Source organism: Tinamus guttatus, unplaced genomic scaffold, assembly GCF_059628265.1.
Source record: "Tinamus guttatus ecotype Peru unplaced genomic scaffold, ASM5962826v1 Tinamus_guttatus_pri_ptg000048l, whole genome shotgun sequence".
NCBI classification, from domain to species: domain Eukaryota; kingdom Metazoa; phylum Chordata; class Aves; order Tinamiformes; family Tinamidae; genus Tinamus; species Tinamus guttatus.
In genome coordinates, this window is record NW_028288582.1 from 4,903,374 (window position 1) to 5,047,552 (window position 144,179).

General features: G+C 42.2%; 1 protein-coding gene across 1 annotated transcript; it reads left to right on the forward strand.

Moving 5' to 3' along the window:
• The first annotated feature begins 27,919 nt into the window (after positions 1 to 27,919).
• Positions 27,920 to 92,840, forward strand: JAG2 (jagged canonical Notch ligand 2). The gene is made up of 26 exons (XM_088539618.1): positions 27,920 to 28,039; positions 28,380 to 28,703; positions 51,678 to 51,732; positions 57,819 to 58,073; positions 59,202 to 59,262; positions 68,727 to 68,857; positions 69,240 to 69,359; positions 71,112 to 71,225; positions 72,043 to 72,156; positions 72,750 to 72,863; positions 73,285 to 73,331; positions 73,603 to 73,776; positions 75,690 to 75,840; positions 76,130 to 76,294; positions 76,901 to 77,014; positions 78,346 to 78,459; positions 78,858 to 78,971; positions 80,031 to 80,147; positions 81,205 to 81,232; positions 82,305 to 82,390; positions 83,638 to 83,751; positions 83,921 to 84,036; positions 85,545 to 85,787; positions 86,231 to 86,362; positions 87,394 to 87,550; positions 90,479 to 92,840. Exons 1-26 carry the CDS (start codon positions 27,935 to 27,937, stop codon positions 90,949 to 90,951), a joined length of 3,738 nt encoding a protein of 1,245 aa, XP_088395744.1. The 5' UTR covers positions 27,920 to 27,934; the 3' UTR covers positions 90,952 to 92,840.
• The last annotated feature ends 51,339 nt before the right edge of the window (positions 92,841 to 144,179 follow it).

Genomic DNA, 144,179 nt, shown 5'->3' on the forward strand with positions numbered 1-144,179 from the left:
GCACTATGAAGTTACTCTTTTGCTTTCCCTACAAAATGTCTCAATAAATGTTTGGCGCAATGCAAAAAAAGTTCTGATAAGAGATACTGCCAATAAATAAATTCCCAGCTGCATTAGGTTGTAAACATAAAAGACAAACATTCCAAAAAAAAAAAAAAAAGCAACAATTTATGTTAAGAGCATTCAGGATGGAAAAAGCAGTTGCTATAAACAAAGAAAGAGGTTTAAATTAGATCCTGCTTTTGGTCAGCCCACCTACTTCACTTTGCCCCAGCAACTGAGAGTAGAATCTGCCTTTTTCTGGGGCCAGCTACCATTTGCATATCAGCTGTATGAAAATACAGTATCAAACTGAAATTGTTCCTTCTTGTCAACTCCCTGAGGGTGAACTCCTTGCACAAAGAAAGAAGACTATGTAGCCACATTTTCCTTGCAGTAAAATAAATGAGAGCAAGGAGGGAATAAAAGCCATCAGCAAAACCCACTCCTTGTTTAAAATTATAGATGTAAGCAAAGAGCTCAGGGAGCAGCCCATATTAGGCAAAGTGCACGCTTTTCTTGTAAAAAGTTTGAAGAATTGAAGGTCTGCTGTCCCCACTTACAACCGTCGGCGCACTTGTGTACTGCAAATGAAAACAAGAGACGATGCGAGGATAGCAGCGCACAACCAGGGGCTTTAAGGTCTGCTGCCACACCGAGAGGCGCATGCGGTAAAACACCCGGGGACGAGACGTATGCGGTAAAATACCTGGGGACAAGACGTCGGTGGTACAATGTGTGGTTGCCCGCTGGGCGAGCATCACCGCAGCACCTTTGGTCATGTTTGGGATTGGCAACAAGAGGGGATTTGTGTTGGCTTTGCCTGTACGAGAGGCCACTCCAATATGAGCCTCATCCAGGGATGTTTTGTGGCTGCTCTCACCTGCAGGACCTCCCGTCCTGGTTTGACGGAGCCCCAAGGCTGACATCATTTCTCTTGGCAAGCCAATAAATATTGCCAAGGACCTTGTACCAAGCCCTGGGAGTGTGGTTGCACAGACCATATGCATCCGAGACACATTGTGGTGTGTGGTATTGCAAAAGCAAAGCTCATTTTAGCTCCACACAAGCTCCTCCGTACGTGACAGTGCCGGGTAACCTAGCGAGGACATCACGAGTAATCAAACCTGTTTGAAGCCCCATGTAACGCTATACCTGGGTCAGGATCCCAGGTATGATTTCTGCCAGCTCTGCAGTCGAAAATGTGCTTTCTGGTATCTGGTCTCTCTCAAGCTTCAGGGATCAGATTGGTTTATGAACCTGCTTATATTAAGAGCAAACAATTTATCACTGCGGATTTTCCGTGGACTGGCCTCCCTGTGTTCCTCTGGTTTCGCAGCTACCTGCTTCTGAGGGCACAAACCTCAAGTCGCTGCTTTGGGGAGCTTTGGTGGCTTAGTGGGTACTGCTCCGTTCTGCTGCCACCGAGACACCCCTCAAACCTGGCAGTTTAACCTTTGGTTTTAATTGTCATTTTATTCTTCTCCAAGGTGACTCTCATCAAAAGCATTACTTAAAAGGTGCTGGTGCGTAATGTGAGCCGGGGATACAATATTGTCTATCTTTTAACAGGCAGTTTTTGTCTTTGCTCGCTGTGGGTTTTGGGTGGGTTACACCACAATCAATAAGGTGTGTTTTTTTCCAGATAAACTCCACATACCAGAAAGTACATTGAAAATTGCTGCATCAACAAATCAAAGTAAACAGCCTTCTCTTCTCTGTGAGATGATGAAAAACATAAATTATGTAGTCTTTAAACAAATGGTAAAGAGTTTCCTTATTAGGCTTCAGGGTCCTGTGTGTGTATATGCCCCTTGTAAAATCCCTGTCATTCCTGGGTCTGTAGGTCTGTATAATGTTCTTCACAGATTCAATTGAGTGGTCAGCATACCACAGCCATGCCTGGGCTGGGAGATTTGACATAGACACCCATGCACGCACATCCATGCAGATATATATATATATATACATATGCACACACACATATATATATATAAGCTGCATTGAAAAGATTAAAATCTCTGCTGATTCTTTTGCAGAAATCATCTTGAGTAAGAAAATTCACCTTGCTTTTGTAGCGGATTCCCTCTTCTGTTTCTCTTTCATATCATTTTGTCCAAATCCCCTAGCTTGCATAAAAACTTTGTCTACATTCAATCTCTTGCTTTACCAGGCGTAACTGAGCAGGGGGAGCAGCATCTCCCTGGCTGGACACAGGTCCCTCATCCTCCCAAACAAATATGATTCTTCCCCCTCCATATGACTCACAACACAGAGCTTGGCCCATTTGTCCTATCCTCTCCTGCTGTGGTCACCATCCTCTCCTGGGGCATAGCCATGTAGCTACCAAGAGTTTTGAGAAAAAAGAACAGAAGAGCGGCAAATATTTAAAGGCTGTGAAGGTTGGGAGGCTGCCTGTCCTTCTTGGGCTCACGGCAGTCTCCTCCAGCCACACGGCCCATTGAGCTGACAGCAACCTTGCAGGGATGGTGATTTCCTCAGCAGATGCTCTGCACAAGCCCTGTCCTTGAATCAACCCTTCCCCAAGCATCTCACATGCCACATCTTCCCATGAGTTTTCTCCCATTTGCTCCTTCCTTTCACCTCTTCCAGCTCTCCCCATTCCCTCATACACTTCATACTCCTGCCGTGCCAGTCTCCTTCATCTAGTGTTCTACCATCTGCCCCTCTAAAATATTTCAGCCCTTGTCCTCTCCCATCACCTACTGCTCCTGCTGCTTTGCTTGATGGGAGCAGGAAGGCCACGGACACCCCAGGAGCATCCGTCTCTCCCATCCACGATGAAAGGATCTGAAGACGTTAGCTTGGCCTGTTGCCCTCTTCATGCCTCCTGAGAGCAATGAGGCAGCTCCTGGCAGCAGAGAAGTTGAAAAGAATCAGTGCCTGTAAAACTGGGAAAGACCTCGATTGAAAACTATATTAAAAAAAAGATGCTGAAAATGCTGAAGAAAATCATATCTGCAGCTTTGTTCAGTCTCTCCATGGCAACATAGGGTATCATGGGCAATGGTTCAAGCTGATCGTGGCGCTTGCCGGATACCCAAGGCCATCAGTGCTTCCCTGCAGGAGGAACACCAGGCACCTCACTGTGGCCTTGCAGGAAATATCCCACTTGAAACATGACAGCACTGTGATCACCCATGTCATCTACCACTACCTGAGTAGTGCCTGCTAGTATTTGAGTGTTGGTCATTCCCTGCATAAATAATTTTGCTTAAACAAACAGCATCCAGCTCATGGTACTCATTATAGGAAATATCTTGAATAAGGCAAATACTGAGGTTATCTGAGCAGATATGTCTTATCTAAGGCAAATGGCCATTTTAAAGGGGAGTCATCATTGTTGACTGATTAAAAACAATCCTGATGGGATGTCTGGTGCATACTTATCCACAGAAACACACCACTTTTTCTGGGGAGCCTTTGAGAGAAAAACCCCACTTCTGGTCTTTTGCCCAATTTCTATCTCCCATGCAATTGCCTGTTATCTCGAAGCAAATGTAAAACAAATGTGGAGAACCAACAAGAACTTTGCAAAATGGGGTGCTGAATCACAACCAGGCCTCCAGTTATTACAGCAATACAAATAAGCAGGCATGGCCAAACTTCACACCTTACACCTTACCATCCTGGCAATTTTCCATCTCTATTTTACATTCTGCCATGTTGCTGTGCCCATTTTAAGATGTAAGTCACACTAAAACTAATAAATTTTTCAAGCTACCTAAACTGGCTTAATGAACAAGAATTTAGGATTAGGTCATGACACTGCAAATATTTTCGGTCTATCTCTTTATTTTTTCTTTATTTCTTATGAACCGGTAAAGAATCATTCATATCTTCGACATTGTAAGTAGGACCCTTGAATATGTAGAGCTATGTTAAAAGAATGCCGAAACTGTAAAACCAAGTACTCTTCAGCTAAGAAATATCAGGATTAAGGTTGCCTGTGCCGTACTGCCTCAGCCTTCATGTGAATCTGCACATGAGTCTTTTACTACAACATTTTTACTACATCTTTTACTACAGTGTTTTACTATCCATTTCTAACACTTACACTTTGTCATAACTGAGCACTTTTTGTCAAACTGAGTTTGCCAGCTCTGAGGAGTCCATGTCACAACCTTCTGAAAGACTCAATGCCATTACATCTGGAGAGGCAATGAAGAAGGCTGAAAAAAGGAAATGCAAAGAGACTAAGGCCAAAATTGCAGACTGCCTAACAACTAGGAGTCATCAGTTGGAAGTGTTTCTGAATGCTTGTGTTTTACAGCATCAAGCAGAGGCTGTGGATTCAACATAAAGATTTTGTGGTAGCTGTGATGCCTCATCCCTTCCTTGTGCTCTGACATTCCTGCTGAATGAAAGCCACATTAATCGGCACCGTTCAACCTCCTTTTCTCTCTTGGCCCCAGGGCACACATACATGCACACTAAGCAAGCCCCAGAAGTGACATGGATGTCCTAAGGAGAGAGTCCCATTCAGCCTCGATGTCAGAGGACTTCACCTCTGCTCTCCACTTCATGTGGAAGGCACTCAGGTGCTTGAAAGGTTGATGACAAAATATCAGATTAAGGATAATGGGTCTGTCATCCTGGACAGCCAGAAAAAGAGGAATACAGAATACAGAAAGAGTAGCATGGTGTAAAAAAAATGCATGTAAGTAATCTGACATACACTTAATGCAAATTGAGCACATAAGGATCAGCACATAAGGATCTACTCATGATTAGTCCTTTAAGGCAGAGCCCAGGATAAGGTCCTTCACAAAGACTGTGAGCCAGGTCGAACCCAACGGCCCACGAAGCCACATCAGCACAGCTGTCAGTCCAACTACGAGGATGATGAGCCCTCCTGAAAGGTAAGACCCATTAGCTGGGGAAGAGCACTGGGCTACTGTGGCCACTTGCCTTTTGGGCCTTCATGTCCAGGAATGGAGGGGGAGAAACTCAAACTGTTCATGGCCATCAGGCCAGATACACCCAGCTCGGGTGCCCAGCCTTGGATGTAGGCCAGAAACCAGGGCAGGACAGACATCAGATTGATCACAACAGCAAAGGGACACAGGGTGCTCAGGGAACATCCCAGCCACATGCTGACTAAAGCCTTTGCCAGATGGCGCAGGGTCGTGACTGAAATCAGTCACTGAGTTTAGTTAAGGAGATTGTTTTCAATAAATGGGCATTTTCTAAGCTGATGAGTAATTTGAAGGTGCTTTCTGTTTTTGATGCACATAATGTAGTTAGTTTAAATGACCATTTTTTTAAAACCACTAAAGTAAGGCTATTCAGACTATTTATTTTCTGCTTTTAGTACTATCACTTTCATACAAAAATAAAAAGTTATGTTGTTTTTTTTCTGATTACTGGTTATTTTACCTGCCCCAGCCTGATCAGAATCCCCTGCAGTAACAGCACACGCATACTTGCCCTCAGCTTTGCAGCAGAAAGGTTCAAGATCCAGGAGAGTGGGTAAAGACTTTATTTCTGGAAGAATACAAAAAAAAAAAAAAAAGAGTTCATGCAAGAAAAGGTAATTATAAGTATTTAAAAACCATAAATATCTGTCATTTTACCTTCCTGAGGTGAGATTTTTGCCATAGGTGATTCAACACAGTTCAGCATAACACTGGGAACCTGACTCCAGTTCCATTCACCTAATTGAAAAAAAAAAAAAAACAGAATAAATCCATTCTATTGAGAGCAATTAAACCATTTTAAAAGGGATCAGAGGTCACCAGTAGGCGTATGAAATCTAGACAAATTTACATGATGTAGGAGTCCCCAGCTTTTCAGCCACAGTGCAGCTATTAAGTGAATGATCAGCAGTTCATTATATTAGTGTTGGCACGCAGCATGATACACCAGATGACTGAGTAACACATTTCAGATGATTACTGTGAATTAGATTTAGCTCACACTCGCACTGAGGCCTGCTCACCATTATCCTCTACAGAGATCTGTTAACACATTAGCTTTAGGAGAGATTGTACCTAAATGATTTCTCCCCGTAGACAGATAGATGTAGTCAGGGAAGAAGGGGACAGATAACCCATGCCCACAAAGGTCAAGTTGGGCACTGCAGAAGACAGGCAGAGTTTCAACATCCCTGTGCAGCATCTCCTACCAAGGGTGGAAAGCACGGCCTATCTCTGCACTCCCAAAACAGTTAATCCCGGGCCTGGGACACTATAAATGAATAAATGCTGCTTACATTTCCACTCACTATCAGGAGAGTTTGGGGGTCTATTTTGGTTTTGTGTGCCGTGTCGTGAGGTGCATTCCCTTGCTTCCTGCTCATACGGTTTTACCCTCTCATTATCAGTAAACCCTACTGATTATGTGGATATTGCCTTATCTTTATCCCAGCCAAGCTTTTTTTTTCTATCTGCACTCTGGTGTATATTGCTTAATAGCATCCCCACACAGTCATTTGGCAGCTAAACACATGGCTCATGAAATGAAGGCAGTAAGGAAATGGAAAGATGCTCTGGCCTGTGGTCACATCTCCCACTCTGGGAGACCTAGGCACTTATAAACAGCAGTTCATGCCAGATCATACACAGCCAAGGCATTGGAAAGGATTTTAAAATGTACCAAAACCCAGAGAGCCTGGGCTGTTTTTTCTGATGTCTCTCCATTCCTCATTACGGGCTCAAAATAGCACTTCTCTCACAAACGATACTACTGCCACATGAGTAAAAGACCCAGAGCACGAGCTAGCAGGATCTCTAGCTGAGATAAGAATTTGCAGCTCTGTGCACCAAAACGGCTCTTGGATACCAGGCTCCTCTCAACACAGACAAATGCTCTCCTAAATACTTATGGAGGAAGAGCAGAGTCTGTGACACAGCAGTCTGCTGCGGAGGAGAATTGCTAATGGGCTTCCTTATCTCTTGGCAAAAGCTGCCGGTGATCACGATTTCCATTTCCACCAATTGCCACCTCCCATTAAATCAATCTGCCTCCTGCAGCAAGCACACAAATAAGATATTTGCAGTGCTGGTACACTCAGGCACCTCAGTGCCCAGCTGGGTCAGCTGCGCAGTGCAATTTATCAGAGGTAGCTCTGCAGAGAAAAGCAAAAAAAAAAAAAAAAAAAAAAGCCTAACTAAATAGCCAGTATTATGATTTACAGATATTTTTGTGTTTTCTTGTTGTTTTTCCTCATTCCTTCTTTATGTTCAGTTTCTTGACCCTTGTCCCTCCTCCCAGCTGTGACTGGCTTGTTGCTAAGCCCTAGGTCGAAACCTGTGCAGCTCCTGGACAATGTGCACTGCTTTTGATTGATCTGATGGGCTCAGGGCTCCCTCCAGAACTACAGAAGGACTTGGAAACACCTTACATTTTACTACATCCAGTATTTTGGTCCTTTTTCAGGGTCAGAATTTACAATCCGAAGGGGGCACCCATCGCTTCCCAACTTCCTGGCCTGTTCCAGCTTGCAGACCCTGCCTCCTTTCCCGGAGGCACCCCGGAGGGAAATTTGGGCCTGCTGGCAACGGGTTTGCATTTCTTAGGCCACAGATCCACATCCATTTCGTTTGGCGGCGAAGTCAGTCGTGTCAGCTCGGCTGATGGATGGGATGCGCAGGGCGCGGGAGCCTCAGGGGAAGGGTGCACTCTTTAAGGTGACAGTGTTGTCACTCCGCGGCATGGGATGAGCCGCAGCTGCAGATCCTGCCATGCGCCACTTCTCTTTTACCGCTCCGCCAACCAAAAGCTGGGTGCAGAACATCGCTCCCCTGAGGAAGCTGCATCACTCCTTGATTTTCACAGCCCGTGCTTGGCTGTGACTACTAAGAAGGGGCAATAGAGGATGGGGCTCTCATGAAGTAGCTGCTCTGCAGAACCGGCTTTGAAGCGCCTCCAAGTTCAGTGTTGGTGGGATCTAGGGACCTATTTCATTTTCTTATGAAGACAGAGCCTGTTTGCAAATATGAAGTGAAAAATCCCAAGGTTAAAACATTTTACATTTTATGTTTCCATTCTGGAAAGAGTTTACCTTTTGATCTTTCCTTCATGAGCAAGCAGGGCCAGGACCAGTCCCCTCTGCTTTCCTCCTGTTGTATAGCACCCTCTGAAAGATCCCTAGGCTCTTCTTGATGTTTAGATATAATGGTGAGGGGCACATCACAAAGTCCTTAGAAAAATAAATTTGCTATGACTGAGGTAAAGTAATTAGGGAGATGATTTATTTTCTTAAAAGCCCAAAGACCCACCTATTTGGTGACTGGGTTGGTTTGAACAGGATTTGGGGGCCCAGTGTTCAACCTGTGCTTTGAAAATGTTCCCACAGAGCATTTGCTTCGTTCAGACCCTGAACGTGATGGCGAGTTACCAATAAGTGAGTCAGTGAGGTTCTGTGAATCTGTTTATCAGACAGCAACAATCATTTGTGGAAATGTCTTTTGTAGCAACAGAAGAGTCTATTTGATGGTAGCACAGACTAATGTAAATGAGGATTAATTAATGTTTTCCCGCAGCGATGTTGGCACTGATAGTGCCTTATTCATGTAATTTAATTTCTATTGACAGGCTGTTAATGGAAATGGATAGCAATGGGTGTCTCTTCCATCAGGCACGCTCTGCCACAAAAATAATTCTCCAAACTGGCAGTTGGACTTGTTCATTGCGGGAAACGTGAGGCAATAAAAAGGGACTATTTGGAAACTGGAAACAAAGGAACTTATTGTCTGATTCATGGCAATTGTCTCACAGCTATTTGAACCAGGGTGAATTTGGGGGTTCAGGTCTTGTTAGGGCTCAGCTGTGACTAAAGCTTAGTTTTGATTCTGCCCCAAATTCTTCCTTTGCAGCTTCATGCTGGGAAAAAGCATTTTAAAAACGGGAAGGGTGACGCATAGGCTCAGGTTCAGCTCCTGCCTTCTGTCCCTCTCTTTCTACAGCTTGGCCCCACATCTGGACCAGAGCAGAGAGGAGCCTGAATGCCTAGGGGATGCCCAGGATGTGCAAGACAAAGGAAAGGTGCAGCTGGGAGAGACTGGGGATAATATGCACTAAGTTAGGTCCTTGCTGCACTGTAGGTAGAACCTGCATTTACAAAGGCACAGAAGTCTGTGCAACAAGATACACCAGTGGTATTGCTAGCAGGAAACTCTGGATGGTAGAGCTGGGCAGGTATTTAGAAGGCACTGACAACAGAAAGAAAGATCATCTAGATCTCCAGCATGGAGGGGCAGGAATGAAGAGCATGGGAATTCCTGCAAGAGCCCTCCAAGCGGGATGTCAGGTCCCCACTTTGAACATGTCTCCTGTTTTCAGCTCAAGGGTTATTCTAAACTAGCAAACAGAAGTAACTACTGATGTTCAGAGATGGTTTGAGTTCAGCAAAAGGACTTCAAGTTGAGATTTCCCCACCATGAACTAAGGAAAATGGATCATTTTTTTGTGTGTTCACCATTCAAGTCAACTATACACTTTCTGCAACTGCTTTTCTTAATGTTTTGAAGTTCAGTTGAAGAGTCATATATCAGTGATTTGGGGGAACTGCAGTTCACAGAAATCATGGAAGTAGAAAGACAGATGGAAATAAGCCCATGAAAAATACATTCTCTCCTACCTAGCTAAATCATACACAAAATTCACATACAAAATAATGATTTCTGTTATACATAACTGATCACACAACTTATTTCTTGAGCAAAGGTATGATTTTTAAGCATCCTTTCAGCTATGGGAACTCACAGTGAATTTCCAAAGAAAATTAAGTCACTTTTTCGATCATATTCCTGCTCATATGATAGCCAATAGAAGAATACCTTGAAATGTGAAATATGCCTGGTCATAATAACCACTGGGCAGGATGGGGAAAAGAGGAAGGTACTGAGCTGCCATGACCAACCTTGAAACAAGACACAGCAGCACGTTGTGTGAGAAGCACGAGCGCCACAAGGCCGGAACACCATAGCCTATAATTGCCCTGGGTAATTCTGCTTGTCCCCACATGTAACAGGGCCTGCAGCTTTCCTAATCTGATCTCCCATTTATATGTTCCCCATTGGCATTTGCTTAATCCTCCTATCTTCACTCAACTTCATTGCTGTCCTTTCAAAGAGAGCGCAAGAATCTCTTCCCTCCAGGTATGCTGCTGATATCCTCATTTTATAACCAAACCAAACCAAAGACTCTAATTTGAGGCTTCTGTTGTCCTTTGTTTGCATTTCAGCAAGAGCTAGCAGAGTTCAGCACCTCTGAAAATCTCTTTGCCCTCTAAGCTGAAACACACAGAACTGGAGGGTAGCAAAAGCATTAGGGACCATGCTGTCCAAATGGACCAAAATGGTTTTCCCCATACATCAATATATGGACCTGAGAGGGACCAGCTGTATTCAGAGCTGTGATGGCTCTGTGTACGGGCATACTGCAGCTTGGTTAACTCCTCACCTTGGTGGCGTAGCCAAGCTGGGGCAACCCAGCCACGCTTTTGGTAGGTGAAGCTGTTGGTGCTGCAGCTTCGATCTTACAGGAATTTATTCCCGGTAGCTTTCTTTGATTTGTCCCTGCAGCTGTGAGCAGAGAGAGAACCGAGGGTTTTGAACCCCAATTCCCACTGTGGTCACTCCAAGTCAAGGAGCCAGAGGAATGGAGAGCATCCTCCTTCCACTGTTTGCTCTCAAGGCTGAGCAGCAAGCACATCAACACAAGGAACACACGCTCTGACCCATCTGCCATCACGTCCACTCCCAAGCTCAGGGCTTCCATCTGCCACAGTAAGGCCTAGCCATTAAACGCTAGAGCAGCCTGGGACTGAGGGAAAGATGTTCTTCATCATTCTGACTGATGCCAAATCAAAAATAACTTGAGGCTCCCATGGCCAGTAGGAGATAAAAGCGGAAATGGCACCCCAGCCTAGCGGTTAGGGCATCCATAAGGAAAGCACATTGCATCCATAATTAAACAGCTGCTAAGAGGGTTCAGGGAACAGGGACAAGAACACCAGGCTTTCTTCTCCTAGGTGAGTGCTTCAACCATTAAGCAAGGCCGGGTTCCTAGGAAGAAATAATGACTCTCATTAGACAAGCTCACATGGCTAATGAAGACAGGCAGGTTTCCAGGCCTAAAAGTCCTTCTTTGGGTCTGAAAGAAAAGCAGTAGTTTCAGGCTAAGTGTGTTTGAGAACAGTCATTGGAGTTTAATTAGGTTAATGACTTAGACTAGGTAAGTGAAAAGGGTTAGCATCTGCATTGAAGAAAGGACTATTAGCAGAGTGATAAGATTAGAAGAGAAAGAGCAAGAATTACTGCCTAAGGAATGGAAAATAGTTAGCTCAAGGTAAGGCCTAAGGTAAAATGTTAATAAAAGCCTATTGAGTCCATAGCTTTTTACATTCAGCAAAGTTTTGAATTCTGGTTTCCAGGCTCATCTTTGTCACAAAGGTATTTCTCTCCTTTGTCCTCCCATCCTGCAAACACCTGCCTTTCTGCACACAGCCCAAGCATGTGGTCTGTGGCCAAATAGCTATAGTACCTCTTCCCAAAACCGTCTCCTCTTATAGAAACGCTCTAATTAGGCAATGATATAAAAAGTGGCTCACCTCACCTCCTTTCTTTTCCTTACCTAGTGAGAGAAATTAAGCAGCAGTGCGGGTCCCTTTTAATGAGGTAGTTAGATGTGGCTGAGTAGCGAAGCTTTTCTTTCCTTTCAGCCTTTTCAGCATGTTCCAGATGTGTGCTGGAGCTGCTGCCTGCGTCGGGCCCCTTGCCTGGCGCTGGGGATGAGGATATTTAGGAGAGCCTGGCTGCTCCTGGCGTGCTCCAGCTGTGCCATACACCCAGAGGCTTCCCTGGAGCTCCCCAGCAGCGCTGCCAGGGCGCGTGGACAGGAGATCCGCATCTCTGTCCTGCCCCTGGCATGGCCACAGCTCCCAGCGCTTGCACCGAGGCCAGGCACCCAGCTGCTCTGGCACCACAACGGCATGGCCATCCTGCTGGTGCAGATAGAGCAGGCAATGCAGAGGAAGTTTTTTGGATTGGAAATTTGACCTTAGGTGCTTCCTTCCACGTCCTGGGGGATTATATTTAGCACCTCTACACCCTGCAGGATACAGCCTGTGGAGATGCGCTGTGTGGGGACTGCCAGATGCCTCTCACACAGTTGCCCCAATGATGGGAGGAACTTTTGTGCAAATGCTTATACACTATTGCAGGAGTCTGCACTCTAGACTGTGACCAATGTCTTAAAAAAACATTTGACTGTCTGCTGGGAGGCGGAGACCTGAGCTTCAACATGCATCCCTGCTTATGGTGTGCTTGGGTACCAACAATTTATTTTCCTTACCCAAGCATTTAGTGCTTGCTAGGCCCAGGAACTGACCTTTGTGAACTGATTCACTGAGATGTTGGTTGAGATGTGACCTGTGGAGGAGATGTGCCCTGCAGAGCTCCTCGCTTCTGGCTGGACCTGGCAGGAGCAATTGGCAGTGTCTGAAAAACGTGCTCACTGATCCTATCGCAATAGCTGAGTGCTGCTGAACATCTCCACCGCTCCCACCCCACTTAGACTCTCCGTATACATTTCATTTTCAGAGCACAATAATTACGTCTTGCATGTGAAGCTACAAACGGGAGCCTGGTGCTGTTCGGCTCATGGTGTTTCACTACAGGTTTTTTATTCAACTCTTTTATCCTGGGAGGTAAACAAACAGCCTACTTAATAAGTAGCAAAATTCTGTCAATACTGGTAGTTGCCATGGAGAGAATCCCCGGCGCTGCGCTGTGCGCCGTGGTCACCGTAGGCAGAGAAACGTGGGCGTCTCGGATCACAACACTCTGTTTACTGAGGTAGGTTGGAAATGCATCGGAGGGCGGGAGCAGGGATCGCTGGGACGCAGAGTCTGCTAGGGAACCCGTCAGAAACAAACAGCTCAGAGCAGACATGGTCACCGCAATATTTAGGAATAATTGCAAAAATCGCTCAGGTTGGCAGCGCCAGGTTCATCCCTGCTAGCTTGTTGGTGGTCTCTCCCTTGCGTGGGTATTTTTCAGGGCAGTCTACACTACCTGGGATCCAGAGCACAAATCCAGGCAGGGAAGGGACCAAAGGCCAGCTGCAGATGGAGCAGGATCAGCTCTCCCAGCCCTGGGGGAAGGTATCACAGCAGACATGTGAAGGCTGATAGAGAGGGCAGATGAGACACTTGCTCTGCCTGCCGCATCCCTGCCACACAAGGAAGATTTCAGGCTTCCAGGCTGCCAAACCATCAACTTGCACAGGGTTTGACAACAAACTGGCTTAACATATATGGTTACATTTAAAGAAAATAAGAGATTTTAAAAAAAAGCTCTTGGAGCAAGTAATGTCCACAGATGCTTCCTAGAAGTAGAACGTTATTTTGTGATCTGGCACCAACACTTTAGCAGCCTATAAAAGGTAAAGTTGGTACTACAGCCAGTCATTTGTACTGTACAAATACGAGCTGTGAATGTATTCTGGAAGTAATGTCAAAGAAGACCAGATGGGAAATGAGCAGCATTCATTCTAATTTAGCAAAGACAGCTAACCCAGAATGTGCATTAACATTTAGCTTTTTTAGTCTGCCTCCATTCAGAACAGATTCTGAGTATTTTCAAGCAAAGGGAGTTGAAGGAATACTTCCTTCTTTGTGAATTATCTTCTTTTGTGATTCGGAAAGCTTGGCATTCAAAGCTAGGTGTAAGATGTTTTGCCTGGAAATATATGTAAGAACAGAGTACACCCATAAAATGCTGCATTAGGGCATGCAGCCAGCTCTGTGCATTTTGGTCCATGTAGGATGGATCCCAGGGTTTTGGAGGCCCTGGCCACATTGCTGGCCTGCAAAGAGGTGGGAGACTCCTCATATGGGTTACAGGCAAGAGGGGGCTGCTAGATAGACGGCTGCTTCGATGTGGAAGCTTCCATGCCCTGGCTGGGATGGCGGGGGATTGCCTTTCTAGACCCAATTTGTGCATTAAAGTAACAGCAGGTCCAATTTCCTCTTTCTACGCATAGATGCATAATGTTTTTTTTCACACCTTACTTTGAGGACTAAAACCAAAGGATGTTTGGAGGCCACCAAATCCTAGCTGCAAATTTTTAAAGAATCATAGAACGCTTAAGGTTGGAAGGGACCTCTAGAGGTCATCTAGTCCAACCCCCCTGCACACGCAGGGTCACCTAGAGCACGTGGCACAGGACTGCGTCCAAGCAGGTTTTGAAGATCTCCAGAGAAGGAGACTCCACAACCTCTCTTGGCAACCTGTTCCAGTGCTCTGTCACCCTCACTGTTAAGAAATTTTTCCTTAAGTTCCTGTGGATGCTTCAGTTTCTGGCCGTTTCCTCTAGTTCTGTCGGTGGCCACCACTGAAAAGAGGCCAGCACCATCCTCCTCACTGCCTCCCTTGAGGTACTTATAGACACGGATCAGGTCCCCTCTCAGCCTTCTCTTCTCCAGGCTGAACAGGCCCAGCTCCCTCAGCCTCTCCTCATAGGGCAGATGTTCCAGGCCCCTGATCATCCTTGTGGCCCTGCGCTGGACTCTCTCCAGCAGCTCCACATCCCTCTTATACTGTGGAGCCCAGAACTGGACACAATACTCCAGATGCGGCCTCACCAGGGCTGAGTAGAGGGGCAGGATCACCTCCCTCGACCTGCTGGAGACCCTCTTCTTAATGCAGCCCAGGATTCCATTGGCCTTCTTGGCCACGAGGGCACACTGCTGCCTCATGGTCAACTTGTCGTCCACCATGACACCCAGGTCTTTCTCTGCAGAGCTGCTCTCCACAAGGTCAGTCCCCAGCCTGTCCTGGTGTCTGGAGTTATTCCTCCCCAGGTGCAGGACCTTGCACTTGGCCTTGTTGAATTGCATGAGGTTTTTCACCGCCCAGTTGCCCAGTCTGTCCAGGTCCCTCTGGATGGTAGCGCAGCCCTCAGGGGTATCAGCTACTCCTCCTAATTTGGTATCATCAGCAAACTTGCTGAGGGAGCACTCTGGGCCTTCATCATTTTATTGGCTCTTCCAGGACCGAATCAAGTAGGATGAGTCTGTGAGGGAAGGGATTGATGTGTACAGAAAACTGGGAATTTTTAGTGTGTTTATTAAAACTTCAGATCCTATTGTTGAAGCACTATTTGCATTCTTTTTCTTTTCTTTCTCTATGTATTTTAAGAGGGGATTAAGTGCAAAACACAAGCAATCTCCTGAACTTTTTTTTCAACTTGAATTCACTCTTATCTGGATATTTTTTTTTCATTAATGGAATGAAACATCTCTCAATTTCCAAGCTCCTCATCTAACTTTTGTTATATTGGGGGAGGGCGGGAGGGGGGTGGGAAGCGTGCCGGGGGATGGGAGGAGTAAGGAACTTTTTTTTTAAGCCCTAAACTGCAAGAACTCTGTGACCCCTCAAATTCAGTCATATCAAAGGCCCCAAGCTGTGCAACATTTTGCTCAGTGGAGCTTTGCATTCAAAACCCATCATTCCCTCATGCAGGCAGCAGTGCAACTTCAATGTGCCTTTAACAACCAGGTAGTCACTTGACTCCAGAAATCTCTCTTTTTTTTTTTCTTTTGTCAGAAGAAAGGGACACAACCTGTACTGATTCCCACTGCATTTTTATACAGCTTTTTTTTTTTTAGCTTTTTTTTTTTTTTTCTTCCTTTAAGTGCTGCTTCAGCGCTTCTTTCAAAAACACCAAAATGAGAGAAAGGCTGAAAACCATTTGAGATGAGGCAGGATCACCATCAGCGTTCCCTCTGACCCAGAAAATCTGTGAATCTCTTCTAAATGCACACCTCTAGCTGCGAGCTGGCATCACACACAAATGTTTCTTGTAAGATAAGCATCTGATTTAATGGATCCCTTTGGTCCCTTCACTTTTTCTATGCAGAATCACATTTGGAGCTGCTATGTGTTACTCTTGGCCAGTGATCTGTGTCTGCAGGGCACAAATCCTCTTTATGCTCCCCTCACTATACGCACAATACATCCAGCTGGTGTGTGAAGAAGCCACTTTCAGAAGAACAGGATCTCCAACTTTCCAGGCGAACGCTCTGCCCTTGATCTCCGGGAGCAGCTGTGCTTGCCCGGCTCTGCGGGGGACTCCGGCACACTGGGGGCACGTGAAACCCGGCAGCATTCCCGGGATAATGCCTGCAGCCGGCCCCAGTCCCTCCCAGCAGACTTACCCATGTCCCCTCTTCTCCCCGCTCTCCCACATATGTCCCTGCACCACTTCCCTCAGCGTCAGCACATCAATGTTTATTTGCTTCATAGTTCTGACTTTCTCAGAACCTCTGCACTCAGTGGACATGATGCAACGGAGCCTGCTTCACCTTGTTTCCCTACCTGCTCCATCACCACTTCAAGCACGGAGCAGTTGGGTGCTGAGGTGGCTACTGGTGAGTGCAGTGAGCCTGCGGTTTGCGAGTTCATGGCTTTGTGAGCCTAGAAAATGGTTTTGCACAAGGGAAGCCGGTTGGCTGTCACGGCCAGAAACAAAAAATGTGGGATGGAAAAACCTTTGCCTGTAGTTCTGTGCAGTGCACTGAATCCTCTGCTGCCTGCACACCTCATCCCACGCTATCAGCCTCTGCAAGACAGAGGTGCTAATATTCGTTATAGCTAGAGTAATGACTTATGATGGCTCCTGAAATCACTGCCCTTGCTAACTAGGGCAAAGCAAGCTGCATGAATCTTTATAGGCAAGAAAGACTAATAATCCCTCTCCCTTCTCCCTTCCTTTAAATCCTCCTCACCCCTCCTCTTCCGGAACACACACACTTTTTAAAAGGCTTTTAAATAATCTCTTGTTCCTTAATAAAATTACAGAAGCCGTTTCCTCCTTTAATAGCACTCTTCTTCTTGGTAATCTCGTTTTAGCTACAGGTTTTGATGGCGGAGCGCTGTCAGATGAATCATCTGTCACTCCTCCTGGTTATTTTGCCTGGCTCCAGGAAGAAAAAATTCTGTTTGGGCACAAGGTCTCCTGTTCAGAAGATGTTTGCTTTTAACTAGGAGCGATAAAAATTTTATCTGAATAGTTAATCAGTGCATAAACAGATGAACTGTGAATGTGTTCCTGATCCAGGACAATGGACTGCACAATCCTGGCTCCGAGTCACTTATTTCAAATGAATTGAGCTGTCTTCTGTAAGCTAGAGATCTGCTCCTGCCCATCACCTTCATACAAAAAGCACTGGATGGCACCAGCTGAAGAAAGGTCAAGACCAATCCACATGCAAATGTCAATAAAGGCAGAGGACATAAATATTTTCAAAGCTCTACTGTGGTTAGTCACTTCTTGGATAACCTTGGCTACACAACCCCCCAAAACTGAGACTTTCACCTATGGCTGTTTCTGTACCTGGTCACTTTTAGAAGTGTGTCTTTTTCACCATGAGATAACAATATAGAAATGGCACCTCATTCTCACCACCAGCACCCCAGACCTCCCTATCCACATGCTCTGAAAAGGGAGAGAGGCCGTAGCCACAGGCCTTTGGTGACAGAAGTGTTTACTTCAGCTGGCTCTTCACACCCATATGAACTACTTTCTCCCCTCTCTGGTGCATCAGCTACAGAATTTCACTCCATTTCCATCACTTTGAACCTCTTATGACCCCAGTCTGCCTCACCCGAGAGCTTAGGCCCACAAGTGATCCATGGGAAATATTTGTGCCAATAAGATATAAAGAGCACTGTTGGCAAATCCAGCAGCTGGTAAGCCTTTGCACTTCTAAGTTGAGCAGATTTCATGCAGAAATCACCTACAATGACCATGCAAGGTGCAAATTTTATTTATAAGACAGGCAAGAAGTGTCAACGAGGAAGGAGACAGATCACATAAATGTACACATCAGATCAAACTATGCACAAAGAGTAATTCAGATAAACACATTAGTAACCGGGAAAAATACATAGGAATGTTGTAGCTATTGGCCATCATTTTTATCAAAGTTGCTGTGTATGCACATTACGGAGCCCTTGCTCTTGAAGAACTTCTCCTGATCTGCCTGATTCATGCTCCTGGTGCTGGCTCACTGCATCCTGACTGATTGCCCATGCAGAAGGGTGTTAGATTTTGACAGAGCATCTTACAATTTGGCATTTTGGGTTTTTTTTTTTTTTTTTCATGCTGCCTTGCGTCTGCTAAAGCGGGTAATTTGGAGGACTTAAAAAAAGCCCTTGTAGGAGTCCCAGGTGACATCACTCTCACCGCAGAAGGCTCTGCTGGGCCTGAAGCATGGAGCTGTAGAATGCAGTTGTTCCCATTGTCCTCTGGGCAGGGGAACAATCACTTCCCTAGTCCTGCTGGCTACACTGTTCCTGACACAAGTTAGGAGGCCACTTGCCTTCTTGGCCACACTGCTGGCTCACGCTCAGCCAGCTGTCAACCAACACCCCCAGATCCCTTTCTGCCACGTAGCTCTCCAGCCACTCTGCACCAAGCCTGTAGCGTTGTGTGAGGTTTTTGTGACTGAACTGCAGGACCTGGCACTTGGCCTTGTTGGACCTCATATAGTTGGTCTCAGCCCAGATCCCTCTGTAGAGCTTTCCTACCCACAAGCAGATCTACTCTTCCTCCCAGCTTGGTGTCATCTGCAAATTTGCTGAGGGTGCACTCAATCCCCTCATCCATATCGTTGATAAAGATATTAAAGAGGACCGGTCCCAACACTGACCTGTGGGGAACACTGCTTTGCTGGTCACCAGCTGGATTTAACTCTGTTCACCACCACTTTCTGGGCCCAGCCATCCATCCAGTTCTTCACTCAGTGAAGAGTCCACCTGTCCTAAGTCATGAACTGCCAGCTGCTCCAAGGGAATGCAGTAGGAGGTTGTGTCAAAGGCCTTACTAAAGTCTAAGCAGACCATGTCCACAGCCTTTCCCTCATCCACTAGGCGGGTCCTAAGGTTATAGAAGGAGATTAGGTTGGTCAGGCAGGACCTTAGGTCCAACTGCTTTATTTCCAGGTGTCACAGTGCTAAAGTACTGCCCTAGGGGACAAAGGATATAACAGGAAGCCCTCCTGCCCCAGCACAGGGTAGATCTTCCAGGTGACCCTGAGTGTGCAGGAGAGGTTGGACCAGATAATCTCTAAAGGTCCCTTGCAACCTTAAGAATTCTATGATTCTATGTCTAGAAACAGTGGACAGCATCAGCTGTGTGAGGACACGGCTGCGTGACCACCTATCAGTGAGGACTATGTGATTGCTACTCCAGTGAATGGAGTGACTTTCAGCCAAAGAAGACTAAGTTGTAACTTCAAATGTCTCATATTTTTCTCCTGTCAGCCATTGTTCTTTCCAGCTTACTCACATTTAGCTTGAACAAGCTGCGAGTTGTTCACGGCCAACCCCACAGGGCTAAAGTGATGTAGAGAAATCCGGGTGTATGTAGAGAAATAGATCGTTCAATCTATGCACATATATCCCGTAATTGAATCTATTGCATCTCTTCACTGAATATATGCATGTCCCTCTTCATCCCTCTGAACAAACCTGCATATTTTATTGCATTTTCCTAAATGTTGCCATCTCTCTTTGGCAGTACAACAAACAGAATTTCATGGTCAATACAGTCTGTTCTGCCAAGGAGTCCAGATGCATGTGAGAGATATCAGGCCTCCATCCTCTGACAGCAGACTATCCAAGGTGACATCAAAAAGAAGTTATCAGTGGCTTAGTGTGAATCCAGACTGAGTTTCAATTACATAAACTTCTAACTGCGTCTTGGATAATTTCCCTGAGAATTTTCCATGGGGATTAGAGATTCAATACAAGCTGGCTAGAACCAATATATCCAGAGCAGGTTTTCCTAATGTTGGTCAAATGATTTCATGTCTGAAAAGAAGATTCTTCCTATGCATAAAGTATTGCCTATTTTGATCATGAGTGGCATTGGTTACTTCTACCTCTTTTCCTGCAAAGGATTACATGTCTCTGGGTATGACCAGGAAGGTTTTGACTTGCTTGACCTTGGTGGATGTTTCAAGATAAAGGGCTGATGATCAGAGCTAACAGCCAACTTGTAAAACTGAAAGAGCATCTCTGTGCCCTGACCTACTGAATTAATGCAACTGGGATCCACAAGGACTGGTTTCAAGAGTAAGCAGGTAAATACAGGTATCGAATACTTGGAGAGAGGCCTATAAGCTAGGGGAAATATCATTATTCATAAGAAAATCATGTGAGGGTTGCGAAGAGGATAATAGATCTCCTGACAAAATCATGCAAGCAACATAAGGAATATATAAGTTGAGATTAACACCTTAATACATAATCACAATGAGAAGTGATTTTAATTATAACCAAAGAGAAGGAACTGCTTATAACATGCAAGAGGAATGCAGCTTGGGTGAGAATGACCATGAAACAACAGAGTTCATGAGTCGTAGAAAGGAAGGAAGGAGAACAGCGAAAATAAATACAATGGACTTCCAGAAAGCATATTTCAAAAAACTCATAGAACTTGATAATCATGAGAAACAAGTCTTGGAGAAAAGGGACTCAGGAAAGTTGGCAGGACCTTAAGAAACAATAGTAGGGGGACACCATTCAAACAATTCCTGCAGAGGAGGGAAAGCAACTGTCATAAGAAACAGTTTCTTTAAATCATGATCATTTCACTGACCTCTAACACAAGAAAGTGCCTTCAGAGAATGGAAATTACATTCACTTGTATGTGGATGAGAAAGAATAGCCTAAAGATATAGGGACAAAAAAAAAAAAACAAACACATAAATAAAAGTCAAGACATAACAAGTGATACCACTACAAGATCATCAGGGCAAAAACATAAATAAATTAGTAGTGACATGAAAACTGTGGGAAGAACTATCCAAAGGGAAGGGTAGCTACTAACAATGAAGATATACAATTAGTACCACAGATGACAGAGAAAGAACTCAGTCTAGAGAAGATAAAGAGCGAGAGTATTTAGTTGGATTAAATATTATGTGCTTAGACTGTTTGTTGAAGCAATCTCAGGACTATTAGCAGCTCTCTGAGAGCTCACAGCGTACCAGCAAGGTGTCAGAAGACAGGAAAAGGGAGATAAAATGTCTTTTTGAAAGGGAGGAGCTGAAGAATAAAACACAAGCCAACTTAATTGAATTCCCAGAGAGAACTGGAACAAAAAGAAGTGTTCTATAAGCATCTGGAAAATAACAAGGAAGCAAGAAACAGCTAACATGGATTTGTTAAATGACCCAGATATTTTTCTATCACTAGGGCAGCAGAGTAGGCAAGAAGGAGGAGATGCAATATGCCTCTCCTTTATTAGTGGTTCTGACACTCATAGTAAATTTTCCCAAGTAAACTAAAAAACATGGCCTAAAAAGTAAAACAAACAAACAAACAAACAGAAAACAACAACAACAACAAAAAGAAAAATAGTAAGGAGTAGGATCCTGAAGTAGAATCTATCTACAGGGGTCTGTCTCCAGTTCAGAACTGCTCACTGTTTTCTTTTATCACTTTGACTGATGGAGTACAGTCCATGCTTATTGAGCCAACTGGTTCTCCAGTGCTCAAAGTGCAGGCATGATGGGGAACTGGGCCAGTCTTCAGAGCCATCTTTACAACTTCAGAGAAGACTGAGGGGAGAATAACACTACCCTTAGGGATAAATGTAAATTTAAATTTGAAAAAAAAAAGTTCAAAATGCAGGGCAGGAAATTGCATGCTTGGGGTCACCTCAATAGATAGCAAATGAAACTGAAGACTGAAGTCAACAATATCATGTTTGAGATAAGAAAAAAAAAGTAAAAAGAAAGAGAAAAGAAAACAAGCATTACATTTGTCTGCAAGGCCAAGAGTGACTTTTTGTCACTCTAGTCTCTAATGTATTCCTCTTGCTTCACCCAGCAGTAAGATCTGCTGAGAACTCCATGTCCAATTTTCAAGCACTGAATCTAAAAAAAAAAAAAAAAAAAAAAAAAAAAAAGTTGTAGAACAATTGCAGAGACTGCAGTAAGACCACAAGAATGATCGAGGACCTAGGAAACACAATCCACCAAAAAAGACTGAAGAAGTCAATCTTTTTTTTTTCCACTGTAAAGAAGAGACAACAGAGGGAGACATAGTAATAGTCTTCAAATACATGAAGGGTATCCGTGAAGAATAAGGAAATACGTTGAACTCCAAATCCACTGCACAGAAGAAAAGTGGGACAAAAAAGCAACAATAAAAGGATGGACAATGGCATATATTTTCTGATGACAGACCACTGAAAGAGATTAGCTCGGCTAGGAAATTTCTATCTGGTGAGGTTCCTCTGTTAAGAGAAGATACTGTCCTCTGTTAAGAGAGAGGAACGTACTGTTGCTCCTGCCTTGTGGAATGGAATAAACTAGAAGATCTCCACAGATCCCTTCTAACCTTATTTTCTACCACTCAGATATCAGCAAAGTCAAGGAGGTTTCTCTGACAATGACTGCAGTGAACTTTAAAAGCGAAGGCAGGTGGTCAATAGTGCCTACAGCATGGTCTGCACAGTCTGAGAAAGATTCACAGTGAAAATAAACCAGTAGGAGGGTAGGAACATCACCTCTCAGGGAGTGTATCTGGTTTCAGAAGTCAAATCAGCTGCATGGGTTTTCTAAATTTGGTAGGTTTTTCTTTTTCTTTTCTGGCTTTTAAGTGTCAGTTAACCTTCCCTCCAACATTTTGAAGAGAAACTTTTTAAGTGGGAATTTGAAATGTGGCAGGCGAAAAGCTGGGAGGAATTCTCAATGACTGCATTTATTAGATTATCTCTCATTTTACTAACATTTTCAGACCTTAGTAGCAAATTCTACACATTGAAACCCATTGACTTAGCCCAGACTCGGTATCTGCTTCTGCTGGCAGAAGATGAGGCCTCAAGCAAGCTAAGCAGAAAGCATGCCACGTGGAGAAGTTATGATGGGCAACCATCTTCCTGCTCTGGAGCCTGCAGAAATCCAGGCCAGCTGGGAAACCAGACCATAGGAAAGGGTGATGCTGAGTACCCAACTCATTTCCTAGCACTAGCTCCATCAAACCTGACTTTATTTTCCTAGTAGCAGCACAGATGGAAGATGGATACAAGCACCACTCTAGTCCTTTCTCCATCTTGTCTTCCCTTAGACCAGATCAGCAATTAATCCCAAGTGAAATCAGTCATTCTCAAGTCTTGGATAAGTATACATTCTAAAACAACATCTTTGCAGTCCAAGCCCACTTTGCTTCCATGAACAGTCCACATAAGCATGTACACACTCATTAGACAGATTGCATAGGCCATACCAATCCAATAGGACTCTTTTCAGTCAAAATCAAGGGAGAAAATATGGCCTGTCCTACCAAGTCCACAGCAAAATTCAAAATACCTTTCTCCAAGTTCTGCAAAGAAGAGGAGAAAATCCTTCACTGGTTACTATCTAGCTCTGTTCCTGAGGAGGCTTCTCCATTCATATTATAAACCCCAGTCCACAACAGGCTTCTCATGGAGGAAACAGGAGAGAAATTAATTCTTCACAGCTGGTTCTGTCCTGCAAAGCCTTGCACTCAGGACAGGCAGCTGTAGCCTTTCTAGCCAGAAAGGGAAGGTTAACTCCTACCCTGCCAAGTTTAAGATGGAAAACATCCAAAATGATCCCATCTCCTTTAACTTTCCCAAGCAGACACATTCTGGCCTGGATAAATCAGATATATGTATATATGCATTTATAAACACACAAATACACATACATCCCACATATACATACTGACAAAGTGCATCCATATACCTCTGAAGTCTCTATGGCAAGAGTATAAACCTGGACTCTTCCTAGCTGTTAAGTTCCTCCAGGAAAATTTTATGCAAAGGATATAACCAGCATCTTTTCCAAAGGATTTGCATAGCGGCATAAACCTTACACAAGTGCACGGGCAGAGCTCTAAAGCAAAAATCCCGGCCCAGAGGGCTGGGAATAAAGAGGTGTGGGACGCAGGCACTCCACCCTGCCTCGTGAACAGCCATGAGTGAGGTCCTCCTTTGCTAGAGGGACGGATGTTCTCCAGCCCTGTCCCTGTGCAACATGAGCAACTGCTCATGCTGCAAGCTTAAACCCCATGTTTGAAGCAGAGCAGGAGTTTTCCCAGCCCTGTTTCCATCGTTGTGTGCAGTTCCCACTTGCTGTGGGCAGCAGGGGCTGCCACGATGGGGGAAGGAGCAGCAGGTCCCGGCCTTGCGCGCTGGGCGCCTGCCCTGGCCAGATGCGGGAGGGCTGCGCGGGGCACCCGGCGGGTTGGGTGACAGGCTGCAGGTGTGGGTGTAACAGGAGACGCGTTACACTTGGCAGCCCGGGGCCTCGGAGAGCGCAGCTGATCGCTAATGAGTTATGGAGCCCTTGGCCGCTACCGCACGCGCGCGGCGTGGGGTGAAGCCCATGGGAGCAGCGTCCTAATCCAGAGCCCGGGAAGAAAATACACGACCGGGAGCGAGGCACATCCTGCAAGCACACACACCCGAGGACACAAAACAGCTCAGTGATTTGTTTTAGGTGTCCAAGGCAACCCAAGAGCTGAGCGATACCTTTTGCTTCCATCTAACATCACCTATGCCACGTGCTATGAGATGTGGCCAGGTAGGCAGGGGTTGGACGGCTGCCCTCGGCGCCGGTCCCCCGGGCAGCCCCAGCTCTGACACAGGGTCACATTGCAGGAGCTGCGAGGGAAGGCTCCGCGTGGGCTTGCTCTGGATCTGGCAACCAGGCTTGTTTAAAAGCTGCAAGTTCATATGTTAAGAAATATTTTTGCTAGGTTTCCTGAAAACTGTCACTATCGGTGCATAACTATTACGAAGCAACTTTGCATTTCTGCAGAAGAGACCAAGGCTCCATGGCACTCAAGAGATAATATTAACTACAGGAAAAGGCACAGTGAGGGAACTAATGACCGTGGGCTGAAAACAGGGTTGTGGTACCTAAAGGAATAAAATGACAATCTGCCCAAGCAGAATGAGAGCCTGGAAATAGCTGCACCTTCCCTCTCTCTGCTCCTGTTACAGAGAGAAAAGCTGTATTAAAATTGGCAGCAGAGTTTCTGAGCTCTGTAGAATATCTGCAAAGGAGAAACCAAAGCACAAAAGGAGCATGCAGCTCGCTCAAGATAACAAAGAAATTCTGTGATACAGCAGGTAACCAAGCTTGGCTCTGCAGAGACCGAGCATATGCTGTAACTACTGGATCATCTTTCTTCTGTATTACATTTGCTCAGTGATAAAAGCACACGTCTCCCTCCGCGGGCATATTGACTGCATAACGCTGAACGCAGATTATGAGGTTTTATGTTTGTTTATGATGATACATGCAAACAAAATACCTGTCTTGCAAAATATTTTGGCTGCCCTCCATTGCAAAATAATCATTAGGTAGGTAGTCTGAGAAACTCATTCCCTTCAGCCATCAAAAAAAAAAGTAATTAAAAACTAAATAGCATTCACTCATCCATTTGAAAGCCAGAAAGAGGCGCAGCTGGGTAAATGCATGGGCCTAGCAGAGTTTCAATGTAGCAACTTCAAAATATTCCAGCAGACCAACACACTAGCCCCTTCCTCCAGCTTCCCCTGCTTTCTTCTAAAGGTGTTTGGTTATATTGTAAGTTATTTTTAAGAAAAATAAAAATAAATAAAAATGCTTGAATGCAATTCCAGTTTCAAAGGGAGGACATGATTAAAAGCAGTATTGCCTGCTCCGCTTCAGAGACCTCCTGCTTGAGCTGAGGAGGGGATGCAGGGAAAGTAAGGGATGCTTCTCAAGGAGTGAGGTGAATGAGGACGCCGAAGGGGTGCGCTCGGGACAGTCGGGAGATAGGAAACCAGAGCAGATTGCGGCGAGTGGGAACCGTGGGCGGAAAGGGAGAAGCAGGTCTGTAGGTGGGGAAGCAGGAAAGCAGGAGCGAGGGGAGCGGGGCGGACAAGAGGATTTCGGAGCGCAGCTCGCCAGCTGGCACACACATAGCAGCTGCCGCGGTGTCAGCCTAGGAGAGGAGCTGCAGCTGCACGCTGGCCATGAATAGCAGCGGAGCAGCGTGCCGGCCGGCCGGCTGCTGCGGGGACGGGCGCTGAAAGGCACCGGGGAGGCTCGCTGAAAGGTTCTCAGCGCGGGGGAACATGACAGCCCTTTGATTTCCGAGCCGTTTGTTCTCCAATTGTCCCCTCCGCTGGATGAGCGGGACTAAGGAGTTAAAACAGAGGGGGGAGGCAGGAGAGAAAAGGAAGAAAAAACTTAGGTCCTAAGCGCTGAGCTGGGCTTTGACAGCATATCCGTAAGCATGCAGTTGTCTAGATGTATAGCTTTCATAGTTGTCAGCAAGGATCAAAATCACAGGGTGCTTAAACTAAGGGAAAAATCTCTGCTCCGTTACTCTCATAGTTGCTTGAGCCACCACTGGAGGAGGACATGATCCTACCACTTGGCCATCTGCTCTGTGTATTACGTATGGAACTGGGAACGCGCTATAAGCGATGCTGCGTGCGCTCCTGCGTGGCTGTGGTTGCATGCACCCTGTGTGCTGCTGTGCACGTGGGACACGCAGCTCCTCCATGGCAAGGAGTGCACCCATGCCATGAACTCCAGCAGCGCATCGGGTGCGCGTACATGGCCGTGGGCTCTCCCACCCTGCAAGCTCCTCTGTTGCTGCCAGTGGGTGCATGCACCACACGTGTTTCTGCGTGGCAGTGAGTACTCCCACAGCACACACTCCTCCACAGCTGCATGTACATGCACTCTCTGTGCACAGTGCATGTGCTCCTTTGCAGCAGTGCATGCACCACGCACGCTCCTGCACAGCCACAGGGGCCAGGACCATGGGTGTGAGTGCACATCTACACAGAGCAAGCGCTTCCAATGCAGGCACGCTGCTGCTGTGAATGAATGCACACACCCTGCATGCCCCTTCATGGCCGTGGGTGCTCCCGCTCCACGTGCACCTCCGTGGCCGTGGGTGCATGCTCCTCACATGCTGCTCCAAGGCCACAGGCACTTTTATTCCATGGCCATGGATGCTTCCTGGGTGCTACTGCACAGCTGAGGCTGCTCCTACCCCACACGCTCCCTCCACAGCTGAGGCTGCTCCTACCCCATGTGCTCCCCCAGAGCCGGGGCTGCTCCTACCCCACGGGCTCCTGCACAGCTGAGACTGCACCCACCCTATACACTCCCTTCACAGCTGGGCCTGCTCCTACCCCACGGACTCCCCCACAGCTGGGCCTGCTCCTACCCCGCGCTCCCTTCAGAGCTGAGGCTGCTCCTACCCCGCACTCCCTTCACAGCTGGGCCTGCTCCTACCCCGCACTCCCTTCAGAGCTGAGGCTGCTCCTACCCCGCGCTCCCCCACAGCTGGGGCTGCTCCTACCCCACGCACTCCCTTCAGAGCTGGGGCTGCTCCCACCCACGCGCTCCCCGCACGCCCGTGGGCGCGCACTGCACTGCACTGCCCTGCCCCACCGTCCTGCGCGGCCCCCCGCGCGCCCTGCAGAGCGGGACCCCGCGCCCCGTTAGCGGCGGCCCGAGGGGAGGCGCCGCGGCCGCCGCCGCCCTTTAAGAGCCGCCGCGGGAGCGTCGCGCGGCCCCACCCGCCGCGCGCGGGGCCGGGCCGCCCCCCTCATTAATATGAAGGCGGCGGCGGCGGTGACTAATGGCTAATGAAGCTGTCACTCCGGCACCTACTTGTTGGGTGTCCGCGGAGCCGCGGCGCGCAGAGGGCGAGCGGAGCCGGCGGCAGGAGGCAGGGAGGGCGGCAGCGGCGTAGCGCTCCGGGCGGCCCCGCCGGCAGCGCATGCCCCGCGCCCCCCGGCGCGCTGCGGGCGGCTCCCGCGCCGCCCGTGCCCATGCGAGCGGCCGCCGGCGCGGGCTCCCGTGAGGCGGCCGCGCGGAGCCGCAGCCATGCGGGGCGCCGGCCGGCGGCCCCGGGCCCCCCGCGCCGCCGCGCTCAGCCTCGCGCCGCCGCCGCCGCTGCTGCTGCTGCTGCTGCTCGCCGCCTGCGCGCAGGTAGGGGCGGCCGCGCGGAGACCTCGGCGGGGCTGCCGCCCGCTTGCACCTTCTCTAATTTTATTTTCCCTCCTTTTTTTTTTTTTTTCCTTAAACCTCGAGAATCCTCGTCGCGCTTTTTTTTCCCCTTAATGCAGTATTATTATTTTTATCAATTTCTTCGAATTCTCTCGTTCTTCCCCTCGCCGCTCGCGCACCGCGCGCAAGCGAGCGCGCCGCGGGCTGAAGTTCGCGCGCCGCTGCCCGCGGTCGCGGAGCCGCCGGCGGGCGCTTTCGCGAGGCGCTGTAGTAACGAGGCTGTCTCTTCCCCTACCCCCCTCCTTTGATTTTTTATTTTTAGGTGTCCCAATCCACGGGCTATTTCGAGCTGCAGCTCAACTCGGTGAGGAATGTAAACGGAGAATTGTTCAATGGGGAATGTTGTGATGGCATGAAAAGCCCCGAGAACCCGGAGTGCGCCCGGGACGAGTGCGACACTTACGTGAAAGTCTGCCTAAAGGAATATCAGGCCAAGATCACTCCGGTTGGACCCTGCAACTACGGATTCGGATCTACCCCCGTTCTTGGTGGAAATATCTTTTATTTGAACAGCAACAAATATTCCCATCAAAGCAAAACCCCCGAGACGGGCAGGATTGTCATACCGTTTCAGTTTGCATGGCCGGTAGGTTGGATTGTTGTTATTTATTATGGCTATCGCTATGAGCGCGTTCGCTTTGCAAGTGCCTGGCTCGGGTGGACGGCGGGAAGGCTGGAGCGGGGGGACGCGCTGCCCCCGAGCTCGCAGCGAGGGCGCGGGCGGCAGGGACCCCGCAACAGGTTGCGGGCCGCGGAGGCAGAGCGGGGAAGGGGCGGCGGGTGGGCGTCTCGCGTAAAAACGGGCGAAAGGAGGCAGTGCCAAATTAAGAAACACGTACGAAAAAACCAGCAGTAACGAGGCGGACCCCGGGCCCCGGGAAGGCGCGGCGGGCTGCGGCGCGCGGCGGCGCCGGCAGGGGGCGCCGCGGCGCGGGCGGGCGGGCGCGCTGCAGGTGGCGCGCGGGGCGCGTGCCGCGGCGCGCGGAGGGCGCGAGCTGCCGCCCGGGGCGCGGCGCGGAGCGGGGCGGGGGCGGGCGCGGCCGCCGCGGGGCGTGCGCGCTCGGGCGGGGGCTGCCGCCTTGCCGGGCCCCCGTGGAGCGGCCGCACCTGCGTGGGGCCGGGAGAGCCCCTCGGAGGGAGGCTGCCGCCCTGCCCCCGGAGGCGCGTGTAGGAGGAGGGCAGTGTCCCAAGGCCTGCGCTGATCCCGGCAGAAACCTGATCCAGGGCTGTGCACGGGGGGAGAGAGCGAGCGCGGCCGGCGCTGTTGGCCTCTGTGTCCGGGATCCTCCTGCCGGTCTCTCCCCTTCCCTCTCGCAACACGTCCTGGGGTCTCTGCATCCCTGTGCGCCCTCGCACTGAGCGGGCAGATCCGAGGGGGTGCAGGCAGCGTTTCCCAAGCCTTTCCTGGAGGGCAGGGGTGCTCCGGGCTGCTTGGGGGTGTCCATGGAGGCCTGGCAGGGCCCATCTTTCTGCCCTGGTGCGGGCAGGTAGGAGCCTGCAGGCAGCCGAGCAGCTGCTGCTCCTCACGGCCCTTCCAAGTGGGCCACGGGGTGGAAAGCGGCAAGTCAGGAGGCGCCGAGGAATGAGGATGGTGCAATGCCCTCGTAAGGAGGGAGCTGCTACCAGGGGATCGCGCTTGGCGCCTCGCGAGGAACAAATGAGCTGCTCCTCGCCTACGTCTCAAAACGCATAGCTCGCGGGATCGCTGTTTCGAAAACCGCTGCTGGGCATGGGGAAGGAAGGGAAATTTTTTCCGCTTGTGTTTCATGCTGGAAAGGAAACCTTTCTCCTAAAACAAACTTCCTGCGCTGCCAGAGCCCCTCCATCCTTATGCGCGTGCAGCTCGTGTTAAGAACTGACCTATGGTTTGAAGGCAGTTTTGTTAGTGTTAGATGGCTAATAAACTTGTACAAAAGAGAAATGTCTCCTTACTGCCAAGCTGGGGCATATTTGACTGCCTTTGTTTGTCCTGTGGCCTGTTGAACTTGCAAAGGTTCCTGTTAACAGGTATAGTCAATACTGTAAAAACATGGTATTTAGAGCTCAGCGCTTAAGTTAAAAGATCAAAGGGAAAATTACGGTTCTTTCTCCCCTTTGTTGACCATGTAATACAGGCTCGGTGAAATCATAAACTTCCCTTTTTAAGCTCGAGATTTCGGTAACATTAGCATCTCAAACTTTATGCCTTATCTGCATGAGGAAGTGGAGGTAACTTAAATCACACTTTTACTTTGCCAGTTTCTAGTGTTGTTACTTGAAACAAGAGGCGAGTTTGATAAATCTTACAATGCAGGTCCCTAAGACCAGCTGCCTTTAGTTTTCCCTGTTGCAATAAGCACATTCCTACCTTGCAGCTGCCGGGTATCGTTGTTTTATGCTCGTTAAGTGCTAAGAAAGACCTGTTTGACCTACCTTTTGTGGGTATATTACCCCAGTGTCTCTAGCACTATGTCTGCTGCTGTTCCTTGTATCATTGGCCCCTGCCTTTTGAAGGGTAGTTTAGGTCTTTGGTGTCTTTTCACTTTTTAATTTTTTTTGGCAGCTGTTGCAAGCAACCTGTAATTTGTGCAAGCAGCACAACTGCAGTTTAGTGGGTGGCTGCTTTTTTTTTTTTTTTTTTTTTCTTTTTTTGGAAGGTTTAATGAATATTATCCCTGCCCACCCTTTTTTTCTAAAAATAAATTATAGTGCAGTTGTACTGTGACTTCAGAAACAGTCTGTATATTGCAGTCTGCAGATGAATGTATGGAAGGAAGTCCCTCTTGTGTCTTGCAGTTTCATGCTGATCTATGGATGTTCAGTCTATTGATGGGGAATGCATTATCAATGCCACAACTGCTTACAAGACAGATGAACTCTGCAAGTAGAGACTTAGCTATGTTAATTTGGCATTACAGTTCTACTTTTTGTGTGGATTATGTTTCAGTGTCAGGTTTCAGCTTCTTGAGGCAATTTTAATTATTCTCCCGTAGATCCTTCTACCCAAACTTGTAAGCAAGAAGCAGCAATACAGACACAGACTTTTCATAAGGCTTGCTTTTTTTTTTTTCTTGCCTATGGAAGAATAGTGAGATTAACGTTGCTTATTGAATTTGCTGGAAGAGGCAAAACTAGAGAGTCAGAAAATGTGTTCTTTACTCATGAAACAAATTCAAAGCTGACAGTGAGCAAAGAACTGCAGCAGTTTTAGATTTAAATTTATCAATACTAAAAACCGAACCCTAATGAAAGCCATTATTGGCATAGATGGACTTCTTCCTGAACCTTACCTGAATGTCGACTCTTTCACTTAGAGACTAACCTACTGTAATGCATTAACTACTTAAGATCTTTTCTGTGTTCTTTAGTTAATGCAGTACCCTAAGCTAGCAATAGCTGTATTACAAGCACTACTTCAAAAGGTGTTTGTTTACGTTATTTTTTAATAATGCTTTAAAACATTTGCTAAAAGCACAACAAGTTTTGTACTTGTTGTCTTTTTAATTTTATGTAATACATAGTCTGAAAGGAAGGCAAGCATCTGTTCTGTAAAGCTGTAGTACCTGATTTCATTGACTTCTGTAGTTCTGTCTGGAATGTCAGTTATATTGCTTATTCCTATTTCATTATTATTATTATTTTTAATATCAGTCTGATCTTCCAATTTGCAAGAGGAGATTGAGGTATTGCCAAAAAGTTCTTAAAATTGCTACCTTGGGATCAATCAGCCCCAGAAATCTGGCAGTGGGAGAAGTTGAGCCTAGCACCAGTTTAAGAGACTACTAACAAACAAATTTTGCAATTAGTTTGTGCAACTTTGAAATAACAAAAGTAGAGAGAAGAATGCCAGTGTCTTTGATTAATTGTAATCATACAACTGAGATTCCGAGATTTGTAGACTTGAACACCTTCTCCAACCCTAAGGTTTTTATGCAGATACTAAAGCTTCAAGTGTCTACTCCTGACCAAGTTAGGATTGTTTCACATGGCACCATTTATCAATAGCAATTAGGATATTAGAGGTGGTTTAGATCCTGATTTAGGTTTGTATGTGGCTTTTTTTTTTTTTTTCTTAAAGGGATTACTTTGAAGGTTGCTTCTGAGCACTGTTTTAAAGATGCATGCTGCTGGTTATATTATGTGGAACCATTTTTTATACTACTTGGCTTGCAAGATGGCATGAAATGGAGTTACCGTGTGTATGCATGTGTGTGGGTTTTTTCTCTACACCCTGTTTTCTCCCTCAGGGAATTCACAGCTTTTCCTGTACTGTAAATATTAGTATGGCATCCATTACTTCAGCTAATTAGTCATATAAAGGAATTGTTCTGACTAGCCGTGGATGTTGAAATTGTGTATTCCAGTAGGCATGATTGTTGTCTCAACCGTCTCCCATTTGTTTTTGAGACTCCAGTGTGACAGGCAGTGTGGAGTGTGTTAGCACAACACGTGCTGAACTCTGCAGATGAAATTGAGGGCACCACCGGGTTTTGGAGATGAGCAGTTGAATTCAGTGATTTCACTTGCTGCTCAGCTGGTGCTTGCTTAGGACTCTGTACTTACTAGGGATGCAGGCAGTCCTCACAACTTGCTGCAGTAGATCTCCTCCTCACTAGCATGCAACTCATTTATTGTTTTGTAACCACTGATCTCAAGTTTTTCCCTTCTTAGGGTTGAGTGTAGCACATACGTTAATTTTAGAAGCTCTGTAGACTTTCAGGTAGTTAAATGTGTGAATGTATATGAATTTAATATCCAGACTCTGTGCTTCAGATTTCATTCATGTGCTGTCCACGTGTGAATCTCATCCCATTGCCTGGAAATAGTCAATCTTGAACTAAAATACAAACCAGAGTATGAACTATCTAATGCAGTTGAAAAGCTGACCTGGCTGCAGCAGTAAATGACTTAAAAAGCAAACAGCCCTTCCCCAAGCTTAGGCAGGAATATGTGACCTTGTAGCTTTTATTAAGTAATAGGTGGGGTATTTTGTGATTTTTAGATGTTGCCCACTTCGGTATAATACTCTCCATCTATCTTGGGTCTTTCTAACTGAGAGAACAGTATGTGTTAAAGTAAAGTTAGGCCCTGGAAGGCATTTAGCAATGAGGTTTTTTATTTGGGATCCTTGGTTTCTTGAGGGAGCTGTGGAAAATGTCATCTTCTATTTGGCTGGAAGATCCACAGTTGATCTCCCTCAGTCTTGACGCACACACACCCCCAAAACAGACAAAAAAACCTACACTCTGATCAGGGTCTTGATGCTTTGTAATGAAAGCGTCATGGATTAGATTCCTCCATGCAAGCCGATAGAGTAAATATGCCATCTGTCACTGTGAATGATGACCCACCATGAGAGTTAAACTAGGCAAGTTAGACCACATAGCACTCAAAGCAGTACTTGTCCACAGCTGTATCTAATAAATGTTGTGTATACCTTTCTTTTCTAAAAGATTAGAATTAAACAAATGAAACGTCTTTTAAGTGATAAACAGTGAGCTTTACCTCTGACTCATGCTTCACTCCATTGAAACTCCCTTTAAGAGTACATGCAAACACATGATCCAAAACAAGACTTGAAGGCAGGGAATAAGAAGACGGAATGTGAAATCCATCTGGTATAGTGATGTGTGATTTAAGTGCATTATAACCCCTCATTAGAAAGTGAAGACAGTGTGGAAAAAAATAATAGAGCTGATAACCATATATTGATGAACTATGTAAATGTTTAATATCTTGTTTGACAGCAGAGTAACTCTTCCCAAATGGAAGTCTGTGTTGCTAGTGCAAAGCTTCCTTTTTAGTACTTAACACCCCCACACTGATCTTGCTTCTTGCTTACTGACTCTGCTAGATTGGTTTGTCAGAGGAGTCCAGGACGGACGTGGCAACTGTCACAGCAAATTGCTTCTTTAACAAAACACCTGCAGTGATCCTGCAATAAAGCTTTCCCTTGCCTGTTACGATTCGGGGACTGTGGATCAGGAAATATGACTTTCTTCAATTTTGGAGAAGAAGCTCAGAGAATCATATGCTTTTACCTTTTTATACTGTATTTGCCTTCAAACTCATTTCACGATTAGAAATGAGTGTTTGATGTTGAGGGAATGTTATATAAACATAATTCTCCTTAGTTTCAGGTTACACAGATGCAAAGATAAGCATGCAGGTTTTGTTTTGCCCCTTTCCTTAGGTGAAGAAAACCAGGTAAAGTTTTAGGGACTGATTTCAGCAATGCTAGATAGTGACAACCCTGACTGAATTCAATAGCAGCTGCAGGTGTCACCTCTAAAAAGAATCAGGACCTAACTGATGATCACTTCAGAACCACTCTTTGAAAAAGGGATTTATTATTGGCATACAGTATGTGCCAACAACTATTTGCAGCTTGCTCAGAATAGAAAGCCTAAAGACTTAAGTTTCATGTAACTGTATTAAAAAAGTCTTCTAATTTTAAGCAGAAATGTCCTTTGCCCTCTTAATATTTCATACATTGATGTCACTGAATCTGGAATTTCTGATGTCTTTTTGAAATAAATATGCTTCAGAGGACACTATCCGGCTAACCATTTAAGCTTTAATACCTTCAAGCTCAATGGGTTTTTGAATGTCAGATATATCTATATATAATCAGATAATAAAAGCCCTTCTATTTTTACTCTTTGAAAGCTTCCTTAAATAAACTCTTGCGTTTTTATTAGAAATACTGAGGCTGAACTGAAGTCTGGAGACGAATAGCCCTCCCTTTCAGACACCAAGAAGGGTATGGCTATATACCTTTTGTCAGCTTTCTCATTTATTCCAGGCAGCCTCTCAGTGAAGTGCTATAATCTTAGTCACATTAAAATTAGGCATTAAATCTTTGGTTGAAAATGGAACAGATATTAAAATAGTCAGGCTTACCTTCATATGCAAGGCTACAAGTTAGAGAAGAGGATGAGGAAGAAACAGGGTAAGTTCCTGTTTACTGTTATGTCATGGAAGCTCTGTAGCCTTGTCTTAGGGCTGTTTGAAAGCATTCCAAATAATGCTTTTTCCAAGAAATTAGTTTGCATAGAAAAGATCTCCTCTAGGCACAAGTGACTTTAATCTCTGATTTATCTTTAACCTGGTTGGGCTGAAACTTAACCAATTGTGTTTGTATCAGAGTTGGGATAGTTGGTTGAGTTTGTTGAGACATGTTCCTGCTCTGTTGTATTATAGACTTTTATGAGGTCCTGTGAGGATCAAGGATATCAAAACCGAAATGAAATATATCCTAGTTAGGTATTAAAAAGCATGATGTTACAAAAGCTGTCCTCTGGGTTTTATACCACCACTTGTATTCCTTGTGCTAGTCTATCTAGCTTTGAGTTGCTGTTAGAATTCACCCCTGTACATGGTGTTTTGTGTGGGTTTGGACTCTGAAATGTATATTAGCAACATACTTGAGAAACTACTGCATTCTTATGTTCATAAAGCAACCTTGATCACATCATATACCCAGCCATGTGCAGCAGCTCTAGATTACTGTGTGCTCAAAAGCTTCCCTCCCTTCTTTTCTGAAAACAAAGCCAATGTTTTGTGTCAACTCTGTGTGGGTCCTATTTGCGTTGCTTGCTTTAGTTCAGTGCTTCTCAGTTGAGGAGACTGAAAAGGGAGGGTCACTTTCCTGTAGTGCATTATTTTTCTTCCTTTGGTCCTGCTCTGCTTGTGATTGCTAATAATTCCCTGATCTGGAAGAATGCACGATGGCTTGAGAGGTAAAGCAACTTCAAGGAGTGAAGAATAAGGATATATGAACATTGCTTCTGGCTCCTCTGTGCTTAGCCAAAGCCAAAAAGATGATTGCTATTGTTTCTTGGCAGTAATCCTGCCTTCCTCTTCCTCTTCTGATATGCCTTTGTCAGCCTCTTGCCAGAAAGTGCCCTGGCTCCTAGTTAGAGGGTATCTAAATTGGGTTGATGGTTGGCCGGCTGTGACAGTGGCAGTGCTGTCTGCCATATCCAGTTGGTGGCTTTTGAAGTGCACGTTCAGCTTTCATGCTGGGACTGTCATGTCGTGCAAGTAGAGAGGAGCCTGGCATGTCATGTGAGGCAAAGCAGTGTGGGTGACCGGGACCAGCTGTGGTCTGACTCATGCCCTCTTCCACCCCTGTGTGGTGGCTGTCCTGGCTATCCCTGCTCTCATCACTTACCCTATGAGGAAAAATGCTGCATATGAAATTTTGTTCTCTGCCAGTCTTAAGTAGAGACTGTTGTGTATCCATTGATGCTATGGAACAGCAATGAGGCCAGACCAGAACTGAAAGTTGTTTCATTTTTAATTACCCAAATTCTTTTCACTTTTTTTTTGAATCTGGATGTTGTAGTTTTGCTCATAAAGTCCTTTAGCAAGAGAAGTCAACTGTGATCAACATTAGTAGATGCATTTCAGCATCTCCCAAGACTTAAAGCCCATCTAGCATTGTGAGATAAACACTTGCTGTCTACATGAAATGTACTTGCTGTTACTTTTAGTATGGAGCCATCACACTGGTGACTTTTAGAAGTTGAGCTGTAGCTTTTCACTTAGTCATCTTGATTCCTGAGCTCAGCTCTTTAGCATTGTAGTTTGCTTTTTTTTTTGACAGAAGAGAGGAAAATAAAAGGTGTATATCTTTGTTCTTTGTTTCAGACCCTGACTAAATGAAGTTTAAAAAGCATATTTTTCATGAAGATCATCTCTGATAACTAAGCATTAGGAGGAACTCTAAGCTGAAACACAGTACGCATGGATTTTATCTGTGCTTAAAATTGCTGTTTGTTCTTTAATAGTAGTTAGAATGCTATATTAAATGGAAGGGGCATGGCATTTCAAGGCTAAATGACAATCTTAGTCTTACTTGATTAGAGCTTGCAGAGGTTGCTAAGAAACAGCCTAATAGTCCTTGAGTAACCAATTATATGCCCCTTGGACAGATGCACAGGTGCTCATTCTCTGAAGGTTTTTTTTTCTTTTAAATCTGAGATAAGACTGCAGCATTAGTACATAAACTGCAATCTGTTTACATCCTGCTTCAAGCTTGAAAGTCCTGATTATATATATCTTGTTCCCAGCAGGATGCATTGTAGTGTATTTTATTCAGTGTATTACCATTTGATTAATGTTATGCTTATTTTTTTTCTTGCAATGTGTCTTCTACCTCCAGATAGTCTGCTAGTGCTTTAGTTTCTTCTTGGCTCTCTAGGATTCTGGCCATGCCTGCTGAAATAACTTTAAATATCTAGCATTTGTCTTGGATAAATTTTACATTTCCATATTTTCAGTGGGTAGGCAATATTGGTATGAAGTTATACAATATGTAGAAAATGCCATTTTCTGGTAGAACTAGCTTTCCTGTCTTCTAAAACAAATCTCTACAGACAAATTGTAGTGAAATATTATATGAGCTGTTGCCTGAAATGTCAAATGGTATTTTTTCAGTCTTTTCTCAATAAGGATGTATAATTTTGTTTTAAGGTAGAAGTTTACACTTTGTAATGTTATAAACACTCATTTTTTTTTGCTTAGCAATAGGGAAAAGTTTCAGGATTCCAGGTGGAGAACTTAATATCTAATAAGGGAGTTTTATACTCCAAGGTTCAACTGACTTGTGTTAAGCAGCAAGTTCAGAAATAATAATAAAAAAAAAGCTCAGTGATTGATCCAGTCTAATAAAGATGGAATATAATTTTGGCAAGGTATGCCATTTTAGGCCCTGTGTGCTAGTTTTCCTGTTGGTTGATGAAAATTTTAGTACTCCTCATTTGCTAACCTTTGTTGTTGCTTAATAGACTCTGGTGATAGTTCCTTCAGCCTGCACAATGTTCAGGAAGGTTTATTGCTGTGCTTGATAGTCCTATCTGTGTTTATGTTATAATAGCATGATTTTTTTCATATCAAGACAAGGTTTAAACCACTGTTTATACTTAGACCCAAAGTGTGGTAATATTGTATATGGTTGCTAGAGGACTTCGTAGAACTGAATGTTGTTTCCCTGGTTGATCTACACAGATCAGTACTTTCTTTATCTTATAACATGGGGAAAGGAAGGAGGTAGAGAAACTTAAATGCTTTGGACTTGTGTGCACACTTAGTATATTAGTTGTCAAATACTTTGTGTCCCTGTAGTGCCTTTTGATGTTTGCTATTAAACCTAGGTAACTTCAAGGTTATGTGGTTTAGCACTTTTAGGTAAAGTGTGTGGTCTCTTTACCTTTTATCTTTTACTGTAGAAAAACGTAATTGGTGGCAGTTCTCAAGGGACTGGCTACCAGCATTCACACCACTTTTTATTGTGTCAGAGCATAGTTGTCGTAGGGCTTTGGAGAACAAACTCTTGCACATCAGCTCATCTGCTCTAGGAGTTCACATCTGCTCCTAGATCACAGCAAACACTGGATAAATAAAATTAGTTTTATCTGGCAGGCAAAGATCTGGCTTGTGACAGCTTGCTACCAGCGATAACTTGTTTGTCCCTAAGCCCTTAGGTTGGATCTTCAGAAGATTTGGTAGTCTGCACTTCATCTTTCAAAGGAACCTGGGAAAGATTGGACAGCTAAAGAGGCAGTGACAACTTAAATAGTAACAACCAGAAAAAGTGTCCTGTCCAGTAACACTGGCACACTTGAAAAGTAACTAAGGTCAACATTGACATGAATTGGATGATTTGCTGTGCTAATTTATTCCTTTTGTAAATTAAGTTTCACATGAATAGGGTGACAAAAGGTAGAGAAGCACTCGATTCTCTTGCTTAAAGTAAGCTTGCAGCACAAGTGCCCAACTTTCATAGTTTCTTCAAGGAATACTTTGCTGTGCTTGTTTGAAAGCTTTTCTTTCAAAGTCATGTCAATTCTAGGGTTTTTCGTCTGACTTAGAATAACATAAATGTGTACCAAACCCCCTCCAGCTTATTTCAAAAGATAGGATTTGATATGAAGTTCATTTATAGATGCTGCCTTGGTTATTACAGTAGGACTGATTGGTTCAAGCTCATTGTCCCGTACTTAGGTAGGTATCTATTCTATATTGATAAGCTCTATTTTTTGGAGCTTAAGTTTTATTCCTAATAAAATACATTACAGTGCTGGCTGCAAAAAAAGGGACAGAATCTTACTGTAGTCATGGAGTACTGTTGAGAAAATTCAGTTCTGGAATATGAACCAAGTATTTGTTTCAGCTAAATGTTTACAAACTTCGTTAAATGTATGTGAAGATGCAAGAGGTTTTTTTGGAAAACAATATGTGGGAAGGGTGCATGTTTGTGTGGAAGGACTGGCTCTGTACTTTTTTCCAAGTTCCTTGTGTTCCTCCTGTTTTCTCACCTCAACTTATTTATGTCAGTTTACGGAGAAGAGTGAGGGGTGGATATAGCTCTAATTTTCTTTTGTGTCCTACTTCATATCAGCGAGGAACTTGCGAAGAACAGTGTGTAGCTACCTCTGTAGCTGAAGTAAGGCTTTTTCTTGTATTTATTTATTCATTTATCCTGCCAGCTGCTTCAGTAAGCAAAGAGGTCAAACTGGAGCTGTTCAATCTGGAGCTTAAGTGAAGGACACCACAGATTCCTCATTCTGGTTTCATTACATCTTCCTTGCTGTCTGTGAGAAAGTTCACCTCTGTTGGTCTCATGTGCAAGTTCCAGGTTTGAGTTGACCCAAGTGTCTTCTGCAGCTCAAGGAACTAAAAAACTTATCTTGGTGACCTGGGTGTTTACCTTCCCTTCCACCCCTTTAGATTTCAGTGTCACCAACAACTGGTATTATTTAAAAGTGTTCGGATTAAAATACTACTCTTCATTCCTTGGAACTCCACGTATATAGAACTTGAGGGCCTGTCTATTTTTTTCTATATTTGCATGCCTTAGTATGTGTATTTTCAATACAAAAGAGAGTGCATGCAGGTGTTCTTTGTTTAGAACAATAATTAAAGTATGTTATTACATGGTTAGTTTAATTCCCTCTTGACTTCAAGCTGAAATTATAATGATGCATGGCTTGAAGTGCCCAGAGGACACTAATATCTCCGCCACATGGAGCTTAGGCGGGAGGGGAGGAACAGTATTAATTACTAGTTCATCTTTGAATTCTAAATATTAGCATAAAACAAGCCTTGCACTAACCATTAATGGGCCTTCGAGATTGTTACGTGCACTTCAAAAGACATAATCTAGCTGCATTTTCATTAATGCAACAAGAAAGAGTACATGTAATGGGCTTAATTTATCTTGGACTTCTTCCAGAACTTCAGGAAAGGAGTAGGACTTGGATACTTGGTTAATATCAAATTTGTCTGAAACAATTCAAGGCTGGTAGCAAGGCTGAAAGCTCCAGTTTAAATCTAATAAAATGACGTTAACATGGTATCCAGTCGTCTCCAATGTGTACTGGTTTTGGACATGCCTTTTCCTAAAAGGCTTTTCTCCTTTCTTTAATTTCATCAATGTCTCAATCTGGTGTTTGGTATTGGATTAGTTTTTGGAAGCTCTCAGTGCTTATTCCAGCTGCACTGGAGAGGACTATGTCTTAATAACTGTGAAACCATGAAATGACGGTGATGTGACAGCCAGGCAAAATCTCTCTATTATAAGTTACTCCTGTGACTTCCCTTGTAAACCAGTATTTTCTGAGAGCTTAATAGGTTCTCACTTGTCCACTAAGGTAACCAGTTAATAGCAGAGTAATAACTGCTGTACTTCCTACTCTTTCTTGCTTTAAATCAGAAATTAATCTTAATTAATTTCTATGCTCAATTTAAAATCAGCACCCAGCACTCTTATCTAATAAAATGAAAGGGAAAGGTATTGTTAAAGGCATTGACATTTTTAAAAATGTTGATACACATGGGATCAGTTTCCTTTTTTCTTTCCACTTCTCTGCCAGAACTGTCACACACAAAAAAATGAAATCCAGGGGGGTTTCACTACATTCTCCTATTTCAGAACCAGGTGCAATGCAAATTGTACCCTTGTATGGCTACTTTCAAGTAAATAATGAGGATGTCACCCTTTTTTGGTATGATTACAGTACAGCATACCAAACTTATTTTGGTAACTTTCTGATATTTCCTCCATTTCTTTTCTTCTAAAGTAAAGTAGGAAACTTGCTGATTCTCTTTTGTATTCTGTTTTTCTTGCCAGAAAACCTCATTGGAACAGATAAGTTAACATTCATATCGAGGAATATTAAAAGCTAATTGACTTTTAATTAGACTACCTAATGGTTGGTCTAATGTGAATGACAAATAGTATTAGCTAAATTATCCAGCTCAGGGAAGCTGTGGCAGCAGTAAGGGTGGCTGATGTTGCATTTGAACACAGATATCTATCGGTTACATTAGCTCCTCTCTATTCTGTGCTCATCAGGTTCTTATCAGGTATTGAAACAAAGCCGGACAACAGCATGATGGCTTGCTAAGACTCGATTTTACGATGGATTTAACTTTGTGTATTCATGGGCTTTGTTTATAAAAGTGTTCTTCCACAGCTGGTAAGTATGAACAGAGCATTGCACTGCTCTAGCATCTGTGGAAGAGATGGCAGTTGAGGGAAGTGGTCTTTTACATGACGCTTCTCTTAATGCCTAAGGCTGCTTGTGGCACGCTAGGCCTGTCGTCTTGATCTAGGAATCACCTTCAAGAGACGGGCAAAATCTCTCAAATGCTTTCTGTGCAGGTGGGAATGGCTATGGTGGGATAGGCTTCCCTTCTGTGGAGTACTTCTGCACTGCTCAATGATACCGAGTTTCTAGAAGACTCTTTCATGCCTTGTTTGCAGAAGGGCAAGGTCTTCTGTTAGTGCTGATGATCTGTTGGAAATCTAGGTAATTTCAGCTGGCTTGCTCTGAAGACATTGGATACTTTTCATGTATGTGTGGTACTTAGCTGAGCAAAATGTATAGGCAGTGTAGAATCACTTTCTTAGTGGCTGTTTAGAAATGTCACTAGTCTTCATCTCTGCTCAGCAGAGACCAGTAAGGATTTTTCTCCACCACCCTGAGTTGAATAGTAGAAGTCTGAAGATGCCAACTATTTCAGTTACCTTTCCATGCTAACTTCAGATTAGTCTTTCTTGTTACAAAAACTGTTTTTCATTGTTAAAACAGTATTTTAATCACAGATGTACTGGAATTTTTTTGTGCTAAAAGTTGCTATAAAATCAGTGGTGCAATATTTTGTCTGATGCTTCTCAGTCTTCTGTTAATAAATTGTGTGCTATACTTGTATTTCTTCTGTCTTCCCTTGGATCATGGTATATTCTGGTTTGTATCACTAAGTGTAGGCTTTAAGCATTCTGAAGTCCTTTTCCACCAGAAAAACTGTCAGAAGCCCTTTTCAACTTTTTTCAAGGCAACTTTATCTTTCAGAAGAAAAATATTTTTCTGAGCAGAAAGATCTCCCAAGTAACAATTTTGGGTGTGTGATCTTTTCCAAATTGCAGAAAATGGTGTGGATAGATTTTAGTGCAGTTGTATCTGTTGCATGCATGTTTTGGTGACTTTGCAATTATTTTTTATTATTTCATGTGACAGCTTAATATTTCAGAAGTCAATACTCAGTTTTTATTCTTTTATGACTTTTTTTCAGATGTCACAGCTTTCAAAGAGGAGTGTTGTGGTAGAAGTTACAGATTAATTCAAAACTGTTTCTCCTGTTTTCCCCTTGTTTTTTTTTCTCAATCCTTGGTTGTGGATTTGATCACAATAGGATAAATATTAATGGGCAGGCTTGCAGGATTCTGCACATTTGTATTCAGTATTCTGTTTTAATGCTAGTCATCAAAAATAGTGAAATATTTAAGAACAGTGGTACTGATAAAATCTAGAAGGAACAAGTATGGAAGATTAAGACAGGGCGATTCTTCTAGGCTCAGTTTTCAAAATGGGAACTTCCTGAATTAGCTGTACCTGGTGTCTTTGAAATATTTGTACTAGTCTCCCCTTGAACCCACAAAGTTTTACAGCTGTATCATCCTTAGCCTATGTAGCATCTTGCTATTTTTTGTATGAAATTACTTCTTGTTTGCTTTTTAAACTTTGATTTCTATTCATTTAATTTGGCATGTAGTTGTTAAATACTGGAAAATGGACAGTCTGCTACCAGCCATCCCCTGGACTGGTTGTGACTTGGTAGACCTGTGTCATATATTCTTGTTTTCTCTCTTCCAGGCTCAGATGTTCTGGCATACTCCTTCATTCCTTATATGAAGAATGTTTTCTGTTCTGTGTTCCTTCTTGTTACTTTTTTTTTCTGATTTTTTTTTTAAACCTGTAACATACCCTCTTTTGGATGTGAGGGGGAACTGCACAGTGTTTTCCTACTCCTTGAGTTATAGAATCATCTAATGGCATAATATTGAATGTCTCTCGTTTTGTTCTCTTAGCCTCCTCTTCTAGCCAAAGTGCAATTTCCTAATTACTTCCTGAGTATTAAACATTTATGCCTTGGATAAAAGTGGGAAGCAGATATCTTGCTATGTGATCAATGAATTTGTTTAACTTGTGAACACAACTCATTTATCTAAAAACAAGTTGGCTTTGGTGGGTTGAGTGAACAGCTGTTTGTGGAATTGGCAAGTCAAGACATGTATGTATTGATAAGTGTCTTAACATTTGCTCAGAAGGAAGAATAAATCACAAGTGTGATTAACTTGGGATTGTATAAGACTCTGGGGAAGTTTACGTTCAGTAAGGCTGGAAGCTTGAACGACAAGTTCAAAATACTAATTTTGATACATGGTTGAGAGTATACATTTTTCTAAAGCTATTATGGAAAGCAATGGTGAGGAAGCTAAACTGTGTGATAGTTTGATCTGAGAGCTGTTTCTAAGTTTGCCCAGAAAGCCAGTAGAATGGCATCATAGTTAAACTGATAATTCATCTAATTTTATGGTGTATGTTTTTAATGAGTAACATACTTGCTCAGCCAGTTACCAAAATAAGATTTTCTTCCACGTCACTGTTGATGGATTAGTTGGGATTTTACAGATGCTTTTGTTGTAAATTGTGATACACAGGAGAGACATAAAGATGTCATGGGTGGAAGGTATTTGCCTTAATCTGTAGTAAAATGGAAATGTTTCAATGAAATAGGTAATGTGGTAACATGACAGCTTTCGCTAGTATTAAGGTAAATATCTTCTGTCATTCCTTGCTGCAAAACCTCTGCAGAGACAAGTTACCACAGGGCCCATCATACCTGAGTAGCTAAGTATACACTGATGCGTATGTGTGGGAGGTTTGTTTGTTTGTTTTTTGTTTTTGGCATGGTTCTCTAAGTGTAAGGAAAATTCATGCCATGGAAGCCATTCCTATGGATGTTCAAACGTAAGTGTCCATGGATGATAGCTTGAAATTCAGGGGTTGAACTCAGTCTCCTCAAGGATGGAGATGTGCATATGGTAGAATGAAGGAGAAGGGGAATGGAGCAGGGTGGGGATAAATACCACATGTGTAGGAAATAGCAGATGGCTATAAAAAGCAGAGGCAAGAATTGGTTCTGTTCCACAAGAGTAGCATTACTGCTATGCCTGTAACAGTGAAAGGCACTGCTCTAAAATAAGGACTGGCTCCTCTCTTAAAATGTTTGGAGTGCCTTGTGAGCTAAAGAGCAATCAGTCATTTTTTTTTTTCTTCAGATAAGTCCTGTGAACATGTCTCAATGTTTTTCTAAACAGGGAGCTAGTGGTTGTCTTCTGGAACTGTAAAAACTGCTAGCAAGGCACATGCTTTCTATTTGCTAGAGAAGGATGCTGCTCTGTCTGCCGCAGCCTTCGTGCAAATGATGCTGTCACCGCTCAGGGCCAGTGCTGAGGTATTATCAAAGAATACAGTAGCTTTTAACCTGCTGACAGATGACAAGTCTTAATTAGCTGAGATGTGCTTTGGGTTTTTTCTAGGGTCCTAAGTTACCAGAAGCATGTAGATTTCTTTTTCTGATGATTTAGCTTCTTGTGTGTAGATTCATTTACAGAGAGCTTTTTTGATATGTGTGAGATCTGGAGTTGTATTAAAGTTATCTTCCTGGGAACTCTAGGTATGGTGTTTCAGCTTCTTGTGAACTAGCTAAAAATGGATCTGTTTTTCTAGAGGCCATAGGTAAAGCTAATACATGACCTCAGATGCTTGTAAAACTCTGAAGCTAAAAAGTTTGCTGCCCCATGATATACTGAGACCACATTCTTGAGAAATTCTGTTGTGTTCTGCTTCCTTCACCCTCTCCAGCAAAATCAGAGAAGTACATCCTCCTGATATTTCATCTGGTAACAGGTCACAGTTAAATAGATCATCTTTGAGAGAAGCATGCTATGCTTCTGTTTCACCGAGCCATGGGCGCTGCCAAATAGATGTTTTATTACCCTTCCTCATTGAAATCATTGCATCTTTGACATGAGTGCAGCTTGCAGCCTGGTTGTTGGAGGCAATGGGTAGAAAAAATACGCTCCTAAGGGTAGGATTCATTTTTGTAACTGAATGTGTCTAGCTAGATGCTAAATTCCATATATTAACTCCAAGACTGTAACTTATGTTCACCTGTTGCATTAAATTGTTTTCTTAGTCCACTGAAGTGAATCTTAAAAGTCCAGACATCTTGTTTGCCACCACCTTCCCCACCTCATCCCTCCAGTCTTGACTTTGCTTGCTTAGTATGAGAAGAGTGGAATGAGGTGTTGGAGCTCCTATAGGTAAAGACAGGCTAGCTGTTTGCCATGGCAAAAAATACCCTCCTTCCTTCTTTCCTCCATCCCTGCCAAAGGTATTGCAGATTTCCTAAAGTCTACCAGGTGGGATAATCCATGAACAGTTCCCCTCAAATAACAGCAGAGTTCCAGATTTCGTGACCATCATCCTGCCTATGTGACTTGGCCAAGAGGAGTGTTAACTACAGTAATTGCTCTCACTTACAAGACTTAAACTTGCTCAACTGCTTCTGCTATCAGTTGCTGATGTTTGAAGTACTTCAGCTTGGCCCTCCATAACATACTTAATAAAATATGATTGTTTGGCTCTGGGAAGGCTTTTGTTTAGGACTCATCATGCTAATGGTACTTCTGAAATGAAAAGTGGAGGTTTAGAGGGTGGGTGCTCATCCAGCTTTGTGTGTTGGAATGGCATTTGTCTTGAGCAGACCAGTTCTTGCCTGCGAGTGTGGCTGAAACTTCAAGGATGTTTCAAAAGCCTCCCCTCCTCCCCCCTGCCACACACACACCTAAGAAACAAGCTTTTGTATGAGTGAGGAACATACTTGCTTTTAGAGAAAATCTCTGCTATGTCTTTGTTTGCTTCTCAAAGATCAACTTGCAGCCTTGCTCCATCTGTTGACTCTTAAACTTGAATCTTTTCAGGATCTTTCTTTACTTCTTCCTCACTCCATTTGCCATTTTGCTTATTCATAATGAAGATATTAGAGCTGTCATAGTTTGAGAACCGGGAAAGGAAGCAGGCTTTTAAGTCAACTTTCAGCATGGTAAGCAGGAATAAAATGAGACCTATTGCTGTAGAGCCCTCATTTATCCAGGAGGTTCTTAGAAACAACTGCACTTTAAAAGTTAGCCATGCTGGTCAAGTTGATATTCAAGAAATATTGGTGATGCCATAATACTAGGCTACTAATTTTTCCATACCTCTGGAATATAATGATGTATTTCACCTCTTTTACACTTAAATGTTCAAATACAGATGTTACTTATCCTTGATGGAGCTTTTAAAGGAAATGGTACTTACTGGCAATGAGACTACATATATATGAACGCTAGGGTGACCATGTAGTAGTTTATAGAACAGGAAGGTGAAATGGGCTTTGGATTTCTTTAGGAGCTATACTTTTTTCTAATTCACAGTTAATTCTCAATTTCCTCCTGTTAGAACAGAAGTATTTTAATATACAATAACCTGTTATGGAAACTGATACAGAAAATAAGATGTCAAGCGTTGCTTTCAGCTCAATCTTAACATTTTTGATTTTTTTTTTAAACTTGAGGTGGTGGCTATATATTCTGTAACCAACTGAAAATGCTGTCAGTAAATTGGTCGTCCTTTCTGAAATGAAAAACCTGGCATAGAGTGTGTGTGTCTAATTCTTTAAAAAACATTTTTTGAATGCTGGTTTGCAAATATAATTTATGGAGGGGGGGGGGGGAAACAATGCCAAAGCAATATTGCTGGGTCTCATTCCCCCCTCCCCCCGAGAGTAGGTCTTTGGGATTGTACAGGAGTGTTTTATTTAGTGTAAACAATGGAATAATGCTTTGAAGTCACTTTTGCGAACACCTTTCCCAAGAAAAACACATCTGAAGCAGCAAAGCTTAACAGGCTTAATTTGTGTCTCTCCAAACTGCTTAGTGTCTCTGTTTAGTTAATGCTATGAAATGGTTCTTAAAGCTTTGTCTTCTTGTAGAAGTGAGCTGATGTTCTTTCAGCTGGCAGACTTGATATGTGTCAATTTTTGCTTTGATAAGTGTAAATACTCTCCTGTGTTGAATAATTCTAGATGAACCTAGACATCCAAGTTGGTAGAAGCAAATTATTTTCAGTGTTGCCTCTTCTGTGCCCTCTCTAAATCCATAATCACTTCTAAAATATCTTCCAGAGGCTAGTTTTGCTTGAAATTAACAATAAATACTTCTGGGCAAAAATTTTGCTTTTAATGCATAAAAATTGTATGTTTTGCTATAGTAAATGAAATGCTAGTTATGTTTCAGTCTCTAATATGAACTGTATGCAAGCTAGAAAAAAAGCAGGGATGATGATTGTGTATATTATACCTTTATTATACATATAATACTTTTACTCTTTATTTTGCGACATTTTAATATCCTTATTTGAAAAAGTGTGTTCCTTTTTTTTCGGCTAAACTTATGCAAGAAACCAAACATTTGTGGCTAGATTAATAGCGTTTGTGAAAACTTCTGTTTTGAATATCTCTTAAGCTAACCTATACACATAGCTTATGTTCTCAAGAGTCCCATTTACCCTGTTGGATGGACATGAGTTCAAGAATCCAACTCTAAACAGTGCAACATTACTATAAATTCTGTAACTCGTTTTATGGAAGCACCATTTAGAGAAGAAAGGCACTGTCTACTATAAGCATCTTGTGCTATGGAAGAATTATTTGTAGTTGGTGACAGTAAGTTTTGCTAGACCATCCATGCTAGAACTCACTAATGCAAAACAAGGTAGAGCTTTTATAAAATGGTGTGTCATTACTTAAACTTAAAAGGACTCTGAAAAATTTATCCCTGTGGTTGTGTGTGTTTTTTTTTTTTTTTTTTTTTTTCCTCTCTCCAGTCTATAGCTCTTATTCTGCTTATTAGGCATTGGGTTACAGTATGGATCAGCATATGGCTATTGAAATTTCCATTAGCAAATGTTTTTGGTAGTTGAGTCATATTACACAGACATGGTTATAAATATATTCAGGGGGATGCATCTTTGAATATTTTCAGCTTGCTTTAGTTCTTTTGAATCCTGTATTTCATTTGAAAACAGATCTCATATGAAACTTACTACTTTGAGAAACAAGAGCTTTTTGAACTGGAAGAAGGAATTCTCTTTAAAATTCCTGACTGTGGCAGGAATTCCTGGCAGTGGCAAAGAGAATTCAGCCTGGGTTGGTTCTTTTATTTGGTCTGTCTCTTCTGCAGATAGAATTTGGCTCTGGATGCATTAACGTGCCTATGTCTGTTCAGGATCTTTGAAGGGTCTCTTGTATGGCTCTTGGTAGAAAGCAGGAAGTCACATGAGAGCTGTCCAGCTGAAATCACTTTCAGCTACGTGTAGTAAAACTGTATTGTTTGCTGAATGTACGATTTGGATAATGTCACCAATATCTTACAAGTGAAACAAGAAACCCTCCTAAAATATGACATTTCATGCGCGTACGAAGTAGCCAGTGCTATATTCTAAGCTATTGGTCTGGAATTGGATATGGGGCAATTCAGAATATGGGATACAAGCAAGTGAAATAACTTATTAGTCTGGGTCTTGTCTTTATTGTGTATATTCTCTGTGCTGTAGCTAACTGCTACGAGTGGAAAGCTAAAAGCAAATACTTGATAACAGGCTTGCACAACGTGCATCTTGTAGAGCCAAGTCCCTGCCTTGCCAGCCACCAGGAGGCAGCACGAGCTGTGGGGAATGTGGAGGTCAATTATTTGGCTGCGTAATTTGCTGTATCTACCACAAATTCAGTTGTTTTGCACATTGGAAGACTTGTGTGCCAGAATCGTAGTTACTGGTAATGTAATATTAAGTTTCTGTACAGTGTTGGTAGAGTATTTTATTCAACTCTGAAGAGTATGCCAGATGAGATGCTCAGATTTGCCACCTGAGCTTTAGGATTCTTTAATATTTTAAAATCAACTGAATGCCTTTTATCTCCACTCACATCTTGAAGTGCATATGTGCTGAAACACTCTTGTGTGGAGTTCCTCTTACCACAAAAATATCCTACTGTTCTAGGCAAAGATACAAATCTACTCTTTTTAGGTGATTAAAGAGAAGACTTGGTTGTTTAGTCTGTTGCTTGAGATAGTGAGTCCACTTTCATATTTCCTGGCCTAGGATTTGTAGGCAATCAGATACAATGGCCAATTTTCAGTAGGAAGGGCTAGTACTTATATAAAATGAGTATGTGGACATCTGGGCTTGCAATTGCCAGAAAACAACATAGGGCTAATATCATACAGATGTACTTTTCTGATACTCATCACTTTATTATTCAAGTAGCAGCTGAGAAGAGACATCAGGTAGTGTTTTCAGAATACAGTTGGATACTATCCAGCTTTCCAAGATGTGCAGATCTGGGGGGAGGAAGGGAGTAGAATGTGAAGCTACCAAAATGCTCCTGTGCTATTTGTTTAGACAAATGTGCAGTGTGAATTGTGCAGTGTTGACATACCTCAGAAACAGAGGACCCTGTTTTCCAACTGACCTTTTCTTATTAGTTGGCCTTTCCCAAGACTGCCTATAGCTTAAGTATGCCTCTGTCCAATGTATCACTAGGGAGCCTTTTTTCTGTCCATTTAGCTTGAGTGTGACATAACTACTTACCTTTAAATTGTTACTCACTTTTCAATGGTAGGAAATAGTATTTCTTAGTCTTAATGACTTAAGCTGAAAGTATAAAAGAAACCCATTTTTCAGTGCCATAGTTTAGATGCTAATGTAACTGTGCAGTGAAAATTAAGCACACAGTCAAGTCCATTTGTGAATAGATTCTGATGTATTCCTGTAGTCACGAGGGACGTCAGACAACACTTCTACTTGAGTTGCTGCCTTTTTGTTTTGCATTTTAGTTGTGAAATAGGGAGATTGTGATGCTATGAACTCTTTTGTGTCTAGATGGCGTGTACAAAGCACTTTAATAGCTATCATACAAATGGACATCGCTTGTCATTAAAGTAGTCCAAAATGCGCTACCAAAAATAGCTGAATTTGTACAGAACGCTCTTCCTAAGAGGGTGTGCTTCAGTTCCTCAGTGAACTTCCCCAGGTCCCTGTGACTTGGCAGCTTGTGAGCCTGTGAATTCTGCACACACTAAGGCTTGGTTCTGTGTTCTTTAAAGAGCTTCAGCTTTTGGTGTGGCTTGACTGTAGGCATAGGATGTACATAGCAGGATTTCAGTACTACAAAAGCTGTTTTGCTTCTTGGTTATTATTGTTCTTGATTTTAAATGTGTGTGAGAATTTCACTTTTGGCTTGCAGAAGTTGGAAAATACTAAAGCTGAAGTGCTTGATGTCTGCTTCTGTTGAACTTGAAATAGTTTATCATCATCTGTGCATAAGATAACTATTTTCTGAAGATTATTTCTATTCAAATGTCAACATTCATCCTACATATTATCATAAAACCAACTGAATTGCCTGATGCAAGTTTTTTCATAATCTTTAGTGAAGTAAACCTTAGTGTTTTCTCCAAATCATTTCAAAACCATCAGAAGTTATGCTTTTCCTTGTCCTTTAGGTAAAGGACACAACTAAGCATGCACTCTTTTAAAGGTATTTCTTTCTATCTTTTTCAGGTCCATTCTTGATATTTCTCCTTTTGTGAGAAAGAACTATAAACTGTTACTAGATAGAAGAGGATATTTTTTGTTGTTTACTAGAAATTCTTCTATCTAAACTGATCTGTTGTGTAGACTTCTTGAAAGATGGATGTGTGGGTTTTTTGTTTGTTTTCTCCTTTGGTTGTTTAAATCTATTACTGTAGCTATTTCTCATAGTTTAGAACCTTTCACTTCAGAAATAATAGTAAAGGTTTGAATAGAAAGGACTTCTGTGGTTAAGCAAAGCTGAGCAATACATGTGGGAGAATAATAATAATAGTTCTTCCCTTTGTGAGGGGAAGGGGTGGAAAAAACATGTTTTTTTTCTTTTGCTGTTAGCCTGCTTGGCCCCATAATTTTTAGCGTTTTATACTTCATGTTTTTGAGAAGATGCCTTCAAGGGCTTTCACATGACAACAGAGTGGTGAGGCCTTAAACTCCTTTGAATTCTCTTTCTTGTAGCAGCAATATCTGCTTGTCTCAAGTGTCTGTAACAGTAGATTTTTATTATTAATTGGTGTCTTGTTTCTTTTCAGAGATCGTTCACTTTAATAATAGAAGCATGGGATTGGGATAACGATACAAAAGCTGGTGAGTATTTTTGCAGAACTTGCAAAATTCACTGTTTGTGTGTTGTATGTACTCAGGCTAGGAAGAACAATGAGATGTGGCTGAAATTGGACAACCCACCAAACCAGTGTGAATGCAAGAGTGCTAGCAAAAAAGGCACGTGCAAACCCAAGCAGAGAGTATTGGATTAGAAAATAAGGCAAATTATTAATGATAGGAAAAAGCGATTTGCAAATAAAGTGTTTAATGTGTTTTCTAATAAGTTTTAAACCATGTTTAAACTGAATCTTGAGCACTGCTTTAGCTAATGGGATGTCGTCTATGCTGTGGGATTGCATTTGAAATTTTCTTTAGTTTGCCTATAGCTGGCTTCTGGGATAACCAAAATAAGTGTTCTTATGCCACGTGAAGAAACTCTTTTCACCATGAAAGTATTGTGAACAGTGGTGAGATTCCTCCTTCAGTTGCTTCTTCTGTAATATTGAAAACAATCTCATGCTTTTGTCTAGATATTAACGTTGTATCAGGGCAGGGCTGTCAATCTTCTGAAGAAGACAAGGGCAGAGTATAAATACTTTAAAATCATATGAATATGTTGGTTGCTCTATAGCTGGTAGTGTAGGACAGCTTGAACATACTCTTTGCTAATAGTTTGCAAACTGGTTTCTCAGCATAATTGGTACTTGGCTTTGTTATGTAAAATTCAGCCTCTGGTTGCTGCTAATGGAGGATTATTTAATTTCACCTGGGATCAATTTAGAGGATTATAATTGGGCATTAGAAGTAGTGAAGATCTATGTTCCAGATCATCCTCTTTGTTTACTTATTGCTTCTGTTTCCTGCTGTTTCACTACCTCATTGACCATCGTTATCAAGATGCCTCAAGAGGGGAAAAAAGGCAATGCTAAATTGATACTTCACTGGACATTAAGGCTACATTAGAGCTTTAAGACCCTTTTTCTTTGAAAATTGGGATCAATCTTGCTTCCATCTTCCCTAATACTCTTGTTTCCAGTAATGGACAGAGCAGCAGTGCATTTGTAGCTTATGCCCCTCAGCCCTCCCTCTGTTAGAATTAAACTTCTCTTGTTGCTCAACAATTCTTTAAGTCTTTTCTGATTAATATGTTTTTTTCACATCTCTGGTAATTCATGTTGCTACAAACTTTCCAGGTGGTCTGCAGCCTTCTTGAATGGCAGTTTCCAAGATTGGACATAATATTCAAAATAAGATTTTATTTTTTTATACTGAACAGAGTAAGTCTGTATCTTGAGTAAGTTTAACCGTGCAGCATAGCAGTAGTTTTCAGACTTTGTAGTGGGTTGGAGTTGGAGGAATTGAAAGAGTTTATCCTGAGGAAGAGATGTCTCTACATTTAATTGGTCAATTTTGATTTAAGAAATTATTGATAATATTTGGAAGACTGCTGCTTATCAGTTGTCAATTACGATTACATCCTAAAATCTGCAGAATCCTTTTGTAAATTCATAGTTTTAAAACTACAATTTTTTTTAAGCTTGGCAAGGGAAGTATCATTCTAATTTTGCACGAAGCTTTTTTCAGGTGGGAGCATGTGTGGTTTGTTTTTCTTCTTTTCTTTTTTTTTCTTTGTTAAGCAATCTTACTTGCATTGATTTAGGGCTTCCCTTCCCTGCCCTGACCTTCAGGACAACATGGTTAAAAAGTAAAGCTTTTTTTGGAAGCCTGGTGGGATGTGTCCTTCAATTAGCAGTTTCCATGAACTAAAGAAGTCCGTCTCTGTCTTGGACTGCAATCCGTTAGGTGGGCGGTGTGTGTTTAAGAGCCCTTGACAGGGAGACCTGCAGTAGGTTTTTCTGTGTCGTTCTTTGACAAGGACACTCTGTGCAGAGTGCTGAACAGGACAGAAGAGTGTGTCAGACTAGAAAGGGGCTCCGTGGCATCTTTTTCAGAAGCGAAGATGCTGCCTGCATCTCGAAGCAGTGCAAATAGCTCTGGAAAGTCAAACTCCCCACCATATACTGAGCACCAAGTTGATTTCTGGCTCAGGTTACGTGTCTTGCTTCTGTTGCCACTGCAAGAAAGCTTAATCAAAGTAATTGCCAAAGTATGTTTATAAAGTGATTCCAAACCCAGATTTTGCTTTCCTTTAATGGGGATGGTGAGGTATGAAATATATATAAGTTCTCCAGTCACTTTTGGACTTGATAGTAAGCCTTAAAGGAAAAAAAGTTGAGACTTTATAAGCAACTTGGAGGCTTTAGAAGAGTCATTAATCTCATCTCTGTATGTGTACTAGTGTCCTGCTTTTTCATTATATCCATGAAGTTAATAAGTTATCAGAGCAGATCCATGAAGTAACTCTCTTTTAAGAACAGTGTCAAATTTTCCTGTATTTGTCACAAAATATAAGAAGAGGTGTTTAAAACGGATTTCTAAATTCCTTCTGTGCTTCCTCCCTCCTCTGCAGCAGAGTTGGCAGGACACACAGCAGAGCCATCAGCTTGAAGGGAAGCTTGTGACAGTGTAATGTTACCAGTTGTTTGGTTTCAGAGGGTAGAGGAGGGGGAATGGGCACTGGCTTAGTTACGAAGTCACAGCAAAGGGCCTGTTCTCTATCACCTGTCACAATAGTTCATGCTACTTTCCAGGTAAGTCATTTGAGTTGGCAGATTTAGTCATATGGCAGAGGTCTTGCTTCCAAATGGCAGCACTGGGTGAGGCAGTGCCAAGTTGCATCTTTCCCTTTGGCTATTTGTCTCCTGCAGAGATGCTGTGATCACTGTTGTCTTTTATGTTAGTCTGTAGCAGTCTAATCTCTCCTTATGGCCTTAAAATGTGTGCTTGAAAGATGCTAAATACATGAAGTTTATATGCTACTGTGTGTGTCATCTTGCAAATAGCTCTAAGCATCGCTTTTCTATTGCCCTCCAAAAAGCTTTTTATGAATATTAGTGAGCTGATGAAAGGTGTAGTTTGAATAAATGCAGTCATAGCTCCTGAATGTAGGCTTATGGTTAAAACACTAGAGATGCAAATTCTAAAGGTAAGATGTTGGGAAGTTTAAGCCATCATCTACCCTCTGCTTTTTTGGAGAGGCTTACAGAAAACTTCTTAATTAGGGCAAAGAAACCTTAACTCCTGAAGAAAGGAAAGAGAAAAAGGTAGTGCTGCCTTTCGTATTTTTTAACTAGTTATTAGGTAAATTTGGTCATCTTGCTCATTACCTTTATTGAGTGCTAAAAGTACCATTGTGTGAGTAGCAAAGAGGAATTTTGATGGTTAAGCAGTTGCAGGGAGCAAACTTATCTCATCCGGAGTTGATTGCGAGAGAGCGATTATCCTGAACCCTGACATTGCAGGGGAGGAAGGAGAAACCTTGGCAAACATGTTCCTCACTACAGTTATAGATATCTCTGCAGGATGAACCTTGTATTTGTGATGTAACCTTTGAAGTAAAGCAGACTCCCTTTTACTAATTCTGGTATTAAGAATCTACTGTTGGGAACTAGATAGCTGAGAATTGATAGTGCCTTCTGTGGTCCAAGGTAAATTTGTCTTGCTTAGTTAGGCTATTAACTCCTATTTTTACTGACATAAAATAAATAGAATACATTCTTTTTACAGGAGTTTGCCAAGATAAAATTTCAGGACCAACTGTTAAATTATTTTCTCCCTTTTCTACCTTGGGTATCAAGATGGCTATTCAGCATGAGTGTTGCCATTTGCTATGCCTGTAATGTTTATTCCTGTTGTTTAACTGGGTCTGATGAATCTGCGCTAGCCTTGAGATGTTTGATAAGACTTTTATTATACAAGCCACAACTTTATTCTCAGAACTTGTTCTTCAATTCATCTGATACATTTTAAGGAAACTCTTCTGGTGTGTATGACAGCAATGGTCAGACAGCATTTTCCATGAGCCTGTGTTGCTTGTATCTAGAAAATGGTTCTATAATGCACATTCGTCAAATTCCTTGACCATTCCATGATTCAGCTAGTTTTTCACCAAGATTTTCAGGTCAATGAACAGTAGAGGAGAATCAGATTATAAAAGGATGTTGAATCTAATAGCGAGGCTCTTAAAGGTGTCTGATATGATTGGTGTCTTGTTCAATTTAAAGGGATATGCAGGCAGATTTCTCTAGCTCCTGCCTTGCCCACTCTGCTACTGACCACTGCTGCTGTCTGACAGAAGTTACAGGTTAAGAATATGGGTAAAGACTTTAATGTGTATGTCTAGCCATAAATCGTATTATGGAAACTAGTCTAGGCGAGCACAAATTGCAGCCTTTGCATAGATATTGCCATTTGTTAAAGCAGAGAAATATTCTGACTTCTTTAATATTAATTAGTGAAGAACCTTTCAATGCTTAATTAAACCATAGCCTTTTTGGTTCAGTATTCTTTAATTTTAAGAGGTGAATGCTTTTACAGTAGCAACAAGCTTGAAATACAACACTAAATGAAACACTTTGGGCCCTACAAAGCATTTCTGTAGCTTTCATTTTCCTTTAATGTTGGAATGACTGAAAATGGTCACTGGAATACTTTCACATCCTGAAGGAGTAGTTGGTAGCAGGTGCACAGGATACCTCTGTGCAGTTTGTAACTCTCCTAGATATAGAACAATATTCAATTTTATCTCCCAAAGCTGTTAGTGACATCCATAAAGTAAACACACGCACTGTACTTGCTGAAATCTGTTGCAATAATCTAATATTTCTTCCTACCTGTTTGGCCTGTGCTGTATTATTAATAATCTTAAGTTGAGACTTTATCTCACTACCAGCACAGCCCCTTGCTGTGTATTCCTTGGCTGTTTTGTTTCTGTCACCAGGAATTTTTGAGTGGTTAGCACCTAAAGAAAAGAGATGCTGAAGCTGTTACCTGGCAATACAATAGCTGTTTATTAAATAATTATTAAATCAATGCATGCAGTTGGAGCTTGTGTACTGTTTATTTGCTCTAAATACCACCCGGAGTTCCAGCTGCAGCTTGCAGTGGCCTGGAAGAGCACTTTGAGTTGAATGTTCCATGTTTGAATAGTGGTTTCAGAATTGTCATTTGAGATTTCGTATCACTGAGATCACTCATTGCGTACCCTTAAACTTAGTGTGCTTTGCTTATTCTTAACACTTATTCAGGTATTGTATAATCCCACTGTGATGATTATAACTCTTTCTGATTTTCTAGTATTGAACCTTCAGTATCAAAAATAAAACATATGAATACAAAATGGATATTCAAAAAGACAGTGTTAGATGTTGTCACTTCTATAATCTTGTCTGCTGTGACTGCTGAGTTAATACTCTGTACTTTGGGTTTCAGCTGAGGCTGCCAGTAGCTGTGTTGCCCCTTTTCCGTTAGGGAAAGGCAGGAAGGTCCTTATACTGCAGCAGTGGCTGGAATTAGCATAGCTTCCTGAGAATGAGGATAAGCAGCGTATGGAGCTGCGAATGGGCCCTGGACAATTCCAATTACCTGTATTTGCTTTTCTGTCCAAGAAATACACTGAACAACAAGAGTTTTGATCAGCTACTTCGTCTAAAGATATATTGCCTTTAACTTTAGAGATAGTTTAAAAAAAGGTGAATAATCTGCTTTATGTAAATAATATAAGCCTACTTGAGCATTTATTATTACATAGTAATTTTTCAACAAATTAACCGAGTTGAATTATGTGCCTTTTGCTTCTTTTCTGAAGCATACTTCCACCAGATAATTCCTATACCAATATTTTAACTACTAGATAATGCTAATTTTGCAATTCTGAGAACAAAAAGGAAGCAAAAAGCTTCAAATCAAGATAAATCTGTTGGTTGTCAGTGTATGGGTGTGGTACATTTGGCTACCTTGAAAAATAAGCTGTTTCCTATGGATTATGTTCCAGGGATTTTTTCATATTTCCTTTGAGACACTTTTAAACTGGCTTTCCTGTAATGAACTTTGCAAGGCGGAGGAAAATTCAGTTATACAGTAGATCTTTATCATCTTAACATTTTCTTTACTATGCCTTTCTCTTAACCACTTGAGTGCTTTTGATTTTAAATTGATGTGTTCCTGCATGGTAGCAAACTGCTAGTATCAAAACCTGTTGAAATTACCTTTTAATTTTTTTTTATTAGGTGAAAACTTGCTGATTGAACGAGTGGCATATGCTGGCATGATCAACCCAGAAGATCGATGGAAGACACTACAATTTAATGGCCCTGCTGTGCATTTTGAAGTGCAAATAAGAGTGAAATGTGATGAAAATTACTATAGTGCCCTGTGCAACAAATTTTGTGGCCCTCGAGATGATTTTGTTGGTCACTATACATGTGATCAAAATGGAAACAAAGCCTGCATGGAAGGTTGGATGGGCGAAGAATGTAAACAAGGTAGTATTGTTTGTTTCGCTTTAGATTAGCCTTGGTATTAATAAAATAGGTACAATACTGCTCATGGTATTTTTCTTGAGTTAGTGCTGTAGCATCAAATTTAATTTTAGCACATATGGACATCTTCCTTTAAACTCTGGACTTTGTCAAAGCATAGTTATAGCTGAACCTTTTTTTATATCGTTACTTCATCTTACCTTCCAGTAAGTCTGGAAAGAGATGTTTAAACAGCTAAATGTTCCACCTACAGAGGATGAATTTGTTCCATGTTAAGGGTGAAACCTGAGGCAGGATACAATGTTGTTCTTGATGAATGCAGGGAGGAATAAGTAACAAATCTGCGACCTAAAATAGTGAAATATCCTAGTAATTAACTTCATCCTAGAGTGTTGTGTTTTCAAAGCAAAATTATGTATTATGGCTAGTGATGCAAGTTACTGAGCAGTTCAGTAGCAGTAATTTGCTAGATATTTTTTTAATTCTGTAGAAATGCCCTTGTAACACTACTTAAAATGTAGAGTTGTTTAATGTATGCAAAGATGAAAGGTTTTTGATAGCTATTAATGCAAGCGGAAGTTCAAGTGCAGTGTTCTTTTCAATGTACCAGTAATCTCCAATCAAATCTCTTTATATTTTATGCTCAATCTCCCAGAGAGTAATTTAATGCTAAAAATACTTGATATATTCTTCTATGTATCAGGGGTTCTTGTTTTTGTTTATTTTATTTTCCTCTTCAATAAAATCCTGTTTATGACAAGGGAAAACATTTTATGGCTTAGACTTTTGTGTCTTTGGAAGCTTCAGATTTCTGTTTTAATATCAGTCTAATTAGTTTAAAAAATAACTATGCCCAAGAAATACTTGATTATTGACAGTCTTACTGCAGTAACTTGGTAGTACCTTTTTTTTGAGAAGCTACCTTAAGTTATTTTCATAAACAGTGTAATGTTGTTGTCAAAATAAACTAGTAAGAAGCTATGACTTTTGAGGCATCCTGAAAGGCAGCTATGCACAAGCAATTTATAGATTACTCCACCAAAAGTCCTTGCTGTAGAGTTTGATAGTTGTTTCACAAACAGATACCTGCTGCCTAGACCAGTTGAAGTCTAATCCTTTTTCTATTTACAGCTGTATGTAAACAAGGATGTAATTTGCTCCATGGGGGTTGCAGTGTACCTGGGGAATGCAAGTAAGCCTGCATGCTTTATTTATTTGTTTATTTTTACTTTCATTTTAAATGAGTGCTGATTTTTTTCTAGTGTTTTCCATATGTGCCAATACTTTTAAAAGGTCTCCTTTAGAGGAAAGTGGGCTGCATAAAAACATGTGTGGAAATAGATATCGAGTGTATTTCACATGTGAGAATTTCTGTATGCTTCATGCTGTTTCATAATCCTCTTCTACTTTTGTGCTTATATAATGGAACAGATTTGCTTCATGTAATCCAAACTTAAGCCTTTGTCAAACAAGAACCCTTTTTTCCAAAATCTCTAGGTGCTAAAAATACATTATATATATATTTTTAGTCTTGCTTATCTGTTTTCTCTATATTCTCTTTATCTGCCTTAAAGCTCATTATTCTTAGGAGTGGGCTGTGCTGACTAGGAAATGCTCTCTATTAGAGCATCCAATAATTATAATATCAAAGCATAATGAAGTAAACTTAATATTTCATTTTCTTGTTTTCATTTTCTTTCTCAGCTTCCCCAATAGCAACGGAGATAACAGTAGTAACACCAACCTAAACAGTGTCCGAAATAAGATTTTTGGGACTTTCTCCCAGTCCCTAAGTGTGAGACACAGAATTAAAGTATTCTTCTAACTCGGAGAAAGTTGCAGTTGTATCTCTGGTAGCAGAGAGGAGCTGTCTTCAGTTTGTAGAAGCTTTATTTTCTAACACAGTGTATCAAGGTGAAATGGTATTATTTCTGTGCTGCGTATTGAGTAGGACAGGTTTATTTGCAAATACGTGCAAGTTTCATGCTTGTGCGAGTCCTTTAATATGCAGAATTTTTTTTAAGTATTAACATAAAAGTGGGTTTCTACAGTGGTTTCTTAATAGATTGTGTTATTTTCTCTCCTGTAACTGTGAAATTTGTCTGTCTGTCAGAACTCTCAAGAGTTGACAAATACCCTTTGATGAGTCAAACTGACAGCTTAAGGTGCAGTTCTGCTTCATCTTTTTACTAGAGACTACTAGTGGCAGAAATGGTGAGCAGGTTGCTTAGCTCAAAGTGCAGCTGACGGAGTTAGATTTGGGCTGAAACACTGGTTTATGAGCGGTGCCAGCTGAGATGCAAACAAGTCCCACTCTGCCTGACAGTCAGAAGTTTCAAGTGGCAAATAATGGAAAAGATGATTTAAAATAATCACACTCATGGATATGAGCTTTGGGAATTCAAGGAAATTTTGAACTGGAGGAAAGAGCAAGTGATTTAATGTTCCAGATGGGTTGTATGCTGCATGCCTTATTTCTGGAGCACCTGAGTCCTGAAATGATACACCAGCAGTCAGCAAGTATAAGGAAAGTACTAGTCTTTTTGTATGGATCCTCCTCATTCCACTGTTTCAAAGACTCTCAGTCATCTCTCTAAAATGTTGTTTGTTAACTTGAGCTTAGAAGCTGATATTACAAGTATCTTTAGCTTGCATTCTGTAACAGACTTTAAGTTATATTAGAAATAGAGATTTCAGCCCAAATGACCAATAATATCCGAAGAAAAAATAATGCTGAACTAAAGAATAAGCAAGGCTTACAGGCATGAGCTTTAAACTCAGTACAAGGAAAGCTTTTATAATTGCTATTATAACTGCTCTTTGGTTCTCCAAAAATACAGTCCAGATTCCTTCATCCTGGTTTTTGGACAGTTCCTGTTGTCATTTGACAAGTGGCAGAAATGTCTTCCCTCCTCCCCTTTCATTAATTCAGAAGGAAAATGAAAATGTGAAGAAAAATATGGGTGTGAGATGTAAGGAAATCTACTGGTGCCAATAGCCTACTTGATTGCCCAACTCTGCAACTGCCTTTATACATAGAAAAGCTGTCTGCATCTGTAACTTGTATGAACATGCAGATAAAACATGGTTCTGAGGCTGCAGCCTGACTCTGGTGGTAAGGATCTACCTTCTCTGCAGTGACATTCCAGGCTAATTTAGAGCAGGTTTTGGATTAAATACTCTGCCAAAAGCAGTATGTCACCTTAGCTAAATGATTGCAAACTGCTGCTAATTGATATGCCATCAGCTGTTACTGAAACCTTACCTGTTGAGCAAATTTGTGTGCCTCTGATTTTGAGAATGTGAAATTAGTTCCTTTTGTTGAAGTTTTATGGTAGAAATGAAAGAAAAAAAAATCCCCCAAAAATCCAAAGACATTGGCATTTAGGAAATTATTTTTGTAGTATTGCTGCATCTGAGTGACAGGAATTTTGTTATGGTAGAGGTGAAAAGAAATATTTAACATTGAATACCCCAAGGAGGAAAAAGCAGTTCAGATGAATCTTGCTAAGATGGGAAATTAATGTCTGTGTCTTTTGAAATATTTTTTAATTTAAAAAAAATTGTACAGATTCAAGTGTGCATCTGGATATAGATTTTTTTTTTTTTTTTTTTTTAGCCTGAAGTGGCAGACCCAGTGGTCTTGACTGATTTCAGCCCAGAAAGATTGTCATAAAAGCACTACTAAGCTATGTTGAGTGGGGTTGTACGTGTGTGGTGTTTTTGTTTTTGTGTGTGTGTTCTGGCACCTTTAGAGCTACTTCCTTAAGTCCCATTGGGCTATAAAGGACAGGATGAAGGTTGATCTAATGTCTTATAAGCAGCTTAGGCCCAATCATCTTACAAAATCACAGTGGGCATAGAGAAAGTCACAACTGACCATCTCCTTCCTCCAGTAAAACTGCTGACTGGGTATGTTTGATACTGCTCTTAAGTCGTCAGGCCTAATTGCTTGATCTTTTGCTTCAGTGTAAACCACAGTGGGATAGGTATGGTGAAAGTATATGTATGCCTTGTATCTGTGGTACCTTGTCATATTCTTACCAGGTGTTTTTAAAAATCTATCTACTTTTGTCTTTACTTGAATTTCTCCCAAATCTAATAAAGGGGCCAAATTCTTAATTCCAGTCAACTTGTTCAACTACATCTCTATAGACCCATGGTAAGGCCTAGGTTACCTCCTAAGAAAAGTAAAAATTTGTTTTGTAAGTGTGACACAATTTCTCTAGAATATGTAGACTAGCTGGAATGTGTTAGAAATAGGGTTTTTAACAGTCTTTTAATGTTCAATTTGCATGAATTCACAAAGCCAGTATATAGGTAAGACTTCTAAAATAAATTAATTGTTTAATCTCTGTACTGGTTTGAACTAGCTTACTCTAGAATGACTTTTGAGCTAATAGAGACAAAATTTTGGTTTTAGTGTTGACAGTTTTGTTACTTCTATTGCTTTTCTTAGGCTAATGCTTAAACCCTGAAAATAGAAGTTTTTCTCCTGCTGTGTTGAACAAGAGTTTTTAAACTCTCTATCAGTATTTCTTGTGTAGTTATTGTATTATAGTTTGACCTTGCTTGCAAGGATTATTTCTTTAAACTGGTAGTGTCTGCAAGTGCTATAGGGCCCATTCCAGGTGCTCTTAAACTTACCAGTCAAATTGAGAGTGGAGACAGGCTCAGCTATTTTTTCAGTACTTTTTAGAAGAGATGCAAGGGCAGAGTTGTCCTGTATTGCAAAATGCCTGCACGACTGTCTGGATAAGGTTAGGAGTAGTAGTGATAGGTCCTGCTGCTGTTAAAGAGAAAACTTATGGTTTTCCTTCTGAGTAGGAGACCAACCAGTACATTTTTGGCTTCTGTCTTGATGATGCCAATATCAGGCAACGGTTTAAAATATATATATATATATGTATATATATATATATATATCATTCTATTAAGCTCATTTGGGTATTCAGTGAAAGCCTGTGAGGGCTCTCAAAATATAGGTAAATAAACTTTGAGTCAATTCAAACTGGGTATACTTTGGGACTAACAAATAATGTTGGAGGACTGAAAAGGGAGAAAATGTAATGCTTGCTTCTAAAAATAGAGTAGAGGGTAAGGTAGAAAGGGAATTTCAGACTAAGTCAGAGTCAAATCCCAAAAGAACTTTGAAACAAATATTTCTAAACATTTAGAAGATGCTCACAGATGAGTTACCGGCTAACCAGGACTTGCCAAAAGCAGACTAAACTTTGCAGTTGCTCCAGAATAGCTAGTCATGGTGAGAAGCTGCATAATCTTATCTGAAGAGCAATCTGGAAGAGGCTTTTGTCTGAGCAGGATACCCTCTCCTGTCACCCCGGGTCACTTCAATTAGTGCCATCTTGGACTGTTTGCAGCTGGAAGACATTAGGATCTTAGGCTCTTAGGTTAGCTCAGTTTAACCTGGAAGAAATCTACTTCCTGAGCTCCAGAACAGCTCTGTGAAGTGAATGAATGTACCATGAACAGGAATATTCGGGCAGTTTACTTCAAAAGCATGCTCCTCATCTGAGTTACTGCAGTGCAGGCACGCCTTAGAGATGGAAGTTAACAAGATACCTTTACCTATATATTCTGGGTAAACAATGTTGAACCATCCCTCCAAAACATCTCCTCCATGAAACTCAAAATGGAGCAAGTGCTGGAGCAAGAATTATAGCTTTCTGTGGCTTCCTTTGTTAGAGCAGAAATGAGTTTTGTAGGGAGAGGTTTGTGTCTTTTGATCTAGCAAGAACTTTGGGTAGCAGGAGAAAAAGGAGACAAGCTTTTTAGGTAAACGAAGGATTTGATTTCATTAATGAGCATCCTTTTATTTTCCTATTCACTAAATGGCTATTTCAGCAGTAGGAAAGTAGAGAAAGCATTTCTGTGACCTTATACCAGCTATAGTACTGAACTTGGATGCTCAGAATTCTTGGATCTTCTTCTAACAGTTGGACCCTATTGCTGCCTGCTATGCAACAATTAAATCCTTAAAAGATTAAACAGACTTTCTTATAGCTATTTTAAGTAAATAGCTAATATAAAGCTATTGTTCTGGCCTATGCAACACCATCCTGTGCACGTCATCAGAAAATTTAGTGGTTTTCCATTTAAGACAGCTATTTCTCCCCCACCCCTGAATGATGCATTTTGCTTCTGTTCTTAATGTCACTGTTTTGCTTCATTTTCCTGTGCTGAGTGCTTTGGCTACAGCTTGTAATTGAAATCCATGCAGAAGAAGCTCCCTCTGAAAGTCTGTTTAAAAATTACATGTGTAAATAGTATAGCACAATGGTGTTCGCTTCTGCCTTAATAGAATATACAAGATCTGCAGTACATGTAGGCAGTGGTAGTTAGACTAGTATCACCTTGCCTATATTCTCCCTAGGATTTTTTTATGTTCTTAGGTTTCATGTTTTGACTCATACTTAAGTAGTAGTTTTGATTTCCTTGAGGCTTTGGGTTATTTAGGTGTCTACTTGTGCAGTAATTGCCAGCAAAACTCTGTAGCTAGAACAGAATGTATTTAGGTTTCTAGCAGTTATTCTTGCATTCTATGAGCCTTTTGGTAGTGTCAGGCTCACTAGATTAGTGGTTAGATGATCCCTACGATGCGTAGTACCCTAGATGAAAGTTCTGCAGTAAATGTTCGGTACTTCAAAATAATGAGATTGAACCAGGAGAATAAACTGTGTGTGAGAGCTGTGTAAACAGCTGAGTTGGCCACTGAGTATTGTAAACTCTTGTTATATAATTAGTGTCTTCCTTTTTGGATAATAAGGAGTTAATCATGAAGGGTCCTGAGGGACCCTAATTTTCAGACCATCAGGAACTAAGTACACTTCTTCACTTTTCCAGATCACTTCCATAACTGCCATTGTAGGATTCATCATACAATCGTGGAGTTGAAAAGTACTTGTAAAGGTCTTCTAGTCCCACCTCCTACCTGACGTAGGTCTAGTTAGACCAGATTGCTTGGGCCCTCATGCTTACATATATATACACACTATTAATATACCAATTTATGCATATGCAGTGCAGAATCTTTTGAGTACTTCAGCTATCTGACTTGAAAAGCCAAATTTAAGCCTAACTTCTATGTAACTTAACATAAACATTCTTGTAGGAAAGCAAGGATCAGTGTCGTCTTTCCTTAATTCACAGAGAATGCACAGTCCTTAAAAATATTTTTTTCTTACAGAACTATATCACTTCCACTTATACTCAAATACTAATGCCCTAGGAAAAGCAAGAAAAAGCAAGCCTTCTATTTTTCTTTGTTGCCCTGGCACTCCTCTCTATGAATGCCTAGTATCATTGGACTGTGCATAATGGCAGGTGCTTCTGCACGAGTCCTTGATACTGGATTTACTTCTTTATAAACATGCTCTCTTCTGTAACTATAGAAGTTTTTTGTTCTCTTGGAAATCATCTGTTTCAAGCTACACTTGCTTATTGTAGCCCAGTACATACTATGAATTATTGCAGTTTATCTAATTGTTGATAAAAATAGCGGTCTTTTCCTGCGCGGTTGCAATTCCTGTAATCTCAAAACCAACATGTTATCTAGAGGCTTTGCTAATGTTAAATCCTTGCACCCAGCCTTGTATTTAAATTCTGTTTTCTTAATTGTCATCAGAATCCTTCAAAGGAGAGCTGTGAGGCATATCTGTAGAACTATCAGGATCTTTTCTTCAAGTTCTTCAGATGAAAATTTCTAGTACTTGTTCCCCTATTGCTACTGCAGTCCCTGTGTTAGTCCTGACCTGAAGGGACATTTTGGTCTGAGAGCAGATGCCCGCCTACACTTTGACTTTCTGTCAGGAAGTTGCAGAACTGTAACAATCTATTTATGGTAGCTCCTTTTGTACTGCTAATAACCCAGTATAGGCTGAGATTAAGCCATCTCTGATTTTGTTTTGTATTTGTGGCTCGAAGGATGAGTTAGAGGCAATGAAGTCAGTAGAGGGGAAGGACAAAGGAAGTCAAATCTTGGTTCCTATAAGAATTTTCTTTGTTCGTGAACAATGAGAACCCTTCATATGATTGCTCTAAATTTGGCTTCCTTATTTTTCAGATCTGAAAAATCAGGGATTGTAGAAACTTCCAATAAATTATTCCCACTGAAGGGGGGAGGAGAAGTAACTGTAGTTCACCATTAGCTGCAATAGCAGTTTCCTTTTGACTTTTATGCAGGCAGCCATTACTTGAAGAGGCATTCTGTGTTTTTCTGAATTTAGTTCCCTTTGTGTTTGTACCTTCTGAGCTTATCATGTTGGATTACTAACCCTTCTTTCCTCTTGCATTTTGACTAGATTTTTCTTGTAAGCTCTAAAATGCCTATTTCTAAACTGCTTTCACTTTGATCACATTACTCCTAGGAGTGAGCTGAAACCCATGTAAACATTATCTTCCAAGAAGGAAGTGGAATTAAAGCTGTTCTAGCACCTGCTAATGTAGGATGCGACCAGACTTCCTCTTCAGGCGGAAATCCTAATTTATTCTTCCTTGTAAACTGCAGTCTGATCAGCTTACCACATAGTAACCTTTTGACTTGTAAACACTGTGTTCCTTTGGTTGGACTGCTTTTAGGCTCTAGAAATGATTTCCCAAGGGATTATTGGTAACTTTACTTTAACTGTAAACTTTGTTTCCATTGAATGTCATGAACATGCAGTAGCCCTTTCCTACTAAACTAATTTTAATGCATGTTCAAGCCTACATTTGGATTCAAGTAGGTGCCAAAATGCCTTTGAAGTTTGAGCGGCATTGCCTTTTTTTAAGGCTTTTAATCACCAGTGCAGTTTTAAAGAAACTTGTTACCATTTGATATGGAAAACAAATTGAGTTATTGTGATTATCTGCTTTGTGATGCAAGCTTTTCAGCCCTTGAAAAAGCTTGTTATATGTGGGTGTGGAGTTAGCTTTGGCTGGGATAGTCACACTGAATCACTGGCATTAGTGCGAAGCTTGGCATGGATGGAGATTTGGGCCAGGGCCAGTAACAGTGAGTTACAGTGCTTTTTAATGTTTAATACCAGCCCCTGAAAAGATTCTCTGTCCCTGAGAAGGAAGGAAGAGATCACATTTAGCAGGAGAAGTATTTGTTTCCCCTTAGTGCTAATAAAGCAAGAGAAAGCTGCTCTAGAGTAGGCATGTTCTGCAGGCTGGTGACAACGTCCCTTATATAAGAGAAGATAGGCCCCTGAACTACTGAATCTCTGGATCCCAGCCCTGAGATTTGAATAGGAGGAGATGGGGGACTAAGAATTTGAAGTAGTTTGTGTAGAAAATAATCTTGTTCCAAGCACTGCATTTAGATTCCTTCTGCCTAAATGAAGAGCAGAAATTTAAATAAGGGATTTTGCAGTTTCGATAATGTGCTACCAGCATTAGCATCTTCTGGGTATTGCTACTGCTTACTGAAACAGTGGAAAAAATTCCGAAGGAATCAGATTCCTAGTTTATATTCCATTTTTTTCCTCCTCAGTCCCCAGAGACTTCAGAATTTAGTCTTATCTTTTAAATTCAGGGCATGTTGGTTATATAACAACAACATTATTTTAACAAATAGAGTTGCCTTTCTGATGCTTTTTTTTCTAGGCGTTCAGTCTCATATCTGCATAGCATGCATGTGCTCAGCCCCCATTCAATACATTTTTCATGCATCTGTTGCTAGTATTACTCCTAATTTGTTAATAGGAGAGTCTCTTAAAAGAACAAGCAGAACCTTTTTTTTTCTTGGATGTGATGATAACATAACAAAGTAAGCTTGACTACTATTTTCGGTTAAAATGTATATATGAAACATAGCCCCCCCCCTTTTTTTTTTTTTTTCCTTCCTGCTTTTAACTTCAGACTTCAACGCTTTTCCTGTAGCACACACAATTGCTTGTGTCTACAGAGTTCTAGGGACTGCTACAGATAACCTAATCTAGAAATATTGGTCTCTGAAGAAATTCCGATATCAACTCTGTTAATATCTCATGATATCAAGTGCATTATTAATGGCTTTTGCTTCTGTTTTCTCCTTTTTTTTCCTCTGAAAAACACTCTTTTCCTCATAAATATCACTAAAGAAAGCAACATATAGTAGAAAATCTTTAGAAGGTGCCTTTAACTCTTGAGAAAATTGACCAGGCAGCTGTATCTTTGGCTATCTTGCTCTTTTAAGAATTGCAGTACTCAAGATTAGCTAATCTCTTATAAGTTGATAGAAAAAAAGATAAGATGCTCAATTCAGTAAGTCTATATCTTTCCTTTTGGAAAAGTGTTTTTGTTTTATGTTTGTGGGGTGTTTTTATTGCCAGTCACCTTTCTTTTCCTAGCTCGAGGTGATTGTTCATGTGAGGATTGAAGTTCTTATGAAAGAGTGATTTATATACACAGAGTTCTTGCAATGTGTAGTCTTGGTGTGGTTTGTTGCCATGGTGTGTATTATGGTTAAGCAAGTTGAGTTCCAGTAAGGCTATTCAGTAGGACTAGTATGTCCCTTCTAAACGGGAGAAATAAAATAACAGTTTGGTATCTCTTGCACATTGAACAGTTGACCTTGTTCTTGAGAATGGTAAGTATAACATTCTAAATACGTGTAATGCTGATAATTAAGCATCATGTTGCTAACTTTTAACATGTCAACTTACATCTTAGGTGTCATTATGGTTGGCAAGGACAGTTCTGTGATGAGTGTGTCCGCTACCCAGGCTGTGCTCATGGGAGCTGTAATGAACCATGGCAGTGTAATTGTGAAACCAACTGGGGTGGCCTGCTCTGTAACAAAGGTACTTAACATTAATTTACAGGAAAAATGAATACAGCATGATTAACTGATAACTCATTAACCATTTTTTTCCTGCTAGTGTGCAGTTACTTAAGTATCTCTGTCCCTAATTCTTTCATGGCAGCTGATGCTTAAGCATTGTCAGTACAAGAAGTTTAAGACAAGAGGCTTGGAATGATCCTGACCCCTCTAACTCAAGCATTTGTCTCTTGTTCATCCTTACCTGTTCCACAGACAGTAATGAGAGGACAAGCTAGCTAATGGAATATGGGGATGTTAGGGAGGAATGATGTTAAAGCCAGAAAAGCCTTTGTATGTCTAAGAATTGGACCAATAACACTGAGATTTTTGCCTGTTGATTGACATATCTTTTCTCTGCCCAGATCTGAATTACTGTGGAAATCACCATCCTTGCCGGAATGGAGGAACATGTATGAATACTGAACCAGATGAATATCGCTGTGCTTGCCCTGATGGCTATTCTGGAAAGAACTGCGAAATTGGTACTTCTAGATATTGCATGCTACTTGTAAAATGGGGAGCTATTTCAGGCTGGGCTTTGCTCTCAGCTGGTGGCTTTCTTGCTTAATAGGCTTTATGCTTACTCTTGTACTTTTGTAGAATGGAGGGTGCACCTTTCTACCCCCTGCCTGTTTCCATGTCTTCTGTTGACTTGCATGTCAATGTGTACTTTCATCCTCTTATGATAACTGAAGACTAAGGAAGGTAGTTGAAACAGGTCAAAATCCCTATAGTGTCTAATTTTTAGCTGTTTAAATGTGTTAACTTTTCCTGCTTGATTTACCAACTTCATTCTAAAGTCAACTTCTAATAACCTGTAACACATCCAAATTAATGATGCAAATGTTAACTGCCATGGAAATGTCTTCAAGCTCTCTTATAGAGTCACCTTGAGCATAGTTTAAATATCAATTGAAAAATGTGGCCTCTCTGCTTGTGTTGCCAAAATGGAGGAAAGCATTTAAACTATTTCTTTTGAAGTTTGCCTTCCTGACTACAGTCTAACAGACATGTGTCTATCCAGCACAGCAGCATAGAAGAATTACTTCCTATTTCACTACACTATAAAAATTGTGTATATTTTTTCCATGTATGTGATTGCTTATACGTAAGACCCAAGTTTTTATGTACTTGAGATTATTTTTGTATTTGAAGACTTTTCTTGACCCTCTGCCCCTAGTTGAAGGAGGAAGCATGTGTCTTTTGTTTAGAAGATGATATTTGGAAGGGATTGAAAATTTGGAATGTCCTTCTTCACCTTAAGGACCTTCCAGTTCACCTTTCAGTTCAATTTTTTCACCCACAGTATTCGGTTAGGTATTCTGCAATCTTATTCCTTGAAATTCTTTACATAGTCTTTCCAGTTGTCTTGTTCAGAATTTTGCTTTCTTAATAAGTATGAATAGAAAAAAATATATGTTTATCTGTATGAGTTCTAAGTTCACTAAACTGTCTTATCTGTGGAACACTTAAACATTTATCAGGGTGTAGATCTTATTTGAGCTTCTATGAAATGCTGTATGATTTTGCTGATATTATCAAAGCTTGAATTTTGCTTCAGTAGGTATAACATGCTGCAAACTTTTGACAGAAAGGGATGAAACATTGATCTAGCTTGCCCATGAAGTTGTGGGGAAATGACTTGGCTCTCTAGTTGAGGAAGTAGGGATAAAGTGAGCCATACATTTGACAAGTTCTATTATGAATGTTAGCCAAATATTGTTTTATGATCAGTTTTCATCACTAGTATCTAAGATCCAAGGCAATGTCAATTCAGTTTACAGATTAGATAACATTCCTAAAAGAAAACTGGCAACAATTGAAGTTTTGCATAATAAAATTCAGACTCAAAACTTCTGCAAGTCTTAAAGCCCTACATGAGGAGTGACCCTGGACAAGATAGCTTACAAAATGCAAGCAGGTCTATTTGTTGTTTCCAAGGAGCAACATTAGAATTCAGCTAAACAGGCCTTTGTCACTTAAACTGCTCCTGCTATTCAGGACCCCTCATACAGCAAATCTGTTTCCTCTGGCTTGAAGAGAGAAGGAGGAGGATGCGAGGGGAAAGAGGTGGAGGGGAAAGTGTGCTGGAGTCTGAACTTCTGTGCAATTTCTTCTTCATTCCTCATGCTTGTGGTCACTTTTAACCAGAACTCATATTCTAACTATCTAAGTTGTCATTGCTTGATGTTAGAAGGGTATTTACCAAGAGTATTTTTCTTTTCTTTCCTTAGCGGAACATGCTTGTGTATCTAATCCCTGTGCTAATGGTGGAATTTGTCATGAAATTTCCTCAGACTTCAAGTGTCACTGCCCCCCAGGGTGGAGTGGACCAACATGCGCAATTGGTGGGTATGCACTGACTGATGACTGACCACTTGGGTTTGGAGGGCTGATGCAGCTTGCTTTTAATCATGCTCTGTGGTTATGGAACTGGTAATCTTCCACACTATCTGGATTTTAACAGTTGTGTTGGGAAACTCTGAAAAGATTAATGGTACTATTCAACCTATGGTATTAAAGACAGCATGTATTTGATGCGGTTTAGATCTAAGGGTTAGCAAAAGCCTAATTAGATCATGTTACTTACTTCAAGCTTTTGTTAGAGCTATGTAAAGTAAAACTCCCTATGTTGCCAAAGCTTATAGTATGATTTCAAACCATGTAGCTGGACTAAAACACAAAGTACAATGTGGATTCATTTTTAAAGAATATAAATGTAAACATGAAAGGTTCTCTGCTTCTCAGAATAGGTGAACAGTATTTTGTACTTAAGTGATGGACTCTGGTTAGGGAGGCAAGAAAACATTCCAAGCTTCTGCATGGTTGAATATAATATTTCAGCTGCTACTAGGTATGCAGGTTGCATGCTGTCTGATTTAGAACAGAGGATTTATTTTTTCCACAGCAACTAAATTTACTTGTGTTATTATCTAGGGACATGGATTTGAATTTTTGGAAGATTTATTGAATCTTCTTGCTTATTTGCAAATAAAAGATTGCCAAATTTCTCTTCCAAATTATATTTTAAAGATGTCAGAAAAATCTAGGTAAAAAACAGAATTTTTATTCCGTTAATGAGCTTTTTAGAACCACCCCTCCCCCTCAAAATGACTTAAGCCAAATTTTGGACTGTGTTATGGAAGGCACATTCTAACTTCACAGATATTGATGAATGCGCATCTAACCCTTGTGCTCGAGGAGGGACCTGTATTGATGGTATTAATTCATTTGAGTGCATATGTCCACAGCAGTGGATTGGAGCAACGTGCCAGCTTGGTAAGTAATTCCTTTCTGAAGTTTGAAAACCATTGAAGACTTGTTTCAAACTAATGAGTAGTTCTAATTATCTTGTATCTCGGTCATGTTAGTTATTGAAGTAAACTTCTAAGGTGTGTTGCTATTAGTTATCTTACCTCCTCCTTTATAGATCTTAAAAACAGAGCTTTGAAGTATATCTGAAGTATATCTGTAACCATAAAAGTGCCAATTTATGTTTGTTTACAGTAGCTCTCCTAAAATGCTTGATAACTTTTTCTGCTTCAAAATACAGTATTGGTGGTGGTAGCTCCTGCTTAATGGTGGCAGTACAGTGGGGTAACCATAACCATCAGCTTATGGAGGCAAGGGAGGGGTTTGCCCAGACTAATGTGGACTTTTGAGTTCTGGCAAAGGGGAAAAGTAAGATAACATGCATGTGCAGCTATAGATAACTGCATTGAAAACCAATGCTATGTGAGGGTTTTAGCGGCCTACCAAATAACAACATGAGCTTCTGATGCTTGGACTGCATGGAAACTTTGCGTGGTGCTGGGGTGATCTGATTCCGGGTTTGTTCTTTATTCTCTTCTTTCTTTTATCTTCTTTCACAGATGCTAATGAGTGTGAGGGGAAACCCTGTGTTAATGCTTACTCTTGCAAAAATCTCATTGGTGGATATTACTGTGACTGCATTCCAGGATGGACAGGAGTAAATTGTCATATCAGTTAGTATTCCTTTAGTATGTATGTTAATCATAGGATGTTTTATTTTTTAAAATATATATAAATGAATAATGGTATAGATTCTTGGACAAAGAAAAGATACTTGCTGATAGGATTTTCTTAACTTTCAGCAAAGTCAGTACAAAGTATTTTGTGAAAATTTCAGAAATCGCTGAAATGGACTTACACTTTTTTTTAACTTCTGTATTTTTTTTTTGTTTGTCTCTGTTTATCTAAAATATTAGATGTGAAAGTAGCTGATACCATTTGAAATAACTTCTATTCAGATTAGTTCCAAATTATTTAAAATGAGAATCCTCTAAGGAATCAAGCCTTAACTTTCTATAAAATTCTCTAAAAATTATTCTGCCTCTTATTCTTCAGGCATTGTAAGTTCTAATGCCTTGCGTATTTTATTCATAGATATTAATGACTGCCATGGACAATGTCAACATGGAGGGACTTGTAAGGTAACTCTTGTCAGTTATATATTTTGTATGGGGGTTAAACTTTGCTGCGACTAGTTATGGATTCTATAATTTTCAATTACAAGTTGGCTAAATGAGATTGCAGTGTGGTATGTTAAATCTAGTGCTGCACTTTTAGACTCTTTCTTAAAAATAACTTCAGATAGTGTTATTGCTGTTCATTTGTTCACATGGAAATATTTTAAATTCTTGTATGCAGTTTTATTAATAAACATACCTTTCCCCTTTTGCTTGTCCTTTCCCTCCTGTATAGGATGAAGTGAATGGTTACCACTGCTTATGCCCTCGTGGTTTCACAGGAAAAAACTGTGAGAGAGAAATAAATGAGTGTGAAAGCAATCCATGCCAAAACGGAGGGCGTTGCAAAGACCTAGTGAATGGATTCACTTGCCTGTGTTCCCAGGGGTTTTCGGGAGTCTTCTGTGAGGTGAGGGCAGTGCTGACATTGCTGCAGGAGCTTTCATGGAGGAAGTTCTGGAAAGAAACATGTCTCTGGTTTAAATTTGAGTAAGCTAAAGCTGGCTGGCATAGCTGTTACTTGACACTCTGAATAAGCAGATCTGTTGTACGGTGGTGTCATAGCACCTTCAACATTTAAAGCTGCAGCCTAACATACTGTCAATTATTACACATAGGTGTTGGATCTCCTAAATGTTTTAAAGCTGCAAGTATCTCTTGAGCTTGTAATGTTTTACTTGGCAGTTTTTAGGATTTATGTCCTTCTGTTACACTAAAATGCATTAGGCCTTCATCCTACTAGCTCTGAAATATGTAATCAAATCAACTTTTAAGTAATCCCACTGCTCTTGGTAGGAGCATCTGCATAATTAAAGGCAGGTAGATGTATAAGTATGGGCTCACAAAGTTTCAATTTGAGACCATTGCAGAAGTGTGTACTTAAGCCTTGTTAATTAACTAAGAATTCAGATCTGAAATGCTGAGGTGCTGGTGATAATTTATAATTAAAATGCTTCAAAGTAATACTTCAGAGGTCTGCCTATACCCAAGGAAGACATAAGACTTTACTATGCAGTCAAAGATGATGTTGCCTTAAATACAGTTTTGGGTGTGGTGTGTGGTTTTTTGTTTGTTTGTTTTTGACAGCCAAATTCAATGTTCCCAGTTTGATGTCATCTTGAACATAGAATTACAATTTTGTGTTGGATTTCCTCCAGAATTTTTCACAGAGGACGTTAGAGTGATCTCTCTTAAATGGTGGAGTAATTTGATTGTAAAGCATCTATATTGTTTAGGAAACAATGATCTACTTTTATGAAAACTTTTAAAAGTTTGCAGATAATGACCAGCCATTAAGATGGTGCAGTAGCTCATAGATCATATGCGATTTCTGCACAAGGATCATAACTTGAATGCTTTACGTTCAGAACCTATCATACTGTAAAATTAATCTGTTTGAAAGAGGAGGAGAGGGGAAGGAGAGGTTGCCTGCCTACATTTTGTGTGACAGCGAATAGCTACCATTGATTCCAGATGCTAAAGGACCAGCTACTGGACTTGCAGGGAAAATTTATACTAATGGAAGGAAACAAATGAAAACAGCTGATAGAGGAGATCTGAGAATCTCTGAGACCTTAATTATTTTTGTAATCTCCTTTACATGTTCCATATGACAGAGCAGTTTAGCTTGCAGAAAACTTCTCTGCAGAAGAAATTCTGTGCTGCACTGAATTGAGACAAAAATTCAGACAAAAGTTTATGCTATTTGAGTTCCTTTTATTTTGGTTAATGTGTGGGTGTGTTGGGTTTTTTGTTGCTTTTTTGATTTTTTTTTTTTTTTTCCTCTCTCTCTCTCCTTTTTACCTGTAGAGTTATTAAATATTTTGATCAAATTCCCTGTTGGGCTTTCCTCTCTGAGGTTGAGAAAGTTCTCCTTTTTCACATGAAGGGTAGTGGGCTGGGGTGGAAATTTGAGGAGGAAAAAAAAAAAAAGTAGGAAAGATATCATGATATAATAACTGTAACTTCTGAGGCTGCTTTGAGGATTTTAAAACTGATTTAGGGCATCACCAGTCAGTGATTTGACTTTGTTCTCTTGTGTTTTTGTTTGTTTTGCCAAGTTATCGCAAAGGTGCTTATTCAGTCTTCTGCAAAAGGATATTTTTATAGAGGTATCAGAAATGCTGCCTATTAGGATTGATTAAAGTAATTTGAAGTCTAGATCTGTGTTGCTGAAAGGAATGCAATAGGGACAATTCATAAATGTGTTTTAAAGTTGGGTTTCCCTGTAAATTAGTTTCATCTGTGTCTATGGCAACATAGATAAAGCTGATTACCCCTGGGAAATCAAGCAGCTGCTGCTAACTGTGGTCTTTCTTGCAGATGGATATTGATTTCTGTGAACCTAACCCTTGCCAGAATGGGGCTAAATGCTATGATCTGGGAGGAGATTATTACTGTGCCTGCCCTGATGACTATGATGGAAAGAATTGTTCACATCTCAAGGACCACTGCAAGAACAATTCTTGTAAAGGTACTTGATGTTGTTTGGAAAATTTTCCTTTAAAAATGGGAGTACAATACTATATTTTGTAATAGCATAATCTGAAGCACTTCATTTGCTTGAACCTTGTGAAGTAGAGTGGGGCAGTGGGAAAACATGCTTGTCATAAAATATTTGTAATACTTATAAATGAGTAAACTTGAATTAGTATAAAAAAAATTGTAAGTAGTATTAATCTTTGGATAACCTCTTTTAAATCTGTAAACTGGTTGGTGATGAAGCTTATTAGTATAATTGATGATGTACTTCTCATTTTTAGTAATAGACAGCTGCACGATAGAAGTCTTCACCAATGCTACCCAAGGTGGAATCCGTTTCATTTCATCCAATGTTTGTGGGCCTCATGGACGGTGCATTAGTCAACCAGGAGGGAATTTTACTTGTGCTTGCGAAAGAGGTTTTACTGGAATATACTGTCATGAAAGTAAGAGAGAATTTCTTTCAAATGACTGCTAATCTAAGCCTTCCTTAAGAAACTTCTTGTTTTTAGATGTTAAAAAATACATGACTTTAGGACTTTCCTTGAAACAATGCACTACAAAAAGTGCTCTAGGCACCTCTTTAAAGTTTCTTCTAGTAACAATCGTCTTTTGTAGAAGTTTGCTTTTTCTCTGTGAAACACAACTGATTTCAGTCCAAATTTAAATGGAAAAGTGTCTGTAGACACCATTGCTGTGGACAGTTTTCTCCCAAGAAGCCATGGATTCCTCCAAAGTGAGGAATAAAAAAAGGGACAGATGTTGACAGCACAACTTAGGAGCATGTGCATTGCTGCTTCACATGTTTTTGAACATTGGCTATTTTTCTCAGACAAACTTAATGTTCTGGTTTATTTCGATAAGAGAAAAAAAAAGCTGAGAACATACATCTAAAACCCCTACCAATGTTTAAAATGTTATGAGTATTCTTATGTATGTGCAAGTAGAGTGCAGATTTGTGTTGTTGATCCTAGAGACTTAAATCTAAAACTCACATGCATAGATGAAGACAGCCTTGAGCAATTGCTTTGACCTTTTTATTCTTGTTGTAGATATCAACGATTGTCTTGGGAAGCCTTGCAAGAATGGTGGCACTTGCATTGATGAAGTGGATTCATTTAGATGTTTCTGCTCAAGTGGCTGGGAAGGAGAGTTGTGTGACACCAGTGAGTACTGCTGAGCATCTTGTGCTGAGCGTGACACCTGTGCTGCAGCACTTAGGGATGGTTGGAGCGAAGCTGATAATAGCACAGAGTTTCTTTGTTCCATAGAAACCTTCTACCCAGTGTTTGCCAAAGTATTTTCAAGGTTTTTGGATGGCAGCTCCAGAGGAGTCAATTCCTTTAATAGGAGCAAAAACTGATTGTTTGTGAGAGTACAGGATATTTCTTGGGGGAATAAAACTTTGTTCTGGGGAAAGATGAAAGTGACAGATTCTGTTAGAAAGATGCATTGCATTTCTTTGATCACTGTAAGCTTACATACCTTTTAGCATTTAATGTACATAAAAGCTCCTTTTTTTGCCTGGTCCAGTAATAAAAATACCAGCATTTGCCATTTTTTTGCCAATGTATGGTGACTTTCAGTTCAAGCTAAAATGCTTCTACCTTATCAAATAAATTATAAATTTAATGTTTAATCCATTGGTTAAAGAAACAAATGCAAGTCTGAAGTTTTATTCAATAAATCTTTCTACCCAGGCCTGAGTCTTTAGACCTTGGTAAAGTCATAGATAGTATGTTAGTCCAGTTTACAGTCAGGCTATGTCAAAGGGGACTGCAGTTGATACTTTACTATATGTGATCTACTCTGAATGATGCCACTTGGTAAGAACTTGCCCTCATGTTTTAGACTTATTACAGGAATACCAAATGAGATGTGAAATAAAGGCTAAGAAACCTTTGGTAGTCGTCACTGTCAAAGAGGTTTCTTAGTGGTCTGGGTTAAGTTTAGTGTCAAATACTTATATTCTGCTTGTTAAAAATTCTGTCATAAGTGAAAAGAATCCTCTGCCTCTGTTCCAAAATTCCTGTGTGTATATAAAGCTATCTGAAGGCTGTAATTCTTAGTGTTTTGAGACATAAAGCAGGAGAGGGAGTCTTAACTATCTCATGTAGATGGCCTAGGTTGAGGGTCCCTTCAAATACGTTTTGTGGGTACTACTTCAAGACAAATAAGAGCTTTCTCTGAAGTTCAGAATGTAGTTTTGTGTTAGGAAAAATTGAACTACTTTGGCTCACTTAAGGACTTAGCTGCTGATTTCTGAATACTTTTTTTCTTAAGCTATTAGAAAAGCTTTCATAATTCCCACTGTTCAAAAATCTGAATTTTTCTTTTTCATTGTTTGTATGAATATTGTAGCCTTTTAATGATTTGGAATGCAGTCTTTCTAAACACGATGCAATTTTTCTTTCCTCTTTTAGTATAAAGAAGTATTTTATTCTCTTTCATGATCTAGCCTTGCCAAGACCAGTTAATCAAATAATTCTTTTTCTAGATTTCAATGACTGTTCTCCTAATCCATGTCACAATGGTGGCCGATGCATTGATTTGGTGAATGACTTCTATTGTGAGTGTAAGAATGACTGGAAAGGCAAAACTTGTCATTCACGTAAGTGTTCTTTTACTTTGATCTTAAGTTTACCCAAGGATTTTTTTTCTTTCTCTCATGAGGCTAGGGTTCCTGAAATTTAAACAATTGCAGTAAAAGAAATAAGCATACTTTCATTACCTCTTCCAGATTCCCAGCAGCAAAATTGAATATTTTAAAATAAGTATTCTTGAACAAATTAAAGTAGGGTGATGTCTTAAGAGATGTTTAACTTTAGTGGTTTGGGTTTTCTTATACAACACATGAAACTAGTGCTGTGTCATTCAAGTATAAAGTCATCTTTCAATTCAAAATAATTTTATGACATAAAATATTTTTATTTTTTATCCTTTATATTTTACTTTTATTTCTATTTGTCTAGACTTGCTGTTTTAATTATGCTGTATTGTGACATGCAGGTGAATACCAGTGTGATGCAAATACTTGCAGCAATGGTGGCACTTGCTATGATGATGGAGATACATTCCGCTGTTCGTGTCCTCCAGAGTGGATAGGAAGTACTTGCAACATTGGTAAGCTTCTGAGCTGCCTACAGAAAGACAGGGCCAAAGAGAGAAGAGTTAAGATAATGCTTAAGCATTTGGTTGATGGGCAAACCTGTCTCTTCTTTCTAGCTAGACCAAAACCATTCCTGTTGGCTGGTGACTGAAGTTTTTAACATCCTCCACTCTAGAAAAATATCTGAGTCACCAGCCACCGAAAACTCACATAGACAGGTGGTTTTCCACCTAACATTACATGCTGATTTTTAGGAAACTGTTCTCCTTACTCTGCTTACATAGCTTTTTTTGAGTTCCTCTGAAGGATGGTTAAGAATGCTAATGCTCTTGCACTAGCTTATGTACTTGTTTATAGACACCATGTATGAAGATTCTCAAGGAAATTAGTCCTCAGCTTTGCTTTAAATGTTATAATGTGAGTAATTTTGTGACCAAGGCAGCAATATAGGTGCAGGCTTAACTAGGAAAAATAGAGCAAAGAGGAAGAAGTTGTTCTTTCTACACGATTATGTGCTGCTGCAGGGAGTTACTTCTGGTGTTTTGGAGACGGAGCTAACTGAAGATTGCAATCTCCATGATACTTTTTTTTTTTTTTTTTTTATGACTATTAAACTTGTGTTAAGATCAAAATGTTGGATGAATGTAGCTCGGTATAGGTTTTCTTCCCTTTAAAATATAATTAGAGCTTTTAATCAAAGTCTGTGTTTTTAAATGTCACTGTCTTATGTGGTGTGCATGATGACCTGTATAACTTCCTACTAGTGTAGGAAATAATAAATATCAGATGGGAGGAAATAGGGAAAAATAGATAATGATTGAATCATGAGGCTTATTTAAAAATAAATATTGGGGAGGAGGGGGAGAGGGAAGGAAAATGATAATAAAAGCTTGAGAGGCTATCATAACTCAGATTCTAAAAGTTTCTTTCAATTTTCCTGTAAATCTTGAGGTGCTGAATCAAACACTGTTCAGGATAGTGATATTGGCCTATTCAGATGAAATTGAAAATCTTTTTTTTTTTTTTTTTTTTTTTTTTTCCTCCCTCTCCCCCTCCTTTGTTTTAAATCAAAGCTAAAAACAGCAGCTGTCTTCCAAACCCTTGCATGAATGGAGGAACATGTGTTGGCAGTGGAGATTCCTTTTCTTGCATCTGCAAAGAAGGATGGGAAGGACGCACATGCACACAGAGTAAGCCTTTTCTCCTTTCTTCCCCTGCATTCCCCTGGGATATTAGGAGTGCCTGGCTTGGAGCAGTTAACTGAAACAGAGCAAGTTTATATAGTTCACGTGCCAAAAATATCTGAATCATTCTGGGTGGGAGGTAGGTAAAGAAGATGACGCTTGTCTAATGAATGAAGAAATTGTCTTTTTTGGCCTAATCTTTGCCAAAATAAGCCTTCAGTTTCCTATTGAAAAATAATCTTTGGGAACACATTTTTGTGAGGATTGTTTTGCTCAACATATTAATTTTAGTAATGAAAAGTATGCGGAAAGGAAAGCAGTAGCTTGCGTTCTATCATTTACGGCTGTTTTCTCTGAGGATAGCAGTTATCTACTTTGACATATTATTACAATGAATTGAGTAAGTGGAGTAAAGCCTGAATGTTATCTTTTCTCTTTTTTTCTTCAAGGAATAACATGTAGAAAATATACATTTTAGCATTTTTACTGTAAATTTGCTGAGAAATTACTGTTGTGTTGATGTATGCCCTGATTTTAAAGCCTTTTAAAATTGGCTATACTAGTGTAAATATTAACAACCAATTTCAAGGTTTTTATAATGGAGAAGATATGCTTAAGAAATCTGTCTATGTAACCATTCACTTGTGTGAAGAATCAAAGAGAAGGTGAGCTTTTAAAAAAGCTTTAGAGCCTGTTTGAACTGGCCACCAGCAATGTAGCTGATGCTTTATTTCTGTAGTGTTGTGACCATGCTGCCTTTCAGTCTGTCTTGTTGATATGTCAAAACATACATAAGTTGTTTAAATGAAACAGTTGATGTGTTTGTCACTTTGTTTGTAACATTTGGGGTATCTCTTTGGTTTCTTAATTCTGACCAAACTTTTGCTACAAATGTACAGGGGGAAGGGAAGCAGGGAGAAGAGTAGTCTATTTTGTATTAGTAATCTTCTTTCCTTTATTGTGTTAGAGTTGGAATAGCCATGTTATATGGTAGAAAACAAATATGCTGAGACAAGTTGCAGTAGTTCATATTCTTTTTTTTATTTTTTTTTTTCTCCTTCAGATACCAATGACTGCAATCCTCATCCCTGGTAAGCATGAGAGCTCCAGTTCACTAACTATTGTGTAAACAAAAACAAGCAGAGTAAAAGCAACTTTCCATTAGAGATCAGAGTTGACTCTACCCTAGAAACTATTGAAGCCAGCCTATGTAAAAATAAACGTAAATTTTTTTTTTTTTTTTTTTTTTTTTTTTACTTTAGGCATGCTTTAGCTGCTCTTTGACAGTGGAGAAGATGACCAAACACAGTCCCAAGTGTACAAATACATGTACAGATAAATTATTATTTTACAGTGCAGTTGTAAAGCCAGAACTGTCTGCTGAGTTCTTACAGTAATGCAATTAACTGGGCTAAGGATAATATTTCAAAAATATGCAATTGAGTTTTTAAATGGGAAAAAAAAATGCAAGAAATGAAAACTCTTACTTTGACAATAGATAAACTTAGATTAGTATCACAACATTGAAATCAAATACTTTGAGTAAATGTTTTTAAAAATATTTCTGAAAGATATAATAAATACTGTGTTAAAGCCTTATATTTATGGCTGAAGGGGAAAAATATGAATATATGTATTAAGGAAACATCTAACTTTCCCATGTTGCTTCTGATGCAATGATTTTGTATATTTCAAAAAACAAAAACTTCATCTCTGCTTTGTATATGCTGCACTGTGCTGCTTTATCTCCCTGAGTTCTGTCAATATACTTCCCACTCTCCCCCAACACATGCACTTTGGTAGGTGTTACTGTTTTAACAGGTGACTTACTAAGCAATGTTATTTATCTAACAGTATGCTCAGTATGCTTTGTCTGATAGGAAAAACATCATTCCCCCTAAACAGCAGCACAAGGTTTAATTAATAAAACTTTAATTAAGGGGATCAATGAAACAATGCAGATGGCATTTTAAGTAGACTCGTATTATGAATTACCAGGGACTTTTTAATTCTGTATTGTGCAGTAGTGAGAAAGTACCCTGAATAGGAACAATAGACATTTGCATTTGAACAGGCTGTGAGACCCCTGTGGTTTTTGCTCATCTTTAGACTTGTGAATCTACCCTGAGAAAGCCTGTTATAATAAGTTTATTATTTTTACAGTTATAATGGAGGCATCTGTGTTGATGGTGTGAACTGGTTTCGATGTGAATGTGCACCTGGGTTTGCTGGTCCTGACTGCAGGATTAGTAAGTACCTGTAGGGTTAAAGAATTATAAGGTTGTACTATTCTGACACACACAGGAAAAAAAAATCACAAAGGACACCCTTTGATCCTTTATGTGTTAGGTCAGCTGAATTCCAAATAATGAAGCAGAAGTTTTTGGAGTTTTCTTCGGTTTTGGGGAATTTCCTCTCCCCACTCTTTTTTTGTAATGGGACATTAGTCTGTATGCTTGAATATGGTGTATCCTATTTCTACACAGCTTGTCTACCTTTTTGCTAGATCAGACTGATATTTTATGGCCTCGGGGCTGTTGGGCCTGGTCCTTCAGCTTTGTCAGTAGTCAGATGTTGACCATAGTACTTAAGGTGCTGGCTTTGGTTTAGTCATCTCTGGATATTGAATCAGTGGTTACAGATAATCATGTATGGTAAACCAATGTAGCTTGGGGAGAGGAGAAAAGAAATTAAAACCTGTAGTAATTTAGATACTTTTCTGTTTGCATAAAACTCGAAAGTGATTTTGAAGGATGATAAACAGAACCAAAAGCTCTTCCACATTGATTTGGTATTTTCCTCTGGCTGCTCAGATAAGTAAAACTACTACTATTTAATACATCCACTTTCAAAAAAAAAAAAAAAAATACGTAACACAGAAAATGAGCCAATTTTGCATATCAGCCAAGAATCAGCATTTATAAGGCCTCTCTTTGAGGAACTGGCATAGGTGTTGGTTTTCAATGCAGGGAAGCCTTTTGAAAGATGTTTTGAGAGAGGCCAATTATGGTTGGAAAGGAAACAGTGTCTGTGGCTCACTTACTTGGCAAGTTGGTTTCTGTTGTATGTATTGTATGTATTGATTTACTGCTACATAAATTACTATTGACCACTTCCTCAAGATAGATTAAAAAAAAAAAAAATCTCAGTATGCATCTCAACTAGATATCATGAAATAGATGATCTCCAGATATTCCTTCCAACCTCAGCCATTCTGTAATCTCAGTGCACATTGCTATCTTGCCTTTTTTGGCTCATATACACTAAATGGAATCTGCTTGTCATTTGAAACTCATTAAGAGAAGTTGCATCAAATATCTATAACGGAGATTAAACCATAGTCTTCCTTTTACTTGTAGTGGATTGTATTGCAATAGAAGTGAGTCATTCCTACATGTAATCTGGCAATACTTGCTTTCCTGACATCTCAATAAATGTCTAAGTACAAACACTGTTCCATATCTTAGCGATTGAGTTTAATCTGTTCTCTGTCTAGATATCGATGAATGCCAGTCCTCTCCTTGTGGATATGGTGCCACTTGTATAGATGAAATAAATGGATACCGATGCACTTGTCCTCCTGGAAGAGTTGGTCCTAGATGCCAAGAAGGTATTTCTGTATTTTCTATTGACCTTTATGCAAAAAATATCTAGGTACAGGATAGCCAGTATAAAGCTGCTATGCAGTACTCTGTGTAAGCAATAGTAAGATATAGTCTTCTCAGTTTGTGTAGCTTCAGTATTTAAAGGTGAAATGTCTGCATATGTGTTTTCACTAGTGATTGGAATTGGAAAGCCTTGCTGGCTTAAGGGAATGACCTTTCCTCATGGCAGCAGGTGGGATCAAGAATGCAATAACTGCCACTGTTTGGATGGCCGTATTGACTGCACCAAGGTAGGCATTTTGACCAATTTTTCTTAAAAGCTTCTATCTGAAAGGTACTTATGATTCTTCATGTGCACTTTTCTTCTCTTCCCTCTCTATTTTTCCATAGGTCACCCCAAACTGCCTTTATTTAAGTCCAGTGACTTTCTGTGAAAACCCTTATGGAATTGTCTTTAAATCATAAGCTAATGTTCTGCTCTCTACCTTCTAGAACAAGTTGTCTAGAGACAGAGAGGCACTTTTTGCTGAAAAGTAAATATGAACTGGAATGGAGTAATGACCCTTGAAAGGATAAATAAATCATTCTAACAGTTTTACAAACAGTTTAGGGCTTCTAATTCTGTGGAACACTAATTCCAAGGTAAAGGACATGTAGGAAGAAAATACTTTTTCTTCAGTTGGTAATACTTGCCTCTTTGTTTCAGAAGGCTTATGAATTGACAAATTACAACCTTTGTATATGCAACATGGCATATGTGCTGGTGGTTATGATTTACAAAACAAAGGCTAGCATTAAGTACAACTTGTATAAATTAGTTTATCGTGTTCCAAACCTTTCAGTTCCTGCTGTAATGTGGCTTTTGTACCTAGCATTTCCTAATGGATTTGTGGCACCTATACAGCTTGTCACACAAAAAATCACTTCTGCTCACAAGCCGGAATGTGGTTGTTTCCAGATTAACACTGGGATAACACATTATCCTACCCTGTAATCTGACACATGCTTCATTGGAAGCACTAATCTAAAAACCTCTGGATCTCACTCTTCATCCTCGCTTTTTTTTTTGTTTGTTTGTTTTTTTTCTCCTCTCTTTAAGCTAGGTATCCTGTAGGCAAAGAAAGAACTAAGTCATGCACTTAAATATGGTGGTTAGCAGAATAAATATACTTTCCTACTGACAATGGTGCTGTAAGAAATGTATATTTTTCCTCAACTTTTATATTGGTTTATAGATCTACAGATGTATATCATAAAATGGAGCTGTATTGGGAAGCTTGCTGTACCTCAGCAAATTGGGGATATCTGGTATACTATTTTCTCTTTGAAGCGGGTCTGTTTGAGGTGACAGTCCCTATCACCTGTGTCACTCTTAACGTCTTCAGCATTCTGTGGCAAGGAACTTTAGTGTATCTCCAGATAAATATCTAAGTGATGTGAATCATTGTGGAGGTGTTTCTCTTTTTTTGCTTTTAATATATGTCTCAATGACTGTCTTAAAATAGATGTTTGAACTTGTTGATAGCTCAGAGTTAGGTGAGGTGAATCTGTTAGCCCTTCAGGCAGTATCCTTTCACCAATGTCTTGGTAATAGGTGCACAGTTTACCTTTTTGTTGACGTAAATGTCCTCATTTTGTAAAAGAGCAACTCCACTCTACTAAATGCCCACTAAAATGGCAGTACTGCAGAAATATATCTTTTTATAATAAGTTGATCGTGAATGTTCTACATGAATTGCATATTTTGATTTGATGCATAAAAGCAATTAACTGAAACAATATTTTCTTTTATTGTTAGGTGTGGTGTGGGAAAAAACCTTGTCTGTTACAAAAACACTGGGATGCAAATAACCAGTGCCCCATGGGTCAAGAATGCCAGGAGAAGTATATGAAATGTTTCCAGCCACCGTGCTCTGAATGGGGAGAATGCAGTGCCTCTGAACCTCTGCCTGCCAATATCAAGTGTCTGCCTAATTCTGGATATTTGGACAATGATTGTGCTAGAATTACTTTAATTTTTAATGGAGACAAAGTTCCACAGGTGAGAAGAAATTAATAGCAAAGTATGGCAATATATGTAGCACTGTACTCCATGTACAGACATGGAAGATTAATACTTCTAATAGTGACTCCTTGTTGTATCAGCAACTTTAAAAAAAAAAAATTGATGACTTCTGCTGTAAGATGCCCTATGTCTAAAAGGCAAGACAAAATTAAACTTTATTTTTAATATTATGGGTTTTTCAAATCTTAGAACTGAATTATTTCTAATAGTTCAAGATCAATTCAGGATGTTTTTTGGACTGTGCTAATATAGTTGTTTAAACCCAAACCCTCCCGCTTGGTTCCAAAACCTTGTTCCTCACTGTTGTCCTCTTTGTCGTCATCGTCATGTTTCTGTAGCTGCAAAAATTCGAGTTGTGTACTTTTAGATACTATTTTTGACTTGAACTAAAGTCATGCAATTTACATTGTTTCTAACAGGGCACTACAACAGAAAATATTTGCTCTGAAATTCGATATTTACCAGCTTCTAGAATTGTTTCTAGGGAGAGAACTTTGATAATATTATGTGACCTATCGTACTCCACAGAGAATGCAGTGGAAGTTGCTATTGTAAGTATGAGATTTCTACTTATATATGCAGGGAAGTGCTATTTGGAGCATGGGAAGCTGTTTAAAATTATTTCATGTATTTAATGTACATACAATAATCCTTTTCATTCCAGCTGCAAATATGAGAATTTGATCTCAGAATTTCCTAATTGCTAGATAGCTTTGTGAACTATGAGTATTACTAATGACCGAAGGCTATCGCCATCCTACTGATAAAGCATTGCAGACACTGATTTCATCCTGATAAGCATCCAAAGGTGGTTAACTATCCGAAATCTTGGGCTATTGACCTTCTCTGTATAGAGATAAGGCTGCCAGTGGTTGAATTGGATCTTGTCAGCATAAAGCAGTTTGGGTGCTGTGCATCCTCTATGGCTGCTTTAGGAGACTCAGTAAGCATCCATAAGCGTAAATGGATAGTAGAAGAGGATTCCAGTCAGGTGACAGTAACTGTTGCCCACAAAGCTTTTTTTATTTAAAAAAAAAAAAAAGCCCTAGATTGCTTTAGAAGTATTTATAGCCTAGTCAGTGCTTATGGATTGCTTAATTTTCAAGCAACAAGTTAATTTCCATGGTAAAATGTTTATCTAGGCAGAAGCTGCACTGTTTGCTTACCAGTACCATGCTGAGAACATGCTGAGCCATGATGCAAGAAGCAGAGTGTATGGTTTAAATATAGCAGGCTGTTAATGATCCAAGCTTGTATCTAGATAATGTGCATGTCTTGAAGTGCTTCAAATTATGACTAAGTTTAGCTCACTAGTGTAAGTAACGTGGAAGTCAGTTGCCTTTTACTTGAGGTGTACTGCACTAGCAAGCAGGAGTGTTGCCCACCAAGTCTGATACTCTGTACAGTGCAGATTGAACCAGCATGCTATTGCTACAGTAAGCTTTTAGGCTGCTGTTTATAAATAACTGTCAAGAAAACCAACTTATAGAGCACAGTTAAGATGTAACTGGTGTTAAAAAGTAGAATTATTGCCATCACTTCACTCTGTAATTTTTTCCCCCCTTTCCCTCCACTCCTTTAGTCTTTTGTTCCGCATCAAGATGAACAAGACAATAGTCTCATACAGAATGCTGCTAATACAATAGTAAATGCAATCACCAAGCGGCAAAACAGCACTGTTATGTTGGCAGTAACTGAGGTCAAAGTAGAGACCATAGTTGTTGGGAATTCATCATCAGGTAAGATTCCCAATATATTAATTCTGTTTTTAAGCATGTACATTGCCCCTCCTGTTAGTTTTTTGTCTGTTTTAACATGTCTTGCTGGATAAGTGGTAGATCAGGTTGTTACTTTTAACTCTATATTTGCTATCTCTTAACTGAATAGGAAATGTTTTAAAAGCAAGAACCTGTGTTTGTGTGCTAGTTTAAATGCAAACAGAATATTCCTACCTACTCTCATACACTATTTTGACTCTGGTTTCCAATTATGCTTTCCACTTAAATATGCCTTTAACAGCCAAGGATTTCCTACTGTTAATTGTGTTGCTTACATCCTTTCTGATTGTCCCAAATTAATTTCACCCGAGCCCCAGTCCTTGATGCTGCTGAAAAAAGTAATGGGGGAGGAGACACACCACAGGTCATTACACCTAGTGTCTGCTAAAGTGCTCATGTTACCTCCTTAACAGGAGTAAAAATTGTCCAGTATCTTCTTATACTTGGCCAGAATGAAATCACTTTTCTTTCTTTTTTTGCCATGAGTTTCTCACTAGTGCACATCTGACTTAACTATAATGTGCATTCCCCTTAATGAGCATATGGTATGATTGGAGAGACTTTTCTCTGAATATGGTCTCTACAAGACATATGCCAGAATGAACAGTTGAAGATTTTTTGCATGCTTGTATTCCCTGCTCATCTTCTTGGCCGAGGCAGGCAGGAGAAGGTTGTGTGGATGCCTCCTGGTAGGCTGCAGTTCAAACAAGTCCTAGAGTAGAAATCTTACAATGGTAGGAGACTTTTTTTTTTTTTTTTTTTTTTTTTTTTTTTTTTCCCCAATGCAACCTTCTGGAAAGTCTTCTACCCGTGGTCCAAACAACAAGTAAATTGCATGGTTCTACTTCCCTTGACTTTGGCTTCTAGGGAATGCCTTTAATCTATTAAAGCCTTGGCAAATACACTGTTTCCTCAACTCTCTTGAGAAAGGAATGCACAAGCTTTGTTCTTGTATTGAACAAAAGCTGCATAGATGGTAGACCTGTGCCAACATTCTGATATACTTAAAACCCTCTTATTTCTGGCTGTGTGTAAAATCCTGGGAGAAGTACCATTATTCTGCTTCCCACTCAATAAGACAAAGGGAAGAGACTTTATTAATTTCATAACTAAGGACAGAAAATAAGTTTAAAAAATCTTTTGATATGGATGCTTAGTATTGAGCAGATTCCCCTGGTTTCTTAACTGAAATCATTAGGAAGTAAACTATAACCAATCAACAACCAGGAAAATCCAGATTTACTCTTAGCCTTTACTTATTTCTCAAATGTAGCACAATGTTGATGGAACACCCCTGTGTCTGTCATGAGAATCTAAATGTGATTTTTATGGTCAAGTCCGTAGAGATGATTTTGCATAGTCCACAAATTAAGATGGTTTTGTTCCTTAAAAGCTAGACAAAAACTGATGATGTGTCTAAATGGCCAAAGCCTTGTCTGTGAATCTTAAAAAGTTGGATCCAATGTCATTTAATTAAGTAGAAATTGGGTTGCCATGAGAATGCAAGTTTGGTTTTCTAATTGTGGAGAGGCTGGTATGAAAAGCTGGTCTTTCCTTGAAATATTTTTCCTCTAAATTCATAGTTTAATATTATACTGTTCCTGAAAAATTAGGAGAGACTAGCAGTTATTTTTAGGACCACTGTCCTTCCCCAAACTGCTAAAATACAGTTTTAGATTTCTTTAGACCAGCCAGGTTCCCAGTTGATTCAGTCTCCTTTACGAGAAAGAAGTGTAGGAGTTGCTAGATGCAACGTACACAAAACTTTCACACAAGAACATGTTCAGAGGCACTTCAAGGTTGGAATGAAGGTGCTGAATCAAGTTGCTGAAGCAGTTGCAGTCATTTTTGCTCAGTGGGTTATTCTGCAAGCAGCTGACCTAAAGCTACAGAGAGAATTTACATTTGGATTATAGGCTAGAGGAGTGAGTTGACAGCATTTGTCTGCAGAACTTTGAAGTTGTGCGTTGTAAGAGGAAATGAAACATGAGATGCTTTATACTTTTCTAGGGTCAAAAGGATTGCTCAAAGAGTAGAAAAATGGGTTACTTTTCTGTCTTAGCAGTACAGCCAGAGCAGAAGTAGTAGAAGCAAATGTCCAGCATGCATAGCTTCTCAGGGATTATTTATCACAGAAATGTAGGTTGGCGTGGCTGAAAGAGAACCTAGTGGACTTGTGTGATAGAAAAGTGTGGAGAAAAGCAATTGCCTCCACTCATTTTTTCATTTAGCAGTGAAGAGTAGTGTATTTAATGATAGAATTCTGTTACACCAAATAACTTAGCACAAGAAAACAAACTAAGAATTTGACTGTGAAGTAAAACTGGAAAGTTGTAAGGGGTGCTTGTTCGGTTAATTGTTTTTAGTATGAATATTATGACATTTAAAGTAAGAGGTAGGTGGTACATAAATGCCTGGAGTTGACAGAAAAGGATGTTTCTGTCTCACGGTAAATGTAGCGTGTGTTTCTGATACAAATACCCGTACTTACTCTAGAGGGATAGTAGTTCTTCCAACCTGCCTTCTAAGAGGATAAGGGTTTGTTAGTTTGTTTTGCATTTTGTTTTCAAGCGTCATGACTGAGGTTTTGTGGGGCAGCTTGGCCTATGTGCTTCGGAAGGAGATGCTATTTATATAATCGGTTCTTCCATTAGAAAAGAAATCATTGCGGATGCGTTTTCCCTGATTAATGATAGAGGAAAAATGTTAGCTTAGAATAGTAATAGCATTTCTAGACAACTAGTATATGGTGGTAAGTGTGTAGCACTGAAGGTATTTTTTTCTAAAAGTCCTTTCGGGGTTATCTTAGACATGGGTGCATCTCTTGCAGCTATCCAGTCTATATATCTAGTTCTATTAACACAAGAATTTTGTTTGTTTGTCCTCTAGATTATTTGGTTCCAATTCTTTGTGCGGTGTTCAGCATTGTGTGGCTGACTTGTATAATCATCTGTGTGTGGTGGACTCGGAAGAGAAGAAAAGAGAGAGAAAGAAGTCGTCCTCCTAGAGAAGAGGGTGCCAATAACCAGTGGGCACCTTTAAATCCCATAAGAAATCCTATAGACAGATCTTATAGTAACAAAGACATTCGTTATGAATGCAAAAACTTCATATCTCCTCAAAAAAGAACTTGTGATGCAGTAGAGGAGTATGTAGAGTATGAGGAAGAGGAGGATGAAGATGAGGAAAGAGATGAGGAAATGGACAAATTCCTCTCTCACAAACTCGCAAAGCCTTTGCCAACAAAGGCATCCGACACATCAGAGAGCAGTCCAGTAAAGAAATCCCATCAAATAGGCAAAATGGACAACAGATCTGTAAAAAATGTGAATGCATCAAACTTTGAAGGCAGTAGAGACTAATCCGTTTTTGGAAGGTGGGCACACTGCGCCTGCCCTTACTGGGGAGGGGAAACGTTGACATCTCCACTTTGCATCAAGGACTAAAAATATCTGGAGTCAAATGTTCATAGTTTCTTTATTTTGAGTAAAAAAAAATTAAATAAAAATAATAATAAATAAAATTTATTTTGTTTCTTTAGCCTTGTATAAATTATTCAATGACTGTCAGATGAAAAAAATGAGTAATCTTTGATAGTTGCTATTTTTGTAAAGTTTACTTATAATACACTCGCTATGTGGCAGAGGAGAGGTTGTATTTTCAATATGTGTAAAGTTTATTACAAAAGACTGTACACTGTTTACAGAATGTATTTCTTTTTATTACTTGCTCTAATTTAATGGTGGCTTTAAAACCTCCTGGTTGAGGAAATTGTGTGAACTTTAAGCTGTTTTCTTGACTTTGGATCTATTAATGGCAGCTCACTGCACTTGTTACGTTAGTAGCTTCTGTAAGATTTTTTTCCAAATTTGCCTTACACACTTTGTAATAGGAACAAAAAATTATAGAGATCTTTCAACTGTGGTTTAAAAGTGGCCTTTTTATTTCTGTTTTAATTACTTTAGAATTGCAGTATTGAAGCATGTGACAAGTGCCTTGAGATTAAACTTTTTCTATAGCAACTGTCAAAGACTGCCATATCAATATAGCTAAATTGTGAGAACTCTAGGTTCCCCAACTGACACAGTTTATTTTCTAATAGTGAAAGTGCTTTTTTGTAAATATGTACATATTAAATGAATCACTCTGTATATTTGATTTAATAACTTAAATATTTTGGTCTTTTTTTACATGTCATTCCTTTTAATTTATGTTGCAGAAAAGGAGGTTTTATGGCAGTTTATAAGACTTTTTTTTGCTATTATGTCCAGATTAGAAAATGATGTTAATACAATCAATGTTAGGAATCTGTTGGTCATTTGTATTTACATAGGAACATAACCACTTATGTGTAAATAGATCCAGAACTGTTTGTTTATCCCCACATTCAGCCCATCTCAAGAACACTTAACGGGTGCATCTACTGTACAGTACCAACGTAGTGAGGCATTGTTTTTCTTTTGTGAATATGTTAATTACATGTGGTATTACCTTTTGCGTTTAAATACAGGCCTAATGAAGGGAACAATATTTTCCTCAATCTTGTTTCTGTTGTGCTTTATTCATCTTTTGCTCTAAAGAGAGAAAAAAAAAGAAAAAAGAAAAAAAAAAGACAAAATAATAATAATAAAAAAAAGGTTGGCAAGCTGAGAAGATGGGAGTACCTCATTAGAAATGATTATTTGTATTGGAAAGATGGAAGGCTTACGGGGTTTTGTTTTGGGTTTTTTTTTTTTTAAGGCTTTATTACTGCTATTAACTGGGCAAACCAAGTTTATTTTAATTACTGAAAAAGCATAACATTACATCCACCTAGTTAACCCTACCAGTGAGAAGAGCAGATGTTTATTTGAGAGCATAAACTCTGGCCCATGAACAATGTAAACATAAATGTTTTGAAACTAGTTATTTTATACATGAACACAGGAATTGCTTTGCAGGATCTTCTGTTTTAGTATACTTTTGTTTGACATGTTCTTAAAAAAAACTTTCAGAAAAAACTATTTATTAAAGCATTTTATAATAATGTTTGTTGTAACTTTTTTACTTGTGCTAAATATTCAAAACTTATTTTGATAACCTGGTTAGGAGTTAGTTTAGAAAAGGGTACTATCCTTCTCATGTTCCCCAGTATAATCCTAAGTATTTAAACCAAAAACACTTTTTTTCTGCTACTCTTGTAACTTTTTGTACTGTAATGCTGCTGTCTTCCATAATCTAATAAAATGATTCCCTCATTGTGTGTAAGATACTTCAGATTGTGTCTATTTTCTAAGTACCTGAAGATCTGATGAGACAAGATGAATAAAAATGGGAAGTCATGACTTAAATACACAGTAACCATAATGTATAACTATAGCCCATGGCTTTCATCCAAATGTCAATACCTCTTGAGCCAACGTAGGAGTGTTGTCCTTTGCTCACTTGCGCTGTTGTGAAGGTGAAGGTAGCATCCCATGTGTGCTCTGCAGGCATGGGCTCCTTTAGCACTTGAGCCTCTTGGCCCTTACCTCTCTTGCAAGCTACAAGGGTAGGTTCTAGCTGGTCAGTATCATGGTGTATGTATGTGTTCTCTTTGGAATGACTTTCATGCCAGCTGTTGTCTAGGAGTCTCATTTTGCTTCCTTGGGTGGAAAGAGGGTGGTGTCAAGCATGAAGGGGCTCTAATTACCCTGGCCCAATGGAGCTGGATTTTGATTTTTTTTTTTTTTTTTAAATAATCTTTCTGCAGCAATTTGGGCCTGTGACGTGGTCCCACTTCAGTCTGGTGTGTCTGTACCTTGTCCTTAATGGTGACTTATCAAGTTCTCTTAGGATATGTTTTCTGTGGTAAAGGTAAGCTCTTCTAGAAAGTACATAGAATGTGAAAGCTTAATTTTTCTAGTAGCTGCCAACTACTAAAGCAGCATCTCAGAAGCTGGCAGACAGAATTTTTATTCCAGTCCTCATATGCCTAGTGCATTATCATTTTCCTTGGGGTATTAGCTTGGCTCTATCTTGATAAGAGCTGTTTGAGTTCCCAGGATCAAATTCTATTGCTGTCTTTGATTTGTATTTCAAAATACCTGTCTGCTTCTGCCCTTGAAAAAAGGCTGATGGGTGTGGAGAAATTCAAAGCTAAGACAAGGAACCAGCACATTTTAAAAAAAAAAAAAAAAAAAAAAGGAAAAGAAAAATCCCAAGATCAATTCTGTAGTGCCTTAGAAAAACCTACTGGCTCTTATGATATTTTGCTGGCTCTTACTCCTTTTTCAATGGAATTAATGATAGCTGTTCAAGGCCCTGTCACGATTAAAATAATAATAAATGTAAAAGTTTTTTTTTTTTTTTTTTTTTTTTAAGATTTCTCTCCCAGTTTGGAGTGCTTGTTAGTACCAGTAGAAATAAATTTTTGATACTTGCCACACTTCCAAATATCTGGGAAAGAATGGTGGAGCTTTTGCATAAATACAAATAATGTAGCAGGTGTTACTGCTATATGACAAAGGATTTTTATTTTAATGAAGCTGCCTTGCAAGGCTTGAAGGCATTCGTTCTGCTTCAAATAACTGAAATGGTATGCAAAGTCAGTGGGTAATAATTTGATGATAATACCTGTAGTTAACTCATCACCCAATGTTCTAAACAAAAAGTCTCAGCACGTTACTCCATGGGGTGTTCTCAGATGGCTGATGTGGCCCTCACAAAACTGTATGGCCAAATATGTTGAGTAGAGCATAATCAGAGACTTGTCAAAGGCCTAGTCCTGTGCAGCAGAATTCCTTCTTGCTCCTTCATGACAGAATTCCTCTAGCTAAGCAGCCTGAGTAAGCGTTGCGCTTAATAGTACTACTCACACACCAAAACAAAAGAATTATTTCATACTCTCTTCATGTGGTGACCTGGCCAAGTTCTTTAACAGAGCATGTCAGAAGATGATCAGAAAACAGAAGAGCCGGGTGACCAGAAAATAATTTTTGCCTTAGTTAACTATGTTTTACACCAATCTTGTTTTTATGCTGCTTTTATACTTGCATCTGTCCCTGCTTTTTCTGCTCTGTATTCTCTAGATTTGTTTTCTGCTGACTCTTTTGCATAAAATATTGAATCCGTACACATCCAACTTCTTGCTGCTACAGATATTTGCGTATGTGCTAAGCATAATGTTACTTTCTGGTGCATAGCTGTTAAAGGAACTGTCAAGAGGAACGAGCGCTTGGAAGGAGATCTTAAAAGATTTTCTGAGAAATGTAAGTAAAATGTGAGTGCGCAGTTCTGAGTTCATTTTCCTGCTCCAGTGCTCTTTTAAGGTTCTGTGCTAACCTGAAACACGTGGTGAGCTTGATTCTTTTGGCCACTTGCCGTTGTCTGTTTTGTTCTCCAGTAGACCAGGTAATTAGTTCTCTTGAGATCAAAATGTGCTTGGATGGAAAGCTCATATAGCAAAATAACTCAGCCTGGAAGCTGAAAGGCATTTCAGTAAGCTACCTTGAAAGTTGCAGAGGATGTTGTAACACTGGATGTTAGGCCGTTTGGACAATGAGGGGTTATGGGATAGTGTGGTATTAACTTGTCCAAGGATAATTAGTTCAGTTCCCCGAGTGTGTATGTACTGGCATTGCTCTTGATTGCTGGGGGATTATCATGGTCCTTAGCATCCTACCAAGGAACAGAGGAGCCTGAAGAAGAGCTTTCAGGCACGGTGGTCTGACAGTAGCCAATGAATCTCCTTTGGGAACTAGGTCTTCTAATGGAAGGGAATCCAGTTACAACCTCACTATTAGATTTATTTTGTGGGAGGAGGGTAGCGATTTGCTTTGCTTTTTCTCTTTCCTCCCTTCTCAGCAGCAGCGTGATGGGAGCGAGTGAGTCATCCTTGGCAGGAATCTCTAACTGGCTTTGTGCAGTGCTGCAGCCTCTCCTGTTCTAACCAGCCTTTAGACCTTTATTTATGACAAGTCAAAAATACAGAATAGACTTGTGAAGGTGTAAAGGGTCACTTTGGGAAAGAGAAGGGACTTAAGCCTTCCCACATCCATCCTTTTGATGGAAATACTGTGTGAGTAAGAATGGGTGCTATAAATAATGCATTTTTCCTTTTGCTTTTTACAGATTTTTTTTTTCAGTATAACAGGGACTTAAAGTGCAAAAATCAGTTGTTTGTTGCCCTTCGAGCTCATTTGTTTTGATATTACAATCATAAGTTTGTAGGCAAAATGTCCTAAGCAATTATCTTTTCCTGCAAGTACTATTAAGCTTCATGGTCTAATAGGCCAGCTTCTCCCTGGAAGAGAATGAGTCTGGTGCAATCTGAATGTATTTATACGCATCTCCCTTTTACAGTGTGTATGGTGGCTCTGGGACAAGAAAGCATAGACACCATGTAAGCTAGTGGCTGCGTTCATAGAACCACGTCTATATGATGAATAGTTTTAGCCACACTGTATAGTGATCCACTTCTCCTGTAGCTTGCGATGGACAGGGGAAAGATATCTCAAAGTAGCAACCCAGGACATTTGAGGATACTTAGCAGAGTTTGCACAAGGCATGTAGTTTACCCAGTGATTTCACACTGCTATCTGATGCCAATAAGAAGTTTCTACATTTCATACTACTAACCTGTTTCTGCAACTGCAAAGAATGCAGCACATCTTTCTCAAAAGGTACTTTACAAAACCTTTATGAAAAGGGTATGTAAGCCAACTATCTTGAGTGGAAAAAAAAATCTCATCTTTTATGAGCTCAACTGGCAAACATTTTAACTTGTTTTTTTCTGGAGTGATCTTAAAATAGTTGCTTCAAAGTTTTCTTGGTGGGAAGAATAATCATGGAAGACTTACGTAGACTGAGCTTAAGAGGCCTTATTATTCCATATTACTCTGTATCACTCTTTGCAACCACAGAGACACAAAGAATGATGATTTTTTTTTCTGAAAGCAAAGCTAAGCTTTCCAGGGTAAGGCAGAGCCATCACTTCACAGGTGTAAATGAAATGTGATAATTCTCCAAGCATGCAAGGCCATGACTAGGAAACCGTGCTTATTTCCTTACTTTGGCTTCCCAAGAGAGACCATCTCTTTAAAACGTTCTATAAAAAGACAAATGCAAATCCCTCTGTCACGTTGGCTAGGGAAAAACTTGTTAACTTGCCCATCTTTCTCAGCTGTTATCCTATCTTTTCTCCCACCCATCTGAAGGAGGCTTGGGCTGAAGGGGACTTCTCCATGTGGCAGATTTGCTGTGCTGATAGGCTGCGTATTAAAGAAGGTTGAGCTGGGGGCTGTGGAGCAGGTTTGGAAAGTGCTGCGACAGCAGCATGTGTAAGCCCCTTTGAAGGCCAGGCCACGTGTCTGCAGGCACAGCTCGGCATAACCCCACCTACGAGTTAACAAAACTCTACCTGTGGGTAGGAGTTAGTTATAAGGAACTGGTACAGATCGAAGGTCCATCTCGTCTAGGATGCAGTCTCCTGCAGTGGCCAGCAGAAGATGCTTGAGGAAAGAACCAGAATGCAGCAAATGCAGCCTGAGCCCTTCTCATCCCCTTCCAGCTTCTGGCAGTCGGTGGCTTAGGGGCTTCCTTAACCAGAGGCTATGCCTCATAACCAGATCTCCACGCCATCATCTCATCTTTTTTATGTTTCAGGCCTCCACAACATCCTGTGGTAGTGAGTTCCACAATTGAAAAATGAGTTGTATGGAAAAAGTACTTCCTTCTACTTATTATGAACCTGTTCCCTGGTAACGCGTTGTGAATATAGCGAGCAGTTGTTCCTTGCCCGCCTTGTCCCCGATGTTTGGGATTTACAGCACAGTCACTGCTGCCTCCCCAGGTCTTTCTTGGGAGTCTGAGTCCCACTCTGTTCAAGTCGCCAGTTGTAGAGATGCTGCTCTGCACTTCCAACCACTTTTTTTCCTGCAAACACCCCATACCTTTCCAAACTCTGCTCTATCTCTTTAGAGTTAGGAAGCCCAGAATCGAACAGCATCTGCAATGGGCACCTCAAGCAGACCAGCAGCATTTTCCAATTTATTTGGACTTTTTCTTTAAAATCCCTGGTAGGATGTTTACCTTTTGACGCCCTCTGTAAATTCAGATTATTTTTTTCAGAGCTCTGCTTTACACTGCACTACACTTTCTTGGGTGGTATTAACTAACCTGTCTGCCTTTGTCTCCTATCTGCATACTACATCTGGCCCTCCCTGGAACCCTACAGCTCTAAATGGCTACTGTGGAGGTATAAGCAGGCCTGGCTCCTGTGGCACTACAATTCAAAGGATGCCCAAGGTGTTTGGTTCTCTTGGCCCATCTCTATTAAAGCTCTGCAGTAGGAGACTTGCTAGCAATTCTACTGAAACCACAGCATGCTCGAGACTGATAAGGAAATGGAGACGTTCAGCAGTTTCATGCTTTGTCTGCCTCTGAGCATCCTGGTTTGTGGTAGAGCAAGAGCAAGTTGTTTTGGCGTCCTGTGCAGAGCTCCTGATGCAAGGTGTCCCCAGAGAGGATCGTTCTTCCCTGAACATCTACCACGATCAACACTGGCAAGTGGATTGAGGGGCTCGGGCTTTAAGCTCTCCATATTCAGCATAGGTTTATTCAAGCAAAAAAATAAAATAAATAAAAGTTTGTTTGGAGCTGTACTGCACCACAGCATCTGTGGCTTGCCATAAGGGGAGGGGAGGACATGCATGATTTCAGTGAGAAAAAGAAGGGTTCCTCGTGTGCCAGCCCAGCAAAAATAAGGTTGTTCGAAAGGGGAAGAGAAGATTCTGAGCAATTTCTCTACCCTATTTTCAGGCACAGAGTGGTGGCTCCTGTTAATGACTGTGCTGTCTGTTACTAAAGCTCACCCGCTTCTAAGAACTGCTGCAGACAGCTTGTTATTTTAGGAATAGAGGAAACACTCCAGCAGGGCTCTCCCAAGTCCTAGTACCTGCCAGTACTGTCAAAGGCAGCAACATTCACAACTTCATTCAGCAATGGCTCAAGCTTGAAATTATAGTTTCATATAGTTTCACAACAGCAGCTGTTGTGTTATATAATGCTATGAACGTTATATGGTTTATAAATGTTACAGCTGTTTAGGGGTGGAGTGGGTGTGTTTCCACTTTCCTCCTGTGGTTAGATGCCCAGAATCTGACCTAACTACAAATTAGAAAATTCAGGGTCAGTTTGTACCTGTTTCTCTCTCTCCTTCTCTCTCTCTCTCCTTCTCTCTCTCTCTCCTTCTCTCTCTCTCTCCTTCTCTCTCTCTCTCCTTCTCTCTCTCTCTCCTTCTCTGTCTCTCTCTCTCGGCTTACGAAGAGGTCTTGGAGGGCATGAGGAAGGGCTGTGTGGCTCCTTTATGGAACCCATGGCAGGTTGCAAAGGAGACTCCCAACCTTCCCTTTGCTCCAGCCACAGTTTATGCTGCTGTCCTGGACTGCCTTCTCCCCAGAGCTTTGGGGCTGAAGCTCCCACCATGTCCTCCAGCCAGAGCCAGCACCACCGCAGGTGCTGATGGGTCCAAATGCTGTGTTGTTTTCTAACCTCCCTCTCCAAAAAGCCAAAGGATGAAAAGGGTAAGGGCAACAGCTTTTAAAATAAAGCACTGCTGGAACTGAACACTTGGGCATGTTAAGTGGTGACTGCAGATCAGTGCTCTCTCCCTGCATCTTCCCTTTCATTGAGGAAATAACAGTCAAAAAGAGCAGCTGTCAAAAGCAGGCAGCAAAGAACTGAGCTCTCTTGCTGCTGTCTCGAGTGTGTGCTGTGAATCACCGCAGCACTGCCTGGTCCTTCTGGGACCACGAGGGGCATCTGGAAGCGAAGCTGAGCCCTGACAGGGCCCCTGGTGCAGCTGCACCGGGAAACACTCCCACATCCAGGCATTCCTTGCACACAGCCCGCAAGACGCCACCGACGTGCCCCATTTGCATGGAGGTGTCCTGACAGGCCGCTGACATCGCTTTCAATACAGATAAACTGGTGAGGTTATCTCAAGTGCAGCAATATCCTCTAAAAAAGCGAGGAGGAGAACCTACTTTGCACTGTGTCACCATGGATAAAAACCTGTTAATGAGCAGCAGCACTGGCAGTGGTGGAATCAGAGACCCAACACCTTCTACGGGCATCTAGCAGGAGCAGTCTACACTGCTGTAGTGTAGATGGGTCCTGTAGTGAAATGCAGCAGAGAGACTATGTGGCCAACATTTTCCAGCCTGGGTGCTTAAATTTTGCTCTATATTTAGTCCCTCAAATGAGTGCTTTGATTTGCAGTGTTTCCAAGCACCTGCTGCTTCCATTGACTCTGGTGGTCTATATGGGTCCCAGCAATCCTCAGAGTTAAGCTGCTCTATCTACATGCCTAAATTTGGGTACTTGGGTTAGGAGCTGCGGGTGCTATATTCTGCATGGGTTTGGGTTTCTCCTAAGGGCTACAGTGCTAAATCAGAGTTTGTGGGCAAAGCATTTTCAAAACATGGGCTGCTTTGATCTGCTAGTTTCTGGTTGAGGCTCGTCTGTGGCCAATATTAATTATTTATTAGAGCAGCAAATGATTAAAACTTTTGCAAGTAAAACCTGAAAGAGGATGGACTGCTTTTTCCCAGCAGCAGGTGCTTGATGCATGCACAGCTCTATCACTTAGGCCAGTCTCTCTTGCAGCTTAAACGTTATTTGTGATCTGTTCCCTGCGGACCCGAGGCACACAGGGGAAGTAGGGGAAGTGCTGAGCTCTAAATCTGAATCCCACTGTCAAAAAATGCAGCTGATCATGACACATCCCTGGGCCACAGCTACCAGCAGCACCTGCATTTGCTTTTTAAGCAGCCCTTGTCTGCAACAGGGCATAAACGATTCTGCTTTTCATTCTTTTTTTCCAATGCAGGTAATTTATGTATGTAGGTAAGCACTGGCAGCCCTGTCCATATTTCTGTTCCTCTGTCATATCCTGTTGTTGCTTTTCGGAGAAAAATACCAGCAGACATTCAAGGTTACTTCCTTGGCATGGTCTGTGTGTTTTCAGCCTGATTATATCTGCACTACTTAGACATTTCCTGACATGCTCTGTCTCCCCTCCTCTTGCATCACAGTGTGAGCATTAACTCTGCATGCTTTACTGCAACAGACCTTTCTTTCCTGACCATGGCCTTGATTATGTGTCAGAGGTTTGTTTCTAGCCATGTTCCCTCCCTTGTGCTACTCCCACTTACCCAGATTGCTCCTCAGATACATCCTCATGATGCTGTATAGTGAGACAAGTCTTCACCCAGAGCAGGAGATGCAGACTGAACGTGGCAAGGATTGAATGCCCACGCAAACACAAGAGTTGGAAAGGGCCCTACATGCTCTTGCTCCAAGGCCAATGACATCTCTCAAAGGTGGTTTTAACAAGTGACTCTCACACTGATTGTCTGCTTCAAAGCTGCCTCCAAAAGATATTCTTCTGTTTTGCTTCAGCACCTGGGTAAGATAGAGCAGAGACCACGTTAAACCCAGTATCCTTCCATGCTTAACTGCCTGCTCCAACACTAGTTCTTGCTTTTCTAATCTAGCTATTAAGAAGTGTAGGTGCAGGTTTGCTGCTCCTCATTGCTCCAGGATGCTTCTGCCTTGAAATTCATTAAGGAGATTAGAGCCCAGGCCCATCTCCATTCCCAGGCGGTGCGGTCCGGCCCCAGCGCGAGCTGTGCGCTGTGTGATGCGGCAGATGAAAGCTGCTGTTTGTTTACAAGCTTTCAACAATTAGAACTCATTTGCTGCTCACACACTATATTTAAAAGCTCATGTTTAAATTAGAGCTGGTGATTTAGGAGTGCCTATTTTGCTTCTTTCCCAGATATATATGATAACTCCTCCACCTGTTAAAAATTCTCTTACTGATATTTGCAGTCAGCTCTTTTTTTTTTTTTCTTTTTGCCAGGATGGCCAGAGGCCTGTAAGTGTTTATTTAAACTGTAGTTGTTTATTTTTCATGAACTTCCCTGTCTGCAAATCCACTTGTGATCACCCAGGAAAATGCTTTGTGGTCAAGCTAGTTTTGACAGAAATGCTTTGAAACTTTCAGTTGTGATATTTTGGCAGCCTGGGGTGTCCCTGGGGTGTCTCCAGTCCCTTTGGAACCCTTCTCTTAGTGCAAATTTCCAGCACACAGCTCACCATGCCCCAGACCTGCAGGAGGGAGCAGCTTGCATCCTGGTGTGGCTGGGCAGGATGGTCTTGGAGCTAGGTTGCAGCTCCCTTCTGGCAGAAGGACACATGTCCTGTCAGGATTTGTCACTGACAAAAAGTTTGAATTGATTTTTGTTTGCTAGTTTCTCAGGTGAGAGTTTCCACAACTTTCCTGTCGTGTTCTTTCCATTCTGTTTTTCCTCCATTATGGTTTTTTGCAAATACATTACAAACTAATCACTTGATGTCAGTGTGTATATGTCTCAGAAGATCAAATTTACTCATAGGAGGACAAATTTAGTCTTTCAAAAAATATATCGAGGAGAGTCCAAAGCACTTGCCATAAAAATCATTGTGTGTTTGTGTGTATGTATTTTGTTTAGCCTTCCTCTCTGTGAGACTTGTGAGACCTTCTTAACCAATTTCCAATTTAAACTTAAGAAACTCCAAGTAAGTCCAGGATGGCAAGACCAGCTGACTTGCTGTACAACTGAACAGATCTGACAGGCTCCAGAGAGGAGGGCACAGTCAGCACGCTGTGTTGGTGGTCGTGTTATCGGTGGTCGGTTCTGCTACATGGCTCTCTGTCAGCTGAAAGTCTGGCTGTACAAACTCAACACTTAGGTCTGACAAAAAGACTTTGAATTTTGTCAATCAGTTCTTCTAACTAAGCTCATCCTGCCACGCTCTTGTTCATAGCCTTGTCCATTTTAATATTTTACTGTCCATCTACTGAATCTTTATGACAGTGAATGTTTGCATAGACCAAGATCGATATTCCAGTGAGCTACAAACTGGGATCTTCTCATGTATGAATTTGACTAGATCATGGCATTTCTTTCTTCCATGCCCATAGATCTCCCCTAGACTTTATGTCACAATCAAAACAAAACACTATCCTCTGTTACTTACTGCTACCCTAGGGAAGGTTGCAGAATCATTCTTCATTTTCCGCAGTCACCATAAGAGCTTTTTTTGTTCCTTTGCAATTTTTAGAACTACTCCAATGACTTTGGGGATGCAGTCAGAAAACATAATCTTTACTAAGACAAAAACAATAAAGTTGAGTCCCTGTTGTATCTTCCATACTATTTCCATCTTCAGTGTATTTCCTCTGTCTCATATTGCTTGTCTCCAGAGTCACACTCTGGTAGAGATAACTAGGTGGCAGTGAGTGAAGAAAGGAACGTCATTGTCTACAGCTTTGAACCATGAATAGCCCTTGGAAAAACAGCGCCAGAGAAAGATAGGAGTTCACATTGATAAAGTGGGTTGCCAAGTGACAAAAGGCTTGATCCTGTTTCACTGAAGTCAGTGGCAAACTCCCACGGACATCACTTTGCCTTATCATTTCTCCCAACCCATCTGGGGGACCTTCCACCATCACAGTGCCAAAAACCCAGCCTGAGCAGAGCATGGCCATAGCTATTTCTTCAGGAGACAGGACATGCTGGAAGTCCTCATGCTGCCGCCATATATTGTTTGGGTCAGGTTAGCAAACTCCAGTGAGAAGCAAAGTGTATTAGCTGAGGTTCAATATCACGCTAATATTATGCAGTGTCTTTTTTGTCTCTATGTAGTTGAAGTGAGCCCATGTATGTATATATATATATATATATATATATATATATATGTAATGTATGTATATATTTATAAATGTCAGTACTAAATTAGCCCGTAGTTTGTAATAAGATTACAGAATAAAAGAACAACAACAAAAAACACCAGACAGCATCTTCTGCAGCTTATTGGTACACATTCATGAGACCATTAGCTCTGTTAATATCAAAATTGATCCCCAATTCTAGTTCCATCTGCAAAAAACAGTTGCACTGGCAGCAAAAGCCAAGCCTGTCTTTGTCCTAAGTCTTGCATGTTCCTCAGTTGACATGACACTCCAAGCCCAGACTAACTTGCCCTCCAAGGGACTATAACCTGATCTGCATCTGTGAGTTTAGGGGGAGACAAAGCAATTTAAGGTGTTTCAATAGCTGCCTGTTTTCATACCATCCTTTTCTGCTTGCCCGGACCACATGACATTAAACATTCAACAGCCCTGCAGTGTGGTCACTTACTGCTGTCGCTTAGACCATTTGTCAAAGTGCTGTGTAATGTCAGCCGACAAAGGGAAAACATTTTATTTTGGTGCCTCCGAGGGGGCTAGATGAATAGCTGAACTGCAATGGCCTAATGGATTTTGAGGGAGGGGGGAAACGGGACGGGACACAGTAACAATTCCCTCAAAGGCGTTTGGGGAAATGTTGTTGCAGAGATGAGGAGTGCGAGATGGAGTAACAATGGCTCCAGTTTACATTGTGCTTTACAGGCTCTATGATCTGGTGCCAAGATCAACCCGGGAGAGAGGAACTGAAAAATAACACGAATAGTGTGGCAAGAGAGATACCCTACAGCATATCCTGCTCACTTTGAGTTTGCCTTTGAGTAAAGAGTGAAATATTGAAGCTATTGTGACGAAGTGAGACTTAAAAATAGAAGTAAAAATTGATTTTTTCCCCCCAAGGGGACATTAATTGTTTTTAAGCTGTGCTACTTCTAATTTGAGTCTAGAAGGAAAACACTTCGAGGCATTGAAAGGGCTAGAAAACATTTCACTCATCAGCTGCGATGTGAGGGCTGTAGCTTATCGTCATTGCCATAGTGATGCTGCTGCTCTGGTTACTCTCACCGATGGGTTTTATGCTGCTCCCCACACTACAGGCCATGCTGCTAGGTAACTTTCCTTGATATTAGACCAAGACTCCTGCAAAAAACCACCGGCAGACAGCCTTAGCTTTGAATTTAAGATAGCAGTTCTGATTATATCTGTATGCTGGAAAGGGAGAGTTGGTACCAGGGATGTTCTGCACAAGAAATGAAGCTGTCATCCATTTAAATGAGGCCAAAGATAGAAATTATCCTGTCTTGCAATAGCGAAATCCTGGAACTAACCTGAGCTTCATGAGTTACAAAGCTCCTATTGCTCGTAGTGCTTTAACCTTCTGGGTGTTTTGAGTTTTTTTATATCATGGTGATCAGTAGGTTGTGGCTAGTGTGGTTGGCCGGTACGGTTTACAGGTGTCTGGGCTCACACAAAATTGCACTTAAATGAATGTGGAAGAAAGCAGACCTTCATGAGATCCAGTCGCAGCAATGTGGATGCTGCTGGACATGTTCAGAAACAACACACCTCCTCAGCGATGGGCTCCTGCTCCACAAGCTGCCTGCTGATGAGTCAGGGCTCAGTGATGCCTCCGTGGGAGCACAAAATCCTTCCTCCCTGCCTTTGGGAAGAGGCCAGTCTGGGATGCGGCAGGCTGTCCTGCATTGCTGTTCCTCAGGGGACCCAGCAGGGACTAGCACGTTACTCAGGGGATCCCTGGGGGCTGGGGATCTCTTACCCACCAGTTTCCCAGCAGCAAACTCCCCCCCAGGCAGTTTATACAGCTTGGAGATGCTCCATGGTTATCACCATCAGTGCCTTGAGCCAGCAGCAACACGGGATGAGCAGCAGGGCCTGCCCCTAGATCCATAGAGGAGAGCCAGGGGGCTGATGTTGCCTTTGCTCTGGGACACAGCCCTGGACATCTCTCCCAAAACTCCCAGAGCAGGTCACTTGGGATGGGCTGCTACCTTCAATGGGTGACTGCTGCCACACACGGGGACTGAGCTGCTCCCGTACAAGGAGAAAGCACTACTGATTTGAATAAATATAGCACGTTACATTTCTGTCTGAGTTTACCAAACTCTGCCCTTTCCCACTGGTAAGCTGTGAGAACCAGAAGGTTCAGAGCTTTTATGGCCAGAAGGAATTGCTAAATCTGGATTAACCCAGATACTGTATCACTGAGCTCAATAATTCAAACTCAGTAACTTGTTTCACTAAAGTCTACATTGCTCTGAAGACATCAAGAAATGGCCTACCTATTTTTCTTAGGAGTTTCTCACGAGAATTTGTCACCATAATGGTTCAGTTGTGCTTTCCCTTGACCCTAATTCTCTAACTCCACCGCTACCTACATCTCTGGTAATGTTAAATATCCCATTAGCACTAAATATTTTCATGCCCTAAAAGCAAATGTATGGTGTAATAAAGATGTCTCTCAGTCCTCTTTTCTAAAACTAAGGAGAAACTGAGCTCCTAAAGAGACTGCCTGTATGCCCTCCTCCCCATCCTTATATTGCTACTGTGCCTCTCCCTCTCTTCAAAGATAATTTATATCCCTGACATCCAGCATGGAAAATCTGGTCTTCCACAGTTTCCAAAGCTGAGGATGTTTCATTTTTCTTGGGGCTCTGGAAGAAGCATTGTGACAAAACCAGGTGCTGTGGGATGAGTTTGATTAAAGATCCCTCCGTGGCTGCGATCCTCTCGCCAGCAGGTCCTGGGAAATCACCTCCAGTGACGGCAGCTGCCACCAAACAAGCAGCTGATTGTTTCCAGGGGACAAGTGGAAAGATCCAGCGCTGGATCTTACACAAGCACATGGCTGTTCAAGAAGTTTAGATTCATGGTCCTATTCAAAAGCCTGTTCCTGCAGGAGATTAAATCAGCAAAAGGAAGTGAATAAAGAATAAACAACAGATTTAGAAGAAGGAATAACAACTTCCTATCAATGTGAAGCCTGACAAAAAAAAAAATCCAAATGCTCTTTAGAGATGGCACGATATGATAAAGGTAATGGAAACACAACATGGGGGCAGAGAGGCAGCTCGGGGACAGGGCAGCACTGGACATGCAGGTTAGCATTCCAGCTGGGATCCCTGGCCAGCCAGGCTAGATGGGACACGTCTGATGATAACACGGGGAGGAATGCTCCAAGGAGGCGGTCACTGATATTTTGACAGAGAGCTAGCGACTCAATACCTGAAAGAAGAGTAGATTCAAGTGATTAGAATACGAACATTTCAAAAACCCTTAGAAAGAAAAGGAATAACCCACCAATAACACCTGAATGCAGAAAGAAAATGAGGCATTGTGTAAAATCTCAATTACTCATGCCAGGTTTTAGCAATTTTTCAAGACCCCAAGGCCCCAAAGCATTTAGGAGAAGTGCTTGGTACAACCTTAGCCAGCAGTGCCCATAAGCCCAGGCCAAGCTGCGAGTATGTGGGAGAGCTATGTGTGAAAATGAGCTTTTCCGTGCTTTGCTGGCTAGGGTCAAACCACTGAATCCAGGCCCAAATCACAGCAAAACAACATGCACTGGACTTTTTGAAAAATCAAGAGGTCGAAAGAGACCCCAGCCCTGGTGTGAGCTCAAGTATTGATCAAACATACAAAGTAGGCTGCAACTGAGGCTTTGGATATAAGAAACCAGGCAAATATCACAGCAGATCTGTACTGGGGGCTAACAAGCAAACAACACAGCACCGTGTTCCTTTGGATTCCCGAGTGGTTGTGAGCTGGAAAAATGACATGTTAGTATCCTGGAGCAAGGACTTGTTAACGTCCTGGAGCCAGAAGTAAGGACCATATCCTGACTTGAGCCATGGTAATGTTTATTTTATCAGAGGACCATGAGGCAGATCAAAATCAGAGTGTGTCGCTTTTGGCACTTGACAGAGTGACTTCATATAAACATGCAAGATTATCTGAGAAATTACCGGGGTTTTTTGTTGTTTTTTTTTTTGTTTGTTTGTTTTTGTTTTTTGGTTTTTTGATTCTGTCATTTGGGTCCCCAAGCAGCTCAGTTCAGCTAAGAAGAATGAATTTTTCTATCCTCTAGGTCCTATTTTTGAGCTCCACTGAACCATCTTTTCTTCTAGAGGAAGTCTGGTCCAAGCAAATAACCTTTCCAGAATTTTAACCAATCCATCAGGAGACAGAAACATGAGCCACAGCTGACATTTATCATCAAAATTCACCTGAAATCCTGACAATAAGCTAAATAAATAAATAAATAAAGTACAACAAACCAAAAAAACACCTAAACCTTGACCCATAATTTCAAGGAATTCATAGGCCATTCACCCAAGTGAGTTACAAGCTTAGCTGGAAGTAAAGTGTTTTCTTGCCCTCTGCGCAGTGTTGCATCTCACAAGACAGTTTAGGAATCATTTGCCCAAGGCTGGCTACTGCAGAGAGGAGCAACACACCATTTCATCCATCTATCTACATAGCAGTGGGAATGTCACATACAGGGGTCACAGAGAAGGGTCTCTTCAGTCACCAACTCATTTAAAAAGTAAAGCCTTTGCACTCACACTTTCTACTAATGTGCCATAAATCATCCGATCGTCAGAAGAACAAATATTTAATATTTGCAGCTCCTAATCTGGACAGAAGACCACATGATGCAGTCTTCTGCAAAGCTAATTGAACACCGCAGAGCAGTTCATGGCTTGCAAACACGAGAAACTTGCCCTCTTTATGATGAATAAATAATAAAAAAGCCAGAGGAGTGCTGTGATTCAGCAAATGCCCCGGCAATGGCCTAGATGAATGAATCAGCTCTTGTGTCTGAGGTGATTTGTGCGGTTGTCTTACAAACTGAGTTTGCTATAATCTCCAAGAGAAGGAATGCAATGACGGCAGCTTCTGCACACCTCTGAGTCCGCTGCAATTTTGAAACCCCGAGGGGCCAAATTTCCTAAGTGGCCTCAAGGTGGTTTCTAAAATGGTGTCAAGTGTGGAGTGTTTGGAGCCCACACATCTGCAATAGGAATGAGCCATTACACATCTGGGAATCCACAATAGAGTAAGGCACCACAGAGTAAGGGCTTCTCATGCAGGATCACACAGGAAAGGGAGAATTACATAAGAGAGTAAAGTGTACCAAAAAAAAAAAGAAAGAAAAGTTACATGAGACCATTATTTAATGCAGCTTCTTCCTTCTGCATTTCCCTGCTTGACTATCCAGAAGTTAAATTACTTCCTAGAAAGTCAATGAGACCTTCTGGGAGCACCTGCTTGGCCGTCCCTCACACGCAGGGATGCTCTCAAGGTGCTACCTTGGATCTGAGCTCCTGTTTGTGCCTGGAGCCAGCCATGGGTGATGAACACCCAGGCTGCCTTTGATACCAGAGCATGCCCAGCTGCCCAGCTTAGGGCTGCTGGTGTGGGGCTGGCCCCGGCACTGGCCTTGAGAGGTAAATGAGCTATGCTGAGCCATGACGGGCCATCTGCTCGCTTGTGGGTTGGCTGATAGTCCACCACTGAAAGCGAGACACTTGGGGTATTTTTAGGTTTCCTTTAGAAAGCAGCACCACTTTCCAGAAGCACGGTGGTGCTCATGAATCTCTACAGCCACCACTTCCACAGAAGCCAGGAACAGTGAGCCAAAACAGTAATGAAGTCCCTGGAGAGACATCACTCTGGACAAGTGACATTTCAGCAGCTGGTGGCTGATTTTGGTGGGGGCAGGTGAGAGAACCTGCTTGGCAAGTGCTCCTCAGCACAGGAATTTAGGTCCCCTCTAATCTGATTTTCACTGCATGTCTCCACTGGTCCTCTGACCGTCAGCCCCTCTGCAGACAGTCTTGTCATGTTTCTGAGCAGCCCTGTCTCACAGCACGGACTTATTTGGTGGGCTGCACCCCGTTGCCTTGCATATTGCTTTATTTTGCACTAGGAAGAGGATCCCTGCACTCCATATTTGGATACCAGCCACATTTTGATTTAAGAGGGTCTGCATTTTGAGGTGTTTGATGACTTTTCCTGCAGGCTCATTTCCCACAGCCCTTAAACAAGGCTTCTGTCAGCTGTGCAGTTCGCTCTCCCCATTGCCTGTGAGCATCCCTGATGATGAGACATTTCTTAGCTCTGTGAGAGAAATGGGTAAAGCTACAGGGGAAGGGAATTTCTTCTGGGAGGAAATTGTGTGATTCTGGAAATTTAACTGAGCTTGAAATATGAGTTTCAAGTGAACAGAAATAAAAAATGTTCGAACAGTCTTCCAAAGGAAAAAATAATACTTCAGCTGTCAGAAAAAAAAAATCTTAATTGATAATGCTTTGGAGACAGCAGGCTTCTCTAAACTACACTGCTGTCTGTAATGGAATATGCATTAAAAATTAATGAAAAATTGTTCTGAAACAAAAAGAAAAAATAGAAAAGGAAAGAAGGTCTCGGTGAAGACTGAGAGAATATCTTGACCTTGGCAGGAAAGAGCCAGTGGAACCTCTTGCAAAGAGACTTTGTGTTGAAAGCTCTCGGTTCCCACAGAACATTTCCATTTTTTGAAGAAACAGCACTTTTTCTTTTCTGGCAGGAAAGGGCTCAACCTGAATATTTGCAAGCAGCTGTCTAAATAAGCTATGTCAAAAATGTCTTCTGGTGACACCGAAGAACGAGTAAAAGTATTTTTGTCACTGAAATGAATGGACTTGATATCATACATTTTTCTCCTCCTGTTTTTTTGGCATTTCCCACAGCCAGAAGGCCCTTCGGGGCTGGGTACCGCTGTTCCTGGGGAATTTCAGCCTGTGGATTCCCTTAGGGGCCATGGCAGCAAGGAGCAGGTCTCAGGCGTGAGGACCCTCTTGCCATGGACCCATTTTTTGGCAGCATGGGTGTCTACAAAGTCTGCTGCCCCGGTGTGGCCACTCCAGGCTTGCAGTCCCATAGGGTGCACTGAAAACCCCAGCAAACTTTACACCCCTGAGATGCCTCAATCCTGCACTGCATCTGCTACCACTTTCTTGCACAGAGAGCCTCAGAGAAGAAATGGAGGATAAGCATGTCCCTTTCTCTGCCCTGCCATTTGCCCTCTGCAGTGAGTAAAAGCATCCCAGCTGCTTATTTTTTCAACATTTTGAAATATCGACGTGGGAAAGTAGCCACCTTGTGCAGGCACAAGCAAACAGAAGATTTTCCAGCAATGTTGCTGGGTGTGACATTGAGAAATTGCCTGCTGATGCAGGGCAGGAGTCTCAGCCCCAGGAATGGCCTTTCCTGGAGGAGGAGGAGGAGAAGGTGAGGAAGGTGGGTGCAGGAAGCTGCTGTAACTACAGTGCCTTTTCTCTTTCTGCAGTGAGCAGAGGCAAGCGCCGTTCCCAAACAGAGCAGCGAGTGCGGGGAAATCCTGCGTTCGTTTCCGAAGATACTGCAGATCCGGTGGTGGAATGACATAAGCCCCGCTGCCGGAATGGATTTTCTCCCCAGCTCTGTGCAAACAGCCTGTCACTCACTCGCTGCCTCCCCCATGACTTGGCTGTGATTGCAGCACTTGGGAGTTGCTTTCTGATGAGTAAATGACTTACGGGGGCATGCAGTGTGACAGAGGGACCTTGAGAAACTGGGAGCAGAGACGGTGCTCGGCCCTGTGACCCCCCCTTGACCCTGCAGCAGTTTAGTTAATGATTTGGGTTATCAGATGCACTGGCTCAGCAGTGCATCCATCACAGCGCTGACAAGGATTCAGCCCTACAAGGGGCGGGATGTGCAAATACATTCAATCCTCGCCTGTCCAGCCCCCGCGTGCCTCCCCCCACACAAACAGAGCATTTCCATCGCGTGAAGACTGGCTGTGATTTATTGGGAAATAATACACAGAAAGGGCTTGCAGAACCAGGACCTCTCTCAAACCCATGAGATGCTGCCAGCTGCCTGCGCTCCTCGGAGCGTGTCAAGGGAAAAGCAGCATACACAACTGTGCTTTACCTTCCATGACGGTCTTTGCCTGTTTCTCTGCAATATTTTAATTGCATTGGGTTAAATGCTAGTACCTAGTGGTGCTAGTATCTCACTGAGATCAGCAGCCTGCTGTGCTGAACCTAAGGCTTATACCTTGCATCCGTACAATTTCTACGTCTCAGCTCTCTGCACTCTTGCCCCTTGTCAATTATTTATTTTCAGTCCCCAAGATACTGTGACCTCCATTGCCCTAGATACTGCACAGTTCTCCACCCCCTTTCAGTAGATTATTCTGCAACAAATCACAGCAATCTCCTTATGGTGAGAAAGCTCTGTTTGCTGTTGGATTTTGGGGATGTCAGTAAAAACGTTCTCAACCAGAACAGCTCCGAGGACACCAAAATAAGGAAGAGAGACCTGCTCCTGCAACACCAGAGGCCCAGCATTGCCCAGATCTGGACCTGACCCAAACTCCCAAGGTTTGCCAGGGATAGTTTGCCCCGTCTTCTTGTCTTTCATGGTATTTTCATGCTTGAGCGAGGCCTGAAGCAAACTGCTGAAATATGGCTGATCAGCTCACGAGCTTTTTTTACACTTAACAGACTTGGAAAAAATCTGGAAATGTTTCCTCTGAATAGGCAGTTCAGAAATGAGCTTGAACCCAAAGCCTCTGAAGATCTGTCCTTTCTTCTGTTCTAATCTGGTCATAAATTCCCGCTGCCATTTCATCCGCTTGCCTCGTTACATCAGGACTGTGCTGGCACGAAGGAGCAGCCAAGTGGCAGATTGTGGCAAAGCCTGCAGATGTCAGCGGCACCGAAGCCAGGACCTCTCGGGCTGTGAACTTTGGGCTCTCCATCTTGAGGAAACACTTCCAGACAAGAGGCTGACACATCCCGGAGGCCAAGCTGGTGCCATCGGAGAGCACAGGGAGATGACAGAGAGCAGAGCAAGCCGTGCGCTACCTGGCCCAACACACATCTCCTTTGCACTGCTGTTATTTTACATATGGTGAGAGCTAATCAGCTGTTCGTGGTTGCCACTGCCTGAAATGGGTTACCCTCCACTAAGAGCATGGACTTTCCTGGCTACTCTGGCTTGCCCTTCTGCATCCTCCAAATGCACCCTGAACCGAACCATCCCGCATTATTGACGGGGATATTTGCAGAGGTTAGGGGCATGTGCCCAGAACAGGGCCTTTGAGCACATCTGCACCGTGGCAGTGAGTTAAACGACTTTGCTTGGATAATAATGGCCTGTGCTATGCCCATGGGTGTCCCTGTGAGCAGTCACATCGCCCAGGAGCTTCTTGGGGGTGGTGGGAACCACAGTGATGTAATTTAGAGGTCCCTCAACTGCTCCAAATCCCAACTCAATCTCGCTAAGGCTGAGTCGTGCATGGGTAATGCAAGAGGAACCTGGCTCTCCTGGACTAGTGCAGCTCGTGCAGAATGGGCACCTCTTGGCTGGTGGGCAGCATGTGGTTCTCTAAAGCAAAGCGCATGATGCCAAGGGATTTGTGCTGGATTTGTACTTGATTCTCCTGTGTGGGCACGTGCACTGGTGTCTGGGTGCACCACCTGCATGCAGTGGTGCTGGCAGTGGGAGGCTGGTCTGAGCATCAGAGCAGCATCCTGGGCAGTAGCCTACAGAAATGCTGCTGCAAATGAGCAAATGAGAGGATTTCCCTTTTCACTGTCTCCTCTCCCTCCATGCTTCTATATGATCCCAGAGGAAGGTGCAGAGGGCTGTGGGCCTGCGGCACAGCAGGAAGGACAGCCAGAGCGATATCTGGGTAATGCTGCAGCATCCCAGCCCCTCACCCCATGCAGGTGGCATTCCCTCTGGATGAGCCTCGGAGGGATGGCATGCCGGGAAGTCACGCTGCAGCGCTGCGTGATAACGCAGATAAGAGCCTTCCCGCCGTGACTGCAGCATGACCCAACAAGTCTCCCCATCCCGTACCTATGCCTGCCACTCCTTGAGACAACACTGTCATCCCTAGCAGGAATGTGCAGGCAAGCAGGAGCAAACCAGAGCTGTAAGCCCTGCTGCCAGGCGGGAAGTAAACATTGCCAGGTACCTTGTCCAAAGCAAGGGGTAACTCAGGGAACTTGTGATGGGGAAATCTCCCAAGGAAATGACCTGGCAGGAGAACCCTGACTGCATCAGACTTGGAGGGGTGGGGAGCCCGAACTCCAAATCCAGTCCAGAAAAGGACTAGATGCTTTGCCAGCCACTGGACAGCCGTGCTGCTGTGGACACAGACAGCCCCGCTGTGTCCCACCACCAGCTGCAGGGCCTCAATGCAGCAAGACTCACCGGCTACTGTGGAGGACAGGAGGGGATGGTCGAATCCTCCAGCTCTCCAGCACGTTGCTGCACAGTGACCTCACTCACCTGTTTTAATAAGTCATTGAGGGATTATCATCTTCCTTTAGAGAGATCTAACGGCTTAATGGTGCTGCATGGTTCGCTACCCACCTGTCCCAGCAGCATACCAAATTGGGGAGCTTTAGCATTACTGAGGGCTGTGCATCTCTCTCCTCTTCTATACAGTTGCTTGGGGAAACTACACCTATATTTAGAAGCATACGTATTGCACCACAGTTGTATATGCGAGTCCTACTATAGGCATATAGACACCATATGATTCTCATCCTGTTTATATGGCAGAGAACTCATGACGGGTAAGCCAGTGGAAAAAAAGTGCAAATAAAAGGAAAGCAATGCTCATGCCTCTATAATTTGGTGTGCATTTGAAAGTGGTTTTTGAACCTCTTGTTTTTGCAAGGTCGGTGTGTCTGTGCTCATTTAATTTTAGCGCTTAACCTTCAGTCTGGACAAAGAGCATAATGTCATGCCAGAGTGTGTGTTCAGGCAGCATAAAGGAGCAAATAACGGCCCTTCTGACCAAGGTATTTAGCAAAGCCCACAAGAAAGCACTTTCCATCTATCTCAGAGGGCTCATTTGCATCAAGAGAGCCAGTTCGCTTCTCTGCACACTTCTTGGCCTGCCTGAACAACAGTGTTGCCTGAACAATGTGCCATCCCAACAGCTTTCAAGAAACTCTTTAACAGGTACCACTAGATGCAACTCTGTAGTGGCAAATTAGAAATAAAAATGGCTCTGTATTTCGTGTTTTACTCATTAAGGATTCAATTTCATAAATACGTAGGGGTTTATAGCGCGTTTTGCTTTCTTTCTTCAGGCTTCTGCAAAGGAACCATAAGGCTGAGCCAGTATCTCCCCCTCCATGCTTTGTGCTGGTAAATACTTCTCTGCTTTCTGGAGTTGCCCCAAGGTATGATGGTTGGATGCAGGGTTTTTCATGAGTTTCCATGGTATGTTCATCCCTGCACAGCCTGCTGCGTGAGACACATCCTTTTATCCCGAGATTAGAGCCAGCGGTTGTGGCGGATCATCTCCTGGTGCTGTGTCTCGGGAAGCTGAGCCTCCTAACTGGGCTGGGAGAACAGAAAGAGAAGATATTGTGCATGCAATTGTGCATGCCATTTGGCCAGCTCAGATCCGGGAAATGAAAAGGTGTGCGGAAATAAAATAGATTAATGATAGAGTCAGATACTGGCAGGGATTTCTGCTTTACTGAGGAACCAGCTGGCAAGTCTCCTGCTCTCCACTACTGCTCAGCAGATAGACAACTCCAGTGTCAGAATAGTAATGATATTATGTCATGACTAAAGATGCAATAGGTCTCTCTAGATCTACTTGGGTGCTCTCTGAAAGGAAGAAGCTATAGTTAAGCTTTGCAGGCCTGTTTCCCTGACTGCAGAGGGCCCTCCTCAGGACATTCAGTGCCAATATATAATCACTAATGATGACAACCAGCACTGTCTTCTCCACATGATTTACAATTACACATTTTCACTTGGCTGGAAACTCCTGTTTTCACAAGGAAAATTTTTCCTTCATGTAGGAAAACAGCCTACCATTTTTTCCTTCCTATATTTCTTTTTTTTGGACTCTCTATTTTCCTCTGCTAATTGGGTTTAAATTGATTCCAACATTGTTATATTGGTCTGAATGATCATCCATCACTTTTCTCTTCTACAAGTCTCCATGTGTCATTAGATGCTTCACATTTTTCAAGTTACCCCAAAGGCAATATTCGATCTCTCAAACCAGCTATCACAAGAGCAGTTGCCAACCTTTATTTCAGCACCAAACGCTCTTTCAGTCAGGTGTTTGGCATCTGAACTAAGCATTCATCTTACCTTACATTTCTTTTATAACAAGCATATTTTAAGGACAACTGCCCCAAAGTCCTACACTACATCCTGTGTTTAACAGAACAAACTGTTGTGCTAAGATCACAAAAGGCTGAAGCAGCTTTGCAGGAAGATGACATTTATTGATGCAATTCAATGATGTTTGCAGATGGCTGTCACCTGGGGATATTACAAGAGAGCCTCCAAATCAAGGCTGCTTTGGAGGCTCTGAAAGGTCAGGTAAAAGCACCAGTGCTGTCATGGGCACTGCTGCGAAGGGAGCTATTTCAGTTAGACCCCCAAGTGGGTACAATGAGCCAAGAAGGAAGCAGTAGGAAAGCCTGAGGCCATCTGAAGATGGGAGCAATCTCTGCAGCCTCCTATGGACTACGGGCAGCTCCGGCATCCTGAGGGGCTGACTGGTGGGGAGGTTGCTCTGTCAGACCAAAACCACTTCCCCAGCTCTGGGAAAAACCCAGCAGCTCTGTGAATCATATCCTGATGCGTGCAGACCGAAGTGTGGAGCTGTCTGCTGCCGCATCCTTCTGTCTGGTTAGTTGGACAGGGTTCTCTTGCAAGAGACCAGGGCTGTAGTGCCTTGTTAAAGCTCTTACTGCTCCCAGCAGCTGCCTTGGCCTGCTCTTCTCCTTCCCAGTGCGGAAGACTTGCAATGCTTGTTTGGTTCACCATCACCATCCTTACTATTGAAATTCCTTTTTTAACGAGATCTGTTTCCACAATATCAGCTTCAGGAGTAGCAGGCTTGCTCTGGGTCACTGCTCCCGCACCCATCCATCTCCAGCATGACAGAAGTGTGATTCTGTCTCTGTGTGTTACATATTTCTTCTGCCATTCTTGATTCATTCTGCACCATTTTGCAGAGGAGGCTGCTCTCACACTTATTGCCTGCTTATGGACTCTAATTCTAGAGCCTCATCTAGTAAATCATCTCGTTTTTCTACTTCCTCTGGCAAAATCTACTCTGTTTCAAAGAAAAAAATAAAAAAGATAACGAAGAAGGAAATATATCGGTTCTCTAGCCTCCAGGGAACACACCCTGGAGAGACTGGAAAGTGCTAACCAGAGCCAAGGTTGCAAGATGTGCAACAACTATAACTCACTTCTCCTGGCCAGGATGCACACGAGTGAGCTGGTTGCTCCAGGTAGCCTCTTCTCTATTATGCCAGAGGAGATCTCATCCACTCTCTCAATCTTACCAGGTTTGGGACTGTGGACATATATTCACTGCCCAACCAAAAACAATTTGCAGTCTAGAATAAAAAAATTTGCAGTCTAGAATTAGGCCTGGAGCTGTATGTTTCAGATTGGTATGTCCTACAGAAAAATTGTCAGGGAGATGACATTGGACCCACAATTTGTTTTACCACCCGAACTCAGATCCCATTTTTATGTATTGTAGAGAGCTCAGACTCAGCTTTGAGAGCAGACCGAGGTTTCTGAACGCACCAGTGTCTGAGGCTCACTCTGCAATTCTAGCTCCAGCTTCTGCTCAGCACGACACCTCTCGACTCTGATGACTTCCCTTCATGCCACTAAGTACCTGCCTTTCTAACACTACCGTTAGGAGCTGAGCTTTGCTATGCAGCCCCTGATTAATATCCCTTTGCAGCTGCTTCATAATGTCATTCACAGACACTTTACTCCACTGAAACCTGTGGGCAGCTTTCCACTGATTTCAGCTGGGAAGCTGGAGCTGAAATCAGGGTGTTGCAATCGGTGGGTTTCATTGCCTGCAAAATGGACCGAAATGTCACACAAGTTTGTTCTTGAAGCCATCCGTTGGGAAAGAGGTCCTGCTTCAGCTCGCACAGCTTAGTGCCTGCACAGATCCTGTTGTACCGAGCTGCTGCCTCCTTCCCGCCTGGCAAGACACGGAGCAGAAGCTGCGGCACCTTGGAATTTCATTCATGCATCTGCTGTTGCACCACCGCTGCCAATCCAACCGGGGCTTTAGCAGACGAGAACATGATCGCTGTGCAGAGCGCTGGTGGAGTCACCGCACAAGCGGAGAAGACCATCTAATCCTCACATTCCATGGAGGAAAGAAAGCCCCCAGTGAGCTAAACATAAATGGCCAACGGTGTGTGTTATTTTAGGTTTGAAAGCCTAAAGGCAAGGTTTAAAGGCGAGTCTAATGGCATTTTTTTCATGAGCCTTAAGTCCCCTTGTCTCTCGCCTGGATTGCGTCAGCCGGCAGTGACATATTTTGGTGCAGGACCAGTCTCTGCTCCTGTTCTCATTGCACTTTTAAGCCTCCGCATGCGGCAGGATGAGGCAAATTGAGACACGGAGCAAATGCTGGTTTCCATCTACATAGCCTGTCACCCAGGATTGACAGAGAGTGCAAAGTGGTCTTACGAAAGGATAAAGTCAAACGATATGTCTGCCTGATGCCTCGCTCCCCACCACGTCTCTCCTCCTTGGAGCCAAGGGAAGAGCTAATAAAGCCCAGCAGTGATTTCCCTGCCGGCTGTCTGCCTGTCATGGACCACTCGTTCCTGCTGCAAGGGAAATCCGATGGGGATTCATGCTGCACTGCAACATCTCCTCATTGGCATCCGCAGTAGGGAATGAGGTCTGCCAAAGCCCTGCGTGCATCCACCTTCCCCTGCTTTCTGTCCTGGCCCTGTGCAGAGCATCTCCTGCCAGCTGCATGTGCTCCACACTCCTGTGTACCCCTAGAGCATCACTTGGCAGCATCCTCTCCCCCGACTTTAAATCATTATCCTTGCCCTAACCAAGACAAAATTCTACCATGTTGCATTGTGAATGTACTTAGGCCCCATATTTAACCACTTTGTCTTGGGAGCAAGTGTGCTAGGAGGTGAAAGGAGGATGGCACGTGGAGAAGCCAGAACCAGAACGTGCACTTTCCAGATGCCCTGAAGGTTGGCACCTGGCCAAGGATGGTGGCCTGGGGCAAAAACCCAGTATGCCCTTGCATAAGTAGCCCCATTTGCACTGTGTGTTGCAGTAACTGAGTAGTCCACGTTTCTGAGTACACAAGGTACTGCTTGATATTTAATAATATGTTCCTATTTAACATTTTTCTCCACAGGAAATAACTTTAGAGGTATTTCAATGGTCCCCAGAATATCCACCGTACCTGCTGGACTTATATTTTCATGTCCCAGCAATCATTTCCAACAAAAAAAAAAGTGGCATTTTTGTGAGACTCTTCCAGCCAGCTATGTAATAATTGCAAAATACAGTCAGCTTCAACTTTTGAAATGCTTTATGGTCCAAAATTATGCTGAACAATCTTGCTATGATACAGATGGAGCTCACTGAAAAAAAATCAACCTTCCGATCTGGAATGAAATCTGGAAGATGGAATCTGTTTGTTTGTTTTTGTTTTTTTCCAGGAGGAAAGCTGACTCGGGAGGACAAAGCAGCCCAGGTCTTTCCCCGGACCGGGCAGGATGGATCTGGGCCAGCAGCAGGGCGCACTGCCACTGCCACTGCCACATTTGGACGGGCCCCAGGGCTGAAACACGGATTTCATCCCATCCCCCAGGATTGCCTCGCTCACACAAACACCAGCAAGGACCGACACTTGAGCACGACGCTCCTGGCCTGGGCACCCTGCTGTTCCCATCCATCCTTTGCAGCACAGACATATGGAACCCTATGACACAAAAAACAACCACTGCACTTTGCTCTGTGAACACAGCCCCCTTTCAGATGACCTGTGTGTTTTTTAGCCTTGATGGCTACAGCCTTCTCTATTGTCACAGACTCTCTCTTCCATAACTTCACCTGCATTTTTGCTCTTTCTAGCCCAGTTTTTTTCTGATCCTTTTTCACAGAATCACAGAATGGTTGAGGTTGGAAGGGACCTCTAGAGATCATCTAGACCAACTCCCCTGCTCAAGCAGGGATGCCTAGAGCACGTGGCACAGGGTGGCATCCAGGCAGGATAGCTCCACAACTTCTCTGGGCAGCCTGTTCCAGTGCTCTGTCACCTGCTCCATTTTATGGAGCTCCATTTTTCTGCTCTATTTTCTGTCACCTGAAAAATGCTACACAGCACAGACAAGGAAGAGCAGATAGCTTATAAGATTGTTTTTCATTCCCTGAAATGACTAGGCCACCTTTCAAAATTCCCTTTTCTACTGAGCTGTTCTGCAGTAGCATCCATGGGACATTGCATATAAAATAAACTGTTTGGACAGCAAAGTCCCTGGATGAATAGGGGAAGTGCCTAATGGCCTAGAGCCCTCAAGGGAGTGCAGCAGAAAGTCTCATTCGGCCTGAAAAGGACCTTGAGATGTCACTGTCTGCTCACAGCATCCCTGCCTGGACATCATTTAGGCAATGCAGAAAGTGCCTCTGCCTGCATTTAACACCTTCATAGGGCCCTTAATGTAAGGTACGTTAGGCAGTGAAAAGAAAGGAGAAGCTGTAGACCCTGTAGATCATTAATGCATTCCTTCCTCATGGGACAAACAGAGGTGGACAAGCACTGTCTGCTCCTCTGCAGAGACCAAGAGGATGAAGAGGAGAAGTGACCCAGAGGAGGCCCAGGGATCTGCCTCCACCTGACATTAGAGCTAACTGGGGCTACTCCAGTAGCTACTGAATGTTCTGGAAAGCAGATCCCTAGAAACAAGTATCTAAAAGCAGTGGTCGCAGCAGTGGTCGCTCTGGGAGAGGCAGTGCGGCCTCGTGTAGCAACGCTTGGCAGTGCAAGGCTCAACCCATCTGCCGAGGAAGTCTGGGCAGACCTCAATGTTTGCACATCTTCTTCACACTCTCTGGGAGCTGAGCACTCAGAAAAACAAAAGAAAAGAAAAACAAAACATAAAAAACCCACCAGTGTTGGTTTGTGGAAGATGGGATTTGGGTGGGAGAGTGGTTCCAGTAGTTCTTGCTAGATTTCCCTTAGCAGCACTCGAAAAAGTGAAGCAAACTGGAGAGGTTCATGAAAAATGTACCAGGAAACCTCTCTGTTTCTCTAAAATTATTTGGTATATGACAGGGAAAATGAAATCAGTTTTAAAACTAAAATCAGTTTTATTAGCAATACAATTATCAATGCACTGGCTTACCAGCTAGAGGAAAGGGCCACATCGTTAATAGCTTCATTAAAATAATGCTTCCCACATCCCCCCTGGCTTTCACCATAGCTCCTCTCTCTCCCATGGTGGCGACTGTACTGAGATATGCCCCTGATAATCTTCTTCTATACTGAGAGCCCTCGGAGGCAGGAGTGACATGGAAAGAATCCCAGCATTTCCATCTGTCGAATTCCCAAATGGCAGTAACCTGACCCCGAACGGAGTGGATATGCGCTGCATTATTACTGGTGTAGCAGAGCAAACAGCCTGCGCTCCTTGTCATGCATTATTAAGTGAGCTCAGAGAGGGGGAAAGAAACCAATGAGAGAGTGAGTGAACCTGAAAAGTGGAAAAGTCAAATCTATCCTCGTAAAAAAAAAGAAAGCTTCAAGTCAACCTCAGCCCCAAACAGCCTCAGTAATCAATGAAGCAGCTGCTTTCATGGGCAGAGCTGAGCAGACACAAGACAAAGACTTGATGGCCGCGCTGACAATTTGGTGCAATAGCGTTTTTTTCTTCTCAGCCTTTTATCAACTTCCTAGAAAGAGAAGGAGCCTACAGGAAAAATGAGGCAGTAAACATTAAAGCTCATGCCACCCTTGCTTCTGGCTAGCTCAGGGTCAGCAGTGGAGATATTTGTCGTTGTGTGAGCAGCCACAGAGCCAGGCAATGTAACCCCACACGGGAACCTGAGCCAGCTGCCAGCCCGGCCAAGAGCTGCTGGGGTGGGCAAGGCTGGGTGACCCCACGGCTGCTGCAAATCAGCTTGGCTTCAAGTCAAGGTCCCCACAGGGCCAGCCACCGTGGCAAGAGCCATCAGTCAAGGTCACCCCGTGCCCCAAATATAGCCGTAAAGTTTGCACCCCTGCAAGCTCACCTGGCCACCCAAACTGCCAGGCAGTAAAACTGCAGGTCTCAAAATACATCTTCAGTGAGGCAAGAGCATGAGTTTATGTATTTTATTCAAGAGCATGAGTTTATCCTTTGGGACTCAGACACCCATGGATGTGGATGGGATTTTGGAGGGGGAATGCTGGAGGTCAGCAATCACCTACCTCTGCCCAGCCGATGAGCATCCCAGCCACACGGGTTGGGTCTCAGCCAGCAAATAACATTCAGCTCACTTGCAGGGAATGGCCATCCACCGGGTCAGCTCCTGGATCGGAGCTGTAAACCTGAGCGGATATGCAGTTCCACCTCAATCTTTTCCTGAGACTCTTTAATGATGCTTTATGGATGCTTTTGCCAATTTTCCAACCCAGTGGCAACTATTGCTTATATGGAAAAAAGAAGAACGCAAAGGAGCTTAATGTATTTCTAGCTGCTTTTAATGAAATTTAATAACCTGGGTAAGGAGAAGGAACCAGTCCTGTGGGACCAACTAATTCCTCGCGATCCCAGAGCCCATAGTCTGAAAGCCTGGCTCAGGCAGAGTGAAAATGGACACTCCTGTTATTTGCAGAAGAGGCATAATTGCAGAGGGCCAAGTATTGCAAAACCCCAGGCTCTGCAGAAGGCTTTGCAGGGTGATTTATCGTTACCTGCAAAGACGTGACTAAGGAGCTCAGGAATCCCAAGCCGAACAACGGCCCATTGATAAGCCACACGACACTGCGGGCCAAACTCTTGGCTACCCCCCAGCTGACCCCCAAAGATGTCCTGGGCTCGCCCAAAAGGTGAATATGCACAGGAGAAAGCATCTGGGAGCAAGCAGCCCACTGCTGCAGGCCAGAGGCTCTGCACATGCAAGCTCATGCACTTTTGACAGCAGTGGATGGACCAAATCCTTAGCTAGAGGCAAGTAGCTTCACCACTTTAAAGAACCTGAGGGTCACACCTCTGCCAACAGCGTGGTTTTTTCTTGCAGGGATGTTTTCTTTCCGCTTGTGCTTCTGGAAATGCAGAGCACACAAATAGAAAAGGACAAATCAATAAGCATTTATGAGCCTTGAAAAAAGCTTCCTTTTTGCTCAGGAGAAATCTTACTTATGCTCTTTTTTTTTCTTTTCTTTTTTTTTTCTTTTTTTTTTTTTTTTTTTGGCGGCTGGTATAATTCATTATACTGTCTTTGCCCCCAAAGGCAAGCAGACATAAAAAGGAATATTTTCGAAATACAGGAAGGACCCCTCCACACACACCTCAGCATTAGCATTATTTTCTCCAGGCAGCTCAGTTCGTTCTCCCCGGGTAAATGCAAACTGCTGGTCATGCCTGGCTTGCTGCAGCATAGGCTGGCGTTCAGGCGACTGTTTTTTTCTGGGCATTGATACGTGCTTGATAGACAGCTTGTTTCCATGTGTGCCAGAAACCTCCTCTGAGCTCAGCATTTGCTGCCACTGAAGTCAGAGGCCAAACAGGCAAAGCTTCCACCGGCTCCGTTGGGAGAAACAGCTGGTTCCATAGGGCAAATCCATGCGTTTTGACATATATGTTGTTTTCTCTCCTTGTTCTGTTTTCCCTTTGTCTCTGACTTTGCTTCATCCAAGAAACGGAGCTGTTCATTGCAGCCACTCGGGTGTTTGCACAAGGGTAGTAACTCAAGCCCTGGAGTGTGCTGTTTTGGCAGCGTAGTCTAGGCACCGCTCGCTGTTCCAGCTGACCTCCACAGCCTCTGCCCTGGCCTCTTCACTGCTTGCAGGTGGCTCCAACACAAGCCTTTCCTCCGGTGCATTTTTAAAAACCATTTTCTTTCGACTCGCTCATGTATTCAAGCTGATCATTTCCTACTGAGCAGAACACATGAAGGGGTTTTTCTGAAGGCCTATCCCACTAGGATATCTGCATGCAGCATTATTTTTATGGCGCTGCAGGGCTGGGGGCTCACGAACGGGAGCAGTGCCCACCACGACCCTCGCGGTGGATGCTGCTGGGCTTCGGTGCTGCCAGGGTGGCTTCGTCTGGTGGGACAGCCACTCTCCATCCCGTCACACTCGAGCTCCCTGATCGCCCCTGCAGCTTCTCGTGCAGGATGGGTGCTGCAGTTCAGAAGAAACGATGACAGTCCTTCATATAACCTTATCCTTTAGAAAAGAAGCCTCACGCTGAGGGAGACACCAAAGGCATTCGCTTCATCTTTGCAGTGGTTTGGACAGACACGCTGTGATTCTTCATTTATAGGAACTTTATTCCAAACCTGCAACAGCCGACCAAAGTCTTTGTAACGAGCTCACTGGGCCTCTGGTGGGTTTGGAGGAGGTGAGGGATGAAATTCCCTTTCACTGCGTTTCTCAGTTCTGCTTCCCCACTGAGTAAAATTCCAGGATGGAGAACAGTCAGATCAAAGCGAGACAATCCCAGCTGAAACATGTACAATTTGCATATTCCATTAAAAAGAATCAAAGGGGAGGGTGTGTAAAATATTTGCACCCTGGAGCATATAACAATGTGTGCCCCAACAAGATGCTCCATGTAGGGCTTATGCTTATTTACTGTGATGCCTAATAACACACACACACACACACACGGAAAAAAAAAAAAAAAAAAAAAAGAGAGAGAGAGAGAGAAAGAGGCTGCTGTAATTTTCACATCCCAAAGCATTCTGGCTCATCTGATACACAGACCAACTCTTAAAAGAAACAGATACCCCTAAAAAGATTGAGCTGACTTTTAGCAAATTACAGACTTTTGAAGGTCATACTAAACAGATTCCTTGTGCAGTGGGAGGTCCTCCATTGATAAAAATCTTTATTGCTCTAGTTCTGCTGTTTCATTAAGCAGTTGATAGGCCCCAAATACATGGGAGGTGAATGGAGCAGTCATGTGTTTTTCTCTGCCAAATTTTAGAATGGAATTGTGAAAAATCTAAATAGCAAAACTGGGCTTACTATAGGCTTATAAAACTATGGGAAGTGAATTTAATTCCACTGCTGACTCAGCTGCCAGACAGCTGGATGACAGTGACAAGGTCACAGCTCCCTGCCACGGTTTCTTCATCTATAAAAATTGTTATTGATCTCCTTTTAGTGTATTTTGAGATCTACTGATGGAAAAAATGCTGTCTAATTGCTGATCTATATACCATTGCTGCTAACATTAGCATTCTTATTGTTTTTTATTAGTGCTGTGGTTGTTATTAACATTATTATTGCAGACTACTAACGACACCAGCCTGGGTGGGAGGACACCACAAGCAAGGGCAGAGCGTCTCCTCTCACTCGAGGCTGCCCTAGTCCTTGATGGGTAGAGGAGCATCTTTCTGGTGGTCTCTGTGGAGTTAAGGGCTGAAGGCATTCTCCTCACTGAGCTCATCTTCCCTGCAGAGCTTTTCTCATGAGTATCATCCTCCTGTATGAATGCCCCATATCTGTCACAAAAACAGACCTGGGGCATGTCTCTCATCCTGCAGCATCCCACAGCCCTCTGAGCCTTGCTCGAGCCTTCCACCCCCTCAAATGAGGCTGATTCCCACTACCAGGTGCACTGGCCATGCTGTGTTATTTTCTAAGACACTGATTTTTCTTCTTCATTGAGTCTTCCTCGCTGTTGGCTTGCTGCAGTGCTGCATTGATTTGTTTAAAGGCAATGCCCAAGTCTCTCATAATTTATTGAAAACCAGGTGGGTGTTTTTTTTTTTTTTTTTTTTTTTTTGCTGACTCCCACTCCTTATGCAGCTCACATGATAGAAACCCAGTGCCAGCAATGGGACCTTTTTAAGAATACAATCCCTCTCACAGAGCATCTTTCAAGAAAAAAAAAAGTCACAGGAAGAATGCATCTTGAGACATCAAGAGTTTTAGCTTTGGTTTGTTTGCCTTTTCCCAACAGCCTGCCTTTAAGGTACATCATTTCTGGCATCAAGTTTCCTCACGTAGAGACCATTTAAGTACTTAAGGTGCTCTCTATGTACTCAGCCAAATGTTTTGCCAAGAAACCTAGAATTTCTTTGCTTTAAAGGCATAAAGTCTTCCATCTGAGTCTTAATTATAGGGTTGAATACACAATGAAACTGCAGCTAAGCCCCTACATGTATGGAATGTAACACCACTTCACTGCACCTCACCTGAAAGACAGCTTGTAAAAAAGCCACAGATGAATAATAAACTGGAAGGACACTAATAAGAAAAGAGAAAAGATTAAGAAAAAGAACACCCTCCAGTAAATAATTAGTCTTTTTCAGATTACGCTTCTCCTGACAAAAAGCTCTGTCAGGAAGTGACTCCATTTGAGAACCTGACTTCCAGAAAATGTGGTTTTAGTGGTCTAGACCATCTGCTCATAACCACAGAAAGGGTGGGTCTGAACCCGGTCTGGATTCGAGCTCCCCCCAATCACACTGATGCGACCTCCTCTACGGTGTCACACCTGGCCCCACGTGAGTGTCCCAGAGCAGACCCCAGGGGTGACGGTGTCCCAAGCCCTCCTCAGGAAGAACAAGCCAAAATGCTGTTGCTGCTGGGACACTTCCTTGGTGTTATTCAAGATTTACTGTGCTGAAGTGAATGGGAAATGTGCCCCAGCTTTCTGTGGGTACCAGGTGAAGCCCACTTGAAAGCTGCAAATGCACTTCTCACTCACTACCTGCACCTGGGCAGGGGCCAAGGTGTTTCTGGGGGGCTCTGGAGACCTTGGGGCTGGTCCCACTGCCCTCAAGTCTCCCAGATATGCAGCAAAGTGACAGGCAGCAGTTGCCCAGCAGAGCCTGGGTTTGCTAGAGGGACCTGCTGGTTCTGCAGCCACCAAGACCTTGCTCCTGTCTCCCTGACACACCACTGCTACTGCCAGAGCTGTGCCATAGGCACAGACTGGGACATGCTGCCAGGCTCCAAGGAAGAGGTCCGTGTATCTGGGATCTCCCTCCTGCGAAGGACATGGCGAGGTGGGAGGACACCTAGGACAGAAAGCCCTGGAGGGACACATTTGGTGTTGATGCCTTTCCCTGGTGCCACACAGGATGAAGAGCCTGAAGACGGAGTGAAATGTGCCCAGTAAATCCCCACCATGACTGACAGCAATCAAAGACCAGGTCATCTGCTCGAAGACAGAGGCAGGAGGATAAGGAATAACTAGATGAAGTTAGTGCTTCTGTTACTTCAAGAGAAACGTGCACTGCATTTCTTAGCAGTGGAAGAAGCCTCATCAAAGCATACCTGAAAGGAGGGAGCATTCTTCACCCAGAGCATATAATCTTTATTTTCAACCTGTAATTTTTTTTTCCATTGAAATATAAAATTAGCTGCCTTAGCTCCATCACTAATTAAATGTCTTTCTTTTTTCCTTTTTCCAAATGGCAAATTCCTGCAAATTCAAACAAGTTATATCACCCAGCAGAATTAATTTTTAGTCAGGACATGCCTGTCATTCCAAACAAATTAGATATCTGAAGGGGTGGGTTTAGCCACATTTCTGTGCACTAACAAAACCAAGTGCTTATGATCCACACGGGGCCAAAACCAGCGCTCTTCAGGCGACAGCAGCCCCTGTGCATACCAGCACCTCACTGAATCAAAGAGTAAACACCTATTGTACCAGGGCCCAGTCATATGCTGCTGTGGGTCTCTGAACCCAATGTTTAATGACCTTGTCGGGGAACGTGTGTGCTGTACTCTTTGGTTTTTAAGAAGGTATAATAGAGCTTTTGTCTTCTGTTTTTTTCCTGTGGCAAGTTGCAGCTAGTCTTCAAACTTAGCTTAAAAACTTCACTTATTATTTCAGTTCTCTTGCCAGTTTTACATGCTTTTTTTTTTCTTCCTTTCTCCTCTTCAGATGGGTGTCTCAGCAGATATTAAACTTTTTTAGTGCTGTAATTGATAGTTTGCAAACCATTTGTGTGTATGTGTATTTGCAGACTCACAGTCTCCAGCTCATTGAACAACCATATGGCAAGAGCATAACTCCTGTGTGAAGCTCTAACATAAAGAGTAAAGCTCCATTCAAAAGACCCAGAGTTTAGTCCCTCCTGATTCACCATGGAAGTTTACTACATGCCCAGCTTTCAGCACATGCTGAAATGCTGCTGAATGAAAGACCCTGTGAGTATTTCAGTGCAGCGCTGTCTGGAAAGGGAGGCCAAAATACACGAAAACCCTTTTCTCTCTTGAAACTTCTGTAGGCAATGAAAATTGTGAATACCCAGAATTTAAGACTGAGGTGAAAGTTTGATTCCTTCCTACTTGGAAGCTTGAAGGAGGACTTAGGGATCATTTTGTCCAATGTTTTTCTTGGTGTGGGTCTGGGTGTGCAAGCCACATGAAGGGTATCAACCTGCAGTAAATTCACAGTCACAAAATTGGAACTTTGCAGTTTCCAGTGTCTAAAATATCAGTTCAGCTACAGAAAAGGAAGCTTTATTACAGGTAAGATAATAAATTGTGCACACACCCACAGAAAGCTGATGCAGAAGTTTCTTTTTTATTTTATTTATTATTTTATTTTATTTTGAGCTTATCTTTAGCATTTGATGCCTCTAGAAGATGTTTGGAATAAGAAAGTGATATGAACTACTCATGGAACATTTAAAAAGAGGTCAGAGCTTTGGATAACTTTTCCAGTGCAGCTGCGGGTTTTTCGTAGTTCTTTACTTTCTCCTTTGAAAGTAACTTTAAATAACTGCAGCACAGTGTTCTGGGCCCAAGAGTAGGATTCATCTCACTGCACTTAGAGGGCTGATATGTTATCAGAGCTAGTTACTCCCTTCACAGTCACATAAGCTATTCTCAGGGAGGATTCATCTAATTTATTTTAGTTATCTATTCTATCATGAGATAAATCATGCTCGAAGCCATTGATTATAAGAGGAGGACAACAGGCTAGAAGGTTACCAACTAGGTAAAAATATCTGAAATGAAGGAGGATTTCATCCTGTTGAACAGGTCTACCAGCCAACTGTTCTTGCTGTAAAACTTGCAGGAGAATTAGTCAGGGAGCTGGAGGAATCTGGCTCTAGGCAAGGAACATTATCATCTGGCAGGAAGAGAAGGGACTGGGAAGTGAACAATTAGGAAAGTGTATGAATATTAAAATCCTAATGGTTCCTGAGGTGCCTCTTAACTCTGCTAGTACCTGAATGAGATGAAAGATACACAGTGGGCCTTCCTAAAGAAGTTGAGTATGAAAATATACAGGGCCTTTGCTAAATTGATTTTAATGCTTTCTAATGCCTTTCAGGAGTTGGTATGAAGTGATGTGGCAATAGGAATGCAGGGGGTCCAGAGCTCTTGACCTCAGTCCAGGAGAGATGCTCTTCCAAAACCATACGAGAACTTCTTGACCATGTTGAATTATAGAGGGAAATCCAGAGAAACCTCCAAAAGTTTACAAGATTTGGTTCAATGAAGTCTTAAAGAAGCAATATTTGCCATCAGGTAGGCTTTTTGCTCCTCTTCCCTGAAGGCAAGATGTGCAGGAGGAGATGAGAAACCAGAAAGGTAATGTGAAGCACATGATTCTGTCCCCATTGCTCTACCACATGCCACAGATGTGGGGTAGAACAAAAGCAGTTCTGCAGGGTGGACACTAGAAACAGATGGTGCGAAGGACAGAAGGACATAAAGGTTCCTACAAGGGTGGGAATGAGGCGCTGAGTGGGTTTGCCAAGAACATGCTGGAAATCTAAGGCAGAGGAGGGAACTGACTCCCATCACTCATGTCTCAGCTGAATGCATCATTCAGAAAGACAGTACTCTCCTCTCTGGATTGGGAGTCGCTTATCCCATACATCACATACCAGCATCCTTATGCTGTCCAGATCTACAAGGTTTCATGTGCTCATGTGCTCTGACATACCCACTCAAGGAACTGTGCCATGGTTCAGGGCCAGCCATGTAGCTGAGCCTCAGGATAACCAGGAGACGATGGATCAGCAGGATGTGTCTCTTCCCCCAGGTTGGATGCACGTGGCTCAGCAGCCCCCACACCAAATAATGCAGTTTTATAAGCTTATGAATACAGAATGCTTCTACATATTTTCCATGTGCTATAGAAGACCATCATGCGTTACATGGTGATACTGGGCCTGGCACAGATGCCCAATGGGAAGAAAACACTTCCTGTCCCAAAGCACTCACAATCAAAACGCTAGACAAGGGGCGACAGGTGGACCCAGACACACAGGCTGGAAGGAAGCATGCGGCGAAAAAAGAAACACCAAAATGCATGCGACACTTCTGGAACTGCACCGCCCTTTTACTGGGATGATTTTATCCCTTCCTTTCCAATGAGTGCATCAAAAGATTCACATACTTGATGCTGGGATAAGAGATTGCATCGTGCAGATAACAGAGGAGACAGAAATCAACTATAGGCATAGATCTACTACTGACAAATGCTGGCAACTCAGAAGAGCTTCTGCCCCATGCAGGAGATCCCAAATTAGATATTTTTGTTTAAATGACACTACTGCCCTTACAGCTTTTCTTACCAGCTGTCCTATAGAGTAATATGTTCTATATTCGTCTGTTTACCTAGTCTGCTGTAGGAACGGTTCCTATGACAGTTTCTATTAGAGAGAACACCTGCAAGTAGAGTTAGAAACTCTGTGCTTCTTGATTCAGAAACTAATTGCTCATCTTGATCAAATTAAGTCTATTTTTCTTTTTATTTTTCTTAAACAAGGGGGAGAAGTAGGAGATTCCAATGAGCAGCTAGAGCTACATATATGGAGTAGCCTGTAACACAGCGGAACTTGGGAAAACAATATTCAAAATTCCTCTCTCTGTCAGTGTGTTACTTGATAGATTTGAAATGAAAGCCTGTAGCTGCCTTACTTGGTTAACTGCTGATAATAAGTCTTTAGACCCCCTGGGCTTTCTGCGGCAGAAGAACTACAAACACATAGAGAGGAAACAGCTCAGAGTGTACAGGATCAACATTGCGATTGGACTCAATGATCCTGAAAGTCTTTTCCAACCTTAATGATTTTTTTTTGTGGTTGTGCATGAATAAGAACTGGAAAAAAAGGGGGGTTACTTGCAGTTTCATGAAGTTCAAAATCAAAGAGCAAATTCAGAACCAGGAAAACAAATCTGCCACTTTGATGATCCTTCTACCTCTTTTCAAATTAAACTGGGCTCCAACATGAAATTTCAGACCTCCAATATGCAGTCTCAAAGACAATTAAACATGCCTGCACCCACAAACTTTCCAGCACTGGGATCCAAATAGTGATATAAATTTCTTCAGTCACTGGAAAACTGCCAACGGACAGTACCATGGAGATGAATCTGACTAAAGCATCTAAACTGGAAGTGGGGTTTATCCCATCCCTAGCTGCCATAGAACTGTTCCTTGACGTACATTTTTTCAGAAGTTTGGGTCTGGTGTCTAGCAAAGTTGTTCCCATTTCCTCCTCAAGAGACTTTCTCACAATTTCCTGGAGTGCATAATCAGAAAAGAGAGTGAGACTTTTTTTAACAGGATATTTTTCCTTATCTGGCGGTCTTTTCACACAGCAGAATGAAGCATGCTGGCTGCCTGCTTTAGCACATCGTACTAGCTTCATCTCTAGCAAGCAGGCTACAACATGAACTTTAGCAAGGACGCTATGACATGAAGTCCAGCAAGCACAAGTAACCAGAAGATGAATCCTCTAGGAAACTGAGTAGGAGGTCAGGAAAATCAGGCTGTGGTGCGTTCGGTGTCCCAGTCCTTCTTCTGGTTAGATGAAGACAGACTGGACACTCTACAGTGACAGCCTTGTTCTGTGGCCTTATCCAAGGTCTAATCTCTTGTTTGATAACCCCTTCTTAGAAGGGGATTTCTGTGCTCTAAATTTGACGTTTCTCCTCCAGTGCCTTGGAGGCTTTCAAGTCCTATGTCAAAGAAAAGCAGCAAAGAAAAAATACTGCGTATTTAAAAGGCTGGATTCTTCGCTTTGGACTCCATCCTGGTAGGATTCATTACACTTCTACAGATTTGCTTCTGCAGTTGAGCAGCCATACCAGGGCTGACCTTAAGCACTTTGTGTTGCTGCACAGACTGAAGAGCAAATGAAACCTCTGCAGCCCTATTCCCAAGGCCATCCTGGGAAAGAATAATGTATCAGAGTCAGAACCACCTCTCTGGATGCATATGGTGGCCCAGCAAACTGCCAGACCTAACACACTTGCAGCACTACTCCTTGACCCACCTTATAACACGACACAGCTCTTACAACTGAGGCTTTGCAGGGTCAAGAGACCAATGAATTCTGCCAGTAAACTAATTCTTGATTCAGGCCCAGGAGCAAAGGGGAGAGGAGCTCACTGAGGAGAAAAATCTTAATTTCCTTCAAAAATTAAATGCTGTGTTCCAGTGCTCTGGCACCAGGTAATGTATAAAACACGCATTAAGGCAGTAAATTTTATGTGTGCAAGTTTCCCCAGCTCTGCTGGCACTCGGAGCTGCTCATCTGGTTCCTTCCACAGAAGGGAGAGATCATGCACCCATGGAGGAGCAAGGACCCCATGATTACATAAAGGACAACTCTCCCTCCCAAGGAGCCCTCAAGACAGCTTGAAAACCCCAAATCATTGTTTCTGCCCATATACAGTAAGACTCTGCTATGATGAGATAGCTCCCTATTTTCAATTCTCAATAATTTATTGGCACTTAACCCCCTGAGAGACACTTCCCCATCAAGCTAATTGGTTTGGGACTTAGTAGCTTTATGAAGCCAACAGTGCTGGAAATCTTGCAGCCCTCGGATGACAATCCAGGTCTCACTTGGATCAGGCAAGCGTGGTACGTAAGGAGGGGGTAGCTGCCCCTCTGCAGCCTTTCTCAGGCTGCCACCTCACTGGGGTTATATTTAGCGAGGCATCTGCGGTGACAGTCATTTTTTCAGTATTTAGGAAATGTTAGTGCTGTCTTCTGGTTGGCTGCCAGGTGCTACTGGGAAACATTTGTTGGGATTATTTTCGGCGCTCCCACCACCAGAGTGCCCATCAATCACTCTCGTGGAACCGATTCAAGTCTGTCTGGACCACATCAGCCCCGCAAAGTCCTCCTGCTCCAGGCTGGGGGGAGCACGAACACAAGGAGGTTCAAGGGAAGCATTCACATCACTTTTTTAGGAAATTCCTGCCACGCCAAGCTGGGCAGAACCCACCCAGGTCCTGCTCTGAAGCCTAGTGAAAATAGAGACGTGATCGCTCTTGCTTTCGGCATGCTTTGGGGGAGGCCCTCTAAACACGCCAGCCCGCAGGAGCGGCAAGGGGTGACGCTTCAGAGTAGCAGGCCCAGGAGAGAAGGCTGCTCCAGGCTCATGGTGAGGGAGGCTTCCAACATGGTTCCCAGGAGGAGAAGCTGTACAGCCGAGTGCAATGCTCTCCTTCCCCCAGGTCCTGGACCAGCAGGTTGCATTGTGGCAGCATTTGTTGGAAGAGGGTTGTTGTTTCATTCCAGGCTGGCTTCTTCCAAGAAGCAGCTCCAAGGTTTCTTTTTGTGGGGAATGTGCTTATTTAGAAAGCAGAATACACTAAATAGTAGCTCACAATTAAGAGAGGCAACAGAGGCTAGTGGAGAGCGGAAAGTTTTGTAAGTGTTGTTATTACTGCATTGACACACTCTGTTAAACCCTTTATTTTCTTTAAAATGGGATTTTTTTTTTAGTGGAGTTGGTCACAGCAGCATTAAAGAAGCGTGACTCAAACAAATACTTCTGTCAGGCCTTGTTTCACTTTCTCCCAGGTTCTCCCCACTTGTATTTGCAGGGTCCAGACCTGCGTCCACACCTCACTCAGAGATATTTCCCTCTGGGGCTCACCTTTTGGCTCTTCGTGCTCCTGGATTTTCCTTTTCCACCTCTCTCCTCCCACCTATGCTCCCCCGTGCACATCTCCTGATCACGGGCTGAATGTATGCACGCAGGGATCAGCGAGGGAATGTACCTCCAGGGAGACCTTGTCAAGCTGCCGAGTGCTGCGGTCAGGCCTGAGCAAGGACCGGCTTGCACAGGGCGCATCGCTGCTGGCAAGTAGTTACAGGTCAGGGCAAGGGGTTAGAGCTCAGTCCCAAGCCCGAGAGTGGCTGACTCGCTCGTGAAGGGCCGGCGCGAGCTGCGGTTGCCTCATGAGCACCACTCCGTGGCCTGGTACCTGAGGCCTTGCAGGGCATTTGATGCAAACCTCTGGGAGAGTAAGTTGTGGCCACAACGTTCCTTGTTTCAGGAAACACACACGCAGGAGGAAAAGGGGAGGGTTTCCGGGCCAGCTGAAAATGGCAAAGACTCTTGCTCAGCCCTGCACCCCAAACCTGCGGCAAAGCCCGGGGCAGCAACTCCACGGTCTGTTGCAGACCTGGACCTTACGTCAAAAGCAATCACAGAGGGTTTCTCTCTCCCAGAAAGACTTTCTCTCTTTGCACCATTGAAGCTCAATATTCTTACAGTGGCTTTTTAACCTCTGTGTTGCAGTCAGCTGCTCTTTTTATTGTTTTCACTGGAATATATACATATATCAAACTGCTGGTAACAATAACAACATCTTGTGAATAATGTAATTAACAGTTACAAACAGATGGCTGCAAATTAAAAATGATTTACAGAGGAAATCTGGACACTGTTTAGAAGAACTGATAAGATATGGAATTGTGCAATCAGTGTGCAGACACTCTGGCAGAAAAAAAAGGCATGAAATTTCCCAAATGCATTGTAGATGATGGATGCATTCTTCAAGCTCCTGTATTGTATCTCCTGTTTCAGCGTCTGCCTTACGTGGGCTTAGAGAAACATCTTTTATCGAATTTGCTTAAAGAAGTTTTGAAATTTCCATGGTGGTGATGATTTGTTGATCTTCTGCGTTATATATTATGGCGAAGGAGACACATGGTGGCTCACTCAGTTGCTGTGCGTGACAGGTCCTGTTTGTGCCAAGAAAGACATTAGATATAAATCCCCTGCAGCTGATGCTTTTACGATTCAAGTAAGTTTGCAGATGTCCTGTTAGCTACGTGAGACGTATACCATTGTCACAAGCTTGTCCTGCTATGTTACTCCTGACAAAAATTGCTGAATCATCCATGCAAGCATTTGAGCAGAGTCCACATCACCTTTCCACACCTAATATAAACTCCCTGATCTCCCTTCTACTTTCTTCTCAAGGACAAATGCCACCAGTCACCATCTCTCCACAAAACCTTCCTTCTCCCGCCAGGCAGGCAGAGGCATGGTGCACAGTAAGGGGACAACAGGCCCTGCCACAGGATAAATTTTCTACCTCTGTCACATCACAAGAGTCCATATCTCTTGAGGATGAAGGATGTGGTTGGGGCCAGGCTACATTTGTCAGGAAGGAGGGGAAGCGCAAGTTCAAAGTGAGGTTGCTCTTTCAGAAGGACTCTGAACAGAATTTCTTCCTCTGCTTTCAGTTTAGTTTAATTCTGTTCCAAAGTGGAATTTAAGAAAAAAAAGAAAAAAAAAAAAGAGAGCAAAACAATCTTATTTTCTCCAGTATAACTCTGTAAGCATAAATATATTGAGTATTTCAATTTCTTTTATCTGCTGAAAGTGCCATGAACCAGGGCTGGCTGCAGTGAGGAAGAGCCTCACTTCTCCAGCAAGAGCTGCCCTAGGGCTGCCCTAAACCTCTCCACAGTTGGGAAGAGGGTCCATCCTTTTCAGCTGGCAGTCAAAGAGGCAGCAAAGGCAGGATAGGGAGGCGTTTTGGGCCATCCAATCCAGCCCCCAAATCACATGAGCACTCTACAGGTCTCCAGTGTTCTTCTTTCCTTGCCTCAGCCATGCATCGAAAGGTCAGGGTTGCCCTTAACACCAAAACCATCTTTAAAACAGAAGTCCAAAAACCACAGTGTGATGGAGGAAGGAAGAGGAAACAAGTTGTCACCTCTGTCCTACACCCAGACAATCAAGAGGGGTTTGAAGAGGCGGGAATGCCCCTGCTGAGCTAAACCCTATTACCAAATCTCAGACTGCACGGGCCGCTCCCTAGTTACCAATCCCCCTGGGATGTTCGCTACGAAGAAAACAACCTCCTTATTTCCTGCCTAAATGCAGATTCGTGAAGATTGCCAGATTTCTTCCTGGGGTTTCCAGAGACAGATGAACAAGGGCTCTGCAGTGCATGCTCACGATCATACAGGTAGTCCACAGCAGGCCCCCAGGTTGGCATCCAAGCATTCCTACTTCCACCGTGTTTGCAGCATGTGCTGTGTCTGTTTATAATGGATCTGCCATACACACATGGCAGCGAAGATCCACATGTGGCCAACCAGCTCCATGCATGATTAAAACATCATTTTTCCTGCATGCACAGTCTTCATGCTGTGTGCTCAGGGAGGCTGGCACAGCACAAACCCCAGACTAAGGCACTGCCTGTGTTGTGGAGAGGTGCTTGTACATCAGGCCTGCCTAAACATCAGGTCTTTCCTGGGCTTGTTCTTAGCTAGGTCAGACCCACTACCTTAACTGAGTCGCAGGTCGTCAGGAAACCCAACCAAAGGACTAACCCCGCTGTTCCTGTTCACATATATCATTTTGCATGCGGGAAAGGTACGTGGCTGTCTGCTAGTCCTAATTTCACGTACCACATTTGTTTCATGTTGTGCACAGATCCTATTGCAATAAAAAAACATATAGATATATTTTTGATATTGATAATATTGATAATGGTTTGAGGCTAAAGCCTCTGAGAAGCTGGAAATCAGAATAAATGGAAAGGATGGCCAAACAGGGAGAGCAGAGAAGCCAGCTTTCATTTGTGCTGCCTATATCCCCAGCCTCAGAGCAGCCAGGCTCTTCGTGTGAGTGCCGGCTGAAGAGAATTTTTAAAGCCCCAAGAGATATATTCTATTCTTGCAAGAGTGGAGAGAGCAGAAGCTCTTTCCTAGCCCTCAGCCTTCCTAGTCCAACAATGCTCAGTGACGCTAAACAACCAAACACAGCCAAAGCTGTTGCAGTTTTTCAGGCGGATCAGATGCAGTGTGATTTAAAATGGAAAAAGAAATTAGAAAATAAGAAAAAAAAAACATAGCTAAGAGGCCCTGCCTTGCCTTAGTGGTGCACAGCACAGGTGCCTGCTTACCTTCTCCCCTCAAAACCCCTGCAGTTTCACCTCTGCAGGGGAAAGCAGAGCATTCACAAACCTGAGATTGATGTGCAGAAGCTGATGCCCCCTTGCTCTTGGGGTGCTCCACAGGTGGACAGCACAGCCCTTATCACCATGAGCATTATCAGCCTCGTCCTTTGAGCATTGCCTTAGCAAAGAGTGAGTGAAAGCCTAACGCAGCTGCTAACAGGCCTCTGGGGACCCTGGAGACCTGCTTTTCACCAGGCTTCCCACGAGAGCCAAGGCCAGCGGCTGAGGCCCAGAGTTACCCATCCAAACTGGGGCACTTAACCAAGACTCCTAAGTGGGAAATTCACTGTGGGAAGCTTGGAGATCTGCAGCAAAAAGTCCTTCTCCTCTGAGCTTTACCATGTAGGGGAGAAAGGCTGGAAAACCTGTGATCCAAAGTGCTTTCATAGGCCCAGCAAGGGCTGTGTGCATCTGAAGTCTTTTTGATGGGTTGTAGCTCACTGACTGGCAAATTTGATAGCTGTAGCCACTTGTTATAGGTTAAATTTAGGAATGTGTTTGTGCCTTCCCAAAATGCAAAGCATATTTTTACTAAGTTTTTAGGTTTTGGACTTTGTCAGAGAAATCTTTGAAATGAGATATCATTTAGGAAGTCAGTACAACTGCTGGAGCAATAAAAACTGAAACATGAAAATTAAATGAAATATTTTGGCTTAGAGGCTTTTTCTAGCCAGACACCCAGGTTCTTTGTGCGTTTGTGGCGGAAAAAAGGAGGGACCCAGGGACATGGTGGTGGGACATGGTAACCTCCAATCCCTCGTCTTTCAGCCATGGGGAGAGCCTTGTCCTTCCAATCATCCTTGTGCAATAGATACGTGGGACTTGTTAGAGCTCATACTTGTAGCTGAGAAATGCATCATAAATTTTCCATGAGTGGATTTTCATATGTCACTGACAAATCCATGAACACAAAGTTTAGTATTAAAAACACTCAGCTGAAATATAGCAGCATCATGGAGGAATTTCTCTGTCTTGATGCATGAGATGCCTCTGAATCCCTGCTTCTCCATAATAGCAAAACTTGCAAAATGACTGCACAAGTTTCTCTGCTGTGGGAAATCTCCCCCTAGACATGGGCAAAAGTCCAGAATTCAGTTGTGGTGAATTTTGGAATTCTGGTGGTGGAAGAGGTAATTCTTCTTTTAGTTCTTCAGGTTTCATATGAAAAAAAAAATCAAAACTGGCTGACACATGAAATTATTTTTACTTGAGCATTACTGAGTTAACTTAAACTCCGTGTGTGTGCGTATGTGTGTGTTGTGTGTAACCCTGGTGACTGCTCTGAAGCCTACACATATGAAGACTTCAATCAAGATTAGTTAAAATGCAATAAATCTAAGTAGGCAGACGTGGACTGCCTTGACTATTAATAGTAGGAGTGGGGAACTCAACAACTGCTGGTTGCTCAAAGGGCTTAAATGGATAAAATGAAACAGAAGGTATACGTTTTATTATAGGGTGTCACAGTGTTATCAGATGCGTGGAAATCATCCTTGCAATGCTACTGCACCACTAAATCTTGTATGCAGGCTGAATGAAGAGGATTATTTTCAATATCCTTTTGCTCAGGCTGCTGTCACAGCTTTTCCATATTTGACTTTGGGAAAAGAAGAAAAGGGTTTGCAAAATGAAGAGTCATGGCACCATTGAGTGCTAGCTCCAAATCAAATCAGTCATGAGCTGCTTTGGTTTGTACGTCAGAAGTTACTGAGCAAGCAGAGATGGCATGAGATACTTTGCAGGAGTCCATTGGTATTTGGTTTTATATCCATTTCAAAGGGAAGAAGATGTGGGATAAAGATCTTTCTGGCAGATGGGAGTATAGCAGTAATGAATATAAGAGATCGGCAGTTTGGTCCAGGGTGCCAGAGGGGAAGTGAGTTTAGGGTTGGAGTGTATTTTTAGCTTGGTCTTTATGCTCTGGACAGATACTTTGCTTCTTAATCCCTGCCCACCTTCAGGCTCTCTTGGGCACTGGGGCAGCCAGTTGTGTGGCGCAACGACGACTTCTCAGCATGTGCTGATTCAATGGCTATCCCAAGGTGCTCAATCTCCCTGTCTGTAGTAAGTATCATCATGCTAATCATACCTGTGGGTTAGCTTGAGAAAGTTTTAAAATGTGCTATCACTATGACTTTCAGTGTGGATACATACAGGGGTTTAGCAGGCTTTCTGCAAATATTACTAGAACAGCTGGAAACAAACGATAGGAAGTAAAGCCTCATTTTTATTCATAGATTTCTCTTTTCTTTTTCAAAATAATGACAAAACATACTATTTGACTTGGGACATATTTGTTTGTCTAAAGGCATACCACTTGTAGCAATAGTTATTAATGACTTCTAAAATTCCCTATTTCTTTTTCAGCTTCTGAGTTAATTGTACTATGCGGTATGGCAAGTCGTAACATTGGTGGGGGATTTTCCTTTTTGTTGGCACTGCATGAAATTGTCTTAATGGGAGGGATATGTGTCTCTCACTCATGTGTTTCAACATGAGTCTACTTACTTTCTACATGATCTTCCAGACTTGGGTGCAGAGCTACATGTTGAACCTTCAGCGTCATGACCCTTTCAATTGGTGCAACTTCCTGGCAATCTATAGTGAATTCAGGGGACTCCAGCAATGCTGACAAACAGTGGAAGGCCAATGAAGGTTTCCTTTGAAAATGAAGGGACTTCTTGCAATGCTATTACTGCAGAGCATCCTGTTCTTAAAAACAGTATACCAGGCTGCAGCGGGATGTGGAGGGAGTGCCAGAAGGCAATTTGTCCCTATCTGGAGTTGGCCTCAAAGCACAGCACCGGGGCAGAAAGTACCATTTGCAGCACTCTGTTTTGATGCTAAGGAAACCAAAGCTCAGTGGTGGACCTTGAATCTCGTGGACCTGAGCTGCTAAAGGCAAGGAGAACCACTTAAGTGAAGCCATCACTTCCTGGTTTTTTCACGGAATCACAGAATGGTTAAGGTTGGAAGGGACCTCTAGAGATCATCTACTCCAAGTCCCTTGCTCAAGCAGGGACATCCAGAGCACGTGGCACAGGGTTGCATCCAGGTGGGTTTTGAATATCTCCAAAGAAGAAGACTGCACCACCTCTTTGGGCAGCCTGCTCCAGTGCTCTGTCAACCTCACAGTAAAGTTCTTCCTCACATGGAGATGAAACTTCCTGTGTTTCAATTTGTACATTGAACACATTGCCCCTTGTTCTGTCGCTGGCCACCACAGAGAAGAGTTTGAACCCTTTCTCCCCTCAGGTATTTGTACATGTTGATAAGATCCCTTCTCAGTCTTCTCTTCGCTACACTGAACAGGCTCAGCTCGCTTAGTCTTTCCTCATACGATAGATGCTCCAGTCCCTTAATCATCTTCGTGGCTCTCTGCTGGACCCTCTCTAGAAGCTCAATGTCCTTCTCGTCCTGGGGAGCCCAGACCTGCACCCAATACTCCAGGTACGATCACACCAGAGCTAAGTAGAGGGGCAGGATCCCCTGCCTCGACCTGCTGGCAATGCTCCTCCTGATGAAGCCAGGATTCCATTGGCCACCTTCGCCACAAGGGCACATTGCTGGCTCATGGCTAAGATGACTGCAGATGGGACAACCACTGATTCTGCACGAAGACCCTTGATAATTTTCAGAATCAGAAATATTAGGAGTTATCTCTCTATCAGTACATAAAAAAAAGCATGGACCATTGTCTGATTCCGAGTCACACAAATTGAGTGTGTCCATGCTACGTAGCATTTGGGATTGATTCTTCTCTGGGCCCCATGTCATGACCCTCAGGCACTACTATTTTTTGTATATTTTTTCAGCTCATGCTGTCGGCAGTAACACAAGGATCTTGCTGTAACCACTCAGAATGGTTGAAATCAAAGTTATGAGTTATACATCCTACTGTGAAGCCATAGGAAGATGACAATATGTAGGGTTCATGTTCCTTGCTAAGAAAATAAGGGATGGCAGGAGTGAACATTGGTTGTCAGCTGGGCAGCGTTCTGCATATAATTCCCTTTATAAGAGTCCATACCAGCTACACTGTGCCACTGTGTCCTGCATGGGCAGCAAATGTGTCACAGGGTGACACCAGAAAGGGAAAATCTGATTGTCTCTTCTACAGGCTGATGAAAGTGCCCTATCATGCTTACATTGTGCAGTGCTGGTTGACTGTCTTTTTTTTGGCCATCTGCAGTAGTAAAACTGTTGTACAACATATGTGAAGGCAGATGATAACAGCTGAAGCTGGAAAAGAGAGACAGAGGAATCTGTCTGTGCTACCAGAAATTATTTTGTTATATAGAGGTTTCATTTATTTAGCAATAAATATCAGATATTGATAACAACTAGGAATGAGCCCCAAAATGAGGAAGATGGGTGCATGAGAACGTGTTTTGTATTGCACTCTTTCAAAAAAAAAAGCTTTAAAATATTAATATCGCCAAATTTAAATGTTCAAAATACATATTTTTTCCTTATTTTTCCCATTCTACTCTTTGTGTTTCACTTGTCACTCAATATCATGTAAATTTTATGATACTGAGTTTGTGTTTTCTTCTTACCTTTCTTGCAACTATATGTTTGCCTGTGTTTCTTTTCCCCTCTAGTCACTAGAGGTTCAAATCATCCCATCCATTTTTATCCTTTTGAGAGTGGTATACTTACACTTAACTAGTTTTCTGGGGTCATTTTACAGCGGTCATAGAGAGACCTAGCTGGCAGTTTATCCCACACTCTCCCAGAAGGGGCAAAAGAGCTAGATTTACTTATATCAAACTCCGAGATGGCTAAGAAAGAGGGTGACAAGTCCTATCACCTGTGACTTTCCACTAACTGCGTATTACAGGGCTTGAAAGGATGAAGGAATAATGAAATGAAGACAAGCTGGAATTGAATGAAAATGGGAAAACCCAAACTCTTCACTTTATAGCTCCCCTCCAAGAGATTTTTTTTTGTTGAGACATGGCAGTATTTACAAAAATTCTATTTTTTTTCCAAAGGGTCTGAGTTTAGAGGAGAAAAGTTTTTTAAGCAAAAACATATTAACCATATTTAGTAAAAAGATTGATATTATTTCTCTAAAATTTCTCAAGTTGCAGTTAGGTACCTTATGAAATGTAAGAGGATGTTTTAAGCAAGAACAACCTCTAAACAGTTAACACTGAATTTGTTGTAGACCATGAAACGGATGTGTTCTATAATAGGACAGATATGCTATCACAAAGACTGTGTTAACTGCAATAACAACGTGAGAACCTGACATATGGATCACAAACACATTTTATCTAGAAGCCTGGTGCACTGGTTACAAAAACCAATACAGCCTAACTAGACCAGCTTTTAAGTCTATCATAAAATTATCAAAAAGGTGAAGAAAATTTCAATAATTTCCTTTTTCAAGGAAACACAAATTTGTATTATTTTGCATGTGATTTTAACTGCCTTTATCCTCACTTCCCTGTCAGTCCCACACCATCATTTAGCATTTCTTCTTTTCTCCATATTCATCTTAATTAAAAGATCAAACATAATCTTCCAGCTGCTTTTCCTTCCTAACATTTTTAATTTAATTTTTCCAGTATCCTAATTAAAGCCTACCTCTCCACACATGCACCTATTACTTAGTAAACCTAAAAATGAAAAACAAAAAGAGAGAGAAGAAAAAGACAAGGTTAAAAAAAAAAAGCAAAACAACCACAAATGTGCATTAATGAATGATTATTACAAAAGCCGCATGCATTTTGATTCCACACGGATGCTCCATTGCACTAAGCCCTGCCCAGCCACTCTGCCCCTTCCGAAGGCTTTGGGATTGCTGCAGCTTGGTGCAGATGACTGCACATGTCAACGGCAGGGAGGCGAAACCCCAGCTGAGCTCAGCACACCCTGCTGCGGGTTGCTGCTGTGACCATCCATGTGAACTGGAAGGGGTTTGAAGACCTGGGGTGTTTGAGCTGGGGTTTTCAGGTCAGGCACCTTTCTGTTTTCTCCTGGGCAATGCTGATCTGCAGTAATCCTCCAAACTTGGAGAAGGGTCTCCCCAGAGTGGTGCTCTGGATAACGCTGCCTCTCAGTTATTAGCTCGCCAGCTGAGCCCCAGCCTTAGTGTATAATTGCAGGGAATGGGAGCAACCTTCTTCTCATTTTACTAGTAATTTATTCAGCCAGAAACTACCCGGGCTGCAAAATCAGCATGACCCTGGCTTACATGGACATATAAACGTGCATCTCCTTCTGCAATCAGTGGTTTAATTTGCTTCCTGACTGTGGCGAACCATGGTGATATTAACTGCACCACTGTCCTGTGTCATCCTCATTGCGGTCAAGTTTTAATGTTTGCAGCCCCCTGTCCATCAAGCAAGCACACTGCCTTTTTTCAGTGCATTTGTTGGCAAGTGAAATCAAAAGGGAGCATTTTTTGCTCTAAAAGCACTAGTCATGTGATGCTGCTGGGACACAATTTTTGAGCTCTGCCTTGCTCGTTGTGAGCATTAACCGAGATGCTCAGACCAACGCTGTGAAGGAGGTACCTCCCCTTTCTGTGATTCTGCGTATGGGGAAACTGAGGCACAAGGTGGCAGCAGGATGACCAAAGCTCCGACTGTGACCAAGCCAAAGTCTGCCTTACACTGATGGGGATTTTTCCCGTGGTTGTGTTGCTCCGACACAGGCGTTTGTCAGAACGGATAGTAAAACCGTAATTATGGGTCCCAGGCCATGCTTACACAATCAGCCCATCCTGTCTCCTGCAAATGGTCCCCCTTTGGCATTCAAAAAGGAGGGTGAGGACAATGTGCAAGGTGACCAGCAGCTCCCAGTAGCTGTTTTTGGAAAAGTGTGTGGGATCCTCATGGACAATTTTAGTATTCTCAGCTACTTGTGACTGCAACCACCCTCATCTCCCCCAAGCCTTTTCCTTCACTTCTAAGCTGACAAATCAATTATTTTCTGTCCCAAAGTGCCTTTGTGCTAAATTCACTGATGTTCATAAACATGCAAGGGTTATTGTAAGAGAGGAAAATATGAATATATGTTAGTGTATCCCTTTATCATAAAACCAGAAAAGGGAGAAAGGGAAGTAATGATTTATCTCTATAGATGTAATATTTTAAGAAACATTGCCAAATATAGCTGTAGGACACAGCAAATGGCTCTCCTTCAGGCCTGTACATCCATATTGACCTGCTCATAAATGATGTATGCCTTCAACCTTATGTACATTTCAAGCTGCAAATAATCTGTAACATCAGTGATTCAGTGTCATTTATTTGCCCCAGTGTGATTACTCCTACTCAAAAAACCCACCATGAAAAATAGTTTGACAACAGCTGGAACAACATGCAAGTTGGTAGCCCTTAAATTCACCCGAAGGGAGCAGTTTAAGGTAGAACAGTATTACCCTGGACTCTATGTCACAGCATCCCTTGAAAATGGACACAAAAAGTACAAATCTGCTCTCTGTATCATCCGTTACTCTGTATCACCACTTGAGTCTTGTCTGCAGGCTTTAAACCTTAGGAAAACATCCGTGCTTGATTCTTCACTCCTAGGTCGGGTCTTTAGCTCAG

Bases quoted from the DNA above. Each gene is read 5' to 3' on its own strand.
- JAG2 (XM_088539618.1), top strand. From the start codon at position 27,935: ATGCGGGGCGCCGGCCGGCGGCCCCGGGCCCCCCGCGCCGCCGCGCTC. The intron at 80,148-81,204 runs GTAAGCCTTTTC...TTTCTCCTTCAG, and splicing joins AGGACGCACATGCACACAGA to ATACCAATGACTGCAATCCT. The intron at 85,788-86,230 runs GTGAGAAGAAAT...TGTTTCTAACAG, and splicing joins ATGGAGACAAAGTTCCACAG to GGCACTACAACAGAAAATAT.